Here is a 109,382-nt window from a genome sequence, read left to right as displayed (position 1 = left end):
GTGAATAAGTAGCTGCAGGGTCACTACAGGATGAACCTAGGCAATTCACTGCTGTGTACTTTGTAACCTGCCTGGTTTCCCAAATGTCAGCCACCATTCCTTCTCTACCCTGGGGTCCCCCAACACAGGCCACCCCACCTCTCTGCAGCACCCATATCTTCAGGTTCCCCCAGTCCCCCATACCAGCTGTTGTCAGTCTTCTCTGGCTGGGACTCCTGGCCTTGTGTCCATTGACCTGGAACACTGCTAGTCACAGAAAAAGACATGTTTCATTGCTGTCTTGAGACAATTGGTCAGTGGGATCACCAAGGGTGAATGGAAGAGGGGCTCAAAGATGACGGAAATTTGAGGGGATTTCTCAAGTTCTGTAACTTCCTTCTGATTGTTTTGTAAACCCTACCACTTCCCTAAAGTGATCGCCAGCCACATCTACAGAAGGAGATGCCTTTTGAGTTGCATTTTTGGACCAAAAACATTATTAACGTGTTGATACTAATGCTTGACCTAGTACTCGCTACCTCCTGAGAAACTTCTAGAGCAGGACAGTCTGCAGAGAAGGCACCATGGTAGGCATGCGTTTGGGCGCTGCTACTAGCTAAGGTGACATACCAGCACCCTTCCTGTGTACCCTTTTCTAAAGGGAACTTGTGCAGGTACATATCTGTAATCACAATAAGCTTCTGTCCACCCTGATTTTGAGACATCCGGCAGGAGCACTTCTTCATTTCACACATGAGAAAATGGGAACTTCAGGCCCCAGGACCACCCTGGGGATCCAGAGGCCTGGAGCTCACACCCAGCGCCAAACACAATAACAAGGCCCATGCTGGGAGGGGTGTCTTAGGGCCTCTGGAAGGTTCCTCTAGGAGTTGTCACTTGGGCAGAATCCAAAGGCTGAGTCTAGGCTGTGCTGAGGAGAGGGAAGGGCCAGCAGCAGGAGAGAGTCCAAAGTCAGGGTGGGGATGGACGCTAGACAGGCCAGTTTGGGCTGCATATAGGATGTGGGGGTGGCATTCTGCCTCAGAGGGGCTCAGGGGTCTGGAAAGGCAGAAGAAAGTCTTCCTCCTTTCTGGCCAGGCAGTAACCTTTTCCAGTAGCCAGAGCTGCAGACTACTTTAACATAATTTCAAATTTCTTTCTTGGTATTCTTTAAGCTTTTTTTTTTTTTAGTTTAGAGGGAGAGGAACAGTAATTTGTCCCTGTATGTGCCCTGACTAGGGATCGAACTGACAACATCTGAGCTTTGGGATGAAGCTCTTAACTGAGGGGCTTCTTTTACCTTTTCTTTCTTTCTTTTTTTTTTTTTAATTGATTTTAGAGAGAGAGGAAAGGTGAGAGACAGAAACAGATGTTTCTGTATGTGCCCTAAGGATCAAAATGGCAACCTTTGCATGTTGGGATGCTGCTGCTTTAACCAACTGAGCTATCCGGCCAGGGCTCTTTTATCTTTTAAAAAACAATTTAATTTGATTCTTAGAGAAAGGAAGGGAGACAGAGGTAGAGAAACATCGATTTGTTGATCTAGTCATTCTTGACATCGTTTGACTTTTTTTTTTTAGAGAGAGTGGGAGGAGAGAGGGGAAGAGATGAGAAGTATCAACTCAATAGTTACTGCACTTGAGTTGCTCAGTGATTGCTTCTCACACGTGCCTTAAACAGGGGGCTCCAGCGGAGCTAGCAACACCTTGTTCAAGCTAGCACCCCACGCTCAAGCTCAATGAACCTGCGCTCAAGCCAGCGACCTTGGGGTTTGGCACCTGGGACCTCAGAATCCAAGGTGAACATTCTATCCACTATATCATCACCGGTCAAGCTTATTGGCTGATTCTTGTTTTTGTTGTTTGTTTTTTTTTTTGTATTTTTCTGAAGCTGGAAACGGAGAGAGACAGTTAGACTCCCGCATGTGCCCGACCGGGATCCACCCGGCACGCCCACCACGGGAGATGCTCTGCCCACCAGGGGGCGATGCTCTGCCCCTCCGGGGCGTCGCTCTGCCCGAGACCAGAGCCATTCTAGCGCCTGGGGCAGAGGCCAAGGAGCCATCCCCAGCACCCAGGCCATCTTTGCTCCAATGGAGCCTTGGCTGCGGGAGGGGAAGAGAGAGACAGAGAGGAAGGAGGGGGAGGGGTGGAGAAGCAAGTGGGCGCTTCTCCTATGTGCCCTGGCCGGGAATCGAACCCGGGTCCCCCGCATGCCAGGCCGACGCTCTACCGCTGAGCCAACCAGCCAGGGCCATTGGCTGATTCTTGTACATGCCTGATCAGTGACCAAACCCACAACCTCAGTATGTTGGGACAACACTCTAACCAAATGAGCTATCAGAACAGGGCCAAAATTCTTTTTCTTAAACATGGTTCCATAGTGTCTAAGCTTCACCCCCCAAACCTGAACCAACTCTCCTCTGAATAAAAGTTGAAAGATGGGGGATAGTAGGGTAGATGGGGTGGCTGGTGGGTGAAGCAGGGAGTCTGGGCCATGGAGGTGTGGAGTGGGGCCGTGGTCTAACGCTGAACTCACAGCAAGGGCAGGGGCACCCTGGCTCTAGGGTGCAGGCAAGGGGTGCCCCAGGCTCTCAAGATACTGGGAGTAGAAAGGGTGCTTCTCTTTGGGGTCCTGCTCTCAGTTCTGGGAAACTGGCCTCAGCGGTGCCTGTCTGGAGTGAATGTGGTGAACAGAGGCCGCCCAGCATCCAAGAGAAAATGGCCAGGAGCCTGGATGGCAGGGTTGGCAGGGAGGGACAGAGGCTCCCTGTGGAGGGGTCTCTGGATAGTAGCCAAATATCATCTTGTTTCTTCCCCCAGCCTCTGGCCTCCAGACAGCTGACCCAGGACAAGTCAGGTCCTAGGACAAGTCCGGTCCTAGGACAAGTCTGGCTTTACCTAGCCCTCCCCAGGGTGTCTAAAACAGCGATTTCTACCTTTTCCAAATCATTGCATACATAAACTAATTGCTAAAAGTCTGTGGCAGACCAAACAATGTATTTTTTTGCCAAATATATAGTTTTGATCCATTCACACCAGAAGGCTATTGTGTTAGTGGTCATTTTTAAATTTGACAATCTAAGGCAGCGGTTCTCAACCTGTGGGTCGCGACCCACAGGTTGAGAACCGCTGATCTAAGAGAAAAGAGGTCAGTCAGTGCCCCTTAACTAGTTAGATGTTGCGGTGGCCTGACCTGTGGTGGCACAGTGGATAAAGCGTCAACCTGGAAACACTGAGGTTGCTGGTTCAAAACCCTGGCTTGCCTGGTCAAGGCACATATGGGAGTTGATGCTTCCTGCTCCTCCCCTTCTCTCCCCCCCCCCAAAGTGAATAAATTAAAAAAAAAATTCTTGCAGCACACTAGTTGATATTGCTGTTTTAGAATAGTCCACTGGCAGTTAGTCTCAGTTTGGCCTGGTTTTAGGACACAGGGGTGTGGGGGCAGGGCTTCTTCCTGCAGACCCACTAAGTGCCAGGCACAATTCAGACAGGAACAAAACCTTCACTGGGCCTGACCAGGCGGTGGCACAGTGGATAGAGCGTTGGACTGGGATGCGGAAGACCCAGGTTCGAGACCCCGAGTCGCCAGCTTGAGCATGGGCTCATCTGGTTTGAGCAAAAAAATTCACCAGCTTGGACCCAAGGTCGCTGGCTCAAGCAAGGGGTTACTCAGTCTGCTGAAGGCCCATGGTCAAGGCACATATGAGAAAGCAATCAATGAACAACCAAGGTGTCGCAATGCACAACGAAAAACTAATGATTGATGCTTCTCATCTCTCCATTCCTGTCTGTCCCTGTCTATCCCTCACTCTGACTCTCTCTGTCTCTGTAAAAAAAAAAAAATAATAAAAAACAAAACCTTCACTAGGTGGTGCCCTTCTTACCAGGGTGCTGGGGAAGGGACACGCCCTGCACAGAGAATTGCGTGTGTACCAGGGTTACTGGAGGGGGGTGAAGACGAGAAGGTGGGGGGCAAAGGGGTCAGAACAGGAGTGCCTTTGCTTGTCCCGCATGTTTTGGGGAAGGGTAGGGGCTCAACCTGAGCACAGGCCCTCTGACCGTTGGCAGCCCTGGATTGGTCAAGGAGGCGGCCCGGTTGTGGGGGGGCGCCCCCAGGAGCCACTGGTAGCGGCTGCTTGGGCACACCGCGTCATGGGCTCTGCGCAGGCGCTGGGCAGAAGGGAAGCGTGCTCCCCGTGCAGTGGACACGGAGAGCAGACGAGCACCCGGTGTCGAGGTTGCTGACCACGAGCAAGGCACGCAGACGCCGTGCTGCCCCCTGCAGTGTGATCAGAGGCTGCATCAGGGCACTGCAGGGGCACTGGAGGCAGGGCTCCCAAGGAAGCATCAGGCCTCATTGGCCAGCAGCTCTGGTACAGTGACATTTCAGAAGGCAGTGCTGTTAAAATTTGCACGGAAGTCTTACTTCAGGGAGGATGTTGGGGCACCCTGGACTGTGCACCGGTTGGGAAGAGGGGGAGTTGCCCCCCCACTTCTGTAAGTGGCAAATCCAGGGCCCCGATGCTGCTGCCTCCTCAAACAGCACACCTCCAACCCAGGCAGCCTTCACTTACTTAGGAGGAAGTGCCAGCCTCCACACTCAGGCACCAGTGACCTTTAACTTCACCCAGCAGGGGACAGTCTGCCAGAGGAGGGGGAACCTCTCCTTGACTCACACCTGCTATGGAAGCTTTTTCTGCTTTGGTGGCAGAGGCTTCCTTTTTCTCACAAGATGCAGCTCTCTTTATTCAGATGAAGAGTGCCTTCAGAGGGGACCTTGTCTGTGGAGTACTGTCCTCAGAGATCTTCTGGGTGGAGAAGAGGAAGGGCCAGCAGCTGGGGTGCTGGAGGACAGCCACTTCCAGAGGGGACAGGACTGTGTGGGCAGTGAGTGACAGGTGGACAGGGCTACGAGGCGCATGTTGTCTGAAGAGGACCCAGCACTCCTTTTATGGATTCTCTGTGATGCGGATGAAAGATGGGGTGGGCAGCTTAGAGCTGGCTGAAGCAATGCCCACCAACAGCTGGTCAGACCGAAGTGCACAGGGCACGGCGGCTGGTGAATAAGCAGCCACACCCAAGTCCCTCATGTCAAACTGCTTTATTACATCTTAAATAACAGTACAGTTTAATACAGGGTCTATCTTGCATCCAGCTTCCTTGCAGTACACTGACTGAAAATTAAATACAAAAGGAAAAAGAAAGGGCAGGTACAGACAGCTCGATGGAGGTGTCAACGGGAGGGTTTCCGCTCAATTCCCTGCCAGGTCCGGGCTACCACGCCTCACAGCACAGTTTTTATGGGAGGTTGCAGACAAACAGGATGAGAAGCCTCTACTGCTGCCATGGGGAGTGCTTGGGTAGTGGGAGCCACAGCACTCCTGTCCAAACACTGCTGCTGGACACTGGCCCAGAGGAAACCATGGAAGTCTGTGTGTTAGAAAAGTGATTGGCCTCAGATGCAAAAGGCTGGTTCCACGGGAGATGGGCTATAAGGAGCCAACAGGGGAAGGCCGGGGTCTCCGCTCCCTGCCCCCCCCTCCCGAATCCAACAGCGATCATTTGGAACAGGACTTTTTTTTTTTTTTTTAAAGAAATAAAGGAAATAGTGACTTATCCTGCTACTCAAGCGTGTTGAGCTGCTGACTGTACTGCTTCCGGTGCGTGCAGAGTAGCAACGACAGTGGACAGAGCTGCAATGGTTACAACTTTAAAGAGGTTATTTCTTAAAAGAAAAAGAACATCGAAGGAAGGAGTCCTATATGCACATTTGAGCATTTCTACAGCATGCGAGTCTAAGAGTTAACCCACCCAATATGGCAAACGATCAAATTTTTTAAAATTTAACTTAGAAAGTTTGAGATCATTATTTTCAAAACATTGATTTGTACATTGTTTCATACACAAATAATTGACTGACTATCCAAGCACAGGACGGGCACCTCTCTTGAAAACAGAGGTTCTGATGGTTGGGGTGGGGCACAGGGTAGTGTTAGGCTATTATTATGAACTTCCCCCCAACTTCACAAGGAAACCCAAGGTGAGATTAAAAACTGAACTGAGAAGGCAGAGGGGACGGGGCAGGAAGAAAAGGTGCCTGATTGGACTCTGCTGGTCACCACGCACTCAAGACCACCAATAGCATGTGCTCGGTTCCATTCTGTTTTCTGTGCCATGTCTGTGCACAACAATTATGTGACACTAGACAAAAATAAAAAATAAAAAAACCAGGGACTAAATTTACATCATTAACAATTTCAGAGAGACCGCATTAAACCCTCTCTCTGTTTTACTGAACATAAAGATACTTTAAAAAGGAAACATGAGTGTTTTGAAAATCCTGTTACATTTAGAATCCTGAAATTTAGAACCAATTACTATATAAAGTCCTTGACTTGATTTGCATGAACATCACAAAACAGGATCACTGATCTAAAATTCAAATAAACTAGTGACCAGATGTCTGTCTCACAGTGCACTCAAGTTTACTCTCTGGTTAACTTTTTATTATAGTATTTCCTTTTTTAACTTCAAGACAAAAAGCAAACGAAGACAATGGTCCCGGGAGGAATGCACGGCTCGTCGAGTTACAGCGGACTCTTCTCTTCATGGATTGTGCTCTTGGTTTCAGCAGTAAGTGAAGGAAAGATCTTGCCCTTTTGAAGTTCGGAGGGGGAGGGCGCCCACGTTAGTAGGGGTGGATTGGAAATGCTATCACTGTAACACGTCAGGGTGGAATGGTCTTCCAGTCACCATGGCGTCCACCTGCTGTTTAAAACAGAGTGTAAAGAAATGTCATGAGACCACGTGTATAAACTCAGACCCACCATTGGAATACAGCGCCATCTGGGTGTGGGGCTGAGGCACACTTCTCAGCTTCACATAAAGGCTCACCTTAACCACAACTCCCATCAACTTTACATCATGATTAACCAGCCAGGAACCATAACCTCACATGCTTTAGGAGCACTTGGGCTGCTGTTACCTGTCGGTGTTAGTTCCAGATCTTGAGGAAGCTATCCCAGGACCCTGTCGCCACAGCCATCCCATCGTCAGTCACCCCCAGGCAGCTGACACGGTTGTCATGCCCGGCCAAGACACCTGGGAGCAAATGAGAGCACAGTCACTCCAAAGCCCAGAAGTGTTCCACCTTGCAGTGACATGGTGACACTGTACAAGGTAGGGTGACATATGAACTTGCTGAAGGGGACCCAGAACCCCTGCAGGCTGTCCTTGCAATGCCTCAGGGTTCATAAAGGAAAAAACTCCAGGAGGGAAGGTCTGGTCCAGGTGGAAGTTAAACTGAAGCACGTGGTCTCTCTCCGTCAAGGGGAGGGAGGATCAATGCACTCCTCTTTTAACAGCATGGGCACACCTACAGCCTGCAATAAGTGTCCAAACCAAACAGAAACATACTAGAGAACCCATGATTAATCTGTTACAGACACAGCATAATGACAAGAACAGCACAACAACAGATAACCCAGGGCCTCTTCCACCAACTCCTGTGCACTCACAAAGGTAAGAAGCCCTAATAAAAAACAGAACAAAAAACAAAACAAAACAGAACAAAGCCTGACCTGTGATGGCGCAGTGCACAGAGCATCGACCTGGAATGCTGAGGTTGCCAGTTCACAATCCCGGGCTTGCTCGATCAAGGCACACATATGATTGATGCTTCCTGCTCCTCCCTGCCCCCCTTTCGCTCTCTCTTTCCCCTCTCTAAAATCAATAAATAAATTTTAAAAATCTTAAAAAAAAAAAAAAAAAGGGAACAAAGCCATGACCTGATAGCTCAGGAACTTAGAGCGCCATCCTGATGCAACAAGGTTGTGGGTTTGATTCCTATGCAGGGTAGTTGTAATAATCAAGCAATGAATGCATGAATAAATGGAACAAACTCATGTTTCTCTCTAAAATCAATTAAAAAAACCCCAAAAATCACTATTTTTTTTACATATAATTGACTGACAGCAATTATAACATGACAGCATAAGACTGTGACCTCCCCTGGGGCCTAGCACAAGGCATGGACCACAGAACACAGGGTTGGTGTCAGACACCACAGTAAGGGTCCGTGCTTTGATATTCATCAGGCAGTGTGCCACTTTCTTCCAGAGGAAGAATCTGAGGGCTCATTCCAGAAAGCCATGGCCCATACCAGATGGCTTATCTGGTTTGAGTGTTGTTCTGATGCACCAAGGTTGCAGGTTCGATCCCCAGTCAGGGCACATAGAGAAGATGACCAATGAGTGCACAGATATATGGAACAACAAATCAATGTTTGTCTCTGTCTCTCTCTTCTTCTTTCTTTAAAATCAATCAATAAGTGAAAACAAAAACAAAAGCCCCTAGTCCACTCCTGCACTTACAATGTCCTAGCTGTGTCAAGGAGGACCAGTGCTCTCCTAGGCTCAGGGTCAATCGATGGGTGGGGGAGCTGGGGTACGAGGGGTTAAGTAGGGAGAATAAGAGGTGGTTCAGCCAGGGCAGGAAGTAGGCCCCCCAGAAGCAGACCTAGGTCCGGGCGCTTCTTCCACCCCCAAGCACTGAGATCGACAGCTGGGCGACTCTGAAATCAAGAGTTTGTGTACTCCAGCCACGGTGTTCAGTACTGCAAGTTCTTACCTTCAGCACAACCTGTTTTGATGCACCTGACAACCACACACCAGCTTTTTTTTTTTTTTTTTTAAAGAGTCAGAGAGAAGGACAGACAGGAACAGACAGACAGGAACGGAGAGATGAGAAGCATCAATCATTAGTTTTTTCGTTGCGCATTGTGATACCTTAGTTGTTCATTGATTGCTTTCTTATATTTGCCTTGGCTGGGGGGTTACAGCAGACCAAGTAACCCCTTGCTCGAACCAGCGACCTTGGGTCCAAGCTGGTGAACTTTGTTCAAACCAGATGAGCCCGCGCTCAAGCTGGCAACCTCGGGGTCTTGAACCTGGGTCCTCGGCATCCTAGTTCGATGCTCTACCCGCACTGCCTGGTCAGGCCCACACACCAGCCTTTGATGTGTGAACTTCAGACTACGTTATACCTGCCTGGACTTGTGCTCTACTCTTAAATGATTGAGTTCCAACACGTAAAACCAGAGGGCAGGGAAAGCAAGACGGGGTCTTGAAGGCTAAACCGTGTACCCCTTTTCTGCCTAGTGGGGCCACCGCCTGGCCCTCATAAATGTGTGGGAAGAGCTTCTGGAACACGCGGGTCACCATGCCTGGAGAGCCACACCCTTTGGCTTGTTGCCCATGCCCCTGCCAGGCCATGCCATGGGGCCGAGCTGGTGCTTTCAGGCAGCCCCAGACCACGTTTCTTGCCAACCTGACAGACGGAAACCTGAACGCCTTGACTTACGTGAGGAGTCACATCCACCTAGAAAGAGTCAGTGTCCAGGACACACAGGAAGGCCCCAACCATCACCTACCGGCCCTGTCGGCTTTGAGTGCGTCCCAGACGTTGCAATTGAAGTCGTCGTACCCTGCGAGGAGGAGGCGCCCGCTCTTGGAGAAGGAGACAGAGGTGATCCCACATATTATGTTGTCGTGGGAGTAAGTCATGAGCTCCTGATCCGCACGAAGGTCAAACAGCCTGCAGGTAGCATCATCCGAGCCAGTGGCAAATGCATTGCCATTTGGAAAGAACTGGAAAGAGAAAGCAAAGACACACAAAAATAAACATTGGTAATACAGGCTGCCCAGGAGCAGAGCTACAACTGGCATGGTACAAAAAGCCAGCAGGGCTGGACTTAGGCAGAACCCGGGGGACCATACCATAGGGGTCTAGGAAGCAAACCGGGGAACAGGATGTGAGGGCTCTGCACTGTGTGAGCCACACAAGTGCCCTCAGACATGGGGGCTGTCTTCTACACCTTTCCCAAGGGTATGGCCGTCACTGATGGGCCTGTGTTTCTTCATGAGCAGCAGCAGAAGGCTGGCCCTGAGCAGGAAGGTGGGGAAGGGACCCTCAACTTAACAGATGTGCCTGCACAGCCCCCCTCAAGTCCAGGTGAAGTGGAGAAGGAAAGCCCCCACCCTGCATAGGCAGCATGCTGGGTGAAGAATTGCGCTGTCCCCCACCCAGAGGAAAGCCCTCAGCACGCCAGGGCTGGGAGCCGGCCAGCACACAGCAGACACCGCAGCGATCCTGAGAAGGACGCCCAGCACAGACTTGGCTGGCTTCCCAAGGCCAGCCCACACCACATCTAAGTTTTTTACAGGGAGGTTTTTGTAAATTAGGTTGTATTTGCAGTGGAAATACAGAATAATCCTGAAAATATTTCAAAATTAAACGAGATATTCTGTGGTTTATAGTAACTCATCTCATTGTGAACAGCTGGTGAGGATGCTGACCACAGGTTAACCCCGACTCACACAGATGGCATTGATGTCAGACTCGTGGCCAGTGAACGTTTGCCGGCACACCCCTTCTCGCACATCCCAGAGTTTGGCTGAAGCATCACAAGCACCAGAGACAAACAGTCTGGTGTCAGGGGCGAGAGAAAGGCTCATAACATCCCCAGTGTGTCCAGTAAACGTGGTCGTCTGCTGGCCCGTCTCGATGTCCCACAGAGCACTGGAGCAGAAGACAAGATAAGCAGAGTCACCTCTCCTTCTCAGATGACCAGTGACAGAGTATCCTACAAACCACCCAGGACCGCAGTAAACCTGTGTGCTTTTCCTTAAAAGAATTCTGAACTCTTCAAATGACTTTGAAGGGGAATCAAAACCAACAAAAATCCTGCTGCAGCCTGACCAGGTGGTGGCGCAGTAAATAGAGCGTTGGACTAGGATGTTGAAGGACCCAGGTTCGAGACCCCAAGATAGCCAGCTTGAGCAAAAAAGCTCACTAGCATGGACCCAAGGTCACTGGCTCGAGTGGGGGGTTACTCAGTCTGCTGAAGGCCTGTGGTCATGACACATATGAGATCACAATCAATGAACACTAAGGTGTCGCAACGAAAAACTGATGATTGATGCTTCTCATCTCTCTCCGTTCCTGTCTGTCCCTATCTATCCTTCTGACTCTCTCTGTCCCTGTAAAAAAAATAAAAAAAAAAAAATCCTGCTGCAGGTTTGAGTAACCAATCTCCACGTCAACTCAAATATCAACTAAGAGCTCCGTTAGTTGGATCGTTGTCCCAATATGCCAAAGTGGCGGGTTCAATTCCTGGTCAGGGTACATACAAGAATCAGCCTATGAGTGCATAAATAAGTGGAAAAACTAATCAATGTTTCCCTCTCTTAAAAAATTAATAAACAAAAACAAAACAAAAAAAACAAGGGAAGCCAATTGTCCCTTTAAAGCAGGGCAAGTCGGATGCTTTGCCATACACTCAGGCTCCAAGTGGGGTCTCAAGGGGTTGCAGGACATGCCCTGTATGGTACTGCCAGCTCTATGCCCTCGAGGGTCCTACAGGCCAGGATGTGGGGTAATGCTAGGCAAACCAATGGCTCAGAGCGATGCAGCAGACTGGAGCTCAGTGCCCATGGCTGTTGGCTCATGTGGCCAAGTAAGGGGTATCAAAGGCAAGATGTGGACATGTACCCCTCCTGAGCCTCGACCCAGACAGCAATCGCGCGGAATCGCTCACTTTGTTCCAGCCTCATGGAACCCTGGCTCCTTCTGGCAACACAAACCCAATCAGACTATTTCAACCCTGCAAGCCTGCTGCAGGAAAGCTCCCCAACGGGGGCCTGAGGGACTACAGAAAGGAAGCAAGACAGTTCCCGGAGTCTGAAAGAAAACTGCTCGGAAATGAAGAAGCTTTAAAAAATTATTCTAATAAATTCTTTCCCAATATTGAACGTCTAGATCAGAGGTCGGGAACCTATAGCTCGCGAGCCAGATTGTGGCTCTTTTGATGGCTGCATCTGGCTCGCAGACAAATCTTTAATAAAAAAAATGTTAAAAATATAAAACATTCTCATGTATTACAATCCATTCATTTCCTACCGCTCATGTTCAGGGTTGCGGGTGGCTGGAGCCAATCACAGCTATCCTTGGGGATTTTTTTTTTTTTAAACAAATAGGATTTTATTTTATAATTTTTTTATTTTATTTATTCATTTTTAGAGAGGAGAGAGAGAGACAGAGAGGGAGAAGGGGGGAGGAGCTGGAAGCATCAACTCCCATATGTGCCTTGACCAGGCAAGCCCAGGGTCTCAAACCGGCGACCTCAGCATTTCCAGGTCGATGCTTTATCCACTGCGCCACCACAGGTCAGGCCCCTCGGGGATTTTTACTGGATAATTTTTATTGGAAATTTTTATTGGATAATGTGTAACGTACATGAGATGTTGTATGGCTCTCACGGAATTACATTTTAAAATATGTGGCATTCTAGTAACACTGTTTTGTCTTTTTCCAAATAGCTCCAGATATATGGAAAAGATTTATATAGGTGGATGGGGATCCTTAAACCCCTCAGCAAGATCTTCTGAGCATGGCTTTTAAGATACCTAGAGGCAGAAAAAGCCCAATAGAGATCAGGGGAACTACCAGCTTTTAGGATACACTCTTAAAGGCTCCAATGCCCCAAAGGGGTCTCATAGGATGCCATCTGGGTCCTGCTTCAATAGTGGAAAGGAAGGTCATTGAGCTAAAGCCTGCCAGGCTTACATGCCTCTGCTGTGAGGAAATAGGGACACTGGAAGGTAGGCTTCCCCCTCGCTCCTCTAAGGGAAGTCTCTTCCAGCCCTACTCCAGCCACCTATGACCTAACCTTGCCCAGAATGCTGGGGTTTGCCACTGAAGGCTGAAGGTGCCCAGGGCCGTCAGCCCCATCTACGACACTGTGGACGAGCCTAGGGTATTTCTTCCAAGAAGCAGGTAAACTGATCTCATTTGCACAAGGGCCACTTAACTATGTTTTGCCTGAATAGTCAGGTTTTTTATTCTTCCCTCAAAGATCTCTGTTGTGGGTGTTGATAGTCCTATTTTCTGCTGCTTTGCTTAATATATAGTGTTTCCTTTATCCCTCCTACCTCAATGCCCCACTCATATTTCAGGCTGGGACCTACTCCTAATTTAGAGCTCTCTTTCCCCCTTTTGCCAACTTCTATTATGAATCTACCTTTGCCACCCAGCTTAGTGTCTCCCAAGGTTCTCTTTACCATGCCACAGTCGCAGAGCTCCAGGGAAAAGCAACCTGGTCTCATCTCTCCAGGCAGAGGAGAACAGAAGCTCCATATCCACGCATACTGCAAATGGCTTTTTCAGTCTACCTGAATCATTACCAGCTAGAAGCAGCGGTCGTTGGGACTTGGACATGAGCTGCAAAGTATAGAATGGTGACAACAATTCCGGTGCCATGAGGACTTTTCCTGGATGTGGACTTTTCCTGGACTCCTGCTCCCTGTGACAGCTCCTAACAGACTGAACTGTGGTTGGGATGCATTTTTCAGGAATTTGGCATGGTGATGGGGCCAACTTAGACTTGGTGAACATGTTAAGGACACTACTCTTTTATGGATCCTTGCTGTATTGGCCAAGAGTTTGCTTAAAGGCTTTTAATCACTGTAAAAAAAAAATAGAAGACTGGATAAAGAAGATGGGGCACATATACACCACGGTATACTATTCAGCTAGAAGAAATGATGACATTGGATCACTTACAGCAGAATGGTGGAATCTTGATAACATTATGCGGAGTGAAATAAGCGAATCAGAAAAAAACAAGAACTGCAGGATTCCATACATTGGTGGGACATAAAAACGAGACTAAGAGACATGGACAGGAGTGGGGTGGTTACGGGGGGTGGGGGGAGGGGAGGAAGGAGAGGGGGAGGGGGAGGGTACAAAGAAAACTGGATAGAGGGTGACGGAGGACAATCTCTCTTTGGGTGATGGGTATGCAACAGAACTAAATGACAAGATAACCTGGAAATGTTTTCTTTGAATATATGTACCCTGATTTATTGATGTCACCCTATTAAAATAAAAATTTATTTATATATAAAAAAAATATGTGGCATTCCTGGCTCTCTCAGCCAAAATTGTTCCCGACCCCTGGTCTAGACGTTAATGTTTTTGTGAACCTATGACATTTATACAAAAAGTACACCTTGCTAAACAGGACATGGTGGCTAAGGGAGGAAGGACCACACAGGGTGTCCCCATTCCCCACGGGACTGGGTGTCTGTGCCTCAAAGAGACAAGAAAACCCACGAGGACACATAAAATCTAAAATGACTCTTATGAAATAATATCTAATCATTTAAATTATATGGTTTGGTGCTACAAACGAAACATTCTAGAGTTTAAGTGGGCTTCTATCTATAAGGAAGGTATAAATTCTAAACATTCAAAAATTTGGTGTAATCCACTTGAAGTCATGACACCTGCTATTTTGGGGCTATGCTTCGCATCCACATGAGATAGAGCTCCCCTAAGGGGGGACAAAAGCACCTGCTGCCCCAAAGGACTGCCCGTAGGGAAAGGAGCACAGGCTACTCCCACACAATTGCAAGGTCAGTGTCTGCGAAGTACACACTCGACCTCACTCATCTCTCGCTGCCTCTTAGACTAAAGTCTCGTGGCCATTTCACATTACAGACATCCTAATTAATTTCATAGTACAGACATCCTAATTAACGGCAGAGTCATTTCCTCTGTGCCTAGAGCTGTGGGTGTGACTGAGCAGTGTGAGAAGAGCATGGAGCTCAGGTACTCACCAGGTCGTGTCTCCAGAGCTGGTAACAATCTGATTGTCATCCAGGAAGCGGCAGCAGGACAAGTAACCTGGAAAGAAAACCCACATAATGACCCAAATCTGCAAGCCCTGTGAACCTATGGTCTTGTAAACAGAAGCCCTGTGGGCATAATGAAATTCCCACAGTTGAAGGTCTCAGGGAAGACCCTGCCCTGTCCACCTCCATCCCCGGCCCTGTGCGCAGAAGAGACATAAAGCAGCATGTCACCTGCACTGCTTAGCAGGGCCTGAGCGGGGCTTGGCCAGCCTTGCAGCCCAGGACCAAGAAGGCCCACAGGGCATACACTCCCCCTCCGGTCTTCTCCTGACAGGAGCCAGGACAGATTCCACACCCTCATTCACTCGCTCACCCACTTGGCGCGCAAGAGCCACGGAGTGCCTGGTCCACAGCACCCCTGAAACACGTCCATGGACAAAGGCTCATTCTGCCTCCCTGAAGCCCCGCTCCCTGGGGAAGCGTGGATGAACAGAACACATGGGAGGGATGCAGGGGTTGGGCAGAGCAGGGAGCAGTGGTCTGCCGAGGCCCCAGCCCCACAGGAAGGCACAGCCCCAGCAGGACCAGCTCTGTTTTCTATGGACTTCATTCTACTGTTTTTCTACAGTAGAAAAGCTGGCGTGCAAATGGTTGTGTCACCTGAGTGTAGAAGGGCAAGCAAAGCTGCCACAGAGGCTGGGACATGTGGCGTCTACTGAGACTCCCTCTTTGACCAGATTTTGGAACCAAGAAAGGTAATGAAGACCAATTTTGCTTTATGATTTCCATTCAATTAGCTGTGACCAGGGTCTCTGCTGTGTGCTCACATACGTGGTCCTGAGAACCAGGGGTGCAAGGTGAGCAAGCCTAGCCCAGCAGTCTGCACTTGTGGCTGCCCTGTCTCAGCAGCAGAGACGGAGAGCTGCAGTTCTCGTGGGAAGTGGCCCTTGTAACTGCCACCATTCACCCCACCTGCTCTGTACCCCATGTACCACCAGTAAGCTCATCTCCAAGGACAGCATCACCTCCTGGCATTCTGACCCCTGCTCACGGCAGTTTACCCATGCCTCCCTCTGGAACCAGCCCTGGGAGCCCAGCCCCATCCTGTCAGGTGCCCGTCAGGTCAATGACCTCACCCTCCATCATCATCAGCATGTGGCCTGTGTGCCCTGTGAGCACAGGAGAGGCCGCAGACCTGTGGGGACGCCCACACAGCGCCTCAGGGCTCCTGGGTTAATTGCATGCAGCAATCAGACCACAAAGATCACCTCTGTCCCAGCTTGTGCAGGTCACGGGCCAGCCAGGCAGAGCCCACAAACCAGGACCCAGTGGTACAAGCACGGCTCAAATACTGGGAAATGATCTGGGCTCTTTAGGGCCTCAGACACCAGCATGTGCCAGCAGCCAACTGGTGCAATTGGGAAGGCCGTGGACAATGACCAAATTTCCAAATGCTGGCTGGATCTGGAAATTACAAATGCTCCGACTTCAAGTCCTATGAAGGTGAAGGGAGCCATGCAGCAGGCATGCTGCAGAGTGGGGCCTGGGCGCCATAGCCCCTTGCCTGGCAAGGACCCTAAGAGACTGATAATTGTACCAACAGGGCTGTCCTCAAGGGAAAGGGAGGGTGGAGGATGGTGGCCTTCAGCACTAACTTTCTGTAGTTTGAGCTTTCAAAATAAACACACAAATACATTTATTTTAATTAAACAGGGTCAGGGTTGCTGGCTCAAATGTTCTAACACATCTTGGATCCTTTTTGTATTCTGTACATTAAGGAGGCGGGGGGAGAAAAACAACCAGGCAGTTATTATATTTTTCACAAAAGTATTTTATCCCCTAGAAAGAAAAAGGGAGGCCATGCCTGGTTAGCTCAGTCAGAGCTTAGTCGTCCTGAGACACTAAGGTAGCGGGTTCAATCCCTAGTCAGGGTACATATATGGGAAGCGACTAATGAATGCATAACTAAATGGAGCAACGTTTCTCACTCTCTTTTCTCTCTCTTCCTCCTCTCGAAAATCAATTAGAAAAGGGAAAGAGCCTGACCAGGTGGTAGCGCAGTGGATAGAGCATCGGACTGGGATGTGGAGGACCCAGGTTCAAGACCCCGAGATCGCCAGCTTGAGCGTGGGCTCACCAGCTTGAGCCCAAGGTTGCTGGCTTGAGCCAAGGGGTCACTCGGTCTGCTGTCACCCCTTGGTAGGGCACATATGAGAAATCAATCAATGAACAGCTGGGGAACCGCAACGGAGAGTTGGTGTTTCTCATCTCTCTCCCCTCCTGTCTGTCCCTATCTGTCCCTTGCTCTGACTCTGTCTCTGCTACAGGAAAAGGAAAAGGAAAAAAAAAGAGAAAAAGTAGAAACCAACTTTTTAACTAGGTGACCAAACCAGTACTGAACATCATGTTGAAGAGCACTGTGATAGGAGCCCAGCAGGTCCTGCTGAGGCCCCCAGTGTCCCACGTGAGGCCAGGCGCTCCATGCTCAGCTGTGTGGAGCTGCACAGGACCTGCGAGTGGCAGCAAGCTGTGGAGTAAGAATTAAAGGCTGAGTTCTCAGTGTGGAGACTCCCCAGCAGTGACACTGCTGTTGGTTCTGAGGCCTCCGGTTGGCCATGTGAACTGGAAATAGCTCCAAAACACTGTTGGAGAAACAGCTGTCTGTGTGCTCACCAAGTTTTCAATAAATGGTGGCAGGTAGCACCTTTGTGATTACTGAAGAAGAAATATGTTCTGAGGAGAGGGGTGAGGCATGGTGTGTACGTGTGTGACGTGATCTCAAAAGGAGGTAGCCCCTCCCCAGGTACAGGGCCTGTGCTACCCAGTGGCTGGCCTAGCAGTGCTGCTGCCTTTCAGGAACCTGAAGAGGGACAGGAGACACGCTGACAGAGGCCTGGAGGTGCTGGGCATGACTGCATGGCTGCCTGCCTTACAGACACCATGGTGGAGGGGAGGGGTGCGCTGGGGGAGAGCCGAGCGCCCCGATGAGGCTACAACTGTCCAGAGAGAGAGGAGGTGGCTGGAGGTAAGACAAGGGAAGAAAGGAGGCTGGGGTCAAGAACCACACGGGAGGTGAGGTGCTGTCAACTGAGATGCCCGACTGAGGGGGTGGCCTCTGACACAGCATGTCGCCAGGTGGGAGTCTGGTGCCAAGAAGCAGATGCACTTCTTCACGTGGCCTCGCTGTGACCCAGGGAGCGCAACCCAGACGACCCGTGTGAACAGAAGCGTGACCACGTGCAGCCCAAGGATCAATCACCACAGCTAGGTAACATATCCCCAGAAAATGGTTACAGCTGGAGAAACCACTTATCCAAAAGACTAATGCTTATGCTAGTAATTAACCAGAAACTGCCTAAATGTCCCACAACAGGGACAGATTAGCACTCCAAATGACAAAACTCTGTCTAACTCCATAAAAATAACATTGCAGCTCTGGGTGAGACACAGGTTAAAAACACAAAAGAACACAGTTTCAAGTTGTTTTCCTGAAGTGCTACAGCACACACACATGCTGCTTTTTTGCCAGGTCTATGCCCTCAGCAGGGTCCGTGCAGCCCCTGCGAGACACAGGCTCGGCCATGGTAGGACATGCAGACACTGCTGAGCATCCCTCCCAGGGGGAAGAAGCACAGGTTCAGCCTGGAGCTGGAGAGGCACCTGCCTACACGAAGGTGCATAGAGCCAGAGGTCAGATACCGCCTGATAGCACAGCTCCTGAGAGCACAATCTTCTGCAAGTGAGGCAATGCCAAGAGTTTTCTTAGGAGAAAGGAGACCTACAACACCCAAAGAGAGACAAACTGACAATTGTTATAACCAAAGCTGGACTCCGCTGGGAAGAGAATCACATCTCAGGACTCAGCAGAGTTTGCCATCGCCCTCCAGGAGGGTCTACAGCAGAGGTCCCCAAACCTTTTACACAGGGGGCCAGTTCACTGTCCTCAGACCGTTGGAGGGCCGGACTAAAAAAAAAACTATGAACAAATCCCTATGCACACTGCACATATCTTAAAGTAAAAAAAGACAACGAGAACAAATACAATATTTAAAATAAAGAACAAGTAAATTTCTTTTCCTTTTTTTTTCCTTTTTTCGTATTTTTTCTGAAGCTGGAAATGGGGAGGCAGTCAGACAGACTCCCGCATGCGCCCGACCAGGATCCACCCGGCACACCCACCAAGGGGCGATGCTCTGCCCATCTGGGGCGTTGCTCTGCTGCAACTAGAGCCATTCTAGTGCCTGAGGCAGAGCAGCACCAGGCCAACCCTGCTCCAGTGGAGCCTTGGCTGTGGGAGGGGAAGAGAGGGACAGAGAGGAAGGAGAGGGGGAGGGGTGGAGAAGCAGATGGGCACTTCTCCTGTGTGCCCTGGCCGGGAATTGAACCTGGGACTCCTGCACGCCAGGCCGACACTCTACCACTGAGCCAACCAGCCAGGGCCAAGAACAAGTAAATTTAAATCAACAAACTGACAAGTATTTCAATGGGAACTATGGACCTGCTTTTGGCTAATGAGATGGTCAATGTTCGGTTCCATATTTGTCACTGCTAGCCGTACCAAGTGATATGACAGCGCTTCCCGAGCTGTGATGCGTCCATCCTGCGTCACCGGAAGTAGTACTGTACGTGAGGGGCGCCACACTTTGCAGTGCCGCCACATACCACTGACCACCAATGAAAGAGGTGTCCCTTCCGGAAGTGCAGCGGGGGCCGGATAAATGGCCTCAGGGGGCTGCATGTGGCCTGTGGGCTGTAGTTTGGGGATCCCTGGTCTACAGTCCCAAGTGGGACAATCACAAGCCAGGCAGCTGGCCACTGTGGCCAAGTGCAGGCACAGGCAAGATTCATGGCAACCCTAGGAAAGGGGTTCTTTCTCCACTGGGGCTGCTAAGCTAGTAAGCTGGCAAGATGGAAAGACAGTTCAGGGAGCTCCCTGGGGGAAGTCAAAGGCAAGCATGCACACCCACCAGGTGTGTGTGTGTGAGTCGTGGGCCTGTGCTCAGCCAGGTGTAGGCAACCCTACTGTGAGATTATGGGGTGAGCAGTAAGATCTGAGCTTCCCAGACTGTGATCATAAAAAGCCTAAATGAGATGTCACTTTTAACCAATTGCCAAAGAACAGGGTGCCAAGAGCAGCCCCGTTTTAACTCCTGGAACAGAATTACAGGGAGACATCTTTCCATTCACACCCAGAAAAAAAGGCAATTAATAGGCATTGGGTCTGAGCCACTGTGGGTTTTTTTTAGATGCATATAAAAATATTCAGCCTCTCAATATATGAATAAACTACCCTTGAGGATGAGGCTGGACCCTCACAGCAGGACTGAAAGGCCATCACTGAGCAACTATACCTTACTGTACTGGGCAACCTCGAGCTAAATCTTTTTTTTTTTTTTTTACAGAGACAGAGAGTCAGAGAGAGGGATAGATAGGGACAGACAGGAACAAAGAGAGATGAGAAGCATCAATCATCAGTTTTTGATTGCAACACCTTAGTTGTTCATTGATTGCTTTCTCATATGTGCCTTGACCGCGGGCCTTCACCAGACCAAGTAACCTCTTGCTTGAGCCAGTGACCTTGGGTCCAAGCTGGTGAGCTTTTGCTCAAACCAGATGAGCCCATGCTCAAGCTGGCGACCTCGGGGTCCCGAACCTGGGTCCTTCCGCATCCCAGTCCGATGCTCTATCCACTGCGCCACCGCCTAGTCAGGCTCTTTTTCTTTTTTTAACTGAATTTATTAGGGTGATAAAATTATATAGGTTTCGGCCCTGGCCAGTTGGCTCAGTAGTAGGGCGTCGGCCTGGCATGCAGGAGTCCCGGGTTCGATTCCCGGCCAGGGCACACAGGAGAGGCGCCCATCTGCTTCTCCACCCCTCCCCCCTCTTTCCTCTCTGTCTCTCTCTTCCCCTCCTGCAGCCAAGGCTCCATTGGAGCAGGGTTGGCCCAGGCGCTGGGGATAGCTCCATGGCCTCTGCCTCAGGCGCTAGAATGGCTCTGGTTGCAGCAGAACAACGCCCCAGATGGGCAGAGCATCGCCCCCTGGTGGGCACGCAGGGTGGATCCTGGTCGGGCACATGCGGGAGTCTGTCTGACTGCCTCCCCGTTTTCAGCTTCGGGGAAAAAAAAATTATATAGGTTTCATGTGTATACTTCTATAATGCATCATCTGTATGCTGCATTGTGTGTTCACCTCCCAGCTCTGGCTAAATTCTTGATCTAATTGTTTATGTGTCTGGACCATCCTGATCAGAATGGTCTGAGAGAAGATTAGTGTGTCTCCAATGGGACATGAGGTTTAGGAAAGAAGAATCCTCCAAGTCCTGGCCAGGTAGCTCAGTTGGCTAGAGAATCGTCCTGATATGCTAATGTTGCAAAAAAAGAATCAGCAGCCCTGGCCAGTTGGCTCAGTGGTAGAGCGTCGGCCTGGCATGCAGAAGTCCCGGGTTCTATTCCCAGCCAGGGCACACAGGAGAAGCGCCCATCTGCTTCTTCCCCCTTCCCCCTCTCCTTCCTCTCTGTCTCTCTCTTCCCCTCCCGCAGCCGAGGCTCCATTGGAGCAAAGATGGCCCGGGCGCTGGGGATGGCTCCTTGGCCTCTGCCCCAGGCGCTAGAGTGGTTCTGGTCGCAACAGAGCGACGCCCCGGAGGGGCAGAGCGTCGCCCCCTGGTGGGCGTGCCAGGTGTATCCCGGTCGGGTGCATGCAGGAGTCTGTCTGTCTCTCCCCGTTTCTAGCTCCAGAAAAAAAAAAAAAAAAATCAGCCAAGGAATGTATAAATAAGTGGAACAACAAATCCATGTTTCTCTCTTTCAAATCAGTAAATTTTTTAAAAAAGAAAAGGAACCTCTAGGAACAAATGTCAGTCTTCTTCATTAACCCACAGGGATCTGCTTTGAAAATAATCTCTGAGGATGGGCCTTGTCAATAATCTTGTCAGAAATGAGTTTTGGGGGAATTACTAATTTCTCAAAAATCTAATGCCTTTGAATTATTATTTTCACCAAAACACTCAGACAGTTTTATTACAAATGAAATACATTTATAATAATAATAAATGTCCCATCTCATTCACTGTGAATTTATTTCATTAATCATTTCCAGAGGGTAACCTTTATTCTGTAAGATAGACTCTTAAAGGCAAAACAGCAAAACAGGGAACATCTGATGTTCTCTCTGCATACAGGCAGACCTCAATTTATGGGGCTTGGCTTCACTGTGCTTTACAGATGTTGCATTTTGTTTGTTTGTTTGTTTTCAACAAATTGAAGGCAAGACCCTCTACCAGCAAGATCCCAGCTCCCTTGACTGTAGTGGTCTGAAAGCTCTGCCTGTCCTATTGAAGGGTTTCTAAAGCCCAAGTAGTTGACCCTAGAGAAGAAGCTTCTATTTGTTCCATACGGGCCTATTTCATGTAAACAGCAACATACAGCTGATAATCAGGAGGCTGTTTCTGAAGTTGACTGCAGATGACCCCCACCTCCCTACTACTGGATGGACACAGGATACAGAGGCCTGTTGAGAATTTGAGCTCAGACGACTTTTCTGTGCAACTAAGTTTCTAAGATTGTGCAAGGAAGTTTCCCAACCATGGCTTAACAAAGAATTGTCAACTTCCCACTCTGCCTGCTGAAGGGACAATAGCATAAGTAATGAAAACTAACCAAACAGATGTCTAAAAGGAAATCTGCTGAACCTACACTAACTGTTCACACCTTTCTTTATCCCCTGACTAAAGTGAGATTATTTTATAAAATGTTATCCTTTATTGATATGAAGCTAAAAATTATGTAACATATCTGAAGAAAGTCACACTCTTATGAAGCCAAATGTTTAAAAAAATAACATTCAACTTTCAAGAAGTAAAATTTCATGATATGTGAAAACAAATTGCTAAACTATTCCCTCTAATAACCACTTCTATTTCAAAAAAGTGTTAAAAAATCCAAAAGCCTTTAATTAAAAATGGAAGTCAATATAGTGAATCTGACAATGAGCCTGATGAACACCAAAACGCGTCTTTTCAAGCCCATCACTGCTATAAATAGAGTGGGTCACAAAGTGTGCATGTCAGAATCCCAGAGTTAAGGACAGGCCGGGAGTTGAGGCAGGCTCCCGGGAAGAGGGCAGTGGGTGCTCTCCACAGGGGCAATCTGCCCCCACAAACACCTACAAGCTCTGGAAAGTACTCTGCTCACAAAAACTAGGTTATCAGGGAACGTGCAGATACTCCTGTACTTTCAGCCTTTTGTACAGTGCATTTTCACCAATGAAATAAAAGTTGGTTTTGCATCTCATTTGCTTAATCAAAACAAGTTTCTTTGACTTGTCATTTGCTTTTCTGATGTTCTTGTTTAATAAAAAAATATCAAATGCTTCTTTTATCGCTTCATCTTCATTGTAAAATATCCCCTAATTTTTGTGAGCTGTATACTTGAAGGCATGGAAACAAGATAGACACCTGAGGGGAGCCTGCACCTGGAAGAAAAGGCACCTGGGGAGCTTGTTTCATGGGCTATGCCTGAGGGCAGGCCTCCATCCGCAGAAACCATGTGGCGGTGCACCTTAGAACTGTGCCCTAACCCTGAGAAGCCAGTGAACAGAATTCGGGACAACTACAGCAGGAAAGTGAAAGGATAAAGGCCACAGGAGGGGACCTAACACCTGCCTTAACTGCCCAAACTTCGGGCTCCCATCTGAGCCACAGGCAGCGAGCCTGCACCGATGCTAGTGAACAGGATGGAACAGGTTCTGCTGCCACCTCATGAAACAAACAGCACTATTTCAGGGGACACACAGAACTCAGTCTATAACACAATGCCCTCAAGTGTCCAGAACAAAATTCCAAATTACTAGATGGACTAAGAAATAGGAAAATGTCACCTACGTTCAAGAGAAAAGAGCCACAAGACCATTCTCAACAGGATCAGCTGCTGGAACTGGCAAAAAGATTTTTTTTTTTCCGAGACAGAGTCAGATAGGGACAGACAGGAACGGAGAGAGATGAGAAGCATCAATCATTAGTTGTTTTTTTTTTCTTTTTACAGGGACAGGTGGCAAAAAGAATTTTAAAGGTAGCTTTTATAACTATGTTCATAATAAATAAAAATAAGAAATTGCAACATAAAAATAACTACTATTTAGAAAGCAAACAAATTCCAGAATTAACACTAGAACATCTGACATAAGCGGTCTGCTTGCTGGGCACTCTGGACAGTATACTGGAGGGGAAAGAAGGCACATGAACCCGAGGCCAGACGTGAAGGGACCAAATCTGAGGACACAGGGAGACGAAAGGAAACAGAACAGGGCCACAGGAACCTGAGGAGGGCGCGCCGCCGGCAGATCCACGTGGCTCTCAGAGATGCTGAAGCAAGCTCCTCAAGGAAGACAGAATGTGAAGAAAATTCATCTTCAGGAAGGAATGAAGAGCACTAAAAAGGGTCAGTATCTGAGTAAATATAAGAGACCATTTAAATTTCTTCAAGTGACTAAAAATGTTTAAAGGAATTATAACTGCATGGTGGGGGTTTGTAACACATGCAGATCCAATGCCTACGAAAACTTCAAGAGCAGAAAACAGGCCTTTAAGACTGCAAAGGTCTTGAATTTTATATAAATATGAATTGACACCATAGTAACCCTGAGTAGACCATGAAAAATTATAAAAACCCCAGGCTTGCCCAATCAAGGCACACACAAGAAGCAACTATCATATAAGCTGATGCTTCCCACTCCCCCCACCCGCCTTTCTCTCTTTCTATTCCCTCAATTAATAAATCAATTAATAATTATTTATTTACTTATTCATTTTACAGAAGGGAGAGAAATAAAGGACAAAGAGAGAAGGGGGGAGGAGCAGGAAGCATCAATTCCTATATGTGCCTTGATCAGGCAAGCCCAAGGTTTTAAACTAGCAACCTCAGCGTTCCAGGTCAACACTTTATCTACTGCGCCACCACAGGTCAGGCCAATAAATTATATATTGTAAAAAAATTTATATATACACACACACACACACACACACACACACACACATATATATATAAAATCCCTAGACATATCACTGAAAAATAATGCAAAGTGGTAGGTAAAAAAGCCAACAGATTAAGTAAAACAGAATTCTAAAAAATCAAGTCACCCCCAAATGGGCAAGGCGGGTAGTGAAGTGATGGAGCCGAGTCCAACTGCACTAACATCATGGGAAACGGAAGGAACGCAACAGCATGTAAAAGGCAGAAACCAGGAGAACCAAGAGAAAGCAACAGTCAGCGACATGCTGCCTATAAGGGACTCTATAACAATACAGTCAAGTTGAAAGAAAATGGATGGGAAAAATACAGCGTCAAACCATAAGCACAAGAAGGCACGGTGCTGTGCTGGTATCAGACAAAATTGACTTCAGGACAACAAGGACATCACCGTGATCAGAGAGTCGGTCCACCAGGAAGACATGACACCCATAAATGAAAACACTTCACTAACAGCTCAAATAGATAAAGCAAAAACTGATAGAATTAGCCTAACCAGGCAGTGGTGCAGTGGATAGAGCATCGGACTGGGATGCGGGGGACCCAGGTTCGAGACCGCGGGCTCATTTGGCTTGAGCATAAAGCTCACTCACCAGCTTGGACCCAAGGTCTCTGGCTCAAGCAAGGGGTCACTCGCTCTGCTGTAGCCCCACGGTCAAGGCATATATGAGAAAGCAATCAATGAACAACTAAGGTGTCGTAGCGGGAAAACTGATGATTGATGCTTCTCATCTCTCTCTGTTCCTGTCTGTCTGTTCCTATCTATCCCTCTCTCTGACTCTCTCTGTCCCTGTAAACAAACAAACAAACAAACAAACAAACAAAAAAACCCCCAAACTGATAGAATTAAAGAAAGGAACAGATAAACCCATCATCAGAGGTTTTAATATCCTTCCCTCAACTCTGCACAGTATCAAGTCTTGCCCTAATTAACAACACCAAGAACACTGCCCCACATGCAGAACAGATTAGATTTCCAAGTACATATGTGTGGTCATTGTGAGACTGTCCGCTCCATTAATCCTTTGAGTAATACAAATGTTCATGTACGTCCTCATGGCTCCTGACCATCCAGAGTACGACAGTACAAAATTTTTATTTTAAATATGTATAAGGCAACATTAAAAAAAAGGCAAATGTATGTTCTTCTTTTTTCTTTCTTTTTTTTTTTTTGCATTTTTCCGAAGCTGGAAATGGGGAGGCAGTCGGACAGACTCCACATGCGCCCGACCAAGATCCACCCGGCATGCCCACCAGGGGGCGATGCTCTGCCCACCTGGGGCGTTGCTCTGTTGCATCCAGAGCCATTCTAGCACCTGAGGCAGAGGCCACAGAGCCATCCTCAGCGCCTGGGCCATCTTTGCTCCAATGGAGCCTTGGCTGCGGGAGGGGAAGAGAGAGACAGAGAGGAAGGAGAGGGGGAGGGGTGGAGAAGCAGTGGGCGCTTCTCCTGTGTGCCCTGGCCAGAAATCGAACCCAGGACTCCCGCACGCCAGGCCGACGCTCCACCACTGAGCCAACTGGCCAGGGCCTCTTGTTTCCATTAATTGGTTATCAAACAAACATGACTTTAGTTAATTAAACTGCAACTGGAACGAAGTTTTTTGAAAAAAACTCACTCCTGGGGGATTAGCAAGCATGAAAAAAACTCACTACTCAAAGGGTTAAAAGTAAGTCTTGAAACATTTTATACTGAAACATAAAGGGACAAAGGATATGCTTTCAACTGGCCAAAGTTCATTTAACAGACTGCTTGACTGAAGTCAGAAGTACTCCAGTATTTACCTCATAAATTATGATCATTCCTCGGTTAGACTTGAAGCAGGTCAGCCTAGTGAGATGTAATTTTCAGAACTGAGACTACAGCCATCGAAGTAAAATATTAGGACGAAACCTTTTTCAGAAACATCGCCTTTTGTTATAACTGTCACAGGTAGGCCTGACCTGTGGTGGTGCAGTGGGATAAAGCATCGACCTGGAACACTGAGGTCGCCGGTTCGAAACCTTGGGCTTGCCTGGTCAAGGCACATATGGGAGTTGATGCTTCCTGCTCCTCCCCCTTCTCAATCTCTCTGTCTCTCTCTCACTCCTCTCTCTCTAAAAAAATCAATAAATAAAATATTTGAAAAAAAAAAACTGTCACAGTTTAGTCCACCCAACACTTTAAACTGCTCTGTTCCAACGAACTTCCACAGCCCACAGGGCAGTTTCCTCTGCATGAAGAGTGCTGGTGTGCAGAGGCGTGAAGTATGCGAGCACACTCAGTACTATAGACCAGCGCATGCACACACATGTGCACACATATAGTGCACGTACACATACATGTTCAGACTAAAAACCCTTATGGAAAGGTACACAAGAAGGAAGATGGATTGTAAGGAGACACAAACCAAACTGTGTTAACAAAAAAAACAGCTGCCAGGCGTGAAGGGAGTGGCCCAATGAGTATTTGAGAACCTGGAGAAGTGGATGTTATGGTGACGTAAATCCAAAGGCTTCTTACTGGGGAAACACATCAAGGCCCATCTTTTTTTTTTTTTTTCCTAAAGCTGGAAACAGAGAGGGGCAGTCAAGACAGACTCCCGCATGCGCCCGACCTGGATCCACCTGGCACGCCCACCAGGGAGCGATGCTCTGCCCCGCGGGGCGTCGCTCTGTTGCGACCAGAGCCACTCCAGCACCTGGGGCAGAGGCCAAGGAGCCATCCCCAGTGCCTGGGCCGTCTTTGCTCCAATGGAGCCTCGCTGCGGAAGGGGAAGAGAGACAGAGAGGAAGGAGAGGGGGAGGGGTGGAGAAGCAGATGGGCGCTTCTCCTGTGTGCCCTGGCCAGGAATCGAACCTGGGACTTCTGCACGCCAGGCCGACGCTCTACCACTGAGCCAACCGGCCAGGGCCTCAAGGCCCATCTTTGACTTCATTTTCAGACTATTCCTCCCACTACTGCAACCCATGTCACTCAATCACCACTATAAACAGGTGGGAGTGCAGAGCACACCCAGGAAGACAGCCAGCACAACCCTGAACTGCTGGTGAGAACACGTACCTGTATGTCCAGCCAGTTCACGGCTCACACGTACATTCCCTTCACGAGTTTTCAGATTGTAAATGGAGCAAATGTTATCCAGGCCGCCACAGGCCACGTAGTTCCCCGAAGGAGCATACGCACAGGTCATGACCCACGAGGAACGCAGAGGAATGGCATGGACCTGGACGACGGAACACAGAAGACACAACCATGCTTGAGTTCAAAAACATTTGCTGCTGAAATTATTCTGAAAACAATCTAGATGTGGCCAAAGTAGTAATTTAACTAAAAATCCAACACTGCACTGCAGCAATCTGGTTTTATTAAAGTCGTAACTGACAATCAGATAGGCACTGAGGTAACAGAACAGAATCCTAATCAAAATTACATACTAAAAGAGAAGCATGTACCTTTACTATACTATTTTAAGGCGTATCTGTGCTAACAAGAAATTCACTTAGTCTTAAAAAAAAAAAAAAAAAGGAAAGCATGTCATTAGCCTGTCAAAATAGTTATATATATTACAAAAAAAACACACCTTTTACTGAAGTGACCAAACATTAGTGTAGCTAATCCTATCACATCCCCCACCATGCTTCAGTTAGATTTAAGTACTGTAATATTTTATTTTCATTTAGTATTCTCCAGTAAAACAAGTGAATCTGACCTTTTAAACATGTTAGGACCAATGATAATACCATTTCATTTCATGATACAACACTGGACTACACTTCGAAAAGAATTTAATTTATATTTCTTTTCTTAAAATTATTTTTATTGCCTGACCAGGTGGTGGTGCAGTGGATAGAACGTCAGACTGGGATGCAGAGGATCCAAGTTCAAGACCCTGAGGTCGCCAGCTTGAGCACGGCCTCATCTGGTTTGAGCAAAAAGCTCACCAGCTTGGACCGAAGGTCGCGGGCTTGAGCAAGGGGTTACTTGGTCTGCTGTAGCCCCCTGGTCAAGGCACATATGAGAAAGCAATCAAAGAATAACTAAAGTGCCACAACGAAAAACTGATGATTGATGCTTCTCATCTCTCTCCGTTCCTGTCTGTTTCTTCCTATCTATCCCTCTCTCTGACTCTCCCTCTGTCTCTGTAAAAAAAAAAAAGAAAAAATAAAGTTTACATAATAAAGCTTAAAATAAATAAAAATAATTTTAAAAAAATTATTTTTACTTATTCATTTTAGAGAAGAGAGACAGAGAAGAGAGAGAGGAAAGGGGGAGAGGAGCAGGGAGCATCAACTCCCATATGTGCTTGGACTGGGCAAGCCCAGGGTTTTGAACCTGTGACCTCAGCGTACCAGGTCGACGCTTGATCCACTGCGCCACCGCAGGTCAGGCTAATTGATATTTCAAAGTACAGTATAATGAAATTAAGATTATTTCTTGAGAAACTAATAACTAAATGAAAAGCCACATATCTGAAGTTTTAAATAAAACATGAAATTTCCCAAACTGATCTCAAATTGGAATCCAGGTGTCCTGGACACATTAAGGAGTCACTATGTCCAAGCTGCGCCACGACACAATGACACTGTAGCAGAGACTAGTGACATGTGCCAGCCATGCAGCTCGGCTCCAAGCAGAGTTCGTCAGCGCCAACTCCCTGCAGCTCGCCCATCCTGCTTTGTACGTTGTGTGTGAGTGAGTCCCAGTGCTTCTGCGAGGGGTTTAGCAGCCCTACCTTGTTTGTGGTGTAGCTGTCCCAGATAATAAGTTTACCATCCTGAGAGGCACTGACGAGAAGCCTGCAGGGAAGACAAAGACACAACTGTCAGCACCACCACAATGCAACATCCACAGGCAATAACCCACAGCACAACCTCAGTGTTGACTAACATGTGCTTCAGTATTGCATCTGCTCAAGGCAGGGCACAATTATAAAGCAAAAGAAAAAGTTCTAATTATTAGATCAACTTAGAAAGCATGAAGGAGATCTTCCCACAAACAATCATTCAAATTCAAGAGCACTCGGCTTCTCAGGCAGACTAGATGGCCAAAGCCACGTCCTTAGCTAAGACGGGATGACCGCTTATAATTGCTTCTGTTTGGTTTCTGTTCATTATACATCAAACTAGACACTCAGACCTTTCAAGAGCCAAAGGTAGTAGAAAACATGTAGTGTAAATTTTCTGTTCTAATACATGGAAAGCCTAGACATAAGGGAATAATAAGCTTTTAGATACTTCACATTTATGAGACATTTCTCACACACACAAGTTCTGATGCTGAGCTAACACTGAAACCCAGGTCTCCTAGAGACAGGAAAGAGGTGCTCACATCCACCTATTTTGCAGCGGTGACAGACCACAGTGGAACTGTGCCTGGTCCAGCAGGAGAGGCTACTACCATGAATTTCTTCCTTTATTTTTGCTCTGGGCAAGTATGCTAATGTTGGGATACGTGTGTTGAAAACATACAGCCCCAGGCTTCTAGAGCACACATCTCTGAAAACGTGCTCTGTCCATCTTTGCAGAACGAAGACAGGACAGTGCCAGAGAGCATGACTAAGGACAAAGAAATTTCACGGGAAAGACAACCAGGGCCCACAGCAACCCGTAAGACATCCTTGAGCTCTGCTGCAGGGCTGCCACTGTCAAGGGATGACATGGTCCACTCCCAAGCAGACATGCATCAGTACGGTAACTAATGAAATTTATTTTATTTTTTGTATTTTTTCTGAAGCTGGAAACGGGGAGAGACAGTCAGACAGACTCCCGCATGCGCCCGACCGGGATCCACCCGGCATGCCCACCAGGGGCAACGCTCTGCCCATCAGGGGGCGATGCTCTGCCCCTCCGGGGCGACCAGAGCCACTCTAGCGCCTGGGGCAGAGGCCAAGGAGCCATCCCCAGCGCCCGGACCATCTCTGCTCCAATGGAGCCTCGGCTGCGGGAGGGGAAGAGAGAGACAGAGAGGAAGGAGGGGGTGAGGGTGGAGAAGCAAATGGGCGCTTCTCCTATGTGCCCTGGCCGGGAATCGAACCCGGGTCCCCTGCACACCAGGCCGACGCTCTACCGCTGAGCCAACTGGCCAGGGCCTAATGATAGTTTTAATCTAAAAGATTTTTCCAGCCTGACCAGGCGGTGGCTCAGTGGATAGAGCGTCAGACTGGGATGCGGAAGACCCAGGTTCGAGACTCCGAGGTTGCCAGTTTGAGCGCGGGCTCATCTGGCTTGAGCAAAAAGCTTGCCAGCTTGGATGCAAGGTCGCTGGCTCGAGCAAGGGGTTATTCGGTCTGCTGAAGGCCCACAGTCAAGGCACATATGAGAAAGCAATCAATGAACAACTAAGGTGTCGCAATGTGCAAGGAAAAACTAATGATTGATGCTTCTCATCTCTCCGTTCCTGTCTCTCTGTCCCTGTCTATCCCTGTCTCTGTAAAAAAAAAAAAAAAAAAAAAAAAAAGGTGTTAAAAGATTTTTCCAAAACACACAAATTTTAACCATTTCAACCACAAGCATATTTGGCTTCTTGAACTAATCAAAACCAGGAGGTAAAATTCAAGTCACTCTGATAATCCGAGCACTTTCTATCAAAATGTATGTTCTGCCTGACGGGTGGTGGCACAGTAGATAAGAGCGTCGAGCTGAGACACTAAGGCCTCAGGCTTCAAACCTCAAGGTTGCCAACTTGAGCATGGAATCATCAACATGATTCCATTGTTGCTGGCTTGAACCTAAAAATTGCTGGCTTACTGGCCGGTTGGCTCAGCAGTAGAGCGTCGGCCTGGCGTGCGGGGGACCCGGGTTCGATTCCCGGCCAGGGCACATAGGAGAGGCGCCCATTTGCTTCTCCACCCCCACCCCTCCTTCCTCTCTGTCTCTCTCTTCCCCTCCCGCAGCCGAGGCTCCATTGGAGCAGAGATGGCCCGGGCGCTGGGGATGGCTCCTTGGCCTCTGCCCCAGGTGCTAGAGTGGCTCTGGTCGCAACAGAGCGACGCCCCGGAGGGGCAGAGCATTGCCCCCTGGTGGGCGTGCCGGGTGGATCCCGGTTGGGCGCATGCGGGAGTCTGTCTGACTGTCTCTCCCTGTTTCCAGCTTCAGAAAAATACAAAAAAAAAAAAAAAAGCTGGCTTAAAGCCCCCTGGTCAAGGCACATATGAGAAAGCAATCAATAAACAACTAAAGTGGAACAACTACGAGTTGATGCAACTTCTCATCTCTCTCCCTTCCTCTCTTCTCTATTTAAAAAAAAAAAAAAAAAGCATGTTATGATGCAGCTAGCACAAACTTCCTTCACAAGGAGTCAACGGTGAGCTTGGCAAGGAATGAAAGCTATTTCAGCACTGTGTTCCAGTATTTTTCAGACACATTTTCTTCAAGGAACTCCCTGCATCTCTGTTCAGTCACACACATATTGGGCACGAAACGATTTCCCAGTAATGGAGTAGGGCCTGTTCTGCTGCTTGCCTGTCTGGCCCTTCCAGCACAGGTGTGGACCGGACTCAGGGGGCCAGTGTAGAGCAGCTCAATCTCTGGGAGGGTCACCTTCAGGAAAGTCTGCTGCTTGTCAGGGAGCTTAGGATCTGCTGACTCGCACGGGGTTAGTGGAGTGCTAATGCCCACTGATCCTCCAGAAGGTGAGAGAAGACACACCTGTAATCCCAGGGTTTTAACCACTGGAGACCTGGGTTCACGCATCTCCCAGAGCCCTCGGCCAAGCAGCAGTCCACCTCCAAACCAGAAAGGAAGCAATGGCTCTGACCCTGAACACAGGTCACGGGAGGCCCACATCCCAGTGCGTCAAAGGACAGAGGCTCCTGAGCCTTGTTGGGTTAGTGGGGTTTCACTCTCAATTGTAACAGAACTTCAACAGACTTAAGAAAGCACAGAAACAGTTTAATGTTAATTCAGGTGACTGAGTGAGACTCTGAAATGTTATACAAAGTAGAACTTAATATATATTTTACTACATTGATAAAAACATTAATGTAGAGTAATATCCACAGACATATGCTTACACAAGCCATCGCTGAGTCTAGTCTCTCCAGCAGCCGTGAAGGCCAAACTGCTACCAGCCCAGCAGTCCAAGTGACTGTGAATTACACAGACATGATAAACTAACTGGCTCATAAATTACAGCCTCAGTCAGGAAATAAATCTTGTGCCATAACCTTTGTTTTTGAAGGCAGAAAATATGAAGATAATATAAGCAGATGTATTTTTTGTGTGTGTGGCAGAGACAGAGTGAGTCAGAGAGAGGGACAGATAGGGACAGACAGGAAGGGAGAGAGATGAAAAATATAAATTCTTCATTGCGGTTCCTTAGTTGTTCATTGATTGATTTCTCAATGTGCCTTAACTGTGAGCCTACAGCTAACCATGTGACCCCTTGCTCAAGCCAGAGACCTTGGGCTCAAACTGGTGAGCCTTGCTCAAACCAGATGAGCCCACACTCAAGTTGGTGAACTCGGGGTCTCAAACCTGGGTCCTCCACATACCAGTCCGACGCTCTATCCACTGTACCACCGCCTGGTCAGGCGCAAATGTAAAAATTTTTTAAAACCACTTTAATCTTTCTAGAAAAATAATCTGTACAAGGCTCTGGGAGAGCAGAGGTCATTCTCAGTATCATTTTCCTGTTTTCTTTTATTTGTGATTGTAAAATAGGGCCCCTATAAGTAAGAGTATTAAGAGCTTTAACTATTCAGTTTAAACAGCAGCTGCAAAATAAATGCCCTACCCAAGAAAGAGAACAAGCCCAACCCTACACCCACTATCCCACGGATGCTCCTCCTCCTCCTCCCAGTGCCAGGCTTCTAGAGCATACATCTAAATAGCCAGGTGGAATATAAGGTCTTGCATATATCAGGAGCCTCAGTGATCAGGCCACCTGCTCTCCTGCTTCACCTAAGCCCCTCACCTCATGTCCCCTGCTCTGGCCACACACCTAACGTCCTGCCTGAACACAGCTGCCTGCAGTTCCTACTGCCGTCCAGGGCACAAGTGATGTGTGGCCCTGAGAGGCCTCCTGGCCCCAGGCAGCACCTGGCTGCTGCAGGAGGGCACATGGCTTAGAGACGAGACCAGAGGACTAGGCTCCCCAGGACTGGCTCCAAGTACGGCCTGCAACAAATGTCCTGATTGGGACATGGATGCTCTCACAGATGGAGGGAAAGCCCCAGAGGTCAGGTACTGTTTGTGAACCGTCTACTTTTTATTTTTTGTGACAGAGAAAGGGACAAATAGGGACACACAAACAGGAAGGGAGAGAGATGAGAAGCATCAATTCTTCATTGCAGCACCTTAGTTGCTCATTGATTGCTTTCTCATATGTGCCTTAACTGGGGGCTACAGCAGAGCGAGTGACTCCTTGCTCAAGCTAGTGACCTTGGGCTTAAGCTGGTTTGGTCCTCAGGGATTCAAACCTGGATCCTCCACATCCCAGTCCGACGCTCTATCTACTACGCCATCACCTGGTCAGGCTATCACTGTCTACTTTTGATAACAATTCTAGGGTGGATTGATTAGTAAGGGCATTTTCCTTCCTTTTTCCTTTTTTATTCTTTCTGATTACTGCCATCATTAAAATGGTCTCAGCTCTCACTTGCATTTGGAACTGTATGGGATATTGCATAGAACACACTAAAAATAGAATCTTCTGTTCTGAAGCTATTTATACTCTAAAGCAGACAATTTCACAAACAAAGAGAAAACCAAGGTGAAAATTTCTGACAATTACACATAAAAAAAAAAGCTACTCAAAGAAAAGCATTTGAAAACTCACATTAGATGTCTGATGACACATTAGGCTGTGTTACAGTCAGTCACCCAGCATTTGATTTGGTTGTTGGGGGGAAAGGCAGCCTCTAAATGAAGTAGGCTGAAAGACTTCACATCAGCGATGCTGCAGGTGACCGTGACAGCAGGTGGGAGGGGGAACAGGCAGACCCAGAGCGCAGGGGAGACAAGGCATGGGTGACAAGGCCAGAGATTGAAAAGTATAAATAAGGGGCAGAATTTATTTTTATTTTATTTATTTTTTGGATTTTTCTGAAGTTGGAAACAGGAAGGCAGTCAGACAGACTCCCACATGCGCCCAACCGGGATCCACCCAGCATGCCCACCAGGGGGCGATGCTCTGCCCATCTGGGGCGTCGCTCTGTTGCGACCAGAGCCATTCTAGAGCCTGAGGCAGAGGCCACAGAGCCATCCTCAGTGCCCGGGCCAACTTTGCTCCAATGGAGCCTTGGCTGTGGGAGGGGAAGAGAGAGACAGAGAGGAAGGAGGGGGGGAAGGATGGAGAAGCAGATGGGCACTTCTCCTGTGTGCCCTGGCCGGGAATTGAACCTGGGACTCCTGCACACCAGGTCAATGCTCTACCACTGAGCCAACTGGCCAGGACCAAGGGGCAGAATTTAAAGGAGAAACAAGGAGCCCATGGTAACAGTTTTCTCCCTGGGATGGTGCATAAAGGGAGGAGAAGAAGGTGGGGTGGACGGGGCAGCTGAAACTCACATTCTTGCTGTCAGATATGAGCTCCAGGAACAAAGCCAGCCGCAAACCTATGCAGAGCACTTGGGACGCACAAGCCACTGTTCTAGGGTTCAACACACTTAACCTTCCCAAACTGTGCCAGGGCCCGAAACCATGGGAGTACTGGCCAAGACGCCACAAGGAACTGGCTGGAACGAAGAGGAGCCATGGCACAGAGAGGTCAGGAAACCTTCCCCAGGTCACACAGGCACTGGGCTGTGGAGCTGGGAGAAAAAAGGGGAAGGAAAACAGATTAGAGCTGACGGGAACTGACTAGGGTGGTGCAGAAATAGGCGTAGGCAGGTGGAACTGTGGACGGAGAGTGTGTGCCTGGGAATCTACACCTGCACCTGGCCTGCCCAGACATCTGATGCAACTCCTGCATTGTTTTCTGTACAAACAACAGCACGTGCACTCAGATGATTTCCCCTAGAGAGCAGGACAGTTCTCGCATGTCTCAGGCACGGTTTCTTGCTCGAGCTGGCACACACCTGGAGTCCGTGCCCCAGTGCATGGCATAGATCTTGGCCAGGTGCCCCCGCAGTGTCCTCCTGGTGCGCATCTGGATTCTTCCCACAGGGTCGATGTTATTTGTGATCTGAAAACAAATGACCCTGCAGTCACCATTCTGTGACGGACTCACCTCCCCGAGGGTTCTCTCTGCTACTCCCACCGCGGCGCCCACCCCAGTCCTGCCACCAGATCTCTACTGGGACTTGTACCATTTCCAGGGTGCCTAACCGTCCTTCATGGTTCTCAGGAGACTCACTGCTCTATCTGGTCCTTCCTCGCCTCACTCCCTACAATAGGCCACGCACAGTGCTGGCCACAGGGAGGCCTCTCTCCTCCCTCCTCCATCTCACCAACTGTGGACCAGCCCAGCTCCATCCCCCCAAGCCTAATGGCCCACTGCCCAGGTCCACAGCCAGCCCCACTTGCGTGCTGCTCACGGCCATCAGGCTGTGTCCTGACCTGGGCAACAGCTACCCTCTACTATGTCACTGCTGCTCGTGACAAGCTGCACACGCAGACTTGCTGACTCACTCCAACATGAAGAGCCCCAAGGTTGATGACTTGGGGTGCACAATGGAGCAGGTGGGTCAGGGACCTCAGAATTCAAATTTAGGCAATTCTGCGCAGCACAATTTTTCTTTAACTTATTGCTTAACCCCAATTAGTGTGCACCCCTTAAAGCACTAGGACACTGTGACATATTTTAACCATCCTCACTAGAAACATGACTCTACTTCCACATGTTTCCGTCTGTGGACAATAATCGTAATTTTTTTAATGAGGCAAAATTCACCACTTTAGCATATTATGACCAGTGGTACTCAGCACGCTGACAATGTTGTGCGATGCCACCTCTCCTGGTTCCAGAACATTCCCACCTCCCATGTCCACTAAGCAGTCACTCCCAACTGTCCCCTCCCTAACCCCTGGCAACCACTCATCTATTTCCAGTCTCCCTGGATCGACCTATTTTGAGCATTCCTCATCAGTGGAGTCCTACGTGACTTTCGTGTCTGGCTTCCTGCAACCAGAACCATGCCTCTGAGGCCATTCGTGCCAGTCGAGCGCCGCACTGCGCTCCTTTCTGGGGCTGAGGAACCCTCCACTTTGCGCATTTACCACACTGTCTACCCACCCCCCAAGTACAAACATTCGGGTTGTCCCCACCCCCGGCTGTGTCTAGGAGCGGAGCTGCTGGGCCATAAGTTAGGGTTAACTTGGAGAATTTGCCAAATTAACTTTCAGAAGTAAAAGTTCTAAGGCAGATTTCTTTAAAGGCAGGAACCTCCAGAATACCTTACTAAAACAGCACTATTTTACAACTCTGGCCTCTACATTAGTTAGTCCTTATTTAAGGCTTGAGAGACTTATTTTTCATCCTAAAAACACTGCTTTCTAGGCCGAGCAAGAGTGCCATCTAAGTGAACACGCTCCCAGAGTGGCTCCCATCCTCGCTGCGCAGCGTCGGAGCAGAGCTCGCCCAGAGATCCGCAGGCCCCGCGTCTGTGCCTGGCAGGCAGCTGTGTGAACTGGTTCTTACCTGAGAGAGAGTTGCATCTGCACATGCTTTCCTGGCATCCTAGAAACAACAACAATAAGAGGAATCAGTCAAGTTTTGGGTACATTCAACTCAGGTGCTCACACCAAGAGCTGCAGAGAGCTGCTACGCGCTGACAGAAACAGAAAGCAGGCGGAGGTCTCTCCTACTCTGTCCTCCAATGCCTCACAGTGCAGGGCCACTTGTGGGCTGTCCAGGCAAACCAGTCTGTGCCCAGACCACACTCAACACAGAGAACTAGAATCTCAAGTATGTTCTAGGCCTGCAAATCATCACACCTGTGACTCCTTAGACATGGGCCATACTGGAAGCAGGGTGGCACTGGAGAACCCCAGAACTGGGAGTGCCTCTGGTCCTGCCTGCCAAGGCCCCATATCTCCATAGATCTGCACATCATGTCCCCTTCTGTCTTTTTAACAGCCCAGCAGGAGCTATGACCCCCGAGAAAAGTGTCTGAGAAGCACTGGGTGCCTAGCCCAGAGCACTGTTCTTCTGGGCTGTGTGAGCCACGAACTCTGTTTTCAAGCCAAGTAATAGCTAATGCTGTCTATGGAAAAGAGCGGAGGATTTGGTGTGACTTCCTGGCTAGTCCCTCTCGTTACCTATTATCTTATCTAGGAAATGACCTAGTGAGGAAGGGAAGATCTAAGAAGGGATATACTAAAGTTAAGAAAACGCTTCACTGTCCCTAAGTGATCAAAGTTACTACAAAATAAAACCTTGAGATCTCAAATTAGTGTATATATATTTGAAACAGCCATACAGCAGAAAGGAAAAAGAGACAATAGCTCAAAGTTTGAGTGCAGAAATAATTCCCCCCAAAATTATAACATCTCGTAAGAAAAAGTGTTTGTTATGGAGTCACCTGACAAGCTGCTTTCACAGTGGCAACTGGCAATATGATGGCTCTGACATACCCAGTGCTGGTGTGGGGCCCCAGAAGACCCTCCTCCAGGGCAAGTGCCTCCCTGCTAATTGTTTTGTTTGTTTTGTTGTTTCCTGCCCTCCCTGCTAATCGTCTTCATTCCAGAAAGCTGGTGGGAGTACCAACCAAGAACGTGAAAATACATTCACGGAGACTGTTATCATAAATGCCCCAAAGATCTAAGTCCAAACTTAAGTTACGTGGTTACATGACATTCCACTTAATGAAGACTGGTTCGTTAATTATATAAATAAAATACAAAGTCCTGTGTCATCAAGCACTCCATGCCCTCCCTCCCCCACCCCCCACCCCCGGTCTGGGGTTAAAGGGGATGTGGGGGAAGATCCAGAATAGTAGGTCTTTCCTCAGTAACGTCTACCTGTCAAGGACTGAGCTGGACACTTACTTCTCAATTCCATTCTTGCTGATGTACCTATAGCTTTTAATTTTAAGATATAAACAACAAAAAATTTTAAATGGAAAAAACAAATCATAGAACTTAAGCAACTTCACCCTGGCTAATATGTACAAAATTAGAAAACATTTCATAATGTACCACATAACAGACTATACTGAAACTTTTGATATACTGAAAAAACATTTTAAAAGGTAAGAACTGATAATGTCCACCCAGTCACATTCGCCAACAAGGCTCGCGCAAACGTGCACACTTCTCAGAACCTGCACCGCAACTCCTCACGGGGCAGGAGACATGAGAAGGACAGTCTCTGCAGCTGCGACAGCCGGAGACCTTTGTACCTTCTGTGTCCCTCACTCCTGGCTCTGAACGGGCTGGAGAAGACGTGTACCACTGTGTGGTATGCGGTGCTTGGCCCGCGCTGCGTGTGGGGAGAAATGTCACTGCAGGAGACAGTTCACTTTTCCTGGAATCTGTCCAAGCTATCAACTCGTCCGACCACATCCCACTCTGCTCAGCCACTGCTGGGCAACCCTAGAGACCGGCCCTCAGCGAGCTGCTCACCTACACAGGGCTGGAGTCACTGCCTAACATGTCTGCGCCTGCATACTTTGTGGCATTCTCTTTATCATCATTGAGCACCTGTAGCTGAAGACATGCATTCCTACGGGACTGCAAGCCTCCTCACAAATACAGTCAGAAGAGGATGAAACAGTTCTCTGGTGTCTTTCAGCCTCTCATCTTCAGTTACCATTTCTTATTCACTGTGCTCTGCCTTTTCTTTCTTTTTTTTTTTTACAGAAACAGAAAGAGAGAGAGAGAGAGAGAGAGAGAGAGAGACACTTAGAGAGGGACAGATAGGGACAGACAGGAAGGGAGAGAGATGAGAAGCATCAATTCTTTATTGCAGCATCTTAGTTTTCATTGACTGCTTTCTCATATGTGCCTTCACTGGGGGGCTACAGCAGAGCCAGTGATCCTTTGCTCAAGCCAACGACCTTGGGCTCAAGCCAGCGACCATGGGGTCATTTCTATGATCCCATACTCAAGCCAGTGACCCTGCACTAAGGCTGGATAAGTCACTGAGCTTGGGGTTTTGAACCTGGGTCCTCTGCATCCCACTCCGACACTCTATCCACTGTGCCACTGCCTGGTCAGGCTTGCTCTGTTTTCTTTAAGAAGCACGTATTCCTTGGGCAATCAGGAAAAACAAGTGTTTTTTCCCACTGAAAAGGAAGTCTTCCCTTCCTTCGTGTACCAAACGCACACAGCTCCGCTGACCCTGCGCTGAGCAGACACTCGCACGGCAGCAGCTTCAGAGACAAAGCCAACAGACAGTGAAGGTAGCGGCTCAGTGCTCCCTTTGGAAGGTCCCACACGGGAGCCAGGAGCCCCAGGTGCCATGGTGCGTGCAAATGGAAGTATTGCCGTCTAAGACACACTGCATTCTCAAGACTTAGAGCAAAGAGAATGTAAGATAATGAAAACATTAAGGATATGTTGAAATGATATTTTAGGTCTGTTGGTTTAGATAGTTTGTTAAAAATTAGTCCCACCTGTTCCTTTTCACATTTGTACATGTCACATGCGGCTGAAAGTCCTGTCCCCGAGGAGGACTGCCTGATTCTGCAGTGTACTGGGGTCTCAAAAAGAGGAGAGACGCAACTTTCAGCCTTTGTCTTTTCTAAAGATGGAGGTGCTAAAGATAGTGATGGGTTGAAAAAGGAAAATTCTGTTGTGAAGCATTATCACGAAGGGTCTGGGTTTCACTTGTCATCACAAGCAGCTGAGATGACATTCAGAAGAGCTAAGCCATGCAAACTTCCTTTACAGTTGTTAGGACAACAGAATTCTGATGTCTATATTTTGGGGTGTGGACAGAATTAAAAAACACTCTACCTTCCTTATTTCTATCAAGCTGTCATAGGTCTTTCAGATGTTAAAAGATTTGAAATTCTTACAGCAAAAGGACACTTTCTGTTTCCTCTGTGGCTGCAGTCTCAGATAATCCCATTATCTGTTCTCAAGTTCATGGAAAAGTTGGCTAAAATGTTGACGCCCCTTTCTCCGGTTACCACCAGGCTTCCTGAACATAAATGGTCATTTAAAGAGAAACAGCTAGGCGCCATCATTACCGTGAACTCAACATGGTTGAGACACCTGTGGAAAGCGATGCTCTGACCAAGGCGTCCGAGAGAAAGCTCCTCACCAAGTGGACAAAAGCTATCTATGTATGTTGAGGGTAAGTTTTTGCTGCTAAGTCCACCCATTTTTCTCTCACTCTTCCTATCAACAGTCTGAGAACAGAAACATCTACTTGTACTAAACATGCCTCTAAAAAACATCCAGTTAAGAGGCCTCTCTCACAAATCTGGAGGAGAGAACTCGCTCCTTTTAAACCCACTGCTCCTCCCTTCTCAAAACTTCTCGGGCTCCGCAATGTAATGTTATCCATCAGGGACAGAGCTGTTTCAGAACTCTGTGAATGCTGTTCTTTGTACAGGCTGCTGAATTGCAAGTGGCTATTTCAATCTTCAATTAGATGCATCTGCTCTAACAGCCTATGAAAGCGTTGGCTCCAATAACCTTCCCGAGGGAACACTCTTTTCAAAACCAACAAGGCAGGTACCTAAATACCTTCTTGTTATACTGGCACCGGCACAAGGGGGCGGGGGGCATCACTCCATACAGTGACCTAAAGCATGCCACAAAGTTACTCCTGAGATTAAGGAAAAATGTACAGAGGGATATTTATGAATTTAATGGAAACATTTTACATATGCAAATTATGACAGACTAGAAAACTAAATCCTAAAAATAACGCACTAGGCCAAATAACAAGATCTGTAATTATGAGTACATCCTGGGCCAATGAAGATTCAGGCTCAGTCCCAAACACTGAAGAGTCATTCTGTAACCTATCCGTCCTAAGTCAGATAACATCTGACCCAAAATGCAAATGATGAATACAAGGGCACACGGGCCACGTACTCTGATCTGGTTTTTCAGCTGCTCGGCCTCCTGCCGTAGCTGGTCAAGTTCACTCATCTTCTGATCTCAGCGCCCACCAACGCCACCTCAGAGAATCAGATCTGAAACAGAAACACACAGAAGTTAACAATCACTCACTAATAAATGAAGCAGGTAAGAAAAGGAGATTGAAATTTTGAGAGCTATGGTCTCATTATAAATCAGAGACCTTAACATTCATTAAAACTCAAAATGCCTACACCAAGGGCTGGGTTGATAAAATACAGTTTCTACTATTCATTAGTTTTGTACACTGACAATGTCTACAAATTACTCAAAACACAGTGATGGGTTGAAAAAGGAAAATTCTGTTGTGAAGCATTTTCACGAAGGGTCTGGGTCTCACTTGTCATCACAAGCAGCTGAGATGACATTCAGAAGAGCTTTTGCATGAAAAGTCAGGTCAGGAAGCAGGGTGCAATGGCCATCTGGCAACCTAGTACCTCCAAGTCACATCAGTAACCTTGAACCCATGACTACCACGATGTCAGCATGCTCGCAGAGAAATTCTTAAGGATTGGGTGTGGTGTCCAGGAGGCCTCTGGTTCAGGGACAGTGTGCACTCCCACCAAAATGGGCCCTGGGATTCCAGCCAACTGAGAACCCACACCGCAGCCCCTACAGGTCAGGCCAATTCAGGCCGAGTACCAGCAGCCCTGCTTCAATGGCCTGGCAGGCCGGGTGCCATGATCAGGACATGGCAAAGGGTGGGGCCCACTGCACAGCTCTCTAGGATGGCGACATACGCTAACACAGTCTTACAACTATTTCTGATCAAAACAGCCGATTCAAAAGGCAATATGCAGTGAGTATCACAAGGAGGCTTGGCCGACACAGGACACCTGCAGCTCCCACCCTGGAGCAGAGCCATTAGCTGTTGGCACCGCACGAAGACATTTACCTTTGTGACACGGGGGAATGCCCTCTCCCGTCTGCACGTATAGGACAGCGATTTGTGAATGTTAACATATGAAACAATAATAGTGCCAAGAGAAGATGAAATAATTTTAAAACAAAGGGCTGTGCTGTCCTCTTGGGCTCTGGAACCGCCCGCACCCTCTCCAGCCCAGGCACCTCCCAGCATTCACCAGCTGAGACAAGGGGCCAACTCTGTGCAGACAGTTCTGCAGAGCGGGCACTCCACCCTGGCGTCCCGTCACACAACCGTTCTCAGTTAAAACGAAGGTTCCTTACTCAATCCTTCCCAAGAGGTATGAAGAAAAATAACTGCCAGTGGTGTCATGACACACCTGGACTTAAAATGTTAGTTTTAGTCAACAAACATAACTCCTGATTTTTTTTTTTTTTTCAGAGAGAGAGAGAGGGATAGACAGGGACAGACAGACAGGAACGGAGAGAGATGAGAAGCATCAATCATCAGTTTTTCATTGCACGTTGCAACACCGTAGTTGTTCATTGATTGCTTTCTCATATGTGCCTTGACCACGGGCCTTCAGCAGACCGAGTAACCCCTTGCTGGAGCCAGCAACCTTGGGTTCAAGCTGTTCAAGCTGGTGGGCTTTTTTTTTCTTTTTTTTTTTTTGCTCAAACCAGATGAGCCCTCGCTCAATCTGGCGACCTCGGGGTCTCGAACCTGGGTCCTCTGCATCCCAGTCCAACGCTCTATCTACTGCGCCACCGCCTGGTCAGGCATAAGTCCTGATCTTAATTGAAACACTAAAACATTTTTAAATTAAGGACTCAAAATGACAAACTCCTTAGGTAAAGACCCAACTTTCAACATTAGGTGGGATACCTCTTGAGATTTTAATTGGCTCCTTTAAGTGGATGTTGTTTTTTACACGGCACAGCAGACTCTAAACATAATAACTACCCAGATATATAGCTTTAAGCTACAGAAATAAATTTACTGAAAACTTAAGTTTCTCTAAATTGAGAAGCTCCATTTAACTCAGTTACCTCACAAAATTTCAGAAGCAGTAATGCCAATACTGCTTACTTTAATATTCAGTCACAAGCAAGAGGACAAACCAAACTATTTCTCTTTCATCAGTAAACAGCAAAAATTATTAATACTGCCTTTTGATTACAACTCTCTCTATAATCAGTGTTCCCATTTGAGTCTCAATTAAGAGATTCAAAATCCACGAGTTAATTTTTAAGAAAAGGAGTACTCCTATTTCTACTCCTAAGTGTCCTGTAAGACCCTATTTAATCTATACAGTATGGTAAGAAAGAAAGATCTATTATTAGACATTTAAATTACATTCTCTATTCTCCATGTCAAAGATGTATTTCTGAATATCAAATCTGGAAAAGAAGTTTTTTGTAGATGGACTTTCACTGGTGAAGGGACACCCGGGGTCTCTAGCACACTGGCCACTTCATGGGGGGGGGCAGCACTACCTAGGACCACTGTGCTGTGCACACACATCCATAGGACGGCCCCTTGGCCATGAGCTAACTAGGACACTGAACTGGCCCCAGAGTGTGGGGAGATGGAGCACCATGACCATCACAGGACAAGGGCAGTCACCACTCCCCAGAGACACCACATCCCACGGAATCGTTCTCACTCCCAGACAATGAACACTCCCCCAGCGCTCTTCTGTGAAGACACAGTAAATGAAATAAGGCACAGAACAGTACATAAAGGGCGAGGCCTTTCTTCCTGTGTCTATGGAAAGGGCGCACAATATGCTAATGAAGCAACCTTTTTCTACCGACACGAGAACATGTTACCTGTGGTTATTTCTAGAGAAAGACCCAGGAAAAGTGGGCAGCTTTTCTTTTCACATAATTTCTTACATATATACTTTTCCTTCAAAAAAGTTAATAGGTCATCTGGGCCCCAGACCAAGAAGCATTCACATTTCCTTCTCCATACTTGTCAGCGAAAAAAGGTTCCTTAATGCGACCCTTCTGCCAGGTGAACTACTATAAATCACCGAGAATACTAGAGATGGGACAGAAATCTGGGGAAATACTTATTATATGTTACATGGAAACAAATGTGTAATAACTACAGTTATTTTAAAAGAACAAAATACACTTCATTTTTTAAAAAAATGTTTAAAGACTAATGTTTTTGTGAGAATTCATGGTCATATTTTCTCTTGTTTTCCAGTGCAGGCAGTGCAGTTAAAAGCCTTACTTACATTTGCTTGCTTTTGCTTTTCTCTTCACTATCCGTCGTCCCCCAAGGCCTTCTGGAAACCCCACCATCAGGTCCCAAGGCCTGGTGGCTCCTTCCTTCTGCTTTCCTGGGTCAAAGTCACTGCTAAGCTCTAGCTGCGCTGATTCAGCACACTGAATGTCTAATCCACTAAGACAGAACCTGCTGAGAAATTCCCGTCTGTTCCTTATGAACATCTGCCACCGTCTTTGACTTAGAACTTCTGTTTCGGAAATACTTTTTGAAGCAATTTAAGTAACTGAAAAGCAAGCAGGTGAAGTGATCTACCCCAGCCCTAGGTTACAGGCAGCATCTCTGTAAATTCAGTGTCAGGAACTCCCCATCCCTTGGTGATAGTGTAGCGCCATCTCTGTCTCACCAAGCCCCCGCCAAGTCTGGGAAGTTCATGCCAGTGGCACTGCCAACACCCGACAGGTGCTGTACACTCACACTAATAATGACATGGGCTGCAAGTTCGATAACGCTTCAAAACAGAATTTCCAGTTCTGGTTCTGCCACATACAAGGAGTGTGCCTTTCACCCATTTTCACTCTGGAGTTCACTGCAAACCCAGGACGGTGTTCTCCACATCCCAGGAGGAGATGAAAATTAAACGAGGCAACTGGAAAGTGCCCCATCAGCCTTTCCGAGATTACCTGATGAAGTGACCCTCTCAAAAGGGCAGCGCACAGCATACACGTGGTGTCAACGGGAGGGCAGCCTGGGGACACCACTGCCCTGGCTGCTGCCCTTGGCCTCATTGCTGCACCAAGTCTGCAGCAGTCGCCTCTGAAACTTCTGAAGCCAGAGCCAGTCCATGGGGCCTCCAGCATCACCCCGCAGAAGTGACAGCCTCACTGACAGGCTTGGCTACACAAGGACCACAACTCACCTCCAAGACAAAGCAACACTTTGATATAGGAGTTTGCAGGAGGAATTGAAATAATTTCATTAGCTTTTCTATTTTTCTTTCATTTCCAAATCCAAATTAATCTCCAAAATTAAGAGTGCCAATCCAAAGGGCAACAGGCAGCTCCCGTTGAGTTTCACATCATGTCAGCAACTCTGAGACCACAGTGCAGCAGAGAGGTACCCTTCCACCAGGGGTTCCTGCCAAGGGTGTGGGCACACACCATGTGGACCCTCCGTCCAGCATGGGTGACCCACAGCCTCTCATAATCAATAGAATGATGGGTCTGAAATTCGGTTGGAAACAACCAAGAGGGTAAGAGGTGAGGGCACACACACAACACAAGTCTGAGGGGGGCTGTCTTAGTAGGGGATGGAGCTCCTTACATGACTGGCTAACTTATATATATATTTCAACTTTCCATGAAAATAGTTTTAAAAAGTGTTATGAGACTGAGTATCTTAACTCAGAATACAGATGTACAGACTTTCTGGAGAAAAGCAGGAAACCCTGGAAACATTCTGGGAACTTGAGAACAGAAAGAAGTTGCTGCTCTTGTGTCATAATGGGACTAAAGTGCTTAACTTAGAAATACTTCTTACTTAGAGTAAAATAAGATTTTGGGATTTGCTTTAAGATGCTTCAAGAAAGAAAGGAAGGAGGAAAGAAGGAAGGAGATTATACAAAGTTCGGTAAATGTTGGAGCTGGATGATTACTTAAAATTTTTACCTATATTTGAACATTCTCAATACATTAAAAAAACCAGTATTTCTTGGTATTGCCTGGCTACATTATAAGCAAGTATTAAATTTGCTATAAATCTTTTGGTTTAAAAGTGTGGGCGCACAGGTACCCCATGAGCAGGCCACGTCGTGTGGTGACATTTTTTCTGTGATGAGAAGGTCATCCTGTCATTTAGCCAGTTGTTTGAGGATGCAATCCCAGTAATTCCCAATTTGTCTGAACAAATGAACAACTGACCTGGAGGATTATGTCATGTTTCAAAAGTGATAGAAACTGGTATTAAGTTTTGATGATATAGGACCACCATGTTGGCTTCTGGCAGATCAGAAGTTGCAGACATTAGGATAGTCAGTGAAATGAAAAGTACACAGTAACCAGGTCCTGCGGGGGGAGGCTGGACAGTAAACTAAGATGGAAATCCTTGGCACACACCTGGGCACCAGTAATTCCCCGTGCTGTCTGCATACTGGCACACACTGAGTATGAGCAATCTGCCCACAACACCTGAGTTCTCACATTTCCCTGTTTCTCAACTTTCCGGTACAAATTTTAATAGAACTCATTGTAGCTCACATAGGGGTTTGCTATTAGAGAACACACAAAGGACTTCCACTTTTCAAATTTTACATTTGTGGACAAGGAGTATAACCTTACGTTGGTCCTGAACCCCAATCACAGTGCACCCATAAAGCACTAGGACCAGAGACTGGAATCATCCTCAGGTGAAGTACACTACACAACAACCATCTATTAGTTCTGCACCTGTACGTAAAGTGGACATACCTCTTAGCCCTTTACAAAAGGTCTGACATCTTTGAGGCCCCCAGCTGACCTTCCACAGGAGGGAGGAGCCTCATTTACCTCAGTTTACTAACTTTTAAACAAAGTTTCCTGTACTTTTCAAGTCAGAACAAAATCTACACAGATAATAAAGTCACTGATGGTAAAATACCACGTACACTCAAACTGAACTTGTGGGGCCCTAATGTGTCATTCTGGGAAGCCCATGCTGAACCCAAGCGTCACTGCAGGGGAAAGCCCCTGGGACGGCACTATGCAGGCACCTGCTGCCTGGTCCTCTAGTGATAGAGGAGGCATAGTGCGGCCATGTGCACCCAAAGGCATCAGCTGCTGGACAGAAACCAGCCGCACACCTATGAACAGCAGGACAGCGATCCCCCCTCCATGGACGAGTGGCAGAACACACAGCTCGTCTTATGACAATATGCAGAACAAATTGTTTCCATAAGACACCCCCACCAGGCAGCAGCAGAACCAGCACTTGCATACTCCACTGCTCACCTCCTCACGCCCATTGCCCTGAGGCACTACGCAGTTCTAGCCTCACGAAAAGTCATTAAGTCACTTACCGACTGCTATGCAATGTCACGTTTAAATATTACTAAAGAGGCCCTGGTAGGGTGCTCAGAAGATCAAGTGTCCCGGTGCTTGAAGGTCACAGTTCAATCCCCAATCAGAGCAATCAATGACTGCACAACTAAACGGAACAGTTAAGTGGAACAGCAAATTGATGCTTCTCTCTTTTTCCCTCTCCCCCCTAGAACTGATGGGAAAACTTTTTTAAATGACTAATTTACATTTTAAAACATATTAAAACTAAACCTGATAAGGAAGTTGTATTACTCAAAGCTTAAAAAATCCTAAGTATACTGTTACTGTACTAAATAATTTAAAGTTCAGACTTTAAACTACGAGTACTATTCTTTTTATTTATTTATTTATTTTTTTTTATGAGTACTATTCTGTCTGTTCAGAAAACTTCTCAAATGAGAAGGAGCTTGAAGCTCAGGCCACCCCCTATTTCCAGCTACCAAAGCCCCAAAGCAGACCTCCAGTGAGAGCTCCAAGAGGCCGTCCAGCCTCTACCAGCTCCTCCCACAGGCCCAACAGCACCCACTCTAAGGTGCGGGCCTCCTCCCGACAGCGCAGGGGGTCAGGAAGCTCCCTCCAGTCTCTCACCCTCATGGCTAACACATCCCCCTAGCCTTCAGCCCCTAGGGTGCAGCTCACCCTGACAGCTTCTTCCAGGGGGAGACTCCACCTGTCCTCAGGCCTCCCCTCTGCTTCCTCTCCACCCGGAGGGCAACAAAGTGGGCTGTGACAGCAGAGCCCTGCAGACAGGCTGACAGTGGCAAGGGGACACTCATCTCCAGGGAACCAGGGTCTTAGTCTGAGGAGAGGGGAGCAGAGCTGTCCCAAGTGTTCCTCTCAAAACTGACTGTAACTTCAAACAGCCTGCATCCACCCTAAGTACACAGAAACTAAAATCATGACTCACACTCATCAAAATATACCAATTTCTCCTGAACACGCTGGTTTCCCCCAACAGCCCTGTGGTTCCTCAACATTGCTCTCCTCGACCGAGCAGCTGTGCGGCAGCTTTCTCGTCAGGCCATGACTGGTTTGAGTCCAAAGAACAAATTCTTTTTTGATAAAAATCGGCAGGACTGCCCTGGCCAGGTAGCCCAGTTGGTTAGAATCTTGTCCTGATATCCCAAGGTAGCGGGTTCGATCCCTAGTCTGGGCACATACAAGAATCAACCAATGGCCTGGCCTGTGGTGGTGCAGTGAATAAAGCGTTGACCTGGAATGCTGAGGTCGCCAGTTTGAAACCCTGGGCTTGCCTGGTCAAGGCACAAATGATAAGGAATCAATGTACAGCTAAAGTGAATTAACTATGAGTTGTTATTTCTCGCTGCATCCCCCTCTATAAAATCAGTAAATAAAATTTTTTAAAAAGAAATCAACCAATGAGTTCACGAATGAGTGGAACAAAACAATGTTTCTCTCCATCCCTTCCTCCCTCTCTAAAAATCAATTAAAATTTTTTTGTAAATCAGTAGTACCCTTGATTCTAATTTCACTGCACCTACCACTGGGGCCCAGAGGACACTGGTGAGAAAGACTCGCCCCATCTGTAGGGACTGAGCCTGAGAGAACAGACAATGCCCAGCTGGAGAGGTGGCTCAGAAAGTATCTATGAGCTCATCACCAGGGTTCCTGACCACATGAGAAGAATGTGACTGATTCACAGGTTTCTCCCAGGTCACGCGGCAACTCAGGTGCACAAGCTACGTGACATCCCTGTGTCATCACCAACTTCGGAGCAGGTACTACCAACTGTCCACATGGTAACTAGAGGAAATGGGGTCACAACCTGCCCAAGGTCACGATTCTGACTGGTTCCCTCCCGAGTTAAGGAGGCCAGGCCCCCAAAGCAACAGAAAGCAATCTCACTTTCTTGGGTTACCTCTTCCAGTGTCATTCCATCAAGAAGGGCTAACAGTGATGCAATGCAAGTCATTGACTCAGCACAGCCTAACCTGCAGCGTGAAGACCGCCCTCCTACCTGCAAGGACTCCAGCAGAGGAGGTCACAGCGTCTCCTGTTCTAGAGGAAGCACTAGATTACATCCCAGCTGAACCAGGTCAGCGGAGCTGCAAACCAGGCTAAGAATTTCCTGAAGGAGACCACCTTCAGCCCCACGCTCACAGGCCTGTTGCCCAATTCATCTCAGCTTCCTTGATCACCCGTCCAGTCAACACTGTGCAATACAAGCCACATGTGGAAGTTTTAATTCTCCAATAACGAGACTAAAAACTTAAAAAGTTGACAGTAACTCCCTGACCGGTTGGCTCAGTGGTAGAGCGTCAGCCTGGTGTGCAGGAGTCCAGGTTCGATTCTCGGCCAGGGCACACAGAAGCACCCATCTGCTTCTCCACCCCTCCCCCTCTCCTTCCTCTCTGTCTCTCTCTTCCCCTCCCGCAGCCAGGGTTCCATTGGAGCAAAGTTGGCCCCGGGCGCTGAGGATGGCTCTGTGGCCTCTGCCTCAGGCTCTAGAATGGCTCTGGTTGCAACAGAGCGACGCCCCAGATGGGCAGAGCATTGCCTCCTGGTGGGAGTGCTGGGTGGATCCCGGTCGGGCGCATGTGGGAGTCTGTCTGACTGCCTCCCCATTTCCAACTTCAGAAAAATACAAAAAGTTGACAGTAACTGTATTAACATATGTATTTAACTCAATATATCAAAAATGTTATTTCAACATGTAATCAATATAAAATAATCATAAACAAGGTGTTTTGCTACTCCTGACCCAGGAAGCACGTTTGGTGTTTTCCAGAATGTCACCAACACAGCTGCACAATTACTGCAGCTAATCTTGCAGCTGCGTGTACCATCCTTACATGGACACCGGCTTTGTTCTCCCAGTCAGCATCCAGGCAGCCACAGCACCCAGGGCAGCACAGGATCAGCACTGTGAGAAACCGCCTCACTTTCTGAGCCTGATGGCACCTCCACATCCCCGAAGGGCAGGAGAGTCCACACTCCTCCTCAGGCATTTGGTGTGCCGTCTTTACGCTGGTCCTTCTGACAGATGCACAGGACGGGCCTGGGTGAATCTGCACACCCCTGAGGCTAACAGCGTGGCCGTCTTCTTGTGCTTACTCCTCTGAAGTGTCTGATCAAGTTGCTTGCTTTTTTTATAGGTTGTTCATGTCTTAATATTGAATTCTGAGTTCTTCATGCATTCTGGACAAAAGTCATCTTAAAGACGTGATCTGCCTGTCTTTTCTACCGCCTGGGGCTTTCCATTCTCTTAACAGTGTCATGAAGGAGCGTAAGTGCTTAATTTTGATGAAGTCATAGCCATAAATACAGTGTCCATAAAGTCATGGTGCACTTTTGACCAGTCATAGGAAAGCAACAAAAGACGATAGAAATGTGAAATCTGCACCAAATAAAAGGAAAACTCTCCCAGTTTCATATCTATTCAGTGCAGTTCGATGTGGGCTCACGCACAGATTTTTTAGGGCTCCTTGGGCAGCTATCTCATATAGCCTCTACAGACTTGTCACTCACTGATGGCCTACCAGAACGGGGTTTCTCCACCAAACTGCCGGTTTCCTTCAACTGCTTATCCCACGAGTAATGTTATTCCTATGTGGTGGCACTTCGTTATAAACGCGCCGATATTCACGTTGCACTTTGGTCACGGATTCAAATTTAGCGAGCCATAGAACACACTGAACTTTCCTCTGTACCGTCCACATCTCGACTGGCATGGCCGTGGGCTGCTCTGCTGTATACATGGTGTTACGTCATCATCTGCGCATGCGCACAGGCTGCCACCTCATCCTACAGAAACTGGGAGGGTTTTCCATTTATTTGGTGCAGATTTCACATTTCTATCGTCTTTTGTTGCTTTCCTATGACCGGTCAAAAGTGCACCATGACTTTACGGACACACTGTAGTCTATTATGGGTTGTGTCTGCGACATCAGGACTAAGAAATCACTGCCTAAATGCAGAGTCTTGATTTCCACGTTTTCTTTTTTTTCTTTCAATTTTTTTATTTATTGATTTTAGAGAGAAAGGAAGGGAGAGAGAGGGGGAAACATCAATCTGTTTCTGTATGCTACCCAACTAGGGATTGAACCAGCAACATCTGTGTATTGATACAATGCTGTAACCCACTGAGCTAACTGGCCAGGGCCTTTTATAGAAGTTTTCTAGTGTGAATTTTATATTTAGGTCTATGATTCACTGAATCAGTTTTATCCATGGTATCAAGTTTTACCTTTTGCATACAATAACTAATTATTTAAGGACGTCAATTTACTTTGTTTTTAAATTTATTTCAACTAACAATTAATTGCAAAGTAACACACAGAACTGAATATGCTCACCAGACTCTCCACCAGACACTATGACACAGACTTCCCCTCCCCTGCTCTACAGACAAGGGATTGTCCTTGAATCGAGTGGCCTGACCTTCATCTGTGTCATCTGCTGGCTGTCCAACTAAAATGTGATTTGGACAAACGGCTCTGCTGCTTTCTCGTGAAAGAATTTTAAGAAAGACCATTCTCTTCTAGGATGCAAACCACAATCTCTGGGGCCCTAACCCTTCCCCGGATCAATTTGTTCTGAAAACCAACTTTGGGCTTAAAAAAAGAGATGGGCAAAACCAGGTTATTAAAAAAAAAAAAAAAAAAAATCCTGAAGAAATTTCAGTATTGTACTTTAAAAACTGATATAGCTTCATTATATCAAAATTACCTTACTTCAGAAGTGCTTCTGGTCTGGTCTCCAATTCATGTAAAATTGTCTGAAACAAAGAAAAGGCTACGTTTGCACTGCATTCAGGCTGAAACAATACTCCGTACATTAAGGAGCACATAAATCCACCCTTTCCCCATCACCATTTCTTGCCCAGAATCACTTTCCTTAGTACCTGCTATTAACATTTCTTCAGTGTGGGGAAAAAAGAAATCTAATCTCAATTTCTTTTAAAAAAAAATCCTTAGGCCTGCCTCAGGGAAATGACCGTAAGTTCCACTAAACACTGCAGAAGGGAAAGGGTGTTCTGAATACACTACGAGAAAAATCACAGTGGCAACAGAAGGAAAAACCACTGCAACCCAGAAGCTTCTCAGAGCAATCACACCCAGACTTCTGTCCAGCACAGAAAGGATCTCCTCCAAAGCTCAAAGAAGCCCCTGGCCGAGCGTGGCCTCCGTGCGGGCTAGTCTACCTGGGTGCGTTCCCAGTGCCTCCTCTGCCGCAGAGCACTCAGCCTGGCCTGGGGTCCAGGACAGAGTCTGGGGCACACAGCCAGAATGAAGTATGTTAACTCCAGGTTTCTGCTGAGATATCTGCTTTTTTCTTTCCCAGAAACTAAGTTTCAAAACACTTAAATAGGTTTTTGTTACCTTTCCAAATCAAACTGTGTGAAAAGAACACTTTTGGGTATTCACAAGGTATTGCCACCTGTAGATTAATTTTGTGAGTCTATAAACTCACATGCACCACCTGTTCTGGGGTCAGGAGGAGAGGTATGGAGACACTGAAATGACCCCCAGGTGAACTGAATTCTAAGGCATTTACTTAATAAAAATTTTATTTTGGAATTATGCTGCTTATATTTTTTTTCTGGCAGTGAAAGTGGGTGTGGAAGGAAAATAGGTTGGTAGTTCCTTGAAACATTAAACCAGAATTCTATGACCCAGCCATCCCACTCCTAGGTGTATGTTCAACAGAATGGAAAACAGGTGCTGGATATGTACACGTTATGTTCAAGGCAGCCAAAGGGGCAACAGCCCAAACACTCACTGGCACACGGACGAATAAACACAATGTGGCACGCCCACAGTGGAGCATCGCTGACACACCACAACATGGAGGGTGCGACGTGGGAAAGCTGGTCACGTGCTGTAGGACCGCATCTGTACAGAACACCCAGGAAAGACAAAGCCACACTGAAGGCAGTAGTTCAGAGCCTTCTGAGGTGACAAAAATATTCTGGAAGCAGGCAGAGGTGGCGGCTGCAAGACACTGTAAATGTGCCACGCAACTGTCCTCTTTAAAATGGTCAGTATTGTCCTGGCGGGTGGCTCAGTGACTACCAGTCAGGGCACGTGTGGGAAGCAAACAGAGTGCACAACTAAGTGGAATGTGTTGCTGTTTCTCTCCCTCTCTCTCCCTCCCTTCCCCACTCAAATCAATGGAAAAAAATTTAAATATATATATAAATAAGATGGCTAGTGTTGTTATGTGTATCAAAAGAGAAAAAGGAACAGGTAAAAGTGGGACTAAAGGTGGTTAAAAACCAAACCAAACCAAGCAGGCCAGGGAGAAGTGGAAGTTATAAGCCACAGAAACTAATCAAGGCTCGCCTCCGAGCCCTCCAAGGGTGCACTCTACAGTGCACACAGGGTTTCACTGGGTGATCAAGGTTACATGCAGGGCCTCTCGCCCTCAGAGAGCAGACACTTAGACTGCGCTGCCTGGCGCCACAGACACCCAGCAGCACCTACTTCCCAGCTGTGCCAACCACAAGTGTCTCCAGGCACCACTCAATGTCACTCGGGGGCCCCGGGTGAGCGTTACTCATTTAAAGTGATGGTCACCATTTACAAATCCTTCTGGTTTTCCCACATGAAGAGGGGAGGGAGGTAGGAAAAGGAAAACAGAAAGAAAACTGTACCATCATTTTGCTAACTCAACTCGAATGCCTGGATGGCCTTGTGGCTCCAGACACACAGCCGGTCCTCTGCTCCCTCCCTCCCGCCCTAGCGGGCTGGCTCATGGGGCAAGTCTGTTAGACCTTCTCAGCCAGGACCCCCCATAAACTTGATTCAAGGCCAAATTTGAAAAAAGGGTGTGAAGACATTTGAAGGAAAACTGAAGAAAATTTAAATGTGAACTTGGACTGGGCACTGCTAAGTCTAAGTTTTGGTGTATAATGATACCACTGTGAATATGAAAATGAATATCCCTGTTATGGAGACATGAAGCTGGCATTGTAACGGTTCAGCAGAAAGCACAGAGACAGAAAAACAGGAAAGTGTGGTTCCGCGTTACAAATGACTGAATCTTGGTGAAGGTACAGAATGTCCACTGGCCTCCTGTTTCAGCTTTCTGTAGCTTCAGAGCACTCCAAATTGAAAGTAGGGTGGAAGGGAATACTAAAGTCAATAAAGAGCAAGTATAAAATTTAAAATATGCCTTTAAAGTTATCAACGAAAGATGAGATAACTTGAAGTTAAAGCCAGAGAAAATGACTGTATTTTCTAATTCTTTATTTTTCCACTGACCAAGACAGTAAGAAAAGGTTTCTTTAGTAGCTGAAAAAGTTGGTACAACAACGAGCTCATGATTAGATGATACCATCCATGTGTTCTGATTTAGAAATAAATGAGTCTCTCACGTTCAGTTTCCATACTTATTCAGTGTCCCTCACTGTGCCATGTTTACGTGTTCTTTCTCAGGCTGCTAGAGTTATCAGCCTGGTCTTTCCAAAGGACCAGCTTACAGTCCCAGGGTTTTCTATACTGTGCTTTCAATCTCACCAATTTCCGATCATTATTTTCTTGCTTCTGCCTGCTTTGAATTCAGCGTGCAGTTCTTTCAGTTTCTAAAGGCAAAAGCTTAGATTGGTGATACCTTTTGTTTTCTGTAGTGATCATTTATTCTGTAAATTTTCGAGAGGACTGCTTTCTCTATGTCCCACAAATGGTATTGTCTTCACTTTCATTCAAATTAAAATATTTTCAAATTTCCCTTCTCATGTCATCTTCGACTTAATTTCCAACCAAATACTGGGTGATCTCCCACTAGATTTGTTATGATTTCAAAGTGAAGCCCACGGCAGTCACGGTTACTGCACAGCTGCACAGCAGCTCCAATGAACAGCCATCTCCCAGCCTGCTCTGTCTGTTCTTGACATGGGACACTTTCTGTGTCTCTCATGATTTTCTGTGGAGTGCCAGAGCAGTGACAGAAGCCAGAGGAGACAGCTCAGACGCCCAGGAACAATACATTCTCCATGGGGCACTGGTGGGGAGGGCTTAGTCAATCTAGTCTTCAGCTGAGTCGTGTTGGGTGTTTAACCCTCAAGACACTCCAGGCTCCAAATTCTCCAATGGGAAGTCGCCTCAGCCTTCAAAAGGCCAGAGTATTTTTCTCAAAGTTGCTAGCCAAAGAAGAAATGGACTTCTCACACCTGTCACAAGCTAGAAGCCAGGCAAAAGAGCAAACCATCTGAGGTCTGGCCTGTGGTGGCACAGAGGATAGGGTGTCAACCCAGAACACAAAGGTCGCTGGTTCAAAACCCTAGGTCTGCCCAGTCAAGGAATATAGGAAATCAATGAACAACGAAAGTGAAGCAACTATGAGTAGATACTTCTTGTTCCCCTGACCTCCTCTCTCTGTAAAAGTCAATAAAATCTTAATAAAAAGAAAAGAAGCAAACCATCTGCCTTCTGCTCAAAATTTACATCCCCATGAGGATGAACACAACTTTGCAGGACACGCCTCCACTTTATTTTTTGGCAGAAGGGGAATGTTTATCCAAGGGGCAATGACAGACCACATCAAGGATTCTGCACAAGTCAGTGTTCTGTGCCATTCTGGGCACACAGGTCTTCAGCTCTCCCTCCAGGCTGAGAAGACACGGGCCATGGCTTCAGAAAGTCCCTGGGAAGCCCATCTCCCAGCAGGTTCCCACCAACCATCTTCAGACGCAGCCACAGTGGCCCTACCTGTAGGACACTGTCCGCAGGTTTCCAGAGACACTAAGCCGGGTATCTGCAGCACTTGCCTCCAGCCAGGACAAGCCCAGCTCCACAAGTGGGTGCACCAGGAACACGAGGGGCACATTCCAACATATGTTTTGGCTCCTATACAAAATAGTTTTGGCTAACCCTAATTGCTAATAATTTCTAAATGTGTTCAGTTCCTTTAATATCCTGTATCTTGTGTTTGTTATGTGTTTTACATAAAGGACACAGCGTTATCTTTTGAGGAAAAGTTAAGTTAGAAATTCTTTAGCCCTGGCTGGGTAGCTTAGTTGGTTAGAGCATTGTCCTTACACCCCAAGGTGGCAGGTTTGATCCCTGGTCAGGGCACATACAAGAATCAACCAATGAATGCATAAATAAGTGGAACAAATCAATGTTTCTCGCTCTCTAAAAATAAAATAATTTTTTACTTTTTGTAGAAAAACACCACTACACAATATGTCCTGGAAAGATATCTCCAACTTCCTCTCAACGCAGAATCTGCCACGTGAATAGCTCAAATTCTGCAGTAACTTTGCCATCAAGCACCAAACACGTTTTTGGAGAAAAAACTAAGGAAATACAGCCAGAGAAATATACTACCATGGAGAAGTGTATAAACACAGCAAGATGTTCAAACTCAAAACACAAGCCCTCTTTACAACTTAATTCCCTCCTAGAACTACCTGAGTTTCCAAAATGGGAACATGCACCAAGGGGCCAGTATAACCAGCAGAGACTAGTATCAAGACATACCATATTCCGGAACACAGAACACCAGAGACAAAGTAAGATCCCAAAAGTTTCCAGATGGAAGAAACTGGTGCTATACCAAGGAGCAAGAATCAATGGTGGGAGACTCTCTCACTTTAAATCAATGAGTCTGTGTAAAAAAAAACAAAAAAACAACTTTTTTTGAGAGTACATTTACTTAAGCTGGGGACAGGGACACAAGGGAGGGCCTAGGCTACAGAAGCAGCCTCAAGAGAGCCTAGGCGGGGGGCTGCCTTCAGCTCACTGGAGTCAGAGAAAAGGGGGCCTTGGAGACAGGTTCAGGGGGTTAGTCTGGGACAAGCTGCTGCTGCCCGCTGCTCCCCTGATACAAGTCTCCTGGGATACCTCAGAGTTTAGGAGATGCACGCCTGTGGGGGAGGAGTGGAAGAGAAAGGTGTGGGTGTGCACCCAGGAGGGAGCACACACTGCATAAACTTTTTAAGAAAGAAAATCAGATACAAAAAGTAGAATTTGTCCCTTTGCTCATACTTCTTCTCCACTCCTCCCCTCTGCCAGGAAATCTCACCCTGCCGGCCCTCTCTCAGCTACCACGCTCGTTCCTGCTCTCTGGCTCTTTCCATTTTTCTATCCTACTAGGCTGTAAACAGGCACTATGCTTTGCTTTCATTGCTGCTTTCAGACACGTTTCTTGTGGTGGGGGACACAGGGTACAGGACAGGTGGCAGGGGACAGGGGGCATGGAGAGATCTGTTTATCTTCTAGACCGGCTTTTCTAAGAGCTGCCCCAGTGTTCCTCCTCCAAAGCCCATCTTGGGATGGTCCACAACCCAGGCAGCATGTTCACAGCACACAACCCTGCCTCCCATCATTTTCTTGTCAGTCACAGCTGACCAGACCAGGGGCAAGTACCCAGCTCAAGTCAAACCAAACAGACCTACCCCCAGTAATGTGGAAAGGACACTGTGAGGGGGCAGGCTCTCCAAGTCTAGAAGGATGACATGAACTTGAAAGCCCTGCACAACTGGACGGAACAAGAAAGAAGAGCCCCACAGATGCATGAAAGGTGCCCCCTCCTTTCTGTCCCTGCTCTTGCCCCTTCCCTTTCCTCCACATTCCAGTCCTCATAATTAGTTCTTCTTGTTTTTTCTTACTCTAGAGCGAGGGTCCCCAAACATTTTACACAGGGGGCCAGTTCACTGTCCCTCAGACAGTTGGAGGGCCACCACATACAGTGCTCCTCTCACTGACCACTAATGAAAGAGGTGCCTCTTCCGGAAGTGCAGCAGGGGGCTGGATAAATGGCCTCAGGAGGCCGCATGCAGTCCACGGGCCGCCGGGCCGTAGTTTAGGGACACCTGCTCTACAGTTTCAGGTGGAGTATTCCTTTTTTCTTTTTCTTTTTCTTTTACAGAGACAGACAGAGAGTCAGAGAGAGGGATAGATAGGAACAGACAGACAGAAATGGAGAGAGATGAGAAGCATCAATCATCAGATTTTCGTTGCGACACCTTAGTTGTTCATTGATTGCTTTCTCATATGTGCCTTGACCACAGGTCTTCAGCAGACTGAGTAACCCCTTGCTCGAGCCAGCGACCTTGGGTCCAAGCTGGTGAGCTTTGCTCAAACCAGATGAGGCTGCACCCAAGCTGGTGACCTCGGGGTCTCGAACCTGGGTCCTCCGCATCCCAGTCCTATGCTCTATCCACTGCACTGCCTGGTCAGGCAGGTGGAGTGTTTCTTGCAATCAGGTAAGTCTAATGAATTATCTGTACACAGACACAGACAACAGCATGGTGGCTGCCAGACGGAAAGGGGGGAGGGGAAGCAGAAGAGGGTAAAGGGAGGACAAATGGTGATGGAAGGTGACTTCACTTTGGGGGGTGAAAAGACAATACAATATATAGATGATGTATTACAGAATTGTACAACTGAAAACTATCTAATTTTCTTAAACAATGTCACCCCAATAAATTAAATAAAAAACTTTTTTTAGATTTTACTTATTGATTTGGGGGGGCGGGAAGCATGAATTCGTAGTAGTTGCTTCTCGCATGTGCCTTGCTTGCCCCAGCAAGCTCGGGGTTTCAAACCAAAGACCTTAGCATTTCAAGTTGATGCCTTTTTTTTTTTTTTTTTTTTTTACGGGGACAGAGAGAGAGAGTCGGATAGAGGGATACATAGGGACAGACAGACAGGTACGGAAAGAGATGAGAAGCATCAATCATCAGTTTTTCGTTGCGACACCGTAGTTGTTTATTGATTGCTTTCTCATATGTGCCATGACCGCGGGCCTTCAGCAGACTGAGCAACCCCCTGCTCGAGCCAGTAACCTTGGGTCCATGCTAGTGAGCTTTCTGCTCAAGCCGGATGAGCCTGCGCTCAAGCTGGCAACCCCGGGATCTCAAACCTGGGTCCTTCTGCATCCCAGTCCGACATTCTATCCACTGTGCCACCGCCTGGTCAGGCTCAAGTTGATGCTTTATCCACTGCACACCACAGGCCAGGCCAATAAAAAAAATTTATAAGAAAGAAATTATCTGTGTATCATACCTACACCAGCAGCAAGCACCCATTCCAAGGTGCCTGCAAGTAAGCACTTGACTCCTCACTGAAGGCTTTACCAGTGGTCTCTGCCAGAGGACTCTCAAATCCCCCTCCCTACCCCACCCCTCCCCACCCCACCCCATGTCTTATCTTCCAAGCTTGAGCCCTCTGACTCTAACACATATCTGACATCTCCTACCTGGATGACTGCAACAACAAACCCCAGCCCTCCTCTGACTTAACCCATGTCATTTGCAACAGCTGACAGACCCCATTACTTCCTCCTCAACTTGGCTTCACTGGGTAGGGGACCCCATTCCTTTGTAGTTCTCCCATATCCTTGTTAATCCCTTTCCCTGACTCCAACCCCAATTCCTAACATGGCAGAGCCCTGAGGGCTCATACCCTGTGTTCACAGGCCCTTCCTCTCCAAACCCCTGAGGGCTGTTCTGCCACCCTCAACACCATGTTGTCTTCTTGGTCCTATGCACCGCACCCCACCCTCACCCCTAACCCCAGCCCCTGCCCACCGCTCCCTCCTAGCTCCCACCTCTGCCTCACTTACCGCCTGCCTCCCCCAGCCATCACCCCCTCGCCCACCTCATACACCACTACCTCATTTATCTTTCTGAAGGACAGCTCTGACATCTGACGCCTCCGTGCTAATCTTGAAATACTCCTCCTGCAGCAGAAAACCAAACTGGCCTAATTTAAAGTCCCTCTCTGTCTTTCCCACCACAGTGCCAGGACTCTGACTCATCTAGTCTGAGGAGGGCCACACACAACACTCCACAGGACATGGGTGCTCTCTGCCAGATTTGGACCAGGATACTGACGACTGGCCTCCTAGACAGAAATCTTAGAAACATGAATTTTTTTTTTGCCTTGAATTAAAGACAACTTTAAAAATATTCTCCCACAGTCAAGAAAAAAAACTTACCAGCTAAAGACAGGAATATTATATTTCCTGTAAAAACTTAAAACACAGAAGGCACTCTGAAATAGAAGTGCTTCTAAAACTCCTTTTTTAAAAGATTTGTGATTTATAATGGGAACTGGACAAAGTCAATGGAAAAAAGAAAAGAAAATCAGGCTATAACAGCCAAAATTCCATCCATGTTACTTCTAGGTCACGGAGCTCAGGACAGGGACCACATTACAACCCTCTTCTTCCTGTCAGTGTCACGGTCTTCAGTAAAACAGTCTCCCAAATGTGTTAGATACTTGTTTATTTACTTCTCTAATGAATGGTTTTTCCTCTTCCCAATTCTACCTAATATAGTAATTAACAATTTGGTGATGTGATGGACAGTCAAGAACATAAATTCTGAAAACAGCTGGTTTTTCTTTTAAAGCCCAAAATAGCACTAATTCAGAAAGAACAGGAAAGAGACTCACATACTCTTGACCTTTCTGAGGGAACTGTCCCAGAAAACAATGACACAGTAAAGATTCAAGAAGGTCAGGTTACATGGACAACGTATTCTAATTTTTAATCATTTCATGTATTTTCACTGGATAAATTCATTGTCTATCTGTCTCAAAGTCCTATTTGCCAATAAAAAACCTTAAAGAAAAAAAGAAATTTGGTATTAATGACTGCATCTTTTGGGAAACAATTAATTCAAGAAATAAAAAATTAAAATGACTCCTGATTCCTCCAAACCACCCACCCAAAAAAGTTTAACTGGTCTAGTCAAGGCTCTTTTGTTGGCCAAAAAGACAAACTCCCTGGGCAGTGGAGATCTGACAGGTCCAAGGACAAGAAGCACATAGGTCTTAGGGGACATGGGACTGTAAGTGAGAAAAGTAAAGGAGAAACAGGCACCAGAACCAGCTGGCTGTTTTCCAGGGTTCACTTTCTCTCTCCTACCATCCTCCCTCTTAACCAACCATCATGTGCATGGTCCCAAACCACCTATAACTCCACATCCTAATGCCATCCAATGCCAGCCGTGACTCCAGTGTTTCTAGAAAGAGTTCTCTACACCAGCTCACTGGCTCATTGTCCTTGGGCCAGCTGGCCCATCAACTGTGGCAGAGGAGAGGACTGCAGGTGGGTCTTGCCACAGGGACTGTGGGAAGAGTCCCTAGAAAGGAAGGCTAGGCCAAGCAACGATTAGCACCCTAACAGAGTAACACTGCTCCAAGTTACATAAGCACTTATCTCTTCACTCTGGCAACATCTAACCATCAGAAAAGGATGAGTCATAAAGTATCGTATACAAATCTAAATATTTATATATACGACAGACCCCTGAACAACACGTTTGAACTGCATGGGTCCACTTATATACGGATTTTCCCCAATTGACCTATGTAGCTCAAATCCGTGTTCAAGGGTCAGCTTAGCGATTGGGAATTTGCGGATGTGCAGGGCTGAAGTAGTTACATGCAGATTTTCTACTGTGCAGGAGGTTGGCCCTAACAAGCCCCTCATTGTTCAAGGGTCAGCTGTAAATCAAATAAAACTTATGGTCAACAGGTACATGTGACCTTAAAGAATAAAAAAGTCAGCTACAATACTACTTTTAGTGTTTTATTTTAAAAGCCTGACCAATAGTGGTGCAATGGATGGACCATCGACCTGGGATGCTGAGATCCCAGGATTAAAACCCCGAGGCCGCTGGCTTGAGCAAAGGATCACTGACTCAGCTGAAGCCTTCTCAGTCAAGGCACATGTGAGAAGCAATCAATGAACAACTAAAGTGCTGCAACAATGAGCTGCTGCCTCTCATCTCTCTCCCTGCCTGTCTCTCTCTCTCTCTCACACTAAAAATTCAAGACTATCTGCACTGTCTTATCCACTTACAGTGTCAAAAGCAGAAGAGAGGCTGGGCCACAATCAGAGCACCTAATACAGGGAGTCACTGGTTATTCTAACAAATCATTTATGTTCTCAGTATACCGGTCACAGCTGTCAAGAAAAACTTATAAGCCACCCTCCAAAATTCTGTTTTTAAGTCAAGTTTCTTGGATGAAAAATTTCATTTCTCCATAGAAACCACATTATAAATGCTAGTAAGACCCCCTGGGTCACCATCCATTGGTTTTCCCTGCATGTTCCTCAATTCCACTCTGGTGACAGATGGCACCAAGGTGCCTTAGCTTCCCTGCCTGAAAACAAAAGAGCCCCTCCCCCCTTCACCCTTGCCCGGGTGCTGCCAGCGGTCAGCCTTCTCGTGGGAACTGGCATCCACCAGGCTGCAGTGATGAGTTTGGGCGGACTGCGAGCCACTAGAACTCCAGCTCCGACACTGCACAGTGACACGTCGGGCACACTGCAGCAGACTCACAAAACCACAGATATTTAAAGTCGACGCAAACACGATGAAACTAGAGAGGATGATGGAGGCCAAGGGAACGGCTAGCTCAGAGTGGTTCCCCATCCCAACAGCAGATGGCGCTACATCCTCTCATGACATCACACCATTAGAAAGCCGGGTTTGCACTGGTTGTTTTGGTTTGAAAAAAAAAAAAAAAAAGCCCTGCATGAAAATCAACACAGAACAGGAAATGAGGGTGGTGGTGCCAGTCTGATTCTGTAGTCGGAGAAGCTGTACAGCCTGTTAGTTAACAACAGCAGCTCATTTAAGAATAGTTTCTCTCAATTTATGTGTATTACTTTCAAATGGCTACTGAGTTCTTAGGACATAAATACTGAAGTTGTTTGGACTTAAAAACTCACTAGAAGAAACTAGGTGTTTATTTTGACCTAAAGCACTGTGAAAATCCTAGGGACACTGAATATGCCACGAACTGGGATCTCTGCATGAAGCCTGAAACTGAAAGGGGCCAGAGGGAGCCGAGGCCCAAGGAGCAGGGAGACAGGACCTCCCCACCCCACTGCACCCCCTGTTTTAGGTGTGGCCTGAAAAACTGAATATATAAACTATACATTCACCAAGAATAGGAACTGACTTCCTCCTTTCCCAGAACAAAACACGAGAGGAACTGAGGAACTGCTTATTCTAAGGCACTTACTTTCCCAGGATACAGCTTTGCAGTGTGGCCTTGAGGACAGGTGCCTCTGAGAAACCTTAGGTCCTTGAGGTGGTGGGGCCAAGGGCAAGGAAAGGCTTCACAGAGGTGAATGAAGTCAGCCTCCCAACGGGCCCCGCATGAGCAACAAAGCTGAAGCCAAGAGCTGTTTGTTGCAGAGGACACAGGAGACAGGCTCAAACCTAGAGGGATTCCGATGGGACCCTCAAAGTAGTGCAGAGAAGGCCCAAGACACATTTCTGTGGTCTTCTGCCCAAAGTGCAGAGCTGGACTCTAACCACGAAGAAGCCAACAGACCCAAAGTGATGGTCATCTTTGAGACAACAGGCCTCACCTTCACAATCTGAAGCACAACCAGCAGCTGTTTGATTAAAGAACAAACATGACCGCTAAGTGCAACACATGCTCTTGGACCGACTGGGTCTGGATGGGAGGAACAGCCATGAGACACTGTGGGGACAAGCAACGAAATGTGGAATAGAAAATAGCTCCGCATCAATGTTAAATGCCCTGATTTTGTTAACTGTGGTTATAACATGCCCGTGCTCTCAAAAAGTACACACTGAGGGGTACAGTGGTAAAGGGGAAAACTGATGTGAATTTTGCATTCTACTTCAAAATATACAGTCACCTTTGTTTTAAAACAAAAGTGGCATGGGCATTATTACAGCAACCTGGCAATCACATGTAGGATGAATAGGACAATGAGGAGCACCTTCTTTGCCACTCAGTGATGCTGGGGACCCACCTCCACCCCCTCACTCCTGGAAGCACCTCCAGAGCTGGCCTTCCAGGCATGGAGAATGACCTCAGCCAGAGGGGCCAGCTCTTTGATGAGGGAGATGTCCCCTGTATGAGTCTCCAGAGGTCTGATGGGAAAGGAGGCAGTTAGACCATAACAGCAATCTGAGTAGGATGTGGCTCGCCCACTGACCTCTCTCACTGAGAGCAGCCTTCTCAGTCTCCTAACTGTACTACTCAATGGTGTAAAGCACTTCATTCTTACAAAAGTTAAACAAATTGGCCCAGCAGAAAACCAAAAAAACTGAGGGAGTCCAGTGGAGTGTGTGGACAGCACTCCTTGGAGAACGTGGAAATACCATGGGGAGGGGAGGGAGTGTGGCAGAAGCTGTGCTGTGGGGTGCCAAGTCCACACATACCTCCTCCACACCAAAGAGGAGTTTCCCCTTACACTTCCCTTAACCCCCCAGAGTGGGGCCAGTCCGGCACGGGTCTGCCCGAGGCACTGCTCACTGGCGCAGTCCAGTGCTCACTCTGCACAGAAGAGTGCTGGACAGCACCCCTGGCCTCTACCCACTAGATGCACCTACATTGTGACAACTCTGAATGTCTGCAGACACTGCCACATGCCCTTGAGAACTCCGTCACTATCTCTGCAGTCTGTCAGCAGAGCCTAGGAATGGGCTATGGGTTTTTTCCCACCAGTCAGAGTGAGCTGTTCCGACAGGCAGGCTGAGGAGTGGTGCCTTAGACGGAAAGGAAGTAATGCCACCTAGACACAAAACAAAGAGTGACAAATGCCCAGCCACATATATTGTGCAATAACTTAACGACAGAGTTAAGTAATATTCCAGGTGAATTCACTGACATGAGAGCCTCACACCAGCAGAAGCACACTGGCAACTTCACATGAGCAGTGCCACTCAAGTGCCACTCCAATAGGAGATGGGGACACTGGCCACCGGGAGCAAACTACAGACATGTAATGATTTAACTAAAAGCTCCACTGAGGTGCCTACTGATGAGACCTAAATGCCTTTTTAATGGCTAAACCTACCGTGATTAAGACCCAACATCTCTCACACATCACTAACCTGTTAACTACAAGAGAATTAAAAAACAAACCCAAAGGACTCACTCCTTGCCCTCAATGAGCTCATTTGTACCTTGTCCACAGCACAACTATCCCATGAACCTCCAAGTTTCAAAGATCACCATAGACTTCAAAGAAAATTTAAACAGGAAAAATTTATAAAACCTACCAATACTTCTTGCATATAGAATGCCCCAGTGGTGGGATTCAGCTGGTTTGCACTGGTTTGGCAGAACCGTTAACTAATTTTTTCCTGAGTTCGGCGCACTGTTAAAATGGCACTTGTCATCAGGGTTCTAAGGTGAGTGCCTGGGAAGCCACCCAGTGTGGAAATCACAAATTGACATTCTAAAGCAGGGGTCCCCAAAATGCGGCCCCCTGAGGCCATTTATCCGGCCCCCACCGCACTTCTGTAAGGGGCACCTCTTTCATTGGTGGTCAGTAAGAGTACTGTATGTGGAGTACTCTCCTGGAATACTGCATGCGGCGGCGCCGCGAAGCGCACGTCGCTCACGTACAGTACTACTTCCGGTGATGGGACCACGGCTCCAGAAGCGCATTGTTACGGCTAGCAGTGACAAATATGGAACCGGACATTGACCACCTCATTAGCCAAAAGCAGGCCCATAGTTCCCATTGAAATACTGGTCAGTTTGTTGACTTAGATTTACTTGTCCTTTATTTTAAGTGTTGTATTTGTTCCCATTTTGTTTTTTTACTTTAAAATAAGATATGTGAAGTGTGCATAGGGATTTGTTCATAATTTTTTTTTATAGTCTGGCCCTCCAGTGATCTGAGGGACAGTGAACTGGCCCCCTGTGTAAAAAGTTTGGGGACCCCAGTTCTAAAGCAATGGGATCCTACTCCTACAGTGAAGAGATGGTTAAGGATAAATCACACAGCCAATGAAGCTTGGATAAAAGCACAGGAAACTGCAACTGAGAGCATCAATCAATAATATGAAAATTAATATTTTAAAACTCTTCTAACATAACCTAGTTTTGTGTACTTCTTTTATTGTTCTTATTTAAGCATTAAATGCATGAAATAGGCCCTGGCCGGTTGGCTCAGTGGTAGAGCGTCGGCCTGGCGTGCAGAGGTCCCGGGTTCGATTTCCGGCCAGGACACACAGGAGAAGCGCCCATCTGCTTCTCCACCCCTCCCCCTCTCCGTCTCTCTCTTCCCCTCCCACAGCTGAGGCTCCATTGGAGCAAAGATGGCCCGGGCGCTGGGGATGGCTCCTTGGCCACTGCCCCAGGTGCTAGAGTGGCTCTGGTTGCAACAGAGCGACGCCCTGGAGGGGCAGAGCATCACCCCCTGGTGAGCAGAGCGTCACCCCCGGGTGGGTGTGCCGGGTGGATCCCGGTCAGGCGCATGCAGGAGTCTGTCTGACTGTCTCTCCGTTTCCAGCTTCAGAAAAATACAAAAAAAAAAAAAATGCATGAATAAACTACTTTTAGAGATATCTTTTTTTTATACTTAAAACGGTCATTAGGGCAGAGAACTGGATGTTAAATTATTTGAATTTCACCACTGAAAATACTCCATTATGCCTTGGCCAGATGGATAGAGCATCATCCTGGTACACTGAGGTTGCAAGTTCGATCTCATCAGGGCACATATGAGAAGCAACCAATGAGCACACAACTAAGTGGAACTAAGTGAAACAGCAAGTTGATGCTCTTTTCCCTCTCTCTCAAAATCAATGGAAAATTTTTTAAAAAAAGAAAGAACACTCCGTTAGCTTAGAATATGCTAGCACATAATTGATAACAGAAAAATGATCAAGGAATACAAGACAGAGCCTGTTTTTTGAGGAGGCCGTGCTGTACAGTGACTAAGACCACCATAGTCCGGGTCCCAGCCCTGTGACCTGAGGCAAATGGCTTGTCTGCTGAAGAGCTCAGAGCAGGTATGGCAGTATTTTTCTGCAAAGGCATAGACGGCAAATGTTTTAGGTTTGCAGCAACTACAAATTCCGCTACCGACAATGCTGTTACCAAAGCGGCCACAGGTGAAGTGCAAAGCAATGAAGCTGTGCTCCAACAGAATACCCATGGACCAAAACCGGAATTTGATGTAACTTTCCCACATCACCAAATATGTCCTTTCTTTTGATGTTTTCAACCATTTTAAAATGTAAAAACTATTCTTAGCTCGTGGGCTGCACAAAAGATGACAGGCTGCAACCTGCCCAACCTGGCAGTCAGTGCAGGGCCTGGCACACAGTAGGTAGTTAATACACAGCTGCAATAATTCTCCCAAAAGCTCTGCAGCTACAGCAGCTCTGTCCTGCACATCTCAGCAGTCTGTATGGGAACACAGCTGACCTCCTCAGGACCATGTGTCTCCTCCTGCCTGCCAGTTCTGACCCTAACCTCTTGGTCTTACAGTGGCTTCTGTGGGCCTGAAGAGGACACTTAGAGCACACACACCAGCACACCTGCCCTCCAGGGAATGAAGGCTTTTTTTTAAAGAGAGAGAGAGAGACAGGAAAGGAGACAGATGAGAAGTATCAATTCTTTGTTGCGGCTCCTTAGATGTTCATTGTTTGCTTTCTCATATGTGCCTTGACTGGGGAGCTCCAGCAGAGCAAGTGACCCCTTGCTCAAGCCAGCAACCTTGGCCTCAAGCCAGAGAGACCCTGGACTTCAAGCTGGCGACCTTGGGGTTTCGAACCTGGGTCCTCAGCATCCCAGGCTGATGTTCTATCCACTGTGTCACCACCTGGTCAGGCCAATTTTGAAAACTCCAAACATGAAAGAGTTCCCCATGAATTTACACTTTAGGCCGGTGTTTCCCAACGTGGGGCCCACGCCCCACAGGGGGGCAATTCGATAGTTAAGGGGGAATATTTGAAAATGGACTCAACACGACTTTAACTCTTTCGCCCCGGGCCATTTAAATGCAATGCTAGATATCGGTGCCAAATTTAACAAAAAATGCAATTCTTAAATAATTGCGGTAAATAATTATTAAGTATAATTTCGTTTGACGAGACCAAAATATCAACTGGGTGATTGACGTCGTCAAGTAAACTTCATCCTGGTGCACCGCGGAGCGTGCCATCCGCCACAGGGAACCCCGGACATTTTAAAAACTCGCTAAACAACGCAGTTATTCTCACCTAATTGGCCCATCGCAACTTCTGTAGTGTTTCACATCATTCAGTTGGTGTTAATCTGAAATAAGTGTCAGTCAAAACTGTTGTAAAAGCTCGTTGATTTAATAAATATACATATATATATTGTATAGATATAATTGGTAAGTATTTGATTTTATTTTTATCAATATTAAACTCTTTATTAAGTACTTCTTGCATTGGGGCTAGAAAGCAATAATATTTTATAAATATTATTGGGGCTATAATAGTGCATGCATGACAATTTTAATTTTAGAAGCCTAACTTTCCAGAAAATTTTGCCAAGTGGAAAAAATATAGATACCTTTTGATTTGCAGTGGTAGTGTAGTAAATGTGTTATATACATTTAAATAAATATGAATTTTTAGTATACGTTTACTCTATGTCACATTGAATATATTTTAACACATATTTTAATATTAGTTTTTAATTGATATTATTTTTATTATAGCCCATAGTAAAATGAGTGGTGCAAGCAAGAAAAAAACTCGTCAATATTCGGAGGAATATTTAAAATTTGGGTTCATACCCGCTGTTCACGATGAGTGGATTCCTTTTTGTCTTTTATGCCAGCAATGCTTGACCAACGAATCAATGAAACGAGGTCGTCTTGAGGCGCATTTGAAAGCGAAACATAGTGCTCATATTAATTGATTTGAGTTACTTTAAAACTTTAAAGAAAATTTTTGAAAAAAGAACAACACTAAAGTCTCTATTTACTGCTCATACTTCAACTAATAATCGTGTTCTTGAGGCTAGTTATCAAATTTCTTTATTCATCGCTAAAACTGGAGAAAATCACACTATAGGAGAGAATTTAATAAAACCACCAATATCAGCATTTCTTAAAACGGTTCTTGAGGCCTGACCTGTGGTAGCGCAGTGGATAAAGCATCGACCTGGAAATGCTGAGGTCGCTGGTTCAAAACCCTGGGCTTGCCTGGTCAAGGCACATATGGGAGTTGATGCTTCCAGCTCCTCCCCCTGTCTCTGTCTCTCTCTGTCCCTCTCTGTCTCCTCTCTAAAATGAATAAATAAAAAAAAAAAAAGTAGGGTTAGCAAAAAAATAACAACAAAAAACGGTTCTTGAAAAAGATAACAAAGATGTAAAAGCTATGCCACTCTAACAATTCTGTTAGCAGAAGAATAGACAAAATGAGTGAGGATATTGAAAAACAACTTACTGAAAGGCTGAAAACAAAATTCTCCTTGCAAATTGATGAATCAACTTTGAGAGACAGTGAGGCAGTATTGATAACTTACGTAAGATATATATATATATATATATATATATATATATATATATATATTTTTTTTTTTTTTCCATTTTTCTTAAGCTGGAAACAGGGAGAGACAGTCAGACAGACTCCCGCATGCGCCCGACCGGGATCCACCCGGCACGCCCACCAGGGGCGACGCTCTGCCCACCAGGGGGCGATGCTCTGCCCATCCTGGGCGTCGCCATGTTGCGACCAGAGCCACTCTAGCGCCTGAGGCAGAGGCCACAGAGCCATCCCCAGCGCCCGGGCCATCTTTGCTCCAATGGAGCCTTGGCTGCGGGAGGGGAAGGGAGAGACAGAGAGGAAAGCACGGCGGAGGGGTGGAGAAGCAAATGGGCGCTTCTCCTGTGTGCCCTGGCCGGGAATCGAACCCGGGTCCTCCGCACGCTAGGCCGACGCTCTACCGCTGAGCCAACCGGCCAGGGCCTACGTAAGATATATTGATAAAGGACATTTTGCTGAAGAAATGTTGTTCTGTAAAAGATTAGAAAGCACCACTACCTCCAAAGATATATATAATAAGCTAAAAAATTACTTAGATGTCAATGATATACCAATGAAAAATATAACATCTTGTGCTACAGATGGTGCTCCCAATATGATGGGCAAGAAAAATGGCTGCTTAAAATTGATGAAAGATGCGAATCCAGAAATGATTCTTGTGCACTGTGTTATTCCTAGGGAAAACTTGGTAGCTAAAAACATCTCGCCTGTTCTGAATGAAGTATTACATACAGTAATCAAGTGTGTTAATGCTATTAAAGCTAGTGCCAGCCTGACCAGGCGGTGGCGCAGTGGATGGAGAGTTGGACTGGGATGCTGAGGACCCAGGTTCGAGACCCTGAGGTTGCCAGCTTGAGCGCAGGCTCATCTGGTTTGAGCAAAGCTCACCAGCTAGGACCCAAGGTCGCTGGCTTGAAAAAGGGGTTACTCGGTCTGCTGAAGGTCCAAGGTCAAGGCACATATGAGAAAGCAATCAATGAACAACTAAGGTGTCGCAATGCACAACGAGAAACTAATGATTGATGCTTCTCATCTCTCCGTTCCTGTCTCTCTGTCCCTGTCTATCCCTCTCTCTGACTCTCTCTCTCTGTCTCTATAAAAAAAAAAAAAAAAAAAAAAAAGCTAGTGCCAAATGTGAGCGTCTTTTCAAGCTATTTTGTGAAGAACAAAATGAAAGACCATGTGAGACTTTTACTTCATACTGAAGTCAGATGGCTATCTAAAGGAAACTGTTTGAAAAGATTTATGGAACTGTTTGATACTCTTAGTGATTTTTTAAGCGACAAACCTGAAATGAAGTATCTGTTAACAATAGATGGTAAAGCATTTGTGAGTTATTTAGCCGATATCTTTGAAAAACTAAATATATTAAATAAGCAACTTCAAGGAACAAATAAAACTCTTGTCGATGCAAAAGCAAAGATATTTGGTTTCATTACCAATATTGAGTTATGTCAGAAACATATCAACAACAAAAACTTTAAACAGTTTCATTGGCTCCAAAAATGTGAAGTAACTGATACCGCTTTACTTGTTATTGTCAATCATTTGAATATTCTATCGGCTGATTTAAAAGAAAGATTTTCTGATTTAAAACAAATTGATTTCCCAACATGGATGATGCAGCCAATGTTAGTGGATTTGTCTGATATATCAAATATGCAGTATCAAGAAGAACTCGCAGAATTGCAAAATGATGAGTCAGTTAAAGCTTTATTTAATATCAAAGGAGCGATGGCATGGCTTTGTGAGGAAACAGAAATCAAATACCCAAATTCAACCAAATGTGCAAGAAAACTATTGCTACCGTTTCCATCTTCATTTTTAGCTGAATGTGGATTTAGTGCTGTAAATGATTTACTTACTGGTAAAAAAAAGAAATCGGCTGGAAATAACACAACATGGAGACTTGAGACTAAAGCTAACCAAATTGGAATCTAATATAAAATCTCTGTGCAGCAAGCATCAAGCACAAGGATCACACTAAATTAAAATAATAAATTAATATAGAAAAATCTGTATTAAAATTATTTGGAATTTAAATTTGTTTTTCATTATATGTTTTGAAATTTTACTTACTGTGTTTTGTTAACAATTTCATAGTGATTTCTTCCTAGAACCTATCATTTGTTTATTAAGTGAACAAATCAATTTTTTAATGTTAAAAATTATGTATGTTACATAGGGGGGGACATAAAAATTTTAGAAAGGTTAAGGTGGGGTATGGCACAAAAAAGGTTGGGAAACACTGCTTTAGGCGCTTGGATGGGACCTGAAGTCTCCACCAGCTACGACTGGCTGGACCAGCTCAAATTCACTTAGTCTTCAGTTTTGCCAGGTTGCCTGTACAGAGTTACTGAAGTGTTACTATCTGACATTACTGAAAAGGACTGTGATTTTAAAAAGCCACCACACTGTAGTTATGTCAGTAATAACATGTATGGCATCCAATCTTTTCTTTTTATGTATTCATTTAAGAGAGGTGGGGAGGAGAGAGAAAATGCGAGAGAGTGAGAGAGACAGGGGAAAGGTGCAGGAAGCATCAACTCCCATATGTGCCCTGACCAGGCAAGCCCAGGGTTTCGAACCAGCGACCTCAGCACTCCAAGTCGATGCTTTGTCCTTTGTGCCACCATGGGTCAGGCAAGGCATCCAATCTTTATCTACGAAAGATAAAAAAACTTTCTTCTTCTTTTGGCACCCATTATTATACAGAGACTAGTGACAGGATGCAGGGGGAAAACATGGATATAAGATGCTATGAAACAGCACCAATAGAAATCTTTTACCTCAAAGGGTAAATTTTAGTCAATTACACATAAATAAAAAAGGCAAATGAACTAAAACCATGAAATTTCTAGAATATGCTCATTTCACCCACGCTAACTCTGAGTGTCTAATACTTTCAAATATAATGTGCTTTTATATTCCTTACAAAATAAAATCTTTTCCTTATTTCTCATGATCTTGGCCAATTTTCCACAAAAAATAGAGAAAACGGCATCTTAATAGTATCTTAACTACATGCTGCTTGCCCCGTCAATCCCAAGAGAACATGTTTCACGTTAAACGGGTATTTACACTGCTCACCAAAATTAGGGGATATTTTATCACTTCATATTCATTTTGAAATATCCCCTAATTTCTGTGAGCAGTGTATTTCTCCCAGACTTTATTTGATACATAGGTGCATATTTTTTCACAAGTTAAATGATAACATCTTCCTCGAAGTTACACATATTTTCAAATTCCTGTCCCCCACCAGTACCACATGTGGTCATCTCCTCGTGACAACAGAGCCACCTTCAACTGTTCTATCAGCTATACAATATCCCGTGAGTACCTAAATTTAACAAACTCTACCGATGGTCATTCAGATGGGTCCATTCATTCATTCCACAAACATGTACTGAGACATACCATTCTAGGCACCGTTAAGAGGAAATAAAAAAGACAAAAGATACTGCCTCACGGAGCTTATATTCTAGTGACTATGGACAATTTTTTAAAACATTTATTTTAGCCCTGGCCGGTTGGCTCAGCGGTAGAGCGTCGGCCTAGCATGCGGAGGACCCGGGTACGATTCCCGGCCAGGGCACATAGGAGAAGCGCTCATTTGCTTCTCCACCCCTCCACCGCGCCTTCCTCTCTGTCTCTCTCTTCCCCTCCCGCAGCTAAGGCTCCACTGGAGCAAAGATGGCCCGGGCGCTGGGGATGGCTCTGTGGCCTCTGCCCCAGGCGCTAGAGTGGCTCTGGTCGCAGCATGGCGACGCCCAGGATGGGCCGAGCATCGCCCCCTGGTGGGCAGAGCATCGCCCCATGGTGGGCGTGCCGGGTGGATCCCGGTCGGGCGCATGCGGGAGTCTGTCTGACTGTCTCTCCCTGTTTCCAGCTTAAGAAAAGAAAATGCAAAAAAAAAAACAATTATTTTATTGATGTGAGAGAAAGGAAGACAAAGAGAGAGACACCAGAACATCAATCTGTTCCTGTATGGGCCCCAACCAGGGATCAAACTGGAAACCTCTGTGCTTTGGGATGATGCTCTAACCCAGGTAGTCGATCTTTTTATACCTACCGCCCACTTTTGTATCTCGTTAGCAGTAAAATTTTCTAACCACCCACTGGTTCCACAGTAATGGTGATTTATAAAGTAGGGAAGTAACTTAATAAAATTTATAAAGCAGAGTTACAGCAAGTTAAAGCATATAATAATTACTTACCAAATACTTTATGTTGAATTTTCGCTAAGTTTGGCAGAATAAATCTTTATAAAACAACTTACTATAGTTAAATCTATCTTTTTATTTATACTTTGGTTGCTCCGCTACCACCCACCATGAAAGCTAGAATGCCCACTAGTGGGCGGTAGGGACCAGGTTGACTACCACTGCTCTAACCAATTGAGCTACCTGGTCAAGTCTACATTTTTTTTTCTTTTATACCGAAATTCTAACAGAGGTTTTTGATAACTTATTTTTATAGCTAATTTTTAAATTTTATTTATTGACCTTAGAGAGAGAGGAAAAGAGAAAAACATCAACTTGTAGTTGCACTTATTTATGTATTCAGTGTGTGTGTGTGTGTGTGTGTGTGTGTGTGTGTGTGTGTGTCAGAGAGAGAGGGACAGATAGGGACAGACAGACAGGGAGATATATTTAGAAGCATCAACTCTTCGTTGTAGCACCTTAGTTGTTCATTGATTGTTTTCTCATATGTACCTTGACAGGGGAACTACAACAGAGCAAGTGACCCTTTGCTCAAGCCAGTGACCTTGGGCTCAAGCTAGTGAGCCTTGCTTAAACCATATGAGCCTGCACGTAAGCCGACGACCTCGGGGTTTTGAATCTGAGTCCTCCGCATCCCAGTCTGACAATCTATCCACTGCGCCACTGCCTGGTCAGGCTGGTTTTCTTGGCTTTTTTTTTTTTTTTTTTTTTTTTTTTTAAGATTTATCAATTTTAGAGAGGAGAGACAGAAAGTGGGGAGGAGTGGGAAGCAACAACATATAGTAGTTGCTTCTCATATGTGCCTTGACCGGGCAAGCCCAGGGTTTTGAACCAGTGACCTCAGCGTTCCAGGTTGACACTTTATCCACTGCACCACCAAACGTCAGGTTCACTAGAAGACTCTTATATATGCTCTGACTGGAAATCAAACCCACAACCTTGGTGTATTGGATGATGCTCTAGCCAACTGAGCCGTCTTTCTTTTTTCTTTTCTTCTAAAGTTGCAGCACTTTAATTGTTCAGATTGCTTTCTCTTATGTGCCTTGATAGGGTCGGGGCCTCAGTCAATCCAGTGACCCCTTGCTCAAGCCAGCAGGTTTAGGCTTCAAGCCAGCGACCTTTGGGCTCAAGCCAGAGACCATGGGGTCATGTCTATAATCCCACACTCAAACTGGTGAGCCTGCGCTCAAGCCAGTGACTTCAGGGTTTTGAACCTGGGTCCTCAGCATCCCAGGTCAATGCTCTATCCACTGAACCACCATCTGGTCAGGCTTTAAAGATTTTTTTTTTTTTTTTTTTTTTTGTATTTTTCCGAAGCTGGAAACGAGGCAGTCAGACAAACTCCAGCATGCGCCCGACCGGGATCCACCCAGCATGCCCACCAGGGGGTGACGCTCTGCCCATCTGGGGCGTCGCTCTGTTGCGACCAGAACCATTCTAGCGCCTGAGACAGAGGCCACAGAGCCATCCTCAGCGCCTGGGCAAACTTTGCTCCAATGGAGCCCTGGCTGCAGGCGGGGAAGAGAGAGACAGAGAGGAAGGAGAGGGGGAGGGGTGGAGAAGCAGATGGGTGCTTCTCCTGTGTGCCCTGGCCGGGAATCGAACCCAGGACTCCTGCACGCCAGGCCGACGCTCTACCACTGAGCCAACCGGCCAGGGCCCAGGCTTTAAAGATTTTATTTGTTTATTTTACAGAGAGAGGAAGGGGAGGAATGAGAAATATCAAGTCATAGTTGCTTCATTTTAGTTGTTCATTGTTTGTTTAATGTGCCTTGAAAAGGCAAGCCCAGGGTTTCAATCCAGTGACCTTAGCATTCCAGGTCAACACTTTATCCACTGTGCCACCACAGGCCAGGCTCCAAGCCATGTTTCTTAATCTCACCTTCCAAATCTTAAAATTCTGAGTTTAGTGGGCATTTTACGGAGACTGCTATACATAGGAAAGTTGTTGAAATTACAATAAGGTGCCCTGGCTGGTTGGCTCAGCGGTAGAGCGTCGGCCTAGCGTGCGGAGGACCCGGGTTCGACTCCCGGCCAGGGCACACAGGAGAAGCGCCCATTTGCTTCTCCACCCCTCCGCCGCGCTTTCCTCTCTGTCTCTCTCTTCCCCTCCCGCAGCCAAGGCTCCATTGGAGCAAAGATGGCCCGGGCGCTGGGGATGACTCTGTGGCCTCTTCCTCAGGCGCTAGAGTGGCTCTGGTCGCAACATGGCGACACCCAGGATGGGCAGAGCGTCGCCCCTGGTGGGCGTGCCGGGTGGATCTCAGTCGGGCGCATGCGGGAGTCTGTCTGACTGTCTCTCCCTGTTTCCAGCTTCAGAAAAGTGAAAAAAAAAAAAAAAAATTACAATAAGGTACTGTTTGCTGAAAGCTAACTGGTTCTGGTTCAACCCATTTCTCAGATATGAAACAAATTAAGTTTTATATTAATTCAAATTGCTCTTTAACCTTACAAGAGTTAATGAAGAAGGGTCTATCTCATGTCCCATGTCCCAGCTAACTGGCTTAAATGGAAAGGGATATACTTATGAAGACCAATTTTGAGGCCATGAGGCCAGCCAAAATGAAAGGCCCATCTGCAGAGCAGGCCATGATGAGACAGGCCTATGGGTGAGAAGGCAGAGAACCCTCAGCTTCCTAAGGCTTAGCCTTCTATTACTACCGTGTCCAGTGTGTAGTCCCAGGACCAGCAACAGCAGAGACACCTGGGGACTTGCCAGAAAAACCAAGACCCTAGGGTTCAGTCTTGGTCAAGTTCTGAGACCATTCAACCCACTGCACTGTTCCAACACCACCCTCCACCTTCTGAGCCCTCCATAGGAAAACTTAGTGAAGCCACATTACACAGGGGGTCTCCTCCTCCTCCTCCTCCTCTACTTCTACTCCAATCTGGCTTTCACTCCCCACCATGCCACCTGGGACATGCAGCCCTTAAATTTACAAGAAGGTGCCCTGGCCGTTTGGCTCAGTAGTAGAGCGTCAGCCTGGCGTGCAGAAGTCCTGGGTTCGATTCTCGGCCAGGGCACACATGAGAAGCGCCCTCCCCCTCTCCTTCCTCTCTGTCTCTCTCTTCCCCTCCCGCAGCCGAGGCTCCACTGGAGCAAAGATGGCCCGAGCGCCGGGGATGGCTCCTTGGCCTCTGCCCCAGGCGCTAGAGTGGCTCTGGTCACAACAGAGCAACGCCCCAGAGGGGCAGAGCATCACCCCCTGGTGGGCAGAGCGTCACCCCCTGGTGGGCAGAGCGTCACCCCATGGTGGGCGTGCCGGGTGGATCCCGGTCAGGCGCATGCGGGAATCTGTCTGACTGTCTCTCCCCGTTTCCAGCTTCGGAAAAATCAAAAAAAAAAAAAAAAAAAATTACGAGAAGGCTTCTCATCCCTTTCACCTGAGTCCTCCACAGCGCTCTAGGCAATTGACACCCCACCTGCCGCCCTTACCTCTCGGCGCGGTGTCCTCCCATCCATGCACAGCCCACAGCACCCACAAGAATTTTTTTTTTTTTGTCTACAGCATCCATTTTATTTTATTTATTTATTTATTTATTGTATTTTTCTGAAGCTGGAAATGGGGAGAGACAGTCAGACAGACTCCCGCATGCGCCCGACTGAGATCCACCCGGCATGCCCACCAGGGGCCACGCTCTGCGCACCAGGGGGCGATGCTCTGCCCCTCCGGGGGGTTGCTCTGCCACGACCAGAGCCACTCTAGCGCCTGGGGCAGAGGCCAAGGAGCCATCCCCAGCGCCCGGGGCATCTTTGCTCCAGTGGAGCCTTGGCTGCGGGAGGGGAAGAGAGAGACAGAGAGGAAGGAGGGGGTGGGGGTGGAGAAGCAAATGGGCACTTCTCCTATGTGCCCTGGCCGGGAATCAAACCCGGGTCCCCCGCACGCCAGGCCATCGCTCTACCGCTGAGCCAACCGGCCAGGGCCACCCACAAGAATTTAAATGCTATTTATGACTTCAGACTGGACTCCAGGCCAACACACTTAAAAGCCAACACTTGAGCACCTGGCTGTCTTATGTCCTCTTTGAACTTCCAACGTTCTAAGCACAGCTCTGAATTTCTACTGAACAGCCAACAAGTCTGCCCCATCTGACCTCACCTTGGTGCACAACATCACCACTGCAGAGTCTACAAAGCAAACACTGAGGAGCCACCCAGCTCCCTTCCTCTCCCACATCCCATGTCCTGCCCGTCAGCATCTGCTGGGCTGACTTCCAAGGTACAGGCCATCTGCCCATCTCTCCCACTCCCTCAGGCCCATCTTTAGCCAGGCCACCCATTTCTTCTCTCCAGTCTCCTTCAAATGGCTGTCTCTATTCCCCCTTAACAATGTTCTTCATTTGGTAATCTAAACAATCTTTTAAAATTCACATCTTGTCACTTCCTACTTAAAATCATTCAATGGATTCCCAACGCACCAAAATACATAAATAGCCCAAACTTTTTTTCAGTATGTTAACTACAAAACGCACTTCCACATCAGGGCAGGTCTGAAAATTAAAGAAGGCTCTGACCAGCTAGAACCCTGCTCACCAGGCATAAGGTGACACTGTCCAGGCAAACTGGGCTGGGTGACCAAGGCCTTCTCCCAGGCACCAGGCTTCAGTCACCCGCTTCCCTCTTTGGCTACCGCTGTTCTCCACCTGAAGTGCCAGGCTCTTCACCTACCTGGTCCTTCTCCTCCTTCAGGAGTCATCTGCTTAGACAGGCCTCCCCAGCGACCAACTGTGTGCTCCTTCACCCAGTGCCACAGCACTCACCACAGGGTCTGAAGTCTGCTTATTCCCTAGGTCAGTGTCTTCCCACGAGAATAAAAGATAAGCCATTTCCTGTACTTACACACCATCAAGCATGATGCCTTGCTCAAAGTAAGTATCTGCAAATACCTGTTGAATAAAATGAAATAAACTGATGCCTTCAAGGAGTTCATTTCTGGCATCTGCTCCACAGCAACCTTGATATTCACAGGACATCCTAAAGCAGGCAATTCTAAATGGCATGCAATGGAGAAAAAAAATGCAAATTCTTTGCGCTTCCTCCCATCAACAGCCAGAGTATATTTCCTTATACATCCAGCCTGGCTGAGCCCTAAAATTTGCTTTGAGCATACGCAGCAAAGGGGATGTTGTGCCATCCTAAGCCTTCCTAAGCACAACTGTAAGAAGCCTAGCAACTTCTGCTCGGCCATCTTGAAATTCAGCCACCACCAGCGGCCTGAGCGAGCCTGGTGGGGAGGTCCCATGGAGGGGAATGAACATGCAGGTGAGTCCAGCCAGGAAGCACAGAACCAGCCTATCTGCCAACCGACTGCAGCCAAGTGCGAGTGCAAGCGTAGCCATCACCACACAGACCAGAGGGTCCTCTGAGCTAAGCCCTGCCCAGCTGACCATCGTGAACATATGGTTACTGTTCTGAGTTATTCATCTGGGGTGGGGGCGGGGGGGTTGAGCTTGTTATGCAGCAGTAGATAACTGACAAACTGACATAGGCCAGGACGGTATTTTTTAAACTGCAAGATGAACGCTAATTTCAGGGTTCTTCACCTTGGTACTGCTGACACCTTGGGCTGGCCAGCTTCTGTTACCCAGCAGCATCCCTGGAGCACACCCCAAGTTGGGACAACTACAAATGTCTCCAGACAGGCAACAGTGGTGATAAGACACAGGAGTGGAAGGCTTCGGGGCACTTCCCCAGGGAAGAAAGGCTTCTCTGCCCTGGGGCATCCTCTGTGCCTCTCCTCATTAACTGCGCATCTGGATTGGTCTGTACGCTCCTTTCCTCCTCATTAGTTCCCAAAGGACAGTTAGTGGAATGGGTATTGGCAGCAGCCTCTACCTATTCCTGTGAAAATTACCCACAGGGAAACGTCACTCGTCTTTCCCCACAAACAAAACAAGACACATGTAAAGAACAGAAAGTACCTGCCTCCTGCCCAGACACTCAAACCCCGGACCCTGCGTGGGTGCCAAAGACAACAGCAGCAACACAGAGTTGGCTAAAACTGGCCAGCACCCAAATGCTTTAAGTCCAGCAAGTCTAAGAAACATTCATATTAAAAAAGAAGAAAGGTGGCCCTGGCCGATTGGCTCAGTGGTAGAGCGTCGACCTAGCGTGCAGGAGCCCCAGGATCGATTCCCGGCCAGGGCAAACAGGAGAAGTGCCCATCTGCTTCTCCAACCCTCCCCCTCTCCTTCCTCTCTGTCTCTCTCTTCCCTCCTGCAGCCAAGGCTCCACTGGAACAAAGTTGGCCCGGGAGCTGAGGATGGCTCCGTGGTCTCTGCCTCAGGCGCTAGAATGGCTCTGGTTGCAACAGAGCGACGCCCCAGATGGGCAAAGCATCGCCCCCTGGTGGGCGTGCCGAGTGGATCCCGGTTGGGCACATGCGGGAGTCTGTCTGACTGCCTCCCCATTTCCAACTTCAGGAAAATACAAAAAAAAAAAAGAAAGGTAAAATAGTTAAAAATAAATGTGAATAGCAAAATTCCAATTCTATATATAATATAAATCATTCTTTTAAAGTATACATTTATTGTCAGAAAGGCAACGACTGCTAAATAGAAGTTCTGAATAGACTTTAATTTCCCAAATTCTCATCGCCCTTTCATGGAGACTTCTCATGCCCCCAAATTTCTACCATTGACAATCCAGATGCTTGGTCCAGGACTCTGCTATCCAACATGGTAGGTATCGGCCACATGTACATTTTAAGTTAATTGTATTAAAAACTTTATAAAACTAAAAAGTCAGTCTCTCAGTCACATGAGCCACATTTCCAGTGGTCAAAGGACTAGTGGCTACCATATTGGATAATTAAAAGTTCATAAAACATTTCCAGGCTCTGGCCCATTGGCTCAGTGGATAGAACGTTGGCCCTGCATGTGGATGTCCTAGGTTCAATTCCCAGTCAGGGCACACATAAGAAGTGACCATCTGCTTCTCTCTCTCCCCCTCTCCCCCTTCTCTCTCTCTTCCCCTCTCGCAGATAGTGGCTCAATTGGTCTGAGCATTGGCCTCAGATACTGAGGATAGCTCAGCTAATTCCAGCATTAGTCCCAGATGGGGGTTGCCAGGTGGATCCCACTCAGGGTGCATGCAAGAGTCTATCTCCCCTCCTCTCATTAAATAAACAAATAAAACGTTTTCATCACACAAAATTAATTCTTGCCCTGGCCGGTTGGCTCAGTGGTAGAGCGTCGGCCTGGTGTGCAGAAGTCCTGGGTTCGATTCCTGGCCAGGGCACACAGGAGAAGCGCCCATCTGCTTCTCCACCCCTCCCCCTCTCCTTCCTCTCTGTCTCTCTGTTCCCCTCCCGCAGCCAAGGCTCCATTGGAGCAAAGATGGCCCGGGCGCTGGGAATGGCTCCATGGCCCCTGCCTCAGGCGCTAGAGTGGCTCTGGTCGCAGCAGAGCGATGCCCGGAGGGGCAGAGCATCGCTCCCTGGTGGGCAGAGCGGTCGCCCCTGGTGGGCGTGTCGGGTGGATCCCGGTCGGGCGCATGCGGGAGTCTGTCTGACTGTCTCTCCCCGTTTCCAGCTTCAGAAAAGAAAAAAAAAGGAAAAAAAATCAATAGAGCCTGACCTGTGGTGGTACATACAGTGGGTAGAGCATCAGCCTGGGAAGCTGAGGTTGCAGGTTTAAAACCCTGGGCTTGCCCAGTCAAGGAACATACAACAAGCAAGCAATGAACTCAAGTGAAGTAACTATGAGTTGGTATTTCTTGCTTCTCCCCCTCCTCTTTGTAAAATGAATAAAATCTTATTTTTTTTTATTTTTTTGCATTTTCTTTTGCATTTTTCTGAAGCTGGAAACAGGGAGAGATAGTCAGACAGACTCCCGCATGCGCCCGACCAGGATCCACCTGGCACGTCCACCATGGGGCGACACTCTGCCCACCAGGGGGCGATGCTCTGCCCATCCTGGGCGTCGCCATGTTGCGACCAGAGCCACTCTAGCGCCTGAGGCAGAGGCCACAGAGCCATCCCCAGCGCCCAGGCCATTTTTGCTCCAATGGAGCCTTGGCTGCGGGAGGTGAAGAGAGAGACAGAGAGGAAGGTGTGGCGGAGGGGTGGAGAAGCAAATGGGCGCTTCTCCTGTGTGCCCTGGCCAGGAATCGAACCCGGGTCCTCCGCACGCTAGGCCAATGCTCTACCGCTGAGCCAACCGGCCAGGGCAATAAAATCTTTAAAAAATAAAATAAATACATCAACAGAGTCAAAAGATGTATTTGTTATATAAATAATACACATTTCTCAGTTTTTAGAATCAATATACCAACAATAGAAGGTAAGTCCCTAAAAGGGTGCTCTGCTGTTAAAAAAAAGAATTATTTATCCACTGACTTGTTCATCTCAACAATTCTGGAAGCCAGTAAATTATGTTAAAAAGCCAGCGTTCGGTCGTCCTGGCATGCAGGAGTCCCGGGTTCGATTCCCGGCCAGGGCATACAGAAGCGTCCATCTGCTTCTCCACCCCCCGCCCTCTCCTTCCTCTCTGTCTCTCTCTCCCCCACCTGCAGCCAAGGCTCCACTGGAGCAAAGTTGGCCCGGGTGCTGAGGATGGCTCTGTGGCCTCTGCCTCAGGTGCTAGAATGGCTCTGATTGCGGCAGAGCAACGCCCCCTGGTGGGCATGCCGGGTGGTTCCCGGTCGGGCACATGCGGGAGTCTATCTGACTGCCTCCCCGTTTCCAGCTTCGGAAAAATACAAATAAATAAATAAATAAATAAATAATAAAAAGCCAGCGTTCTCCAGGTGCGTGAATAGATCCTGAAGCAGGAGACTTGGTGCAGCGACTGGCAGCTCAGCGCCCTTCTTCAGTGCTGGCTGTATGTGACAGGGAACACAAGAGGTCACTTCCAACATACATTTGAAGAAAATGTAAAGAGGGTATGTTGGGCACCACTGGTTTACAAGCACATTTTACATGCCTTGCCCTTCAGTGTTAGGCACCACAATTCTACTGATTCCCAGGAAAAGCTCCTCCTTTCCCTTCTCATCTCTGGGTCTATAGCAGCCACCCCCAAACCCACATCCCATCAGTGGTTGAGTGAGTTCAACCAACAACCTCCTGCCTATTCTCAGGAAAACTGCCCAGAAGCTTGGTTCCCCGTTTGGTGGCACTTCCCCCTTCCCCACTCCAGTCCTGAGCTTCCTAATGGACTGATGGACACTTTCAGGCATCTGACTCAGGTTAGAGAACTAACCCTGTCCATATAAACAGCTTCCTTGGTGTGCCCTATGACTCCAGCTTGTGCTAGTCAGGGAGAACCAGAGACGGGCCTCACAACTGGGAAACTATAACTTAAGGTGAATGCCATAAAGTCAGTAAGTGGGGCCAATCAACACGGTCAAGAGCAGCAGGGATGACTAGAAAAGACTCTCTTTAAAGATGACACAGGCCCTGGCTAGATAGCTCAGTTTGTTAGAACATCTTCTCGATACGCCACTGTGGGTTCAATCCCCAGTCAGGCCACTTACATGAACTGACCAAAGAATGCATAAATAAGTGGAACAAACAACCAACAAATTTGTGTGTGTGTGTGGCTCTCTCCTCTCACTCGCTCGGGACTTGTTAGGAAAGGTGAAATCAGGATTGCACCTGACAAGACCCTGAGGTTCAGTTTCGGTCAAATTGTGAGGTGAAAAAAGGGGAGAAGACACTCAAGCTGAGACCGAAAGCATGAGGGGCTCAATGGTGTAAACAGCAAGAGGAATGGAGATGTCAGGTGGGCTGATGGAGATGAGTCTGGAGATCAGAAAGGCTGGGGCACAGACATAAATTTGAGAATTGCCAAAACTTCCAGTAACCGCATGTAGCACAGACAAGAACAGGTATACGACCACCTAACAGGAGCCCAAAACCCACACAGAAATGTGAGGCAGAAACGTAAGGCAGGAAAGAGAAACCTGCAAGAAAATCGAGGACAGACAGCAGTGCAGGAGCACCAACAACTAAGGGAAGATTGTTTCAAGAGGGTGAGCTGGTCAACTGAGTTCAATGTCAAGAGGCAGAATATGCTCAAAACAAAAACATTTCAGAGAGTTCTCTCACCTCCCAATCAGAAGTAGAGGCACTCACAGACAAGGACAATGGAAATGAGACAGACAGAGACTCTCAAATGGACTTCCATCCCCAACTCCACAATGACCGGAGAAGCTCAGCTCTAATCCTAAACTTTGGTTCTGTGAGACATCAAAATCCTCACAGGACACCTACCTTTTCTGTGTAAGTTCTCTTAGCGGCTCCTTCCACCTGCTGTGAGGCATTCTTTTTTTTTTTTTTTTAAGATTTCATTTATTCATTTTTAGAGAGAGGGGGGACTGGGGGAGGAGCAGAAAGCATCAACTCCCATATGTGCCTTGATCAGGCAAGCCCAGGGTTTTGAACCAGTGACCTCAGCATTCCAGGTCGACGTTTGATCCACTGCACCACCACAGGTCAGGCCGAGGCATTCTTTTTATAAGCTTGGATGTGAAGGGGAAGGAAAGACATGGGAGACAGCCAGGAACACAAGAACAGGGACAACAATGCAGCTCCAGGTAACTGCTGTAAGTTGAAAAGTGTCCCCCCAAAATTCTTGTCCATCTGAAACGTGTAAACATGACTTTCTTTGGAAAAAGGGTCTTCGCAGGTATAACTGGTGTCCTTTTAAGAACAGAGAGGGGAAATCCATGTGACAACAGAGGGAAAACCTGGACTGCCAGCCACCGCCAGAAGGCAGAAAGAGGCCTCGGAGGGAACTGCCCTGATAACACAGGGACTTCCACGTCCAGGCCCCAGGACATTTCTGCTGTTGTAAGCCACTGTTTGTGGTCACCTGTTATAGCATCCACAGGAAACCAACAGAGTAACATTTCAGAGCCAACCAGAAGCAGTACCAAGAACCTACAACAGTACCACGAGCCTGGGGGGCGGCAGGGCGTGTGGGGTGTGGCTGAGAGCTGAGAGAAGCCAGAAGTCTGGATTGTAATGCTGGACCTAACTTTTCAGTTCTCACGCCATGCTTAGAATGAGGCTGTGATCCTATAACTATCCTGAGATGAAAAAACCTGGGCTACAGGTATTACATCACTTGCTCAAAACCTCAAAGCTGCGCATTGGCAGAATCAGGAAATCAGCACTGGGCAAAGCAGCAGCACTAACCTGTGACCAACGTACTTAGTGATGATGGGTGACACTCAGAAATACACACAACATGGAACAAAGCAGAAAATAGGAAGTGAGAACAATGTAAATACAGTGTGGTACCCAAGGTGGGGAAATGCTTTATGCACATAAGCCTGAGGAATACAAAAGACTAAAGAAAAACAAAGCACAATCTTACGTGGTTGTTTCCTAAAAGGGAAATTACACATTCCCCCCTTACTTTTATATTCCTAACTTTCTGCAACATATTAAACATTTTTATTACCTAAATGCAAAAGTTAGAGATAAAAACTGAGACAATAAAACAGATTTATTGAAGAGAACAGCTTTGTAGAATAACACTGGTGGCTCAGGAGGAAGAAAAACAAGGTCCTCCAAGGATGACCACAAAAGGGACAGAGGGAGAACTGAAAGTAGGAGATCGCCTGTCCAGGAAGTTCAGTTTTAAAGAGAAAAACAAGAATGGAGGCTGAAAAAGAAACCAAGATTTGAGGAGGTGGGTAATTTTAATAAGACTTGGGCCTGTTTGGAGGCAGAAGAGATGCCCCCGAGAAGAATGTAGACGGAATGCTTGGTAAGTACACTCCTGTGTGATAGAGGCCTCCTTCAATAAGGAAGAGGCAGATGCAGAGACGAAAGGGGAAAGGAGAGGAGCTCACGCAGAGGCCCATGGTATGATAACTAAAAGCACAGGCCTAGAGGGAAACAACTCTAGATCAAACATGGGTTTCATTGACTCCTGGCCATGACCTTGACTAGTTACCTTACTCTGTCAGTTTAGCCATCTGTGATATGGGGCTAGCCCTGGCACCTGCCTCAGAGTTGATGTGCGGGTAGCACAGTCATCACATGTTCTACCCTGGTGTTTGGTATAGCAGGCACCCAGCAAACACAAACTAATACCATTGGGATCAACAGGCCAAAGTGCAAGTTGTCTAATACCAAGGGAATGCTGGGTGGAGGGCCCACAATTTTTTATTTTTCTATTTTTTAAAGATTTTACTTATTGATTTTAGAGAGAGGAGAGAGAAAGACAGAGGAAGGAGCGGGAAGCATCAACTCGTAGTTGCTTCTCATATGTGTCTAGACCAGGCAATTGCGCCTGGGGTTTCGAACTGGTGACCTCAGCATTTCAGGTCAGTGCTCCATCTACTGCACCACCACAGGACAGGTTTGAGGAGTGGCCAAGTTTGAATGAACTTATTCCAACAGGCAAATCTTGAAGTCCTCTGCCAACAATTCTGTATAGAAAGCCTAGGCCAAGGAGAGTAGCAGCCACTCTCAGGGACCGCTTATTTCAACTCCAGGCACAGTTCTGCATTGGGGCTTCTCCCTCTGCCCAGGTAATTGTCTGCCTGCTCGTCCTCTCACCTCCTCCTGCTCTCTCAGCTCAAACGTCTCCACCACCCTTTCTAAAGAAACCCCAGCCATCTCCCTGGCCCCACCAGCCTTGCTTTCAGGCTGGCCCATCCCACCATCTGAGAGATGATGCTCCTCCCAGCAGGGCAGGGCTGGTGTCTCCTCACTGCCTGTCACCAGCCTCTCCCTGGCACTGCTCCAGCCTTGAATAAGCATTTTATTGACAGAACTTCTTCCCCTTCACAGGCTCCTTCCCCTAAGCACCTGACAAAGCTCAAGCTGTCCAATGAGAGCAGGACAGAATAGAGCCTCCCTCAGTCACACATGCCCTGCACCCCTTTCTTTCACAGCTTCCCGCCCCTCATGGATCAACGGCCCTGGGCAACCTCGACCACTGACTCCTCTGTCTGTCTCTGACTCAGCTGCACCTGCCACAATGACTGCTCCCTCTCCTCTCAGAAACCTCTCTGTAGGCTCTGGAGCACTGGAGCTTGTAGTCACCTCTCCTAAGCTCCAGTGCTCATCCAACTTCTGATCTCGTCTTCATGAGCTACTCTCCCTCCGCCCAGCCTTCAGTGCCGCCCCTTGGGCTGTCCCAAGGCCTCCTCTCAAGTTTCTTCAATCTTTAGAGAATCTCTGGGTTCTTCTCCCCAGGAAAAGTAACTTTCTGCAACTATCCAGTTGCACACGGGGGAGGAGCAACAACACACCAGATCAGTGCACTACAGCTGAGAACCTGCAGGGACCCTGGGCCAAGGTCTTGACACAGCCTAGTGGATTTAACCACCACACTGCTTTCCAAATCAGTGCTTGGTCTCGGGCCTTTACATTCTTTGTGTGTGTGTGTGGGTGTGACAGAGAGAGACAGAGAGACAGACAGAGAGAGGGACAAACAGGCAGGAAGGGAGAGAGATGAGAAGCATCAATTCTTTATTGTGGCACCTTAGTTGTTCATTGATTGCTTTTTCATATGTGCCTTGACCAGAGGGCTACAGTAGACCAAGTGACCCCCTGCTCAAGCCAGCAACCTTGGGCTCAAGCTGGCCACCTCGGGGTTTCAAACCTGGGTCCTCCACGTCCCAGTCTGACGCTCTATCCACTGCGTCACCACCTGGCCTTTACATCCTTAATGACTGAGGATCCCAGCGCTTCTGTTTACAAGGTTATATCCATGAATATCCAGTGCATCAGAAACTGAAAGAGACTTTCAAAAATTGTCTAATAACCCTATTACATGTTACCATAAATAACATTTTTACAAAATAAGGAGAAAAATAATTTGGTCAGAGGAGCAGCAACATTTTACAGGTTAGCATCCTCTCTCTGTTAGCCTCAGCAGGAGAGCAGGATCTCACATCTGCTCCTGCATACAGCCAGTCACAATATTTTGTTTTGGTGGAAGTACATGAGGGAAATTCAGCTTCACATAGACATGAAGTTGGAAAAGGCAGGAGTATTTTAACAGCCTTTTCAAATAAGTGTGGCCAGTCTTCTTTGATATTATAACACTATGTCAATTTTTTGTACTGTTACAGTAAACTATATGGCCTACTTCATTCTCGCCTTTGGACAATCTTATCAACTTGTGAATTAGTAGCATCAGATGGCCATTTGGAAAGTATCAGTTCACTAAATTAAGCAGATCTTCTAACATGCTGACACACTTCATTATATAATATTAAAAAGAAACATTTTGTTAGCATTACCACCTATCTCCTAAAGAGTCTGGAAGTCTCAGAAAGCTGTCAAGCTCATGGTAGCAGAGCCAAGTTTTCCAAAGTTTTAATTTCCATTTGAAAGCTCAAATTTTAACACTGCTAACACTGTCAGTCATTTTCCTTGAAGTATTTGGTTTGCTTCGTTCATTTACAAGAAAATACTTGCCAATACCCCTGCCTACATTAGCATCATTCTGTCAGCTGTCCTCTCAACACCGAGCAACAGGGCCACGGCCCGAGACTGCCACTGCATCCATCAGTGCTGTGCCCACTTCCCACGTTGTCACACAGACAAGAAAAAGACAGGGACTCAAAGCTGACATGCACACCATTAGTTTTTTGTTTTTTTTTTTCCTGAAGGTGGAAACGGGGAGAGACAGACAGACTCCCTCATGAGCACGACCAGGATCCACCCGGCACGCCCACCAGGGGGCGATGCTCTGCCCCTCCAGGGCGTCGCTCTGTCCCGACCAGAGCCACTCTAGCGCCTGGGGCAGAGGCCAAGGAGCCATCCCCAGCGCCAGGGCCATCTTTGCTCCAATGAAGCCTAGGCTGCGGGGGGGGGGGGGGGGGGGGGGGGGGGGGACAGAGAGGAAGAGGGGGAGGGGTGGAGAAGCAGATGGGCGCTTCTCTTGTGTGCCCTGGCCGGGAATCGAACCCGGGACTTCTGCACGCCAGGCCGACGCTCTACCACTGAGCCAACCGGCCAGGGCCACACCATTAGTTTTGATTGCTCTATCAGGACATTGGGTTAAACTGCACTCTTTCACAAGTTCATGGGGGTGAAGAACAGTGTAACTACAATAACACTGTAAGTGGTTTGACCACAGCTTAAAGAACCAGCAGTCTTATCCACCACAGCGTTCATGCCACAGAAGCAAACACCATCTTAACATGACTGAGAGGAGCGCTGATCCCTCATGGAACCGGGGTGGGGGATCTCAGTGACACCCCAGCGTGCACAGGTCATACTTTGGGACTTCTTGCTCTAAGTAGTGGTCACTCCCAAGACTCCAATCACCATTTAAGTACTGACAACTCCAAAATGTCTGCCTCTATCCAGACTGCTCCTCCACAGCACCACGTTCCAGTGGGCAGTCAGTAATACAACTCTCTGCTGGACACCCTGTCAGGGCTGGTAATACCACAGTGAAGCAAGCGCCTCTATCCTCGTGGAGCTGAGAACTAGTCGGGGGATCACACTAAGGCAGGGGTTTCCAAACTATGCCCCGCGGGCCACATGCGGCCCCCTAAGGCCATTTATCTGGCCCCTGCCGCACTTCTGGAAGGGGCACCTCTTTCATTGGTGGTCAGTGAGAGGAGCATAGTTCCCATTTAAATACTGGTCAGTTTGTTTATTTAAATTTACTTGTTCTTTATTTTAAATATTGTATTTGTTCCCGTTTTGTTTTTTTTACTTTAAAATAAGATATGTGCAGTGTGCATAGGGATTTGTTCATAGTTTTTTTTATAGTCCGGCCCTCCAATGGTCTGAGGGACAGTGAACTGGCCCCCTGTGTAAAAAGTTTGGGGACCCCTGCACTAAGGTCTAGGAAGACAGCAAGGTGGATAATGGAGATTAATGAGATCTGAGAATGTTCTGGGGAGGGGCTATCCGTTCTGATCCTCTGAAGAACTCTGCAGGGGAAGGAAGTAGAAGTGCAGGGATGGATGCACCCTGGAGGTGGAAACACATCCTCAAGTCCTGAAACCTAATATGCATAAATAATCATCTCGCCACCGAATGCAAACCAGCCACCCAAATGCCCAGGACAGAAACCTGTGGTTCCCTACTCCTTCCTTATCTTCCATTCAGCCAACAGGTCGTCTTGGCCACCAGTTTTACCATCCTGCCCAGAACCCTTCCTCTCCACACCAACAACCCATCTGGAGTCTGCCCACCGTATCCCTCTTCTGAGCACACCAATCACCTCTCTACAAGCCCTTTAAGGCTTCCCAGAACCCTCGGGTGAAAGTGCAGAGTATTTCCCAAGACTTCTGCCCTCTCAGTTTCCACGTCTCACCACCCTCCAGCCCTACAGAATGTCCATCCCCAACAAGCAGTCATGCTCTCCTCCACCTGATATAGGTTCATGAGCACCCCCCCCCCCCCCGCACCAGACACTGTTCAGAGTGCTGGAGAGACAAAGTGAAAGGACCCAACTGGCTGCTGCATATAAACACTCAGACCATGTCCTCAGCCAGAAATACTCCTTCCTTCCCCCCAGCCTCCACCTGCCTGCTAGGCGGGCTCCCACTGCAAGACTCACCAAGTCTCAACTCAACTCTTTCCCTAGGAAGCTATCGCTCTAGAATAGGTGAGCAGCCCCCACGACTCACTGGCCTTGCATTTCCTTGTGTCTGCTTGTCAGGCTCCCCATTAATCTATAAATTCAGTTGGGCCCTGGGCAATGCCCCTGCTGTGACAACTAATAGCCTTAGCACCCAGCAGAGAAAGTACCAGAATGAGCATTTGTTAAACAAATTTCCAGTACAGTATTTATGAGACTATATGAAAAACATTTCATTATCCTGTCACTGGCTGATGAATCAAGAAATGCTAAAAAAAAAGGTTTTGTGACATTCAAAAAATTCAGCATCTTAACGTGGTAAGTGAAATCTCTAAAAAAATAAACAATTTTTACCAGTTTTAAAAATGAATTATAGAATCAAAATTACCCTCAAAGGGTAAAGAAAGCCTTTTAAGAGAACATGCAAGCGAAGACTGGGGAGAAAGTAAGGTCAAATAAACAACAGGGATTTGCAAAGACAGCTATGGTACACATCCACACCCTGAATATTCCTCTGGAAGCATCAAGAAGAAAACAAATCTCTCAGGAAACTGCTTCTTATGACATTAGCTAACATTATCATAGTGAAAGCAAGGCCACTACTTACACAAGGGTGCCACAGACCGGGTGCTGCTCAAAAGTGCTCACATACTGCAACCACCCCAGGAAAGAGGGGCTAGCATGCCTGTCTTACAGATGAGGACAAGAAGTCAAAACACATCCAAACCAGCAAGTTATGTTACAGAAATGGGTTCTAACACAGACACTTGCACTAACAAGTAAATTTCTCTCCCTCCCTGGAATTCAATAAATTTTAAGTTCCTATGACAATTTTTTTAGTAACCTACTGTAGAGGTTTTAACACTCTCTTGTCTAGTTAGTAAAGAGTCCAGGATTTTTTAAAGCTTTATTAATTAGAACTCTTACACAAATCTATAATCCTGGGAATATATTTTTTCATTGCCACAGGACTGAGTCAGGAGACACAGAGACAAACATAAACACACATTTACCTACAAGTAAGCAAGAATATGTTCAACCAATGCCCTCAGTGTTCCAGTGCTGATAGATTTTTTTAAAATACACTAAAATACACAGTATTTCCCCCTTGATAAAATGTGTTACTAAGCTTGGAGCAGCTAATTATTAAATCATAATAATCTTTGGCCAGGTAGCTCCATTGGTTAGAGCATTGTCCCGATATACCAAGGTTTGATCACTGGTCAGAGCCCATAGAAGAATCAACAAATAAGCCCGACCAGGTGGTGGCGCAGTGGATAGAGGATCAACCTGGGATGCTGAGGACCCAGGTTCAAAATCCCAAAGTCATCACTTTGAGCATGGGCTCACCAACTAGAGTGCAGGGCCGCCAGCTTGAGCGTGGGACCACAGACATGACCCCATGGTAGCTGGCTTGAAGCCCAAGGTCATTGGCTTGAGAAAGGGGTCAGTCACTGGGGCTCAGCTAGACCCCCAGTCAAGGCACATATGAGAAAGCCATTAATGAACAACTAAGGTGCCACAACTATAAGCTGATGCTTCTCATCTCTCTCCCTGTCTGTCCGTCTGCCCCCCACCTCTAAAAAAAAAAAACAAAAAAACATCAACCAGTAAATGTACAGTTAAGTGGAACAACAGATCAATGTTTCTCTCTCTCTCCCCCTAAAAATCAATTTTAAAAAATTTTATTTATTCATTTTTTAAATAACCGACTGGCCTGTGGTGGCACAGTGGATAAAGTGTCAACCTGGAACGCTGAAGTTGCTGGTTTGAAACTCAGGGCTTTCCCAATCAAGGCACATACTACAAGCAATGCATGAACAACTAAAGTGAAGCAACTATAAGTTGTTACTTCTCTCTCCCCCCCCTCCTCTCTCTGTCAAATCAATAAATAAAGTCTTTTTAAAAAATTACAATTATCTTTTGTCAAAAGCAATACAGATTTAAGTGAATAATCTCTTAAGAATTACCTTTGATAATCTTGACTTGGTCTTTTATTTTCTTATTGTTTTTCTTTCTATTGCTTTGAGAGGGAGAAATGGAGAGAGACAGAAAGACAGAAAAAGGAAGGAACATTGATCTGTTTTTGTTTCTATGCTCTGACTCGGGATCAAACCTGCAACCTCTGTGCATCAGGACGATGCTCTAACCAACAGAGCTACCTGGGCAGGGCTTGACTTTGTCTTTTAAATCTTTTAGTTTTTGGAAATGGCTTTTCCCCAGAATTGTAATTTAGTAAGTCAAATAAGGAAATACTCAGGGGCAGCTTTCCTACCATTGGAAGCCAGCAGCAATTTCCATCAATTCGCGTGAATCTTACTGTAGGCACTGCAAGGAGAACAGGCTGAAAGGTTTAAAACAGGCACTCTATGATTCCCTCACCAAGTCAATCATCTAAAGCAGTGGTAGTCAACCTGGTCTCTACAGCCCACTAGTGGGCGTCCCAGCTTTCATGGTGGGCGGTAGCAGAGCAACTCAAGTACAAATAAAAAAATTGATTTAACTATATAGTAAGTTGTTTTATAAAGATTTGTTCTGCCAAACTTAGCGAAAATCCAACATAAAGTACTTGGTAAGTAATTATTATTTTTTTTTAATTTTTTAATTTTTTATTTATTCATTTTTAGAGAGGAGAGAGAGAGGGAGAGACAGAGAGGGAGAGAGAGACAGAGAGAGAGAAGGGGGGAGGAGCTGGAAGCATCAACTCCCGTATGTGCCTTGATCAGGCAAGCCCAGGGTTTCGAACTGGCGACCTCAGCATTTCCAGGTCGACGCTTTATCCACTGCGCCACCACAGGTCAGGCAGTAATTATTATTATATATTTTAACTTGCTGTAACTCTGCTTTATACATTTTATAAAGTAAAGTTACTTCCCTAATTTATAAATCACCATTACTGTGGAACCAGTGGGCGGTTAGAAAATTTTACTACTAACAGAGATACAAAAGTGGGCAGTAGGTATAAAAAGGTTGACTACCTCTGGTCTATAGCTTGCCTAGAGTTCTTAACAAGAGGTCTGAGGCCAAACTCATAGCTTTAAAAAAGAGTGCTACTCTGTTCCTTTTGCAGAACAGCCCATGTGATGTTTCCTTTACTCAGTATCTACACATTCTCCACAAATATTTGGACTGTTTCTTTCTTCCAAGACTGTCATACATTCAGTTTTGTAAATTATGTCTCTGATCTGTTTCAATTTAGTGGGGTTTTTTATTCTTTTTTTTTTTTTTTGTATTTTTCTGAAGTTGGAAACGGGGAGGCAGTCCGACAGACTCCCGCATGCACCCGACCGGGATCCACCCGGCATGCCCACCATGGGGCAATGCTCTGACCATCTGGGACATCGTTCTGCTGCAACCAGAGCCATTCTAGTGCCTGAGACAGAGGCCACAGAGCCATCCTCAGCGCCTGGGCCAACTTTGCTCCAATGGAGCCTTGCTGCAGGAGGAGAATAGAGAGAGAGGAAGGAGAGGGGGAGGGGTGGAGAAGCAGATGGGCGCTTCTCCTGTGTGCCCTGGCCGGGAATCGAACCCGGGACTCCCGCACGCCAGGCTGACGCTCTACCACTGAGCCAACCGGCCAGGGCCTCAATTTAGTTTTTTATCCCCTCATCCTACACCTTCACTAAACCAAACACTTAACTGTCTACTTCTTAATTTCTCTACTCTGATCACCGAAGGCAAACCTAAAGTCAGAATTTATACCAAGGTTAAAAAAATTCTAAACCCTGTAGTTCAATGCCTTACTTGACTTACGCTAAATAGGTTTCAAAATAATACCGCATGCCATATGGTCAAGCCTAGATAATAAAATTGAGACTATCTATTACCAATCCACTAATGCTGAAAGCCAAGTCTGCACACAGTAAGAATTTAATCCAATTTACAGAGCAACAGGAGCCAAATCTTTTGGGCAGAGAAAAAAAACAATCCAATAATGAAACTATAATAAATGTTGCCAAATCTGCTTATCTGAAATAAAATTAACATCACCCATGAAAGTATTAGCTAAAAAGCCACCTGTGGTAGGTAAGTGTACAGATACCCTGAAGACCTTTCTCAAAGATATTTGAAGAAATACAACTTTTCCAATCAAACCAGTGGACAGAAGACAAATCAAAGTCTTAACTAAGTATGAAAAAAATTTTCTTGAAAAAAGGTTTTACTTTAAAAAAAATTATTCTGAAACTTTTAGCAGCCTTTTAAATCTCTTTTGAAATTAAAATTAAATCAGGAAATTCACTTCCCTCAAAATAAGGATTTTAAGATACCAAACAAAAAGAAATCTTTATTAAGGAATTGTTGTTAAAGGGCATTCTGTGTAGTATTTGTACGCTGTGAACTCAGGTATCATACAAGTATGGTTTTTGTCTGGTGTGTGCATTCATGTAAGAAAATGTGGACTCCTGAGTCAAAACTGCAGATTGAACAATTTCCTCTGCAAGCACTCTCTCGAATCATCCCAGCAGATGACATGTAGCCCTAACAGGGGCCCTGAGCAGGGAGAACTGGGAGTGAGCTACAGGCTCCATTATAAAACTTAACTTGGCTTTCCTAAACTCTCACCTTCTAAGAAAAACGTGTGGCACTTGAATCGCCTGTGAAACCAAAGCCCTAACGGTGGGTGTCTCAGGAAGACAGAGGCCTGGCTGTCCAGCCTCCCACAGCAACGGGAAATGTCCCCCGCAAGATCCTGGCAGGATCAGCTTCTCACCCTTACAGTTACACCCACTTCTGGACAGCTCTAATTGTTACAAAGGGAAATTCAGCCAAAAGCTACCACCCAGTTCTGCCCTGTGAAAGTGCTCACACCTATTTTCATGGTAGTGGCACCAGCTTTGTCACCAGCCACAAAGCCAGTATTAGTGAGGAAGCAAAAAAGGAACTGCCTGTTTGCTTTCTTTTTGCAATATGTACCTTCCAGAAGAATCCAGAATAGACCTTATCCATCTTACTAGAAAGCAAACTAAATTCTTACTTTTGAATAAAGAACCCTCCACCCTTCAAAAAAAGACAACTTCAAATTAGAAAACAAGAAGTCATGCAGAAATCTTATCTAAGATGACGCTATACAGACCTTATCCACTATCTAAAAGGAAATGTCTCACAAAGCTTATACTTCCATTTATTTGCTAATCGTGAAAAGTAATCTATTTTCTTAATTAATAATCTATCTCAAAGGGACTCAACGATCAAACATTTGAGACCAGTGTTATCAGATAGATAACATGAATACAAAAGAAACCCCACCATCTTCCCCAAACCGAAACGATGGGTTAAGCTGTCTGCATGTGTACGTATACACTCAGAAATCTACACTTGAACTATAAGTGCCCAATTCCCCCCCCCCCCCGCCAAGATAAAAATTCACATACATCCCTCTCTTCCTGCAGTACACGGAATCTCCCAAGAGCTGCCATAAAGAGGAACTGAGCGGATAAAGCGAACATCAGAAATGCTGATTACCTTTCGGATACCCACTATCCATTCGCAAGGAAAAATACGGGAGGCTCTTCCAGTCCGAGGGCTCAGCCTCCGCCCGGGTGGAAGTCTCAGCCCAGCTCCTCCCTCCGCCCCTCACCCCGCGGCCACGGAGGAGCCCGCACGGGCCCTGGCCCGAGGCGGACACCACCCCCTCGGGTCGTTTCCTCCCTCTGCCCCAGCCGGGTCTTCCGAAATAACGCACAGCGAGCCCCCAAACACCGTCGAGGCAGGAGAGGGTCCGGGAGCGCGCGGCGCTGACAAAGGCGGTGGCGGCCGCGCCATCTTGTCGCGGGGCCTGGACTCCCGGCCATTCATTGGGGCGCGCAAGGGAGGGGGCGTGGGGACCCCGGCCCACCCCGGCCCTCGGGGCCTGCCCCGCGTCCACCTCGCGCCCACCTGCCCCGCACGCGGGCTCCGCGCGGCGCGAGAAAGAAAGGACACAACGGGGCAAGGCTGGCCGTGCGACTGGCTGCGCCTCTCACTTTTCGGTAAAAAAACGAAGACAGCCCCAAAACCGCTCGTTTTCCTCTTGCCCAGCACGGCTCCTCCGCTCCGGCCTCAGATCCCCCGAACGGGGCCCCCGCTTCCTCATTTCATCTTCTCATCACACCCCCCCTTCACCGTGTTGTTCACCAAACCCCAACTTCAAAGTCGCCAGGAAAGGGGGGCATGCAAAACACGACGGCCCCCCGAGCAAAGGACGGCCACCCGCAGCCACTGCGGAGCCCGCGCCGCCTTTGTTCTCGCGGCCCGGCCGGCCCGGCGGGGTGGGGGTGGGGGTGGGGGGCGGCGGCAGCCCGGGGGGCCGGGCCGGGGTCCTCGCGCGCACACCCAGGACCCCGACGCTCCCAGCCCCCAGAACCGGGACCGCGAACCCCAGATCTAGAAGCCAGGACCCAGGACCCCGAACTCGGACCGCAAGCCCGGACCCGGATCCCCCTGGACAGCCCCGGACCCAGGGCCCCTGAAGCGAAGCCTGGACCTGAGACAACGGGCCGCGGACCTCCGCCCCGACCCTGGTCGACGCCCGCAGGGTCCTCGGCCGCCCCCGCCCGCGGACCCCACCCGGGCGGGGCAGGAAGACGCGGCCCCGCGTCGAATGGGGGTGGGGGCGGGGCAGCCTGGGCGGTGACGGCGGGGGAACCTGGGGAGAAGCAGGGGTCCGGCCACCGGGAAGGAGCACCGGGGCCGAGGGACCGGACCGGGCCGGGGCCGCTGCGCTCACCTCGGCGCTCGTCCCGCCTGCCGCGCCCGCACCCCACCGCCTCGGCCGCCGCTCCGGGAGGTGGTCGCGCTCGGGCCGCTCCGCGGGCGCTGCGGCAGATGCGCGGCGAGGCTCGGTCCGGTCCCGAGGCGGCTGCTCCACTCCGCGCCCGCGCCCGCCGCCGCCGCCGCCGCCTCCGTCCGCCCTCAGACGCCTCCAGCCATCGATGGGCGCGGCGGCCCCTGTCCGCAGCCTCGGGAAACCCCACGGCCGCGTCACCACGCACGCCCCGGGCGGCGCGCACGCACGCGCGCTTCCTCCCAGCGCTGAGTCCGCGCGCGTGCGAGCCAATTAAAGGCGCCGTGCAGCGCCCTTGTGGACCGGTTTCGTGAGCACCCCGCCCCTGGTGTCCCGCGCCGGGCTCTGCGCCCTAGGAACCGGCCTTGGTTTCTCGCTAACGTGGGGCTGCCCACTGCGGACCAGCTCGGTTTCCGACCATGCAGGCGTGGGTGGAGGCCACAAGGCGGATCCGGGGTCCCGCCTCGCCTCGCCGGGGCACCCCGAACCCAAGCCCCGCACACACGCATCGCACCCTGCACTCTCGTTCCGCACAGGCACCGGGCACCCTTCCCCGCACACCTTACACGCGTCGCCTTCCTGGCCGACCCTAATGCCTGCGGGTTCCTCCGTCTAAGGAGGCGGCCAGCGGGGCGCGCGCAGGACGAGCTCGGCCTCCAGGACGCCCCGCTGCGGTGGACAACGGCCCTCAGGTGCCCGTGAGGCTCGTGCAGCTCGGGCAGGTGTGGGCAGTGTGGCGTCTGGTGGTCCTGTAGGGACTGGCCACCTGGGCACGGGGGAAAGCGCCAGGAAGAGAGATGGTCAGCCCGGCAGACGGAGCTGAGAAGTCAGCGGGGCAGCTGAGGATGGAAGCCCCCCCCAACTCACCCCCAGGTGGGAAAGGGGGGAAAAGGCCGGGATGGGTAAGAGGTCTGCAGCCTGTAGTTTCCTGTGCAGGTTTCAGTGGAGCGGGCCCACCTCCTCCACTACCTCCCGTCTTTTCAGCTGACTTCTGGCGCCCAGTTCCCACAGCACCCCACCCGCCTACCTCTTCACTGCCCCAGCCTGCAGTCCGAACCTAAAAACGGCCTCTCACCGCGCCTCAGCCCCCTGCCCCGCCCCCACCAGGCTAAAGGAGACTGGGGACAGAGAAGCAACCCAGCTGTCCCCTTACACAGGGCCACGCCCGCAAGGGGCCTGTCATCTCTCTCCTCAGCCCTTTCCTTTTTTTGTGTATGCCTAGGGTGGCCCTCCCAATCCCACATGGAACCTATACCTTCCCAGCCATTTCAGGGCTATGCCCCTGTCACTGCTCCCTCCCATTACCCTGGTCTTCCTTTCAGCACACCAACATGTCCCCATCATTCTAGCAGCCCTTTATCAAGTCCTGGCACAGGGTGCTCCAGGCTCACCTCAGGCCCTCCCTGCCCCAACCCTGAATTCTCAGCCATTTCTCCGAGGAACCACCATGGTTCCTTATAGTATTTAGGAGCCAGGAGCTAGGCTCTGGGTGTGCTTTCTGCTACTGGGATGTCATCGCCTATAGTCCCTGTCAATGGAAAAAGAGAGGGAACAGAACACATGTATGTACACACACAAACTACCCCCCAGGTAACCAACTTCCCCATGATTGCTGACACCACACACCCCTCACCCCACAGGGACTCTGACCTCAACTGAGCCACAAGGGTCCCCACCCCAGCAGGGAGGAAGGTTCATCTTCATCAGCTGAGCAAAGAACTGAACTGATTTCCTCCACTGCTTAAAACCACTGGCAGTTCCCATCACCCCCTCCCCCAACCTGCAAGTCACTCTGCCCTTCTCAGCACTGTGGCTCTTCTGTACTCCTTAAGCAAAGGCCACAACTTTCAGGAGAAAGGGGTGGAATAGGAGGGGAAGGAGAAAGGAGGGTAAAGGAGGAGGGGGCAGATGGGGATGTGGATGGAGGCAGACCAAGCAGCAGAGCAGGAGGAGGTGGAGGAAGGTGATGAGGGGTCTTGTGGAGTCCTCTGTGCTGTGGGGATCGCAGGAGGCCTGGGGGACCCTTGGAACCCCCACCCAAGGGCCATGGTGGGCAGCAGGGACACTCACAGGTCTGGCCCAGGGCTCTCCTGCCCCCACTATCATCCCGGTCAGGCTCCTCCACAATGACAGCGGGCTGGATCACTATCCACCCCAGGCATCCTGGGATATCAGGTGCAGCCCTGGTGCCCCAGCTAATCTGTAGGTGTGCAGGGTGTGACGGGGCCTTCCCTGGAACTTGCCCTGTGGCCCCAACCTGAAATCTTCATTTATGTGTTTATGGATGGGGTGTGAGGGGCAAAGTTGAGGGGAAAGCAGGAGGGAAGGAGTGGGGACCCAACTCCTTATTTCCAGGTCTCCTGTGCAGCCAGGGGCCTCATCCTTCTCTGATGTGCACTGAAGGGTCCCAGGCATCCCCTCCCCACGCCCGGGCCAGTTCCCATGCAGTAGGTCCCTCTGGCCTTGGGGACACATGCCTTGGGATTAGGTCAGCTTTTAGGAATGAACCCATAGGAGCTTCCAGCTTTTCAGCCAGGGCCATTTGGACCTCTGGGGTCTGAAGGACACTGTGGGAACCCTGCTCTCCCTGACCCCACTCCCCTCCTGCCCAGGCCTGTGCAGTTTCTGGCCCCCAGCTTCTGCCCGGCCCCCACCTCCGTGTGGTATAAATCAGGTGTCCATAGTGGATCAGGGGAGAGCTCGTGCCCAGCTAGCCAGGAACCCAGCTTCTGATTTCCCAGCCACATACTGTCGCTCTAGAGACAAGGGGCTTAAAGACCAGCCTGTGGTCCCGAGTCCACAGCTGCACCTGGCCAACTGGAACCAGCCCAGAGCCAGGTCAGCCGGGCAGAACAGAGTCTACGAGTGAAGGAGGTTGCCCAGGTACCTGGCTGGATGCCAGACCTTTGCTAAAACCCCCGGGGGGGTGCAAATGTATAATTTAGATGCTCCCCCCCACCCCATCTGTTCTTTAGCAGGAATTGGTCTGATGGAGAGAGAGGTCTTTTTAAACATGAATTATTTAAGCAATCTGTGCACACAAGCAGGACCATGCCCACCCGGGCCACGCTTCAAGCCTGGCTTTGAAGGATCTCAGAGCTGTGGGGGGGGTGCTCCCCGCAGGGTCTGTCTGCTCTCTGTCAGCACTGTCTGTTGCTCCATCACATGATCAACCTGTCCCCGCTTCCAGTAAGTGAGACGGGAGCCTGACCCTGCCTCTGAGCCCCAGAGGACAGAGGATGGGGGTGGAGGTAGAGGAAGCAGAATGTAGGTAATCCAGAAGAAGCGTTAATTAATTCCCGCAGGCTTCCAGAGGCTGGGTTTGGTGACAAATGGGGTCAGAATAGTGAGGCTGTGGCTCTTCATCCCTTCTCTCAACAGAGACTGAGCACCAGGGGTTGTACGTGTGTCTGGACAAGGGACAGGTCTGCTAGGAAGGGTGTGGGAAGAGCTGGTGGGCAGCTTTAGGTGGGCCACAAGGGGCCCCTCCTCCAGCAGGGAGAGGTAGGTTCCCCTTCATCAGCTGAGCAAGGAACTGAACAGATGCCCTCCTCTGCTTAAAACCACTAGCAGTTCCCACCCACCCCCAACCTGCTGATCACTGCTCTCCTCAGCACTGGTGTGGCAGGCAGTAAGGAAGCAATCAGAGCGTGTGGGTGCTGAGGAGGGAGGGAGCTGGTGGCCTCAGTGCCCAGAGAAGGGTCAAGGCAAGGCCCTAAGGTGGGCATGGCCAGTGAGGTCATGGGCATCATGGCCCAGGAGGCTGGTGTGGCAGGCAGACCGGGTCTCCTCAGTCTTGAGGAGAGTGCTGGTCATTGACCCTGGCTGCCAGGACAGCCTAAAGGATCCCTGAACCCCTTCCCCTCTGCAGTAGAAGCAGCCCCCACCCCAAGGCATGGCTTCTTCTTTGTCCCCAAGCCTCCAATCATGCCTCTCCTTACCTGACCTCTGAGCCCATCACCCTCCTGGTTTTGATGAGGGGCATTAAAATTTGAGGGACAGTGGGAATCAGAAAGCACTGAGAGTAAAAGGTAGAAGAGGGCAAACACGGGAGGTGAGTAGCTGCATTTCAGGGGGCACATCTTCCTTGCCCCAGATTTGGAGCAGACACCCTAAGGAAGGCCCACGCGGCCTTCTTGCCCCTCCCGGAGAGAGCTGTCCCAGGTGGGCTGAGACAGTGGGGCAGCACTCAGCTGGGCCATCAGCTCCAGCAGAGTCTCATGCTGTCTTTCTAGAGATGCCTCCCAGAAGAGCCCACTCTCCACTGCGGGGCTCCTTGAGGTGGCTACATCTGCTCTCGCTGCTGCTCTGTGGGCTGCCCTGCCTGGGGCTGTCCTGTGGAGAAGGGAAGTCTGGTTCCATCATCAGTGGATTTGGTAGCCACAGAGGCGTAAATAAAGGGCTGTTTAATGTCATCATTCATGGAGTGAGACATCTTTGGTTGAGAACACAAACCTCTCTAACAGAGAAGAATGCAACCATAAGCTGAGAGTATCAGTCAGAACTCGAGGTAGTGAGTGGCAGAAGCTTAAACCAGCTTATGTGAGAAGAGGCCATTGACTGGCTCAGGGAATGAGCACCTATATGCAAATGTTTGGACGTAGACATGGCTGGATCCAGGCGTTCACTGAGGCTGTCAAGGCTCCCCACTTGGCTCTTTTTTTCCCCTAGTTGTACTTCCTCTTCTTCCTCTTTGCCTAATGGGGGAATGGCTGCTGAGCTTGCCTTCTTGTCACCTCCAGCTTAGTATCCAAGTACTCCAAAGACTGCAGTGTCTTGTTGACCCATAAAGGTTCTGAAAGCCCTCACTCAGATTTCATGTGGCCCTGGAGGCAGGGAATGGAGGAGCCACAGTGAGTGGCCTGTCTAGGACACTACGTGGCACTTAGAGTCAAGTACTGTCACCAGAAGGAAGAACACTTCTGGGCTAAAAGCAGAACCTGGGCAGTAGCTGAACTGCTTATAAAGGAAGCCTCCGTTGGCTATTGGGTTCAAGGCCCACACAGGCCCATGCTCCTGGCTCCTCCTGGCTGGCCAGATGATCCCTGCCTTTGGCCTGCTGGGCCCTAAAACTGGATGCTGGGGTTAGAGACAAGAGGGACAGGGATGGGCAGGCTCCAGCCTCCCCCTGTGTTCTGCCCCCAACCCTTATAGCAGCCTGGGTGTGTGTGTGTGGGGGGGGGGCGTTCTGGGATGGGGACATCAAAGGTCCAACAAGGGGCAGTGAGTTGTGTAAGGGGCAGTGGGTGCTCCCACTCACCCCAGCCCCCAGCCTCATTTCCTGTCTGGGGCTGGGCGGATCCTTGGCAGGGAGGCCACAATTGTTCTCTGGCGCTTCCCACAGCTGCCTGCAGAAGGCCAGCAGTCACCCGCCTGGCCTGGAGTGAGCGGCAACGCCCTCAGCACATCCTGGGCATGAACGCTGGAAACATGATGCAGACGCTCAGAGACCATGAGAGAGACCGAGGGTCAAGGAGGGGCACATGCAGACCCTGCACCGCTCACGGTCTAGAGAGGGGAGTCCAGGCCACACCAGAGAGATATGGGTCAGGGAGGCTGGGGCACAAATGAGGAGGGCTAGTTCAGAGGCATCCACTGCTCCTGCCAGGCCTTGGGGCTCTGATCCCTGGAGACCCCCTGCTGTTCCCAAGACTCCTGTCCTCAGGTGCCACCCACAGGCCTGGGCCAACTCAGGGAGGCTCCTTTGAGCCACAGAGCACACAAACTGAGGTGAGCCACTCTGGGTGGGTAGGCCCCAGGCCCATGTATGGTAGGGCCCTACATACTGCCTTTCCCTTAGTTCCTATTGCAGATGTGAGCAGGGACACATGGTGTGGTGGCTTTGGGGGTCATAGTAACTTGCCCTCAGAGCCACTGGACCCACCCTGCCTCCAGGTCTCCTTGTCTCCCACTGCCAGGGCCCTACCTGGGGGAGGGATGCCCTAGGTCTCAGCTCTGCCAGCACCTGCCAATTAAACAGCTCACACCGGTGGCACCAGAGGCAGGAGGAAGGTGGGTGGTACAGCTTCTGGGGGTGCCTGCTAAGGGGCCACAAAAAGGCGTGGCCAACAAAGGCTTCCTGAGCCTGATATCCTGTCCGGCCCCACCCAACAGCCCAAAGATGGACCCAGAATTACCCTGGAACTGCCCTCTTGCCCCAAGAAGCTGGTCCAAGGTCATCTCATGCAAAGATGCCATGAGAGGTCACGTCCAGCAGAAACAGCCACAGCCACAGCCACAGAGCAGAGCAGCAGGGGGAATTCCCTGGGAGCAGGGGGAATGGGACACAGCCAGGACATGTGTCGCATGGAAGGGAGGGGACATGGATTCTCAAAGCCACATGGGCCCAGAGCTGCCCCTTCCACTCCACAGTCAATTACAGGGTGCCACCCCATGTCACATCTATCATATCATACCATGCCACCTGGGTGTTGATACACGATGCCCCCTGTTCCCCAGGGTGCCTGGCAGGAACGGCCCTTTCCTCTGGGCTTGCATCCTGGTCACTGTCCTGACTGCTCCTTGGTCTCTTTTCAGTTCACAGACCTGGAAGGATTGTCCTCTCCAACAGAAAGACCCCTCCATATTGCCCCTCCCCATGAAGAGGCAGGGACTCAGCCCCATGGCCTTCCCCCAACCCTACCCTCTCTTCAGCCTAGGACATGGGGTTTCCACGAGACACTTCTTCCCCACAGGGTACCCCGTATTCCCCCTAACCAGGAGGGGGCCTCTCAAGCCCTCCCAGGGACTCACTGGTTCCCTATGTACTGTTCTACGCCATTAGCTACTTCTTGTTGTACACTGTGGTCAAATGTACCATTTAAACCCTTTTGAAGTTTAGAGTCTAGTGACATTTACACATTCACTTGATTGTGCAACTGTTATCTCCTTACAAGTCCAAGACATTTTCATTACCCCACACCCAGGAGAGTCCCTGGCCATTCCCTCCTCCAGCCCCAGCAACCACTGATCTGCCTTCTGTATCCATGAGTCTGCTGGTTCTGGGTACGGCACATGGGCAACTCATGCCACACGTGACCTTCTATATGTCCATCTTTCCTGCTCAGCATCATGATCTCAAGGTCCATTCACATTGTAGCGAATGTCGGAGCTTCACTCCTCATCAAGACTAACAATAGTCTTAATACAGTGTGTTCGTAAAGTCATGGTACACTTTTTTTTTTCTTTTTATTCCTTACTTGTATTTTTCTGAAGTTGGAAATGGGGAGGCAGTCAGACAGACTCCCGCATGTGCCCGATCGGGATCTACCCGGCACGCTCACCAGGGGGCGACGCTCTGCCCATCTGGGGCATCGCTCTGTTGTAACCAGAGCCATTCTAGCACCTGAGGCAGAGGCCATGGAGCCATCTTCAGCGCCCGGGCCAACTTTGCTCCAATGGAGCCTTGGCTGCCGGAGGGGAAGAGAGAGACAGAGAGGAAGGAAAGGGGGAGGGGTGGAGAAGCAGATGGGCGCTTCTCCTGTGTGCCCTGGCCGGGAATTGAACCCTGGACTCCTGCACGCCAGGCCGATGCTCTACCACTGAGCCAACCGGCCAGGGCCCATGGTGCACTTTTGACTGGTCACAGGAAAGAAGCAAAAGATGATAGAAATGTGAAATCTGCACCAAATAAAAGGAAAACTCTCCCAGTTTCATACCTATTCAGTGCAGTTTCATGTGGGCTCACGCACAGAATTTTTTAGGGCTCCTTAGGTAGCTATCCCATATAGCCTCTACAGACTCATCACTGACTGATGGCCTACCAGAACGGGGTTTCCTTCAACTGCTTATCCCATCGAGTAATGTTACTCCTATGTGGTGGCGCTTCGTTATAAACGCGCTGATATTCACGTTGCACTTTGGTCACGGATTCGAATTTAGCGTGCCACAGAACACACTGAACTTTCCTCTGTACCGTCTACATCTCGACTGGCATGGCTGTGGGCTGCTCTGTTGTATACACGGTGTTACATCATCATCTGCGCATGCACACATGCTGCCACCTCATCCTACAGAAACTGGGAGGGTTTTCTTTTTATTTGGTGCAGATTTCACATTTCTATCGTCTTTTGTTGCTTTCCTGTGACTGGTCAAAAGTGCACCATGACTTTACGGACACACTGTATTATAATACAGTATTATCTAATATAATAATTCCTCAATATAACAATCTTCTTAATGGCCGGTGGCTCAAGTGGTTACAGCACCATTCTGATAACACCTAGGTTTTGGGTTCCATCCCCCCCATGAGGGGACATAGAAGAATCAACCAATGAATGCATAAATAAGTAGAACAACAAATCAATGTTTCTCTCTCTCTCTCAAATCAAGAACTAAAAACTTTAAAAAGACTGAATAATATTCCACCATAGGTATGGACTACAACTTTATTTTTCTGTCATCTATCAATGGATATTTGGGCTGTTTCCACCTTTTGGCTACTGTCATTAGAGCTGCTGGGGACATTAGTTTTTGTTGGAACTTCTATTTTCAATTCCTTTGGATATTTTCTTGGGGGAGGAACTGCGAGGTCACAGGGTAACGACGTTTGACCCAAAGAACCCCCACACTGTCTTCCACAGCAATCGCACTGGTTTAAATTCCCAGCAGCCATGCACAAGGGGTCCAGTGGCTCCATGTTCTTTGCAACACTTGTTACTGTCTGTCCTTTAGATTATAGCCATTGCTAATGTGTGAACTGGTGTCTCACTATAGTTTATTTGCATTTCCCTAGTGATGAGTGATGCTGAGCATCTGTTCACGGGATTATGGGTCATTTGCATATCTTCTTCAGAGGAATATCTTTTTTTATTTACTCATTTTAGAGAGAGGAGAGAAAGAGAGAGAGAGAGAGAGAAGGGGCGGAGGAGCAGGAAGCATTAACTTTCATATGTGCCTTGACCAGGCAAGCCCAGGGTTTCGAACCAGCGACCTCAGTGTTCCAGGTTGATACTTTATCCACTGCGCCACCACAGGTCATGTGAGGAGTATCTTTTATGAAGTCGCAAAAATTTATTGATTAATTTTTAGAGAGAAAGAGGAATGGGGAGAGAGAGAGAGGGAGAGAAAATTAAAAGTCTGACTTGTTGTTCCACCTATTGACTCATTCATTGACCGACCCTTGTATGTGTCCTGACCAGAAATCAAACCTGCAACCTCAGCTCATCAGGATGACATTCCAACCAACTGAACTACCCAGCCAGGGATCAAGAAATATATTGTTCAGGTCTTTAGCCTGTTTTTTTTTTTTCATATTTTTTCAAAAGTAAGAAACAAGGAGGCAGACAGACTCCTGCATGCGCCCAACCGGGATCCACCTGGCATGCCCACTAGGGGTTGATGCTCTGCCCATCTGGGCCATTGCTCCATTGCAGCTGGAGCCATTCTAGCACTTGAGGCAGAAGCCATGGAGCCAGGAATTGAACCTGCGGGGCTGACGCTCTACCGCTGAGCCAACTGGCCAGGGCCTCTTTTCTTTTCTTTTTTTAGAGAGAGAGAGTAAGAGAGAGAGGGACAGACTGACAGACAGGAAGGGAGAGAGATGAGAATCATCAACTTTGATTTTGCAGTACTTTAATTGTTCATTGATTGCTTTCTCATACATGCCTTGATGGGGGGAGGGGGGGCGAGTGGCTCCAGCTGAGCCTGAGCCAGTGACCCTTTGCTCAAGCCAGCGACCTTTGGATTCAAGCCAGTGATCTTGGGCTTCAAGCCAGTGACTTCTGGGCTCAAGCCAGTGACTCCACGCTTAGCTGGTGAACCCAGGTTCAAGCCTGCGACCTTGGAGTTTTTAACCTGGGTCCTCAGCGTCCCAGGTCGTTGCTCTGTTTATTGCACCAGGCTTTTGCCAATTTTTGAACTTGTTTTGTTCTGGTTGTGTAGAGCTGTAAGAGTTCTTTGTATATTCTGGACACTAGATCCATGTCAGAGATATGATTTGCAAATATTTTTCTCTTGTTCTGTCAGTTGTTTTTTTTTCTCACTCTGTTGATAGTGTCCTTGATGCACAAAGACTTTTAATTTTGATGAAGCCCAATTTATCACCTCATTTTCCTTTTTTCTTCCTCTCCCGCTTGTCATTTTGCTATTGTAGTCAAAGAACCATTGCCAAATCTAAGTTTATGAAGATTTACTCCCTTGTTTTCTTTGAAGTGTTTTATAATTTTAAATCTTAAGTTTGGGTCTCTGATCCATTTTCAGTTAGTTTTGTAGGTGGTGAGAGGTCGGGGCTGAAGTTCATTCTTTTGCGTGTGGACATCTGGTTCTCCCAGTTCCCTTTGTTTGAAAACACTGCTATTCTTTTTCCAAGATTGCTTCAGCTACTCAGGGTCCCTTGAGATTCCATATGAATTTTAGAAATGACTTTTCTTTTTGTGCAAAAACTAAAAACCCGGCCCTGGCCGGTTGGCTCAGCGGTAGAGCGTCGGCCTGGCGTGCAGGAGTCCCGGGTTTGATTCCCGCCAGGGCACACAGGAGAAGCGCCCATCTGCTTCTCCACCCCTCCCCCTCTCCTTCCTCTCTGTCTCTCTCTTCCCTTCCTGCAGCGAGGCTCCATTGGAGCAAAGATGGCCTGGGCGCTGGGGATGGCTCTGTGGCCTCTGCCTCAGGCGCTAGAATGGCTCTGAACACAACAGAGCGACGCCCCAGAGGGGCAAAGCATCGCCCCCTGGTGGGCATGCCGGGTGGATCCCAGTCGGGCGCATGCGGGAGTCTGACTGCCTCCCCGTTTCCAGCTTCGGAAAAATGAAAAAAACAAACAAACAAAAAAACTAAAAACCCAATCAACTGACATTGATTAGTTACTTTTTTAAAAACTGAGAGAGGGAGGAGAGATAAAGAGTGAGAGAAACATTGATTTGTTGTTCCAGTTCTATGTATGTTCATTGGTTGATTCTTGTATGTGCCCTGATCCGAGACAGAACCCGCAACCTTGGTGTACTCTCTAACGAACTGAGCTACCCAGCCAAGGCCATCAGTTCTTAAAAAAAAAAAAAAAAAAAAAAAAGAAGATAAAAGGTAAACTGGAGAGGAAGGGGCCACAGGTGACGTGTTAGTCCTTTTGCTGGTTGCTGACAGTCGGCTCCCTTAGGGCTGTGGCCGTGTGGGAGGGCAGGTCCCTCTGAACAGTGATGTGAACTACTGAGGGTCTGAGCAGGGGCATGGCCCCCTCCTGGCAGGGAGAACCATATGAAGGGCAGCACAATGTGCTGGGCAGGCTGGACAGAGCCATGTATCTGGGGACCAGAGCACAGAGGCAGCAGGGGTGACATCAGGGTGTCTGTCTGAGCAGCTGGCCGTGAGTCTGGACAATGGGGAGGGGCAGCTGGTGGGTCAGAGGATGAACGTGCTGTGTCCTGAACCTTTCTAGCTCAAGATGCTCACAGCTGTCTGGTGGTCAAGCCGGTGGTGGCAGGCCTGGAGAACTACAAGCCAGTGAAGGGGCCCCAGGGGAGTGTGTGTAGCCTGGGATGTCCCAGAGCTGCCAGTGTTCCCCACAGGGGAGAGCGGTCAGGGATGAGTAGGAACGCAGCTCCAGAGAGAGGTGGGAACTTTGCAGACAAAGGACTGCGGGGGAGGAAGAAACTTTCCTCTACCTTCAAGGTTCTTTTGGCTGGTCTAATAATGAAACAGACATGAGACAGAGTCGCAACAGAAAATAACCAAATTTAAGACACACATATGGGCCCTGGCTAGGCAGCTCATTTGGTTAGACTGTCCTCCCGATACATCAAGGTTAGAGGTTCAATCCCCAGTTAGGGAACATACAAGAATCAACCAGTGAACGGATAGAGGGGTGGAACAACAAATCATGT

At 48.0% G+C, this 109,382-nt stretch overlaps 1 protein-coding gene across 6 annotated transcripts; it reads right to left on the bottom strand.

Annotated features, from left to right (window-relative positions):
* Positions 1-5,067: 5,067 nt before the first annotated feature.
* Positions 5,068-99,703, bottom strand: GNB1 (G protein subunit beta 1). Of its 6 annotated transcripts, none has more exons than XM_066270668.1 (12): positions 99,640-99,703; positions 52,527-52,575; positions 41,616-41,716; positions 37,264-37,302; positions 35,702-35,808; positions 29,417-29,480; positions 27,745-27,907; positions 14,660-14,726; positions 10,358-10,559; positions 9,412-9,628; positions 6,967-7,082; positions 5,068-6,749 (listed from the first exon to the last, which is right to left on the bottom strand). In XM_066270668.1, the coding sequence occupies exons 3-11, from the start codon at positions 41,670-41,672 to the stop codon at positions 6,976-6,978; spliced, it is 1,023 nt and encodes a 340-aa protein (XP_066126765.1). In that variant the 5' UTR covers positions 41,673-41,716; positions 52,527-52,575; positions 99,640-99,703; the 3' UTR covers positions 5,068-6,749; positions 6,967-6,975. The 6 variants fall into 6 exon arrangements, with proteins under 6 accessions (XP_066126765.1, XP_066126764.1, XP_066126769.1 ...); XM_066270667.1 differs by lacking the exon at positions 99,640-99,703 and adding an exon at positions 97,513-97,735; XM_066270672.1 differs by lacking the exon at positions 99,640-99,703 and adding an exon at positions 97,513-97,735 and having other exon boundaries at positions 52,532-52,575.
* Positions 99,704-109,382: the final 9,679 nt, after the last annotated feature.

Source organism: Saccopteryx bilineata, chromosome 3 (genome assembly GCF_036850765.1).
Source record: "Saccopteryx bilineata isolate mSacBil1 chromosome 3, mSacBil1_pri_phased_curated, whole genome shotgun sequence".
Lineage (NCBI taxonomy): Eukaryota > Metazoa > Chordata > Mammalia > Chiroptera > Emballonuridae > Saccopteryx > Saccopteryx bilineata.
This window is presented reverse-complemented; position numbering and strand designations above follow the sequence as displayed.

Coding starts and splice junctions, on each gene's coding strand:
- GNB1 (XM_066270668.1), bottom strand. CDS start 41,672: ATGAGTGAACTTGACCAGCTACGGCAGGAGGCCGAGCAGCTGAAAAAC. Junction 29,481..35,701: donor CACTGGGGCACGGACTCCAG/GTGTGTGCCAGC, acceptor TCTTCCCTGCAG/GCTTCTCGTCAGTGCCTCTC. Junction 14,727..27,744: donor TGAACTGGCTGGACATACAG/GTACGTGTTCTC, acceptor TTTTCTTTCCAG/GTTACTTGTCCTGCTGCCGC.